Here is a 144,179-nt window from a genome sequence, read left to right on the forward strand (position 1 = left end):
AAGTGGCTATATGCCTTGTTAAGGGTGAACATGGGTAAAAAAAATCAAACAAAAAAAACTGGATAACCACGCAACATTTAATATATACATGCATATATTTGTGTTCATATATGCTTGTACCCCTGCATCATTAAAATTGTGGAACTCCTAACTGGATGCTTGATTTTTGAACGCCTTTGCTGATGCGGCATTAATTTATCCAACGTTAATTTGCACAAATCAACATTCTGCCTATGCTCTACCTCTACAACGTTAATCAGATCACATACAAAACATTTTCATTAGTAGTAGCTGGCTCAGCTGTATAAAAAAGCTGCAGTTCTTCTGTGCCTCCAGCCTCGTCACCTAACAATGTGCCAGTTTAATCAACAACCCTTGCTACACGAATCTCCACCAAGCGACTGTCTCATTCGCCATTGTTAACATAATACCAGAGTTGTATGCACTTGATGGGAAATTGATACCTTTATGTGGAGCAATGCTCCCAGGCAGAGATGGACAGTCATGGGGGAGATGTGATAAAGGCATACAATTTAATGTTAAATATCCGTATATTGTCTTCATTCCTGGATGTAAATTTTCTTCAATATTTATACAACAGTTCTACAATATTTATACAACAGTTCTACAATGTCTATACAACAGTTCTACAATATGTATACAACAGTTCTTCAATATTCATACAACAGTTCTTCAATATTTATACAATAGTTCTTCAATATTTATACAACAGTTTCTTCAATATTTATACAACATTTCTACAATATTTATACAACATTTCTACAATATTTATACAATAGTTCTACAATATTTATACAGCAGTTCTACAATATTTATATGTGATGATTATGAAGATCGTCTAGACTCTGTCGACAATGGTAGCAATAAAGAGGCTGATAGCAATTCAACGTCCATCTACTCATTCATTATCATAGTTTACAGCTTCCTGTTGCCAGCCTTATATCGGGGAAACAAACACCAACAATAACCATTTGATTTATACGAAATGAATGAATGATGCTCAACAACACCACCACTACCACCACCATCACCATCATCAATTATCTACTTATTCCAAGATATGTATTTATTTCTGTGAAATAAAAAACCTCTATCTTTATTATACACTGATTATTGTCTCCCTTTTGTTGGTAGTGGTACACTAGACAACCAGTCATTGTCAATCTGGCCCGAGGATATTTTGACTGAGATCATCATCATCATCATCATCATCATCATCATCATTGTACAGTAACGACCCATCCTTTCTTGCATATATATTTTTTTAAATCATCCTTCTCCAACTGCACAAGTATGATATTGCTGTAAATTGAAATTGTGCAAAATTTGAAATGAAATACTCGCCTCGATTGAAATGAATGGCTCTCGCATTGGGGAAGCACCATATCTTGACAAGCTTCTGGGACTGACCTTTCACTCCAAGTCTGAGATGAAACATATACATCAAATCTGTTGCCAAGATTGCTGGAAAAATGGTTGGATCATTCTACTGCTCCAGAAGATATCTCACTGCCGATGTAATTGTCTATCTGTATAACAGCCAAATACATCCTAAAATGGAATACTGTTGCCACATCTGGGCAGGAGCTGCTCGGCGCGCCCTACCTTGCCTTAATAGAGTTCACAGAAGAGATGTTGCGAGTGTGTCTTTGTTCTATCATTATTTTCATGGCAAGTGCTCGTCTGAACTCCAATTGCTAAACTTTCACAAAAACACTCAACTAGCTACAACCACTATCAACAATTTTCCCCACTCTCTATCCGTGCCTAAATCTAAATGCAGATTCCATGAGCAAAGCTTCTTTTCTTAGAACTTCCCACATATCAAACACTTTTATTGGCCTGATTCCCGGCCGATTACAATATGATAGCATTCAAGTCCAATGTAAACAAGTTCTTGTTGGACCGTCTCCTTAAATAATCCAAATTCTACCCAATTTACACCATTAATGATTACTAAACTACCTTATGTATGGCACAATCACGTTGACACATCGGTTCTCACCAGATCACCGAAGTTAAACAATGTTGAGCCTAGCCAGTACCAGATGGGTGATCATTTGGGAAGGCTAGGCACTGTATGTACCTTCTGGGAAGGTTGGGCGTAGGGCCAGCACCCTCACCCTGTAAAAAAAACTCCTCGCTACAAAAACATCTACAAAAAGTTGTAGATGGCCTATGCCCCTCCAAGGGCTCAAGGCTATGGATGGAAACTACCTCACATTCATTAACCCTTATCCTCGAGTGGTTTTCAGACCTTGATAAGTGGTGATTCCCTTAAAAAAAAAAATTTACTGAAACGTATACATTTAAAAATGACGTGCTTTTAGAAATCACATGTCATTGGGTTCGTACGTCTCATAAAACGAACACAATTAAAACCATGTAGAAGAATGAAAAGGAAGAAATTTGGAAAGAACATCATTAAACAAAGATAAAATAACTTAAAAAATACATCCATTATATAAATCTCACCTGTTTGTTTAAATGTATGTATGTATGTTTGTTTGTATGTCTGCCTAAAACTTTCGACAGATGTGACGGATTTTCATGAGATTTGTATCGTTTTGAAGCTCGACCCTTCGGACGACAAATATCAAATAATTGGATCAAAACATTAATTCCTTCACTCTCAACTGAGCACTTTTCTACAAGCTGGCGTCGTTTTTTTCACCGATATTTTTGAAAGTCATTCCTTCTTTTCGATTGACTAGCCTTAATTTAAATTTTTGCCACTTCCGGTTTGGCGATGGACGCAACGGCAAAGACGTCACATTTTTTTTGCACGTTCTTTTCCTCCTTCGCGGTACGGATTCAAGCTGTCCTGCCTACTACTACTTTTTTTTTTGCTCAACACACACCTCCAAACACCCGGGCAACGCCGGGCACCCATGCTAGTAATTGTTAAACAAGAAAAAGAAAGCAAGTTCAATCATATCATAAGTATGTACAGAATATTTCACCCATTTCGCTTGGTATTTGCACAAAATTTGAATAAAAACGATTCTTGGTTTGAGAAAGAACTATTTTTGTGTTAAAATAAAATTCTATTTTATTTTTTACATGCATGAAATCGAGCTTATACGCCCATTTTATATCTACGTGCACATACTTGCATACATTTATGATGGTGGGTGTGGGTGTGGGTGTGGGTGTTTTAAACTTATTTCACACCCTCCTCTCTTACCTGTTTATGACTCCATCATCTTGTGACAAAACCGGATATCTGGTCTTTGAATAGATCGACTCGTTTGGCATAAATTGACACAATTTCACCTTTCTGGCCAAATCATAATCTAACATACACTCTATACCCATGCTGAGATAACAGTAACAATAAGATCTCATTAAAGCATTTTCAGTAGCAGCAGTTGCCCCAGTTGTATAATGGTACAGAGATTGAAGCTTAGATGACAGTTCAGAACCTACCAGGTTGGCGACTCTCTTTTGAAGTAGCAGATGCACCAGCCCAAATGCGACAACAGTACTCCATACATGGGTGAATGGTGGCCTTATAGAAGTAAAGGATACTTTCAGGTATAAGTAGTTTTCTAGCACGGTAGAGAGAGAGACCACCTTCTTCGCAGCAGCCTTGGCAATGCTTGGAATGTATCTATTCCAGTTCAGGTTCCCTGTAAACATTAGGCCGAGCAGTTTAACGGAAGTACTTTAGGGTAATGTGTTCTTGGCCACTGCTATTGATGGTAGAGAAGGTGTCTTGTAATTATTGAAGGAAACAAGCTTAGTCTTGGCAGCATTGAATGTGAACATCAATTTTTGTCCCCATTCAACTACAGATTGGAGATCATCTTTTAGTGTTTCTGCCATTTCCTTAGATATGTATTCATTTGTTTTCCCCTCGTGCCTGTTATAGAGATTAGTGTCATTTGTTGTGATATTGTTGTGATATTCGTATGGATGGATTGTTATAGAGATTAGTGTCATTTGTTGTGATATTGTTGTGATATTCGTATGGATGGATTGTTATAGAGATTAGTGTCATTTGTTGTGATATTGTTGTGATATTCGTATGGATGGATTGTTATAGATTAATGAGGATGCAAGGGGACTGAAATGAAACACGTTTATTTACTGAGGTATACAAACCGGAACTGGTGACGGTGAGTCCGAAACCGGAAGAGGAGATATGGGGAAGGAGTGGGAGGAGGGCTTGCTAGACTTTTATTGCTGATACTACAACAAGCAGCAAATATACTGTTATGGAGACGCCCACTAATTAGCATACGTAGGTGAACAAGATATAGATAAAGGTATCAAGTCAGCAAGACTGGAGAGCTGTGTTCGAACGCCGGATAGGCAAGATGCATGTGCCGGTTGCTCCATGAAAGACTTTAACACGCCCTCTGCCGGACAATCTTCCAACTGCACCTTTGTAAATATGTATTATCTTTTCGTCTTAATATATTTGTTTTACCTTTACTTTCTGTGTTCGTGTTGTTATTGATACAGACACAACATATACCCATCTCAGAAACAATTTTATCAGGGAATGTCATTTATGAATAAAGGTCCAAGTATAGACCTTTGAGGTACTCCCGCATTTATATCATATTGTTTAGATGTACGACCGTTGATGACAATCTGGATTTTTCTCTTACTTAAGAAGGATTTAATTACATTATGTATTCTTCCAGTGATACCATATGATCTAATTTTTCTTAGAAGACCATTGTGCCATACCCTGCCAAAAGCCTTAGATATATCGAAGGTTAAAATCGCCCATTTTTTAATTAAGGTTAATTGCCTGCTCTGTATATACCACGCCAAATCATAAGAAATTTCCAGGTTGCCCCAAACTCCAAACTGACTAGCAAGCAGGTTAGCCTTCTCAGTTGCCATGCAAACAACCTCATGATCGTTTGATAATGGGGGAATCGTTGACTGCCCATTATTTACTACACTGTTGTAGATTTTCCAAAAATCACGGGTTTCTAATTTCTGTGCTTCGATGTGTTTTCTGGTGGTTTCAGTGTATTCTATCTTAACTGTCGCTATTTTTCTTTTACAATTACTTCTAGCTTCTATAAACTTCTGTCTGTTTGAACTGGACTTATGTCGGTTGAATCTGCAGTATGCATGCTGCCTTTGAGCAATGGCAGCTGCACAAGCAGAAGTAAACCATTGGGAAGAGTGGGGCTTGCTATAGAATTTCCGTGTGGGAACATGTGCTTCGATTGCAGTTGTGAACAATTCAGTGGTCCCGTTTGCGCACTGTTCAGCTGGAAGAGAAAAGATATTTCCCCATGGGGCATCTCTGACGAGATCCCTGATGGCTTCCCAGTCAGCCTTTTTGTAATACCGCGTTGCTTTGAGCAGTGGGTCTTCAGTTTTGGGTCGAGAATTTAGGGCGATTTCTACCATTATAACAGCGTGATCAGCATTCTCGAGTGGGTTGTGATCATTCGTTATACAATCAAGAACTGTGGTCAAAAATAGATCTAGAAGTGAGGCATGTTGATTTTGCTGGTCTGGGGTACGTGTCGGAAATTTAACCGTCTGAACTTTTGAACTTGGCAGAATACATGGGGTGGGTTACCATTACTTTCCCCAGTGCAGTAGCATCTGACTTGTCTGCTTGCACCTATCCGTTGCCCTTAGATCATCCGCATAGCTGCAGTCGAATAACGTAACTCTTAATACAATAGAACTGTTGATTTGCTAGAGATTCATTCTCCTCCATGGCCATCCAACATCCTGCTGTCAACGTCATTAGAATTACTTTCTCCTAGATGCATGTTTTAAAGACTAGGGGTGCATCTCGCTCAGTGAATAAATGCGCCTCCAGATACCAACCTGGAAATTTCTTATGATTTGGCGCAATATACAGAGCAGGCAATCAACCTTAATTAAAAAATGGGCGATTTTAACCGATTTCCTCATTCAATCCCGGACAACGTCGGGTTCTCCTATAAAGATGAAACGCTGAAAATTCTGAAGAAGTTAATGCCTGTGAGTTTAGCATACTGAGACAGAACATTCTAATCCAAGCTCAAAAGTCTGTGTTAGGTAAGTATTATTGAGCCTCATTTTCTGGAAAAAAAAAAAAAAAAAAAAAAAAAAATGGTGAAGGTGGATTAAAATTCTCAGAGGACTAAAAATATAATTACACCGTTTGTTTTCATTCATCGCATTCACTGACTGTATGTTATGTAATAAAACAAACGTTGTTCTAAATTTGAGGAAGAAAAAGAGGAAATGAGATGACTTGACGCGCTTGTTTTAATTTTTGTTTGTTTTTGTGTTTTTTTGTTCTAGAAAACAAAATAGTTACCCTGACAACAGGATTTTTTTTTTCACCAGTCGCGACCGCATTATGCGTGTGCTTGGGTGAAGGATTGACATCGCGGAAAAAAGCAAGTGTGCGTAATTTTTACCCCCAAAAGAAAAGAAAGAAAAAACAAAAAAACAAAATAAATAAACTACTGCAATCCTGCATAAACAAAAATTATGGACGGGATAAACAACGCAAGTGATGGGTAAATATTAATTAAAACTATTTTATTTCTGCTGTTAATTTTATATATCTTAAATAGTTAATATGGTGCTAATTGGTGCTTATGTATTTTTGGTATCGCGCTATTTTTAAATATTTTTTCGGGTTAAATTCAAGTTTCATTATATCTTTTTTTTTTTTTTTTTTTTTTTTTGGTACTTGTACAAGTACCAAAACAAGTCAAGACATTAAAAAAATGAAAATATCGAAAAAAGTTTAAATTGTATCTATCCGTTAGGTATAGAACGAAGATAGAACGAAAATAATTCACTTAATTTCATCATGTAGTTTTTTTTTTTTTTTTTGTTTTTTTTGCTGTAAAAAAAAAAACAATTTGTTATGATACCGAGCAAAAGGTTTGATTTTTAGGAAGAAAAGCTAGTATTAAAGATGGGGAAGGAGTGTCGGTGCGTTATATGGAGTTATCTCCCCGTGGCGTGTTAAAAATTTCCACAATGGCTGACTTCAATGCGCTCTCATAAAAACGTGTTTTTTCCGCTGTAAAACAAAAACTACTCGATCAAATTAAGTAAAATTTTGTTTTGGGAGATCTTCATTTCAAAAATTTTTTCGATATGTTCATTTTTTAATGTCTTCATTAAACTGTACAAGTGCCTTTTTTATTATTAAATTAAGTGGAAGCACAGAAAATGTTATAAAACACCCTCTCCTCCCCATGTTAAGAATGGCTTTCGAAATAATGTTATTATTTCAGCGCGGTACCAAAATAATTAATAAGATTGTGAGATCATATCGTGCGACTGCGACGCACGATTCGTGCGTGTTTGTGTCTTTCTCGCCTGTATGTAACTTATTAAATTATGTAAAAGTTATCATTTGAAAAAGTAGTTATTTAAGTCTTTTCCTAATGCAATAGCATTAAATTAAACGAAAATTAAAAAGATTTTTTTTAATGATTGTGAAATTAAATCCATCAGAGTGCATGCATTTCTGTTTCTTCATAAACAAGCCAGCCATTTTATTTATTTTGTTAATATAAAAAAAACTGAATAACTTCGCGAAATTTGAAAGAAATTTGGAATCATTTAAACTGTTGAATAAAAAGTAATTTTAACCTTTTTTTTTTCTTTTTTTGTAGCATATCCGGAAATTATTACTATTACCGACAAAAATTACTTTAAAATCAATACCGTTCGAAAATGAGTTAAAAACAATTTATTTTGCTTTACGTATGCATGTGACCTATTTGCGTAAAAAAAAAAAAATAAATAATATATGCTTATAAAGTTCGGTGAATGTCGCATCCGAGGAAAGTAGCCGTCTTTGCTTAGTCAGTACAGTAACATAAACGTTAAACAAATGTGGTTACTTTCCTCGGATCCGATATTGACGAAACTTAAGACTTTCAACTTTAATATTTAAAAATTTGTAACATAAAAAAGTCAGAAATAAGTAAAACAAAATAAATTGTTTTTGATTTCCATGACACACGTGTATTTTAAGGTACGGAACTCCTTACTCTTTTGACTCCCAATATTTCGTCTGCTTAAACTTTAATCATGTGATTACGGAGTAGCATCAATAAAATAAACCATTCATTCAAATGTCGCTTGTTATGGATTTAGCTGAATACGATATTAAAAATCACTTTATTGATACTTATATGCACTTATGTTACTGGGCTGGCAGGCGTATTGTAAGTATTCTGTACTTTCATCTAACAATTTAATAAACAAAAAGATATCGTAAAACTTGAATTTAACTTGAAAATACTATTTTTAAAAAATAGCACGGTAACATTCACCACTTTATTTTATATATTTCTTTTCCAAAGGACCGTTTGAATACATTGATTTAAATGTAAAATGTGTAATTATTTCTAAAATAAGTACTAAAAAGTAATGAACAATGTCGGTAGAAAAGTAACTTTTATTAGTCCTGGTAACATTTATTTTTATTTATTTATTTTTATTTTATTTATTTATTTTTTTGGTACTTCTGCACTTTTTGAACCGTGCTGAAATAATATTTAGAAAGCCATTCTTAACATGGGGAGAGGAGGGTGTTTTGTAACTATTCTGTACTTTCACCTAACAACTGAATATTTAAAAAAAAAAAAGTCTCTCTTTAACACGGTAAGTTCAGGAAAAGATGTTATAAATAATAAACTAGACAAAATACTGTTAGAAATTCGCTCAATATATATTACCATGACATAAGTTGACATATATTCGGTGTTTTTTAAATAGTATTTTGTCTAGTTTATTATTTATAACACCTTTTCCCAAACTTACCATGTTAAAGAGAGTGTCGGGTGCCATTTTGAATTTTCCAATACATCGGTAAACACTGCATGTTTTTCGAGCTGAATAAACATGTTACATTGAATAAAAACACGAAAAACATAGGTAGAAAAGTAACTTATCTTGTCTTTGATAACATTTATTTGTTATATATTTGTTTTTTGACAACTTTTTCGAATCTATGTGTACAGTAATACAAACCCGAAAATACTATTTAAAAATAGTGCGGTTCGATAAGTGCACAAAAGCACCCATTTTAACATACCCTGGCAAATTAGTGAGTGGGTTTAATTTCAGGAGAGTTCCGTCCGCAGCAGAGCAAAAGTTGACAAAGTCGAGTCACTCTCTCCCCATCTTAGGGATGGATGCCTAAATTTGTTCTGACGGAGGGGGTATTAAAATGAACAAGTGTCATTTCCTTGAAATTATTTCTGTCGGTAATTGTAATGATCACCATATCTTCATGTAGTGAAATCAAGTTCCGCGTGTCTTTGTTTGGTTAACTGATATTTACATCCAATAATTGGTAAAACGTGAGGAGTATGCGCTGTTTTATGGCTGTTGTAAAAATGGAACGGAAGTTTAAATTTCGGTACGTTTTGACATTACGTCCAACTCCTCGTTACGTTCACATTTGACATGTCAACTTTTATAGGTTTTCTGGTAGGCTGACAAGATTAGGGGTGTCTATTCCGAAAGCCGTTCTTAACATGGGGAGGTTGGGGTGTTTATTCGTTATAAACGTATCCGAACCTATAAAAGTCAATATTTCCAAAAGTACGCTTGTTGAATGTTATTCTTTCAATTGCTTTCATTTTGGTAGGGAACAATTTAAAAAAACAAAAAGGATTCAAACAAAATGAAATTTAATTTCTGCTCTATATTTACAACAACCATAAAACTGCGCATACTCCGCAAGTTTTACCCAATAATTTTATAAATCGATAACAAAATTAGGTGGTTGTTAAGATAGGATCGGCAGATCGATTTTCTTTTTAATATACGTGGTTTTAAATAAAAAACAACAGTACTTAATTGTCGCAGCAGACGTGCAGTGTGCACGTGCACGCACGACTGCACGAGTGCACGACTGCACGAGTGAGGAGGCCCCTCTACCGAACGGCTCCGATGTTTTGTATGCAGTTCATTCGAGGGAGCCTTCATTATTCCGAAAAGGAAAGAAATTTTGGCCTTTTTTTAATATTTTGGCTTGGACTGTGCGCTTTTCTGAATATTTTTGGTATATTATGTTTTTTTTTTGGGGGGGGGGTCGATAGATACTTTTTTTGGTCGTGTTTTTTAACGTATATTTTTTCTTGCAATGTTTTTTTATGGATATTTTTTTGTTTGGCTGCATTTTTGGAGAATGGATAAAAATTTGAATTGGCTTGGACTTTGCGATTTTCGGATTATTTTAGTTATTTATTTATTTGGTAAATATCCAGATCCTCTACAACAAACACCGACCACTCTAATTTGTTTTTGGATAGGTAATTGAGGTTGCTGACAACGAATCTGATAGTCAAACTTGGGGCAAATTTACCGTTTGCATGGTATTACCCCCTGAACCCACAAACTACTTTCAACCATTTTGCAGCTTCCGTTTACGCTACGCGCATGCGCGCTGTAGCATAAACGACGGCTTCACCAAACAAACTACGTTTGGGGGGAGGGGGGTTCCAGAACATTTTTTTTCTAATTTTCAAAAATACATTATTATAGCACTTTTTGAGTGGAAAATTTAAAATTAGCTGAAAAAGAAATAAAACAAAAGGAAAGCACTCCAAGTTGGTGAAAGGGGGGGGGGTTAATTTATCTGTTTTTTTGTTTTTTTCCTGGAACATAGAATTTTCAAATTTTTAAAAAGTAATGCACCGACATTTACCAATTAGAATACCATTTAACATTTTTCGAAGATTTTACTGTTTACATTGGGGGCACGAGCAGTGGGGGGGGGGGTGCACCAATTTTCCTATAACTATAATCTCCGGCCAAATATCCATCCAAACAGAAAAAAATAAAAGTATACGGCCAAAAAAAATATGGCCAAAAAAATGTATCCCCCCCAAAAAAAAAAAAATCATGGCAAAAAAATATATATATATCCAGCAAAAAAAAAAAAAAATCCAGCCCATAAAAAAATATCCATTCAAAAAAAAAAAAAAAAAAAAAAAAAAAAAAAAAAAAAAAAAATGCTTATGAGAAGGCACCTAGGTGTATCAGAAATTTGGAGGAATTTTTGACACCCCTAATAGAAAACTGCGAATAAAATATTTAAAAAACCTCGTAATTTCTCTTTTTAAAGTGAGTTGTTTATTTTCTTCATAGAATATACTTCCAAAATAAACTATTAAAGTTGTTTAAAAAAATAATAGAAATATTATTTTTTATTTTTTAAAAACCAGTGTTTACAAAATGCTGGCGTGCCTTCATGCAGCCAGTTTTTTACGTAATAAAATCAATTGAATTTTACAAGTTAAATATTTTTCAACTTAAAAAATCTATCAAAATTTTTCTATTGGTTCAATTTTTACGATATTTTCAGGGTCAATGTGAAATTTTATGCTCTTTCCAATAAATCAAATATAATATTTTAGAGAAACGTTTTTTCAAATTCACCCTCCCATTTTGAAATGTCTATTAAAATTTTAATAATTTATGTGCCAAAGTTTTATATATCACAAATTGAAGATAAAAGAAATAGTTTTTTGGAAATTTACCTGTAAAGTCCAAAGTGTAAAACCTATTTTTTTTTAAAAACCACGTTGATTTTTTTTTTTTTTTTTTTTTTTAATGAAAGCTCATGTTATGCTTACATCGTCAAGTAAATACCAGACGCTGATGGCAAATATTTCTATTTCATTGAATGTTTTCTTTTTTTAGATATTTAAAAAAAAAAAAAAATAGTCGATAAAGAAGTATTAAAATATATCAATCAAAAACTTATATATTTCATTAAAAGAATTTTAAAAAAAAAAGTCGATGAAGCGGATTTTTTGTTCTAGGGGAAAAACTTATAAGTGAATGTGTGTTTGCTTTTTAACTATGGAGGATGAAAAATACTAATTTTGGCTAACACGCAATAAAAAAGAGACATTATTTATGTCCCTTGGACGAATCTGTATTTCATAAATTTCATTTTAGCAGCAGTTCTTTACAGCTTCGCGCAAAACACGTTGCGAAAATGCGATTTTCTACGACCCTTGCTTTAAAAAATCTTTTTATTTAAAAAATACATGGAATTTAAAATATGGATAAATTCTTAACAATGAAGGATGGAACTACCCATTTAATAGTATATTTTTTTAAGTAAGTAATTTTTTGGCATTTATATATATACATATATTTATAAGCGAGTCAAAATATGTTGATTTTCTTTTAAAAAAATATAAAGAAAACCGCTTTAAAAAAACAAATATTGCATAATTTGCTATTAAATCTGTTATTTTTTTAACAATTTGGTCTTCGCACCTTTAATTGAAAAAAAAAATTAGGGTTTGAATTACATTTTTCAAGTAGTTAAAAGCTTCGAAAAATAGTAAGTTGAATTATTAAAGTTCTGATCATCATTTTTAATGGCCACTTTCTGATACGCCTAATACAACACCTGGTTCACAAGTTCAAACCAGGATCTAACCCCAGTAATATTTGTTGCGGTAGGGAAGTTATGGATGGCTTCTGTCGTTTTTTTTTTGTTTTTTTTTTAAGGTTTAACCTTATTCATAGTAACTAGAAACCCTGCGAATTCTAACCCTATTTCCAGAAAAGTGAAACTTGTTTAGATTAAACACAATCCCTTTGTTGGCACAGTGATTTATATAGTCAATCGTGTGCCAGAATGGAGATTCTATTGAGTTCTCCCATAAGAGACTGTCATCTATATATCAGGTTTTATGAGCCATATCCACAAATGCCATCAAACCGATGAGTGTAACCATCTCCTGATCCATGGAATCCTTGATGGGCTCGACAGTACCTATATAGACCTCGCTCGGTAATGAACATAGTGGAATCTCGAGCGGTTGGAAGTAGCGGTAGGCTGTGGTATCCATTCCACGCATCTAGTACCGTTTTTCTTATGTGCTAGTATCACTAAGTTCTAATTGAATCAAAATGAGGTGTGATGCGCTTCCTTCATGGTGGCATTAATCAACTTTTGTAGATCCATCGGTCATCTTGGGGGGGGGCGATCCTTTTTTGGTATGACCACCATTCTTAAACACCAAGTAGTCAGCATACCTAGTGATACTGATTCTATTATCCCTAGTGCAACGTCTTTGTCTATGTCCTGCTTCACTTTTTTCTTCCAGTGATGGGGAACAGGTATCAGTGTCTGAATTGCTGTTGGTGTCACATCTGGGAGGAACTTTATTTGTAAGGCTTTACCCCCCCCCCATTGTCTGTAATGGTTGATGTGGACACGTGTTGAACACGCTTGAGTTGAAGTGTTTCTTTAGCCATTGTTCCAATTCCTGTCTGTTGGTTTCTGTTGGCTTGAATGGGATCGTCTCTGCTTTCTTTGGAACTGGTGCTCTGTGCAGGCATTCTACAAGGAGTTGTTTCCTTCGTTCTTGCAGAGCTGTCCTGTGACAATGATGTTAGAAACTTCGAAAGCAAAAGGCCCAGATCCTTTAACGCAATTTGCGACAAGTAGAAACCAGATGTCTGATATGTAAATCTTTTGGCATGTTTTGATCCCATCCTTATGCACAAAAACAAAACTCCTTTTATGTGTAGCCAGTTATTGGTTATAGTAGGTGGTTGGTATCGTACTCATCTGGGTATCCAAAGAGTCTTTGAATCACGGGCCTGACCAAGCAAATTTGGGCCCTTGTATATGCCAATGCTTGGCTGGAATGGGTGAGTGCATTTACAGGTTTCTCTGGCACCCGTCCAAAGGTCACATGACTCTTGGGCATCATAGCTATCTCTGCTATAACTGAGGGTAGTAATTCTGGGGCACACATCTGAAATTGCTTCCCGTCCCATTTAAGGTGAGGCATGTTCGTCAGCTGTCTCTTATCGTGTCTGCGGGCAGAAAATTTATACAATGTACCATTTGTAACCATAAATGACTCCCCACTTCTTGACACTTTGCTTATGGCTTCCGTTGTGGACCCTTAAATTTATGACATACCTTTTTTTTCAGGTGCCCCACCACCTCACAAAAGGGGCACTTGAGTCCAACTGCTGGATAATCTTTTTGATTCATTGATCATCCTGTATGTGACGTCTTCTCACAACCGTTGTAACGTTTAGTATATTGTGGCGTTAAAGGAACCTTTGTCTCCTGATTGTGCTGTTCATGGTTCGACATTTATACAGCAGATATCGCAAAAGGGTGTGCGGCATCGTTAAAATAGTCTGTTGTCTCCAGGCAGACCAACCGTAAGAACTTCTGCTCTAATGTAATAAGCGAAGATATCTCAGCCAGTACCTTTCTCTGGTGCTTGATATTCTGCAATCCCGCTATCATCTGCCCGGCAACCATATCGTCTGAATAGTTAATTTGCTGTCTGCAAGTCGGTTCATTTGGACATTGAATACGAAATTCACAAAATTTGACTTGGCTACATAACCTCGATAAAAAATTTACCAACTCATTCTTGTTCTGTTTCATGGAGTGGAATTTCTGTCGGTGGACTTATTTGTGCAATCCTTGCAGGCCCAGCCCACCAGTCATATCTAATGAAGAAGGTAATCCTCTGAGGCAGAGTTGAACCTTTCTGACTATACAAGTTCAAACAGTAACCTGTTTGTTTCCGGTGTACAAGTCTCCTGTAATTCGTTCCGGATTACAGCTGGGTCTTCCAGTCCACATACCTATTTGTACTACATCCAGGTGTCCAAAAATAACGCCCATTCCCCATCAGTGGTATCTAGTCCTATCGAAGGTTGTTCCATTTTTTTTTTTTATTTGCAATATGTTTTGATGACCGCATAGCATTTCTTTGCTCAGTTCGATGTTCTCTTTCTGAAGCTTTATGATTTGCTTTAATAAAAAGCACGTTTTCTTGCTCCATGGTATTTTCACGGTAAATATATCCAATGTCCAATGCTGCTGGACCAGCTTTCATGCTTTACAGTGAAAATTTTTTCGTAATGCCATGTAAGAGTTGAGTAGATTGGGATATTGTATCCTTCCGGCTCATGGTGAGCTCAATACAAAATAAAAGTGTCTGTGCCCATATTTACAGTATTTATAGAAATATGGGGAGGTCACTTTAGTTTCTTCTGGTCCTGAGGAGATCAATCTGATTGCCTCCTATTGTCAGGGACAGATAACTCTTATACCTACTATACAGTAATGACCTGGATTGTGTAGTGGGCTATGTGACATTTGCCGTAAACGTCACACATTAAGGGGATCATCCATCAGCCATAAAATATTTCAATCATAGTCATTTGTGTTCCTAGTTTTGTATATGAATTACAAAATATTTGATATTTCCCCGAAACCTCTGACCTTGATGGAGGGGAAACTAAAACTTCCTGCCGTTGTTTAAAATGATCTGAAATAACAGCAAGGGGAGACTTGATTTTAAATATTTCTAATATGTTATATCTCCCCTCTTTGTTTTTCATACATAAAGTAAATTTCACAGTGTATAAGGATTATTTGAAACTGGAGATATTCATAATCGTACCCTATTTCCAAATGAATATATATTGAAACTTTTTCAATATATGTGCTGACGAGCAAAATATATGTTTATTCATAATTTATAATTTTGCTAATTGCTTTTCACTTCCTCTGATGATATGCGCCATTAGTGAAAATCCATGGATTAAGGAAATAAATATAATTCTTTTCCATATATTCCTTGTCTCAAACAATAAATTCTCAATTTGAATATATTTCTATGTATATTTTAATCTACAGAATTTAACTTCAATCCTTACATATATATATGTGTGTAGAAATTTTCTTTTTTTTTTTCAATTATATTTCACCTTTTATACTAATCTTCTAATTTATGAAGCTCGATGTAATTATAGAGCATATAACAAATAAATGACAAAAGTCTATATTCCAAATTTCAAGATGTTGACCATCTTGCAATTTATTCCAATAAGTACGTTGCCATGCACAATTCTCATGTATAAACATTCAGGTTTGAGATGTTCAAAAGAAGGGACTAATGAATACAACGAGGTTGTTAGATAGTGCTCGATAACAAAGCAAAATATTTTTTTTATTATTTATTCAAGGGTAAACAGTTATATTTGGTCGCTACAAACAGCCATCTGTTTCAATCAATGAGACTTCGTCAGGCGACCCTGAACCATTTGACGTCGAATGGTTCAGGGTCGCCTGACAAAGTCTCATTGACTGAAACAGATGGCTGTTTGTAGCGACCAAATGTAACTATTTACCCTCAAATAAATAATAATAATAATAGTAATATATATATATATATATATATATACACACACACACACACACACACACAAGCCTGACGAATTCTCACGAGAATGAAATGTGGAATATTGTGTAGCTTAATTGCCATATATATTTTCGTAACTTTATATATATTCCTTACATTTCCTCGAAGTTGCGTTTTCTTAATAAAAAGTAATCGAAAAAAATTAAAAATAACAATTCCTCTCCAACTAGCATCGCTTTTTCCTTTTTTTGTTAATGTTTTTTTTTTTTTTTTTTTTTTTTTTGCAATGTTAAAACTTTGTTACATTAAATGGGTTTATTTTACAATCCCCAGAGGTACGAAAAAGTGGTAAAAAAAAAAAAAAACTAACAAACGTATAACAAATAAATTATAAGCAGCGACTCAGTTGGTCGCCAACAAGACTGTGAACACCTGTTACTTTTTTTTTCTTTTCATTGATCTCCCAAATGACCCCTTTATTTCGAGTGCATGTCATCCTACCTTTTTCACACAGGGGGCAAACAAAGAGAACAAAACGTACTTAAAAAAAAAAAAAGAAAAAAAAAGATTAACCAAAATTTTAAAAAAAGACTTTTTAACTTTTTTTATTTTAGAAATAGTTGTATTAATTTACTCAAGAATAAAGCGTTCTACTTTTTAAAACAATATTTTTAGACGATTAAAACAGCCTAAAACCTTAGCTGTAAAAATAACCCCTTAATTATTTTAGTGTGTGTGTGTGGGGGGGGGTAGTTTCGTATAAAGTAAATAATCATCCATTTTTAGACCAGATAACGTTTTCCAGATTAGTCAACAAAACAAAAAAGTGGTAAAGAAACAAAGGCAAACGTGTAGTTTAGCGGCGTAAATTATTTGACAGACAAAAAGTTATCAAAAACTATTTATTTTTATATAAAACACATTAGACCCAAAAGCTGAAATGTTGAATAGTCAGGGTACATATTGGAAGGATGACGGGGGGGGGGTTATGTCGGAGAACATTTTACGGGGACTTTTAGTGGTGAATGCTCTGACGAACTGCAATCACTTGTGCCCCCACGACGCGAGCACCCTCGACAAACCCGACAGGCTACTAGATCCCACCCCCACACTGTAGAGGTCCCTAGATGTAAAAGATCTTTTTACTCCAATAGTTTCTTCCCCAGAACCGCAAGACTCTGGAATTCCATTCCAGGTCCCTGCTTCCCCAACAGTACTGACGTGCAGAAGTTCAAGTGTAACGTGAACCGACACCTTGCTGCCCAAATCCCTACATAGTACCCCAGTAGTTGTTGCCCCTGATAGTAGCCCCCTACACCAAAGTGGCAATTTGCCTTGTTTGGGGTGAAAATGTAATAAAAAAAAAAAAAAAAGAACAGAGACGATAATGACATTTATATATATTGTTACACAGAACGAGACATCGTTTGTATAACGGCGGCGATGGTGACGGTTCTATTTAGTTCATATTATTATTAACAGGGGACATATGAATGTGAGAAGAGAGATGTGAAATACAGTTCTTTTAGATCAGAGGGGGAGAATCATTACCGATGATGGAGGAGGGAACAGACAATCCTTGGAGCGGGGGTGGGGGGTTATACAATGTTCATGTGAGATGATGATTACAACGCATTTACTTTTCAGTTGTAATGACGACACGAAGACAAACAGTTACAAAATATAGATGGTGATTCTTTATTCATCAGCCGACTGATTGAGGACTCAGGAATTCAAGCTTGTATGGCTACATGGTCTCCTCTTCTTCCCCTTCGCCTCTAAGGGTATCAGCTCCACTAATACACTGGCCGACTCTCATCTCTAACTCTCTATCACTGTGACTGTGATTCTCTCTAACTTCGAACCCTGTTCTCCTTTCTTTATGACGTCAGAGGTGTGGTCATCCAACGTGACTTTATCACGTTTCAATTTACCCGTGCCCTTTGCACATGTATCTAACACCTCATAAACAAAAGAAAAGCTGTAAATTAAATTGTATCATTTAACATATTTGTTGCATAACATTTTCAACTTTGTTATTGTCCATTCTTTTAACTGACATTTTTAATATTCACTTATTTCTAAAAGAATGGACAATCGCTCAATCTCTGACTTAAATGATATTTAGTTATTTGTGAGAACAATACCAATTGTTCTGCATTCCTAGGATTTCAATATCTATTATCTTTTGACACTTGCCTACTGGGTTCGATTCTAGCCTTTTCCTAATATCATTTTCAAAATTATCTAGTTTTGCTTTCTTACTTACTGGAATCTGTCTCTTTTCATAACAAAAATAAAACCGGAAAAAAATTTAATTTTTGTTATTTTTTCATCATTTTTATTAGACTAAATGTATGACGATCAAGGCCGCCATATTGCTTTTAAAATTTAGCCTTTCTAAGGTTTGACAGATTGTTTTTTTTTTTAAGAGCAAATTTGGCTATTTTTACGCTCTTGGAACTGTTTTGGCCGCCATTTTTGTAATGAAAGCTTAACCTTAAAATCTGATACATTCACAGTTTTCTTTTTCTTTTTTTTTTGTTTTATTTACAATCCTCATCCTCCCCACAATACAATATATTTTGTTGATTTTCGGCTGATTATTTTAAGCATATTTGTACCCACAAATAAAGAAGGAGAGTTGTAGGCAATATATATATATATATATATATATATATATATATATATATATATATCTCGGTTATGAAGAATAAGTACACCATTATAAAGTTCATTCTTCACTTAATAATCGGTGAAAATTTTGTATTGAGTGGATAGTTACTTGATTTTTGGTAGATTTATAAAGAGAGACTGTCAAAAAATACCTCTTCTGCTTTGGCTGTGCCTACACTTTTCTCAACTCTGGTTGCCCCTCCCCCCTAGGGGGCATTATAGGGGTAAAATTTTCTCAAAATCGTTTGACCATTTGTTCTCACTTTTCTCAATAACCACGCCTTAAATATTTTTGAAATTTTGCGCAAACATTAATCATGGTGAAAGTCAATTTTTGCCAGAACCGATTTTCTGGGATAACTCTGGTTGTTCCCCTATGGGAATTATGGATGTAAAATTGTCCCCAAAGCGTTCATCCATTCGCACTTTTCTCAATAACAATAATAATAATAATAGCCTTAGATTTTTTAAAAATTTGAATAAACATTAGTCATGGTGAAAGTAAATTTTTGCCAGAACCGATTTTCTGGGATAACTCTGGTTGTCTCCTCACCCTAGAGGGCATTATATCCTTAAAATTGCCTCAAAATCGTTTGAGGAAGTCAACTCTGAAAATTGTTCAATTTGTATGTCACATCTGCTTCAAGATGTGCAAATCTGTGGCAGGAGTGCAGATGACATGGACGACAAGATTGAGAGAATTCAATGTGATGGAAAGATGCAGCAATCATTATATAATATATATATGTGTGTGTGTGTGTGTGTATATATATATATATATATATATAGAGAGAGAGAGATGTGTGAGTATGTGTGTGTGTATATATGTGTGTGAGTATGTATATATATATATATAGATGTGTGAGTATGTATGTGTGTATATATATATGTGTGTGTGTGTGTGAGTGAGTATGTGTGTATATATATATATATATATTAGATAGATAGATGTGTGAGTATGTATATATATATATATATATATATATATATATTCCTTTGGAACTTACCTGTTGGATTGGAAGTTTTTAATTCGACCGTGTTTGGATTTTACCATTCTTAGATTTTTTACCCTTCACCGGACTATCCATTCATGTGAAATCTTTTTATCATTTTTTCTTTTACCTCCTATTCCCCTTACCTCACCCTTTTTTTTTTTTACTTAAGTAAGATCTGTGACTTACTTGTGGTTTCATTAAATACTTTTACATGCAAAATCCGATCCCGCATTTTGCTAATTCCTGCCCTCTGATTAGAAGGAGAGTATTTCTTTGAAACTCCGCGGATTAAGGACTATCCACTTATCTTGTGCTTCCTTTTTAAAATTAAATATGTTTTTAACTCTTTTTCAAGATGTTTTTTATCACGTTTTATTAATCATTTGCTCATATTATAAGCTCTATTTCCTTTTCGGTTTTATTGAGCTTTTCCATCTGGTTGAGATTACTTGTAAATATTAACTCTTTAAATATTTTAAGTTTACCATTTTGATTACCTTGGTAAACTTATTGTAATTTTTATTTCTTATATACACCAATGAAGACTGAAGGATCGGGCGAAAATTATGTACTTATAAAAAAAGTTTTTTAATTTTTTTTCATAATATTATTATTTTGTATTCCTGCACGTCACCAATTAAAAACAAATAAAGAAAAGTTATAAGCTTTTATACTTTTCGCATTCTTTTTTATTCATATATATATATATATATATATATATATATATATGTATATGTATATGTAAAAGTGAACGTGTGTGTGTCTGTGTGTGTATACATTTCCCTACGCAATAACTCTCAATTTTAAGTCTACAGACTCGAAATTTGATATACAGAGTACTGAGATTTGGGAAAATCTTTGTGATCGGTTTTTTGACAAGAAATTTGGTTGTTAAGGGGTCAAAGTTCAACGATTTGACTATTGAGAACTCTATCAAACTCCTCTGATAATTTTGGGTCTAAACACTTGAAATTTTAAATATAGGTTCCTTGGACATGGATCTAACTTAATAACTTGATTTGGGCCAAAAACAGTAAATGTTAAGGGGTCATAATAGGGGTCAAAGTTTAAAAAATTTGTTTACGAAAAGTTTTAGTTACCAATATATAAATATATGTATGTATGTATGTTTGCGTGTCTGCCTAAAACTTTCTACAGAGTCGACGAATTTTACCAAGATCAGTATCATTTTGAAGTTCGACCTTTCAGACGATAAATATCAAAAAATTGGTTAAAAACATTAATATCTTCACCTTCAACTGGGCACTTTTCAACAGGGGAAGGGTCGCTTTTTTCGCCAATATTTTCGAAAATCATCCTCTCCTTTCGATTGACTAGCCTTAATTTAAACATAAGTCACTTCTGGTTTGGCGGTGGTCATAACAGCAAATACGTCATGTGTCAGGTTTTTTTCCCCCATTCTTTTCCTTGTTCGCAGTACGGGTTCGAGCCTGCCTTCTTACTACCACTTTTTTTTTTTTTTTTTTTTCGCTCTTCAGTGAAGGGGAGGGGACGACTTGTTAAGCCATCTGTTTTTCTCTACGTCCAAACCCAAACTCACTGACTCCAGCTAACCTGATCGCGTGACTCAAACGCAGATCCGATCAGCTGACCCTCACTTCCGATAAAATGTGTCTACAATATAATTGACCATATTTCTTTCTCGTGTTCGACCTATTTCTTTCTACCACTTTTTTCTTTCTTTTTTTTTTTTTTTTTTTTTTTTGCTTAACATACACATCCAAACACCCGGGCAACTCTGGGCTGAAATGCTAGTCTATATATATATAAAAAACAAAATGTGTGTGTGTGTGTGTGTGTGTGTGTGTATGTATGTTCGCTTTTTGTGTATGTCTGCAAAAGGCTTCTTTTTTATTTTAAACCCCAAACAAGGCACATTGCCCCTTTAGTGTAGGGGGCTACTATCAGGGGCAGAAACTACTGGGGTACTATGTTGGGATTTGGGCAGCAAGATGTCGGTTCACGTTACACTTGAACTTCTGCATGTCAGTACAGTTGGGGAAGCAGGGACCTGGTATGGAATTCCAGAGTTTAGCGGTTCTGGGGAAGAAACTACTGGAGTAGAAAGATCTTTTACATCTAGGGATCTCTACTGTGTGGGGGTGTGATTTAGCTGCCTATCGGGTTTGTCGAGGGTGTCTACGTTGTGGGGCACAAGTGTCTGCAGTTCGCCAGAGCATTGACCATTAAAATACTTGTAGAATAGGCAGAGGGATGCAACATTTCGTCGATGGGACAGAGGCTGAAGCCTAGATGCCAGTTCAGGGCCTATCAGATTAGCGACTCTCTTTTGAACCTTGTCTAGTAGCGAGAGACCAGTAGCAGATGGTGGCCTTATAGAGGTATAGGATACTTTTTTCTAGCATGGTAGAGAGAGCCTACCTTCTTCGCAGCGGCCCTGGCAACGCTTTCAATGTTATTGTTCCAACTCATGTTTTCTGTGAACGTTAGGCCAAGCAGTTTGAAAGATGTACTCTCAGATAAAGAGTCATTGGCCATTGCTATTGGTGGCAGAGAAGGTTTCTTGTAATTATTGAAGAAAACCAGTTTAGTCTTAGCAGCATTGAATGTGACCATCCATTTTTGTCCCCAATTCCACTACAGATTGGAGGTTATCCTCTAGTGTTTTTGCCATTTCTTGAAATATATGTTCATTTGTTTTCCTGTCTTGCCTGTTATAGAGTGTGGTGTCATCAGCATATATACCCATCTCAGAGGCAATGTTGTCGGGGAGGTCATTAATGAATATTAGGAACAATAGAGGTCCAAGGATAGACCCCTGAGGCACTCCTGCATTTATATCATATTGTTTAGATGTACGACCGTCGAGGACAACCTGGATTTTTCTCTTCTGTAAGAAGGATTTAATTATGTTAAGTATTCTACCAGTGATACTGTATGATTTAATTTTCCTGAGGAGACCCTCATGCCATACCCTGTCAAAAGCCTTAGATATATCTAGAGCTACCGCTCTGCCCTTCCAGTGAATGGTATATACGTTCAGAGATTACATTTAGGATGTCTGCTGTGGAATGGGCTTGTCTAAATCCATATTGTTTGTCAGTCAGAAGTTTAGCATCTGTAAGGTGACGGACTAGAGCATGCTTCTTGAGGGGGGGGGGGTCGCTCATTCTTAAAACTTTTTATATCACGTCTAAATTATAATATCTACGACTTAACAACGGGGGTCGCCTGTCTATTTAATTTGCCCGACTTTTACCAGCTCACTGCATCTTCGAAAAGCGAATGATGTCGCAAGGGAAACAGTAACTGGGTTGCAGCGCAAAACTAGGTCAATTATCATGCCACTTCCTTGCACCTGTATATTTCGCTTTATGAACCTTAGCTTAATAGGCTTATTAATTACTCTCCCCTCATGGCCGAGATGGTTAGGTGGCTAGCATTTTTCCCTTTTGTTTCCACCTTCGTGTCAAGACTTCGGGGTTCAATCCTACCTTCCTACTAAAACATTTTTTTTTTTTACACATCCGAACACCTGACCAATGTTTTTTTTTTAACACTCACACTTTCAAACACCTGGGCAACGCCGGGTACCCCCCCTGCTAGTAAAATCAATAGAATGTCTTGTGACGTTTTGAAATTATGTCCAGTAGAAAGCAGTCAAGTGCTAAAATATCTATTTTATGCATTCAAAAAATTTAGGTCAAAGCTAGAAATTGTGAGAAGTGATTCATTTTTTTTTATTATTGTGAAATTATTTTTAATACGGATTTATTTCTTATAATTCAAACTTTTTTTTTTTTTCCTTTTTTACAAATACTCGCAAGAAATATTTTTCACAAAATTCCCCTCGTCTCCATGTTAAGAATGGCTTTCTAAATAATATTATTTAGAAAGCTATTCTTAACATGATGAGAGGATGTTAACTTTTATGTACTTTCACTAGCCATTTAAGAAACAAAATAAAATGTGGTTTTGTCAATAACAATATTTTTTTTTAGCTTTTTTTAATTCAATTTTCACCCCAAACAAGGCACAGTGCCAATTTGAAGTAGGGGGCTACTATCAGGGACATAAGTTGCAGGGGTATTATGAAGGGAGATGAGTAGTAAGATGTCTGTTCACATTACACTTGAACTTCTGCATGTCAGTACAGTTGAGAAAGCAGAATCCCGGAAGGAAGTTCCAAAGTCTAGCAGTTATGAGGAAGAAACTATTGGAGTAGAAAGCTTTCTTACACCTAGGGATCTCTACTGTGAAGGGGTGGGATTTAGCTGTTTGTCGGGATATTCATGTCGAGGGGGGCACAAGTGCTTGTAGTTCATCAGAGTATTCACCATTAAAGTACTTGTAGAACAGGCAGAGGGATACAACATTTCGTTGATGGGACAGAGGCTGAAGCTTAGATGACAGTTCAGGACCTATTAGGTTGGTGACTTACTTTTGAACCCTGTCCAAGAGTGAGAGACAAGTAGCAAATGCACCTGCCCAAATGTGACAACACCCGGAACTTTTTATCTGGTTGGTGCTCTCCCTCCTTTGTCTTTCCTTCCACATTGAACTTTTATGACCATTTTGTGTGGTGCTACCTACATATGTATGCGTGTGTGAAAGTGGGGGTATAAGTTTCATGGGTTTTTTGGCAGTTTCAGTTCTTTTGGGCTCGTCTGATGTTCTTGATATATCTTTTTATTATTTTTTTTATTTTATTTTAACCTACCCATGGCTGGTTAGCATTAATTAGTTATGAACTGCTTCCCACATTTAAAAGTTAAAAAAAAAAAAGAAGATATTTCAATTGTTTTCATTTTGTTGTTCTGCTTCCTTTGTCTTCATTTTGTTATTTGCTAGGATAATAAAAATCTATAATTTATCAATTTTTTTTCCTCTTGTCAACTATTATCATGTCCAGTTCTCTTGCTTGGATAATTTTGTCTGTTTTCACCTCTATATCCCAGAAGTTGATATGCCTTTCATTTTCCAGTGCTGTCTCTTGCTTGTATCCCTACTATTTGTCTCCATATTCAAAGTGCAGGTGTTTGCATAGTTCTCAACGAACTGCCTAGCCCACACAGTCGTATCTGTTTTAGTATTCGTTCAAAGTTAGTTTGCTGCATTCACTAATTATGTAATTAAGCACCCCATTCCTGGTGTTAAATTGTTAACACCCCTCATCATTCCTGGCGAGAACATAATATAGCAGGGTGGGAGTGATTTTCACACTTCACTGCTTTCTCCTGAACCGGAAGTGATACTTTGAATATGCAGACAAATAGTAGGGACACTATACCCTGGAAAATCTCATCCGTATGCCCAGTATTTAAGAATTCAGGTGATCGGTCATCACCCTCTCAGTACAGACCTAAGTCTCCTGTGCATCATGAGTAAGTTACTTGAAACTGTTAAATAGAGAAGTAGTCAACTATCTCGGCAAAAATAACCTTCTTAGTGACATGCAATATGGTCTCCGTTCTGCTAGATCTACAGCGGAGGTTACAGTTATTTCTTATAAGATTAGCGAAACTCTCAACTGAGGCTTCCTTTCTAGGGCAATTGCACTTGACATATCAAAGGGTAGGGTATGGCATAAAGGTCTACTTCACAAGATCTCCAGCTATGGTATAGCTGGAAATGTCTTTCCAATTATTAAATCATTTCTCTCTGATAGGTTCATAAGAGTAGTGGTTGATGGGCAGAAATCAGAAACTCATAGTATTAATGCTGGCGTCCCTGAGGGGTCCATCCTGAGTCCAATTCTCTTCCTGATCTATATTAATGATCTTCTAAATCACATCCTTAGATCATTCATAGACATTTTTGCTGACGACATTAACATCTATGGCAGCACTTCAAAGGCTGTAAATGACTAAGTTATCTCTGATTCTCTCTCCTCTGATCTTGAGCATGTGATACAATGGGGGGAAAAGTGGCTGGTTACTTTTAATGCATCTAAAACCAACGTTCTGATCCACATTTGGCATCAATTGAAATGAATGGCTCTCGTCTTGGGGAGGTTCCATGTTTTGACAAGCTTCTGGGCTTGATCTTTACTTCTGATCTAAAATGGAATACGTATATCAAATCTGTTGCCAAGATTGCTGGAAAAATGATGGGATCCTTCTATTTATCCAGTAGATATCTATCTGCTGATGCAATTCTCTATCTATACAAGAGCCAGGTACGTCCAAGGATGGAGTATTGCTGTCATATCTGCGCAGGAGCTGCTAGGAAGACCTTACCCGGCCTTGACAGAGTTTAAAATAGACTTTGTAGCCTAGTAGGGGATGCCCTTTTCTCTTCCCTGCAACCTCTTTCTCACAGAAGAGATGTTGTGAGTTTGTCTCTGCTTTATCGTTATTTTCATGGCAAGTGCTCGTCTGAGCTCCAATCTATGGTCCCCCCCTTACCAAACATTCACAAGAAACACTCGTTTGACTGTAAAAACTATCAATAATTTTCCCCACTCTTTATCTATGCCTAAACCTAAACGTAAATTCCATGAACAAAGCTGCTTTCTAAGAACTGCACACCTGTGAAACTCTCTTCTGTTTACCTGCTTTCCAGCTGACTACAATATGGCGTCTTCAAGTCCAATGTAAACAAGTTCTTGATGAGCCGTTCCCCTTAAGTAACCCAATTTACCAAATTTACACTTCTAACGATTGCTATGATATTGTCCTTTTGACCACTGTGTACTCTTTAACCCTTATCCTCGAGTGGCCGCTGGGCCTTGATAAGTGGTGAATCCTTTGTAAAAAAAATAAAAAATACTTCTTAAGCGTTATACTGTTATACTAAATAATAACATTCGCTTCTTGTCCAGAATTGCCCCTATATTAAAAAAAAAAAAAAAAAAAAGAAAAATCTGTATGATGTACATACCTGTTACTAAACGAAAATATCATATTCTAAAAATCATGCAAATTGATCCAGTAGTTTTATTTTTGTAAATTAAATCAAATTTTATAAGTAACCAAGGACCGACTATCTTGCCTGCCATTTTGAAAACAATCTCGGGAAACGAAAGGAGATAACTCAGCAATATTCAAATTTGCAAGATTTTTTTTATATTTGTAATGCCTACAAATTCCCATTAATCGCTTTAAAAATGATTTTCTTTATAAAAAAAATAAATAAAGCTATTTGCTGAATTTATGTGATTTTTGGAATATGATTTTTTTTTTAACAGGTACATACACCCTACATACTTTTCTTTATTTTTATAATTTCTTTTAATATAGAGGTAGTTCTGGACAAGAATCTAACATTCTTTTTAAAAGTTATGTTTGAATGTAAATTGTCACAGAAGGAGGATACGATGTCTCCCAATTTTATGATACAAATTTTGCAATTGTTTTTGTTTGTTTTACTTACGTCATAGCCGTGTAATCAATCACCACAAAAATTCCATGTTAAATATTGTTTTTAGAAGTAAAAAATAAACAACAACAACAAAAAAATACCAATGAAACGTTATAGATTTATTTCAGTGTACACATTTTATTTTGTTCTTTTATATAACAGAGGCGCACCGTGAGAAAATTAGTGGCTTCCTTTTTGTTTAGGACAGCATTTCTTAACCATGGGTGCGTGGCTCCCTAAGGGGGCCACAACCTTCTAATCAGGAAGCCATAAAAAATGTAATTCAAAATGCAGAAGCTTGCAATGTGTGAATAAGGTGACAAGACTCCAGCCATGAAAAAAAAGGAATTTATTTTTATATACAGTGGAACCTCTAGATACGAAATTAATTGATTTTAGATACGAAATTAATTGATTCTAGCTTGCATCCGGAAAGGCGTTTTACACATAAATCCCCTGATCCATTCCAAGCCCTATGAAAATACTCATTAAATTTTTTAGTGAGGGTAAAACCGGAATAAAATAAGAACTAATTAAACAACTAAATAAAACAAAATCTGCACTTTTCTTTTATTTTTTTTTTTAAGTGTAGGGGGCCATAGGTCATCAAAGATTGAGAAACATTGGTTTAGGACCAAAAATATAAAAATTAAGTTATTGCGAAACCTTTAAAACTGACTTAACATTTAAAGAGTTCTTGTAGGTCATCTATCATCACATTTTGAATAGGAATTTAGAAATAGCAAATGCAACCTGTGATGTTCTTCATATTTTTTTAATTCTGTTTTTATTTTATGCTCCTTATGGCTGATTAGTATTCGTTAGTTATGAACTGCTTCCCACTTTTAAAGATTAAAAAAAAATGTTTCAGTTGTTTTCATGATTGCTGTGTATTCTATGATTTCAATCTTACATTTGATTTCAATTTTTCCTTTGTTTTTGGAACTGTTCCTAGTGCTCCTACAATTATTGGTTTTATAATTATTTCCCTCATGTTCCATGCATATTTGCTTTGTCTTCCTGCTTCCTTTGTTTTCATTTTATGATTTGCTGGGGCAATAAAATCTGATTTGTCACTTTTCTTTTTTTCTTTTTCTTATTGTCAACTATTATCTTTTTTTTTTCTTATTATCATGCCCAGTTTCGTCTGTTTTCACCTCCGTGTCCCAGAAGATATGTTTTTTTTATTTTCCAGTGTTGTCTCTGGTTTGTGTCCCTACTTATCTGCATATTCAAAGTGCAAATGTTTGCATATTTCTCAATCATATCTGTTTTAGTAGTCTTTCAAAGCCAGTTTGCTGCATTCAATAGTTATGTAATTTACTATTTCGTCTCTTTGTCCACATAGTCTATATTTACTTTCCTGGTTTTTACCTATTTTGGCTTTGATATAATTTCTTCTAATCACATTGTTTTGTGCAGCTGTCAGTAGTGATTCCAATTCTCTATTCAAGTGTCCTTTTCATAGCCACATCTATATGCTTTCATGTTTTCCCTGTTGAGTCTAAGTCGCGCACATAGATACATCTCTTCTCAGTTTTCTTTTATCGTCTTTTTGTTTCCAATTTTGATGTTCTATGTATTGTCCTTTTTGCAGCAATGATCAACTTTGCTGTGTTTTGTGTTGCTTTGTGTATTTTTCTCATTTTTGTGCTACACACACACACACACATTAATATATATTTATCAGTCTTTTTTACATAGTATTATTCTTCAGGTGCAATACATTGTACATGATCATTAGTTTCCCAGTTTTCTGGTGCCAGTGCTTGATTTTTTTTTTTTTTTTCCCCAACCTATAAAGGGTACAGAATATCTTGCTAGGGGTACTGCCCAGATATTTATTTATTTTTGTAGAATATTGCTAGGGTGAGCCAGCTAATCCAATGAAGATGTTGTGCTGAATGGATGCGATAATTGACAGTGTAGTTCCTGGCAGAAGTCTAGAACAGAAAACCCTGAATGCCAGAGCAGCTGGCATTTGTAGAGTGGCACCTGCCCCTCCTGGCATGTTTAGCCAATCAGGCGCCTCAAAATAGAACAATCCACCATCCCTGACTAATTGTAGGCTGGTCCAATGGCAATTAGCATACCACTAATTGCTACTGAATAAATCTGTTGAAATTAGTTAAATGGTCCATAATGGTGGAGAGGGAAGGTAAGCGCATTCTTGATTCTACACTTTTATTAGGTGTCTGTTATATAATTCAGTTTCTAAGAGTTTTTTTTTTTTGCTTGTTTGTTTTGCATATTTTTTCCAATTTTCTTTAATTTCTGTTGATTGGATGGTATCTGCCTCCAAAACTTATAAATATTTCACCAAATTCTCATCTCCTTTGGTTTTCTAGTTCTATCTCTTTCACTGTCTCGAGTTTTCTCTTTTCATTTCTATTATTGCATATTTTTACATTCTGAATTCCATTGAAATGTTCTGACTGAGGATTTTGATTATATTTATCAGCCCCCCCCCTCCCCAAATAATGATGCTTCTTTCTTCTAATTATTTCTTATTCTTATTTTTCGTTTCTTTTCCTTCATCTTATTTCTTTTTCTTTATTATTATTATTTATTCATTAATCTATATATATAAAAGCGAAAATGTATGTGTGTATGTGTGTTCGCTTTTTCTGTATGTCTTCAAAAGGTTTTTTTCCGGCAGATTCTCAAGGCCGTCGCTCATTTTTAAAACTTTTTATATCCCGTCTAAATGATATCTATGACTTAACAACGGTGGTCGCCTCTCTATTTAATTTGCCCGATTTTGAAACGTTAATTATTCAACATTTTTGGATCTGCACGTGTTGCATTCGTTTTTCAGTATAAAAAAAAAAAGCGAAACTCGATTCGAAATACTGGCCCACGGCCAGTGATCTCTAGAAAGCTATGTAACGTTTATATATATATATATATATATATATATATATATATATATATATATATATAAATGAAAGGGAATGAATAATCACATATGCAAATTTAATTTTATGAGCAAAGAAGGGAAGGCTTATAAATTTCAATTAATATTTGTATGTATTGTCTTTGTCATTCAATTTTATTGGGTTTTTCTTTCTTTTTTTTACTTAGGAACCACCACTTATTAATGCCCGAAGGCCACTCGAGGATAAGTGTTAATAACTGTAAGGTGGTCGTGTAGTAATCGTGTAAATTGGATAGAATTTGAATTATTTAAAAGGACGGCTCAACAAGAAATTGTTTACATTGGATTTGAAGGCTACCATGTTGTATTCAACCAGGAAGCAGGCTAACAAAACTGTTCCACAGGCGGATGGTTCTGTAAATCGTATATAGTGGTTGTAGCTAGTCGAGCCTTGTTTGTGAAAGTTTGATAAGGAGTGGGCATAGATTGGAGTTCAGCCGAGCACTTGCCATGAAAATAACGATAAAGCAGAGACAGGCTCGCAACGTCTCTTCTGTGGAAAAGAGGTGGCAGGGAAGAGAAAATGGCATCACCTACTAGATTTCGAAGCCTGTTTTGAACTCTATCAAGGCTGGATTCTTTCACAGTATTTATGTGATTTTAAAAAAAAGGAAACAAACAAAAATGAAAATAAGAAGACTCTTCGGCAAGCAACGCCGAGTAGATATAGCGAGGAACCAATAAAAACGTGACAATAAATCGCCGCAATGTTGCATATCTGTGCCTGTTTTAAAATATTTTAATATGTGCTCTGATGAACTCGTTGCACTTGTACCTCCTTGACATAGATATCTCCGACAAACCCGCTGAGCAACAAAATCGCACCTCTTCACTGTTGAGGTCACTAAATGCCAGAAAGCTTTCTACTTCAATAGTTTCTTCCCTTGAACAGCTAGACTTTGGAATTCCTTTCCTGCTACCTGCTTCCCTGACTGTACTAATATGCAGAAGTTTAAATGTAATGTAAACCAACATTTTTATCTTTCCTAGGCATTGTTCCAAATAGTAGCCCCTTACATCCAAGTGGCAATATGCCTTGTTAGGGGTGAACGTGAGTGTAAAAAAAAAAAAAAAAAAAAAAAAAAAAAAAATGCAAATCAGGTATTCGAATTATTTTTTTCTTTTTGCTCTTAAAACGAACGTTAATGCTACATACACACTGTCGTCTAAAGGAATTTTTTCTTTTTACTTTCTTTTTTTTCTTTTTTCTTTTTTTTTTTTTTTTACTATTGTGGTTTTAAAGGCCCGAAAACAGAAATAAGACAATAAGGCGGTAGCTGATAAGAGTATATATCTAGAGAAATAATGGGTTGCCAAAGATTGCTTCTGGAATGATCATATTACCACCATTATTGGAAAGTGTAATTTAATTCCAATTGTCTCCTCCTTATCTCGTTCAATTGTCGTCTGGCAAATGCAACACATGTTTCAGTGTTTAAACAACTAAATTATATTTTGTTTAATTTTCATTGAAAAGAGACACTCAAAAGCAGCAAAACAAACGGCAAAAAAAAAAAAGCCAACGAGTTGAATATTAAGTTGAGTAAAACTTTTTTCTTTTTCTTTTTTTACATAGAAGTCGCAGCTTATCAAGGCCCAGAGGCCACTCGAGGATAAGGGTTAAAGAGTGAACAATAGTCAATAGGACAATATCATAGTAATTGTTAGTAGTGTAAATTTCGTAAATTGGATTACTTGTTCAAATGCATGAGAAGCAGCAAAATCCCACCCCTACACTGTAGAGATCCGTAAATGCCAGACAACTTTTTACTCAAATAATTTCTTCCTTCCCTACACAGTATCCTTGCAAATTTTGTCCTATATAGTTGCCTCTTACATCGAAGTTGCACTGTGCCTTGTCTGATGGGTGAAAAAGCTATAAAAGAAAAAGGTAGTTAATGAAAGTATGTGCTTACAGTGAGTACAGAAGTAATGTTGTGCCAGAGATTGCTTCTGGATTGGTCCTAGCAACTCGCTGTTACCACCATTATCAATATTCGTAGTGCTGGAAAGGGTCTATGTAGTAACATTTGGTTTTGGGACGATTAATCGGAATCAGGAATTGGAAAGACATGGAGAGCCGCACCCACATACCACATTCACTCCGAAATAATTAACAAACTTTTATCATCACAAGAAATTCACTCTAGAACATTTTCATACTAAGTTAATGTTAATTTTATTTCGTATATTTGAAATAAATATATATATATATGGTGTCCCAAAAGAAGCTGAATTGGTCAAATATAAGACAGAACAATAGAAGCATCAAACTAGTGAAAAAAAAAGATTTCAGAGCATCTTAATTACCTCAACTAAAGCCATCATAAGTCGTTACACCATCAAGGAGTCGATATTTATTGTAGAGTGATACTTTCAGTTGAATTTAAATGTCAAATCCGTCAGCTTTTTTTTGGGGGGGGCATTCTGTGTGTGTGTGTGTGTGTGTGTGTGTGTGTGTGTGTGTGTGTGTGTGTGTGTGTGTGTGTGTGTGTGTGTGTGTGTTTGTTTTTGGTAAAATATGTTTTTCCAATTATATTTCACTCTTTGTTTAGAAGCTCAATACAACGTATGTTAAATATAACAGAGCATATATAAAAGAATAACAGTGTAGTTACATTCCAAAATCCAAATATTTTATTTTTCATGCAAAACAGCATTATGCAGAAACAAACAGTTATTATTATGTCAATATTGTATTGTGACGGTATTGACGTAATAATAACGTATATAGATAATAATAAAGTATATGGATATAATAGCAGGCTGCCCGATGTTGCCAAGTCATTAAGTATTATATTTTAATTAAGGCAGCTTTCTTATTTATTATAAACAGAAATACTGTAGGTATTAAATGTAATGTTAAATTCCTTAAAAAAAAAAAAAATAAATAAACAAAAAAACGCAAAGAAACTGAGATATGTGCGAGTATTATGTTTAAAAAAAAAAGCTATATTATATGCAGTGTTGGTCATCCGTACCTTTAAATTAGTCTGACGTCACTTTCACCGAATAGCTTTGTAAACAAAAAAGTGCCAATCTTAACGAAATCACTTATAAAAGTGAATGTGTCTGTCTGTCTACATTTCCCTACCCAATAACTCTGTCAATTTTTAGTTACAGACTCGAAATTTGATATACAGGGTACTGAGATTTGGGAAAATCGATGTAATCGGTTTTCGGCCAGAAATTTGGCTGTTAAGGGGTCAAAGTTCAACGATTTGACCTTTGAGAACTCTACTGAACTCCTCTGACAATTTTGGGCCTAAACAGTTGAAATTTTAGATATAGTTTCCTTGGACATGGATCTAACTTAATAACTTGATTTGAGCCCAAAACAATAAATTTTAAGGGGTCATAATAGGGGTCAAATTAAAAAAATTGACCGCTTTTTTTCTTTTTTTTTTTTTTTTTTGCTCAACATACACTTCCAAATACCCGGGCAACGCCAGGCACCCATGCTAGTATATATATATAAAATAATTTTTTATCTGACGCTGTTTGGGACTTCGTGTCACCTATTCTTCTGCATCACTAAATATTTCTATTCTTCGTGTTTGCTATGCCAGTTTAAATTGATTCATTTCAATCTTGGTCTATGAAGCGTAGGAGTGTCCCTAATTAAAAGGAAATGTTTGTCAAGTCAACGGTGAAGAAGAAAGAAAACTTCAGTTTCACACACCTTAATTCTTTTATTTGATAATAAAATGATGGAGGGGCAGCGTAGAGGGAAGGTCAATATCAAAAGAAAGAATGACAACGGCTATTCATACATGATCAATAATCTTAAGGAGAGTAGAAAGTGGACCTTCCGTTTACGTTTAGCAATCTCTTATATTGTTTTGTTTTTTCTTTTTTATAAAGGAGTCACCACTTATCAAGGCCCAGAGGCCACTCGAGGATAAGGGTTAGTAAGTGTACAGTGGCCAATGACGTAGTAATTGTTAGTAGTGGAAATTTGGTAAATTGGATTACTTAAGGGAAACGGCTCATCAAGAACTTGTTTACATTGGACTTGAAGACGGCCATATGGAAGTCAGTCGGAAAGCAGGTAAATGGAAGAGTTCCACAGGCGTGCAGTTCTAAGAAAGAAACTTTGTTCATGGAATCTACGTTTAGGCTTAGGCACGGATAAAGATTGGGGGAAATTATTGATAGTGTTTTCAGCTAGACGAGTGTTTCTCAAGAAAGTTTGGCGAGGAGGGACCATAGATTGGAGCTCAGACGAGCACTTGCCATGAAAATAATGAAAAAGCGGAGACAGGCTCGCAACATCTCTTCTGTGAGAAAGAGGTTGCAGGGAAGAGAAAAGGGCATCCCCCACTAGGCTACGAAGTCTATTTTGAACTCTGTCAAGGCAGGATAAGGTCTTTCTAATTCTCGCATTCCATGAACAATGTTTCTGACAAAGGGGAAAGAATCGCTGTTTTACGTTCTTCTTTGTTATTGTAACCAAATTCGAAAATTGAAATATTAAATTTCAAGTAAAACCAATGGTATCTACTGAAGTCTCATGTCACATTGATGAACATATCCAAAAATTACGAAAAACGATTAGATAGAAAGTTAATTATTAAGGAAAATAGTTTTTGAAGAAATTAGCAATTTTTAGCTTTAAAGAGCGCTTATATAATGCAAGGGAGATAATTCATTTTTGAGAACTGTTAAAAATGTAGTAATGGTCGAAATCATTTTTTTTCTTTGAATGATGAAATACATGTTTTATGTAAATATTCCAGAAATATTTAACTAATTATGATATGACTGTTTGGTAAATAACATTGCTTATTGTTGAAATTGATAAAAACATTAAGTAGTTATCATTGTTTTTTTAATGAAAACTTTTTTTTTTTTTTGGTTGTCGGATTTTGCGACAATAACAAAGAATTGGGACAAGATTTTGTAGTCGATAAATGGAGTTGTCAGATGAAAAACAATGGTTTCAACTGATTTTTTTTTTTTTTTGTCAATTCTAATAAGTTAGCAGGTGAAAAATTGCCGCCATCTTGTTTAAATCAAAACGGAAAATTACCTGTTTTTTTTTTTGTTTTTTCAACTCTCCTGTGTCTTACGATCGTTTTCATCAAATTCTGTTTTTTTATTTTCTTTAATAAATAATTTTCTACCTGATCGATTTTCGTAATTTTTGGATAAAATCATCTTACAAATATGAGGAATATGTAGATACCATTGTTTTCATATAAACTTTACGATTACAATTTCCGAAATTTCGTCCCAAATAGTGTAGAAGCGCAGAAGAACCTGTATTATGAGTCGGAATCTTTTAATCTAATACTTTTTGTTGCCTTGTTTTGGACCTTGAAGTAGTATTTTTTTTTTTTTAGCTTCTTACATAAAGTGGCTTCATGCCTTGTCTGAAGTGATTTCCAATAAATAAAAAAATCATCATCTTTTTCTTGGTTTAAAATCCATTTTACATGTTAACATGCATTGAATAGCTTTTAGAAATTGACTCCCAAATTAACCAATCTCTGACCTTGATTTATTCCTATTTGTTTCAAGTCCATTTTTATCAATTCCCACTATGTTTTCCTTGGCATTCCCCTGCCAACTGATCCCGTGACCTTAACTATTCTGCCAATCAGCTTGCAGCGTACATTTATTTCATCAGTCTCAAGAAGGACTACTTTAGACCCTTCTATCTTGAAAATGAAAAACTGTATTTTTGAAAATATTTATTCGTAACAATAACGGTCTTTGTTCTCTATAACTTGATTTCGTCTGTCAACAAGCTTATAAATGATTCACTTGTAAAATCCTTAGATTTTGATGTGAAATATTAATCGAACTCGCGTTCACTCTCCTTATGATTTTAACTTAAGACCATCTAAATGGTTTTGTGATCCTCAGACTAATAGATAATCTGAGAGTCCAGGAGAATATGCAGGATGGGGAAAGATTTCCCACCCAAATTCTCCTAGGAGATTTTGATCAGTAATGCTGTGTGAGGACGAACATTATCATGATGGAAGATGACCTAGTTTCTGTTGATAAAAGAAAATCGTTTTCAGGTCAACTTGGGTGAGAATATTGCAGAAAAATATGAATAATGTTTTATTAATCTGGAAAAAAAAGTTATAAATTAATCATGGTAATATGTTTCAAGTGATAACAATATGCACAAAATAAATTACAGTGGTTTGAAATGCCAATTCTACCAACGGGGAAAAAATCTTTTGTGTTAATTTATTCCTTTCACAGACATCCGGTCTTAACTAAACCGCCATTTTGTCAAAGGAAACTATAACATTAATAAGCAAAAGGATATCACTCTAAAGGAAATTTCTTTTATCTAAAGATAAGAGAAGACAGCTCAACAGTCTTAATTTAGCTTCACATTGCTGGTGTTTTCTTGTGAAAACTAAAAAAAAAAGATAAATAAAAATGAAATAACAAAAGTAAACAAGTCTTCATTGCAAAAAGTCTCAGAATTTCAGAAGCGGCTCCCATCTTTGTCAAACAATCAGCAACCTGTTCTCGACCGCTGATCCATTCAGTTTGAATTTCCTTCTTCACCATTAGTCTGACCACGTCCATTCTTAGACACTAGTCACTCACAAAATGTGATTCATTTAAAGTCTCTACCAGAGATGCATTGTCGGTATTTATTTGCTTCCCCGCTTCACGAGAGCAAATTAGGCACAAGGCTGTTTTTTAATGTGGCGAGAGGGGAATGGTAAAGGGGACCAGCTCTCGAGAGGTGGAAAATGGGAGCTGGATAGTGAGAGCCTTTCGGTATATAGGGAGTTGCCCCTACATGGACCGGAAACTCATATGTGGAGTTTCCCCCCACATATGGTCTTTGCTTGCAGTATCTACCAGAACAGATACTACACTTTGATCTTCATATTTAATATATTCCGTTTAAAGAAAAAATACAATTCAAAAAATTTCAATATAAGATTAAAAAATTTAAAAAGTAAAATCTCCAAAAGACAAAACAAATTTAGGCACAAGGCCCTATAAGATCTGGGGAGGGGAGTGTTGCAGGGTCTTTGTAACTAAAGTAAAAATGGAGTCTTTGGCGACTTACTCTTGACTGGCAACATTTACCACAATCCCTGATTCACTCTGTGGAATCTAAACTAAGTAATGAATCCCCAGCGTTTAAGCAAATATATTTACAATTTCTGTGTGTGTGTTTGTGAAAAAAGTTCAATTCATTGGAAAAATAAAAGTTCTTAATTTGGTAACAAATAGTTCGTGTTGGGGAGTGGGGAAAACAACCTAGAAAAAATTATGAAATAAAAATGTCTAGTGCATTGTTAATAAGGTCCCTAGCTAATCTAAGTAGTTAGATCGCCTACTATTTTCCAGGGCACCGAAAACAAGCAGGGAGATCCCTAGTGGGATGGATTCTTATCTGGGTATTGGGGGAAAAAATAAATAAAGCATATACAAAAAGGGAGGGGAGGGGGTTAGAAAGCGACCTCCGAGTAAGGGTTGAGTAGTCAACATGGAAGAAGCCATCAAATTTTGTGAGTGACAAAACAAAAGGGGGGGAGGTCATGGTAGGGTAGCCTCGGAAGGTTCTCTAGTGCCAAAACAAACAATCAGGGGACCAGATCTCATTTGTACCACCAGTCAAGAGTCTCTTTAATTTTCTATTGATCTTGTCCCGAGGGCCGAGATGCATTGTCGGTATTTATTTGCTTCCTCACGAGAGCAAATTAGGTATGAGGCCGTTTTTTTTTAATGTGGAAAGGGAAAAGGGGGCCAGCTCCCGAAAGGTGGGAAATGGGAGCTGGATAATGAGAGCCTTTCGGTATATAGGGCCGAGATGCATTGTCTGTTTTACAACAATCTAGGTAGTGTGGATATCTCCTGGAGCATGGTGGCTATCAATATACCAGCATCAGCTGCTTCACCAAGAGTAAGACTTTCTGAAGCTCATGGACGTTTTGTTACACAGCTGAACATTTTGTACCGACGATAGAAGATGGTTTTAGCACTGTCTGCTAAGAAGATCTGCTATAGTTCAATTGCAGGCTTAACCTGATTGCTTCTCTAGTTGACATTCTTTATTCAGATATGACAAGGAATACGATCCAAGTACAGGGTGTTCCAAAAGTGTTGGGCATATCTTAACATTGAATATCTCGAGAACTGTTAAGAATATAAAAACGCATCTGGTATATTCAGAAAGCTTGTAATCTCAAATTTTCCTTATTAATATTCAAAGATGTCCAATGTATGTATCATTGGTCACACGACACACGTCAAGCCGAGAGTCCAAATCTTGCCAAGCACGTCCCAGCATTGCATTGTCAATGGTTGAAAAAACTTCTGTTATTCGTGCCTTCAGCTCATCCACGTCTCTTGGAATGGGAGGCACATAGACCAGTCCTTTCACAAATACCCACAAAAATAAATCACAAGGTGTGAGATCTTTTTTTTGTGAAATGCATGTTGAACAAGTGTTTATGATCCAGTTTTTGCAAATTCAAGCACACAAAACGCCTTTTCTGGTTGAGTGAACGCCATTACTGGATCAGAAAAAGAATTTTAAAAATCAATAGTCTCACAAAAAAATTAATGCATTTAGCTTTAAAATGGCACCACTTTCATCTTACTACCATTCATAGTTAAACAAATATAAGGACTTGAAATGTGCCTAAAACTTTTGGAACACCCTGTATTTAGTTTACTTTCTTTTTTTTTCTCTCTGTGTGATTCTTTGTTATCGTTGCTCAAGGTAAGGGAAGAGGATGGGGGTTAGGGTTGGTTATATTGTTTTTAAAAGTACGTGCTGATTATTTGACCTAGGGAAGAAGAGAGAGAGAGAGAGCGTATTTCAATCGATCTGACTGTTTATATAATACAATGATTGCATACCTTATGCATACCTCTCCCCCCTCCTCACACACACTGTGAGACGATGTGACACGAAGGTAAGATTGCAGAGCCTGTGTCAAAAATGCCTGAGCAGCCCCATCGACATTCTCCTGTAGGAGTGCTTAAATTAATTCCTTCTCCAAGGAGAAGGTGTGTCCTGGATATGACCTAAAACTATATCCGATGGTGAGGCCCCACCTTGCGGGCCTTGGGGAGTGTGGAGCCACCCTTTAATTGCCATTGCTCCCAGGTCCACTCTGACCCGGAGTGGTAATGCCTGTTAGGGTCCCAACTATGGGTTAAATAGAATCTGACTTAAAAAACAAATATACTCCATTAAAAATCGTTCCTCAAAATAACTAGATTCGGCATTAAATAACCTGAAAAAGGTTGATATGCCGTAAAACAAAAACAACCAACCAACCAAGGAGAAGGTAGAACCTGGGAGGGTAGACGTCCTATAACGGCATAGGTCCAGCAACATACTGCAGTCAGCATGGAAGAAGCCATTTCAAGAATGGCCCAAACTCTGTTAACATTGGTGCCGAGAGTAAAAAAAAACCCCCAAAATCCCCTGCTCGACTATGACCAAACATAATTTCATGTTGTACAGATTGAACTTTGTGAACTCAAGGCTGAAATCAAAGTGTAATATCTGGTCTGTTCTCGGTCAGTGGAGAAGATATCCTTCCGAATTATTTTAATTTTTGTTTCATCCTAGAGTTCACCTTCTTGTGGAGCTGGATATTACCCACATTAAAAACAGACCTATATATATATATATATATATATATATATATATATATATATATATATATATATATTTTTTTTTATTCAATTTTCACCCCAAACAAGGCACAGTGCCACTTTGAAGCAGGGGGCTACTATCAGGGACTTAATTAGCGGGGTCATTATGAAGGGAGATGAGTAGAAAGATGTTTAACATTACACTTGAACTTCTGCATATCAGTGCAGTTGGGAAAGCAGAATCCTGGAAGGGAGTTCCAAAGACCCGCAGTTCTGGGGAAGAAACTATTGGAGTAAGAGACTTTCATATGAATGTAATGCCTGAAAGGATGATATCATGACGAGTGAACATGTATGACACTCCTCCCAGGTAATGCCTGGGAGAATGGTCTCATGACAACATATATTACACTAACCCCCAAAAGGAGAAGGTAATTCCTGGGGTGATGCTATCATGACGAATAGACAGATACTATGCTAACCCCCCACTCTAATATGACGAGCCAAGACTTGGGATGATCCTTCTTCGTCACAAAGAAGGAGATAATGTCTGGGAAGAAGTCATGATAACAGATACTACAGATGAATTAATACCTGGAAAGATCATTTCATCACCACAAAACAGATACTATACTACTCTCACCCCCCCAAGAAAAAATAAAGTGTCATGTTTTCACTTACGAGGTGCTTTAATTGAATTTTCAGACTTTTTTTTTTGCATGAGCACTTTTTTTGATAGTACACATGAAACTCTAGTCCCCTTCAAAGTAATCTCCTTTGGCTGTAATTCACTTGTACGATTCCAACAACTTCTGGAAGGCCCTATGGAAGTCCTCTTGTGTGAGCATGTCAGTGACCCTTGTCACAGCCTCTTTCATTTCCTCCATTGTCTTATAATGACAGCTTTTCTTTGAGCTTAAGGAATAACTAAAAGTCACATGGAGCAAGGTCTGAACTATAGGGAGGGTGAGGAAGTGTTTTGATCCCTATTTTGATCATGACGTCTTTCTTTCTGATCTTCTCTGAGCATCCTTGGAACAAAGTTTGCGCAAATCTTCTGCATCTTCAGTTCCTTGCGAATAATTGTGTGTACAGTTCCCACACTGACATCAAACTGTACACTTATTGTCCCTATAGACACCCAACGGTCCTTATCCATTAAATTCTTTATTTGGCAAATTAATTCTTGTGTTCTGACTTCCTTACTTCTGCCACACCTCTCATCAGTCCTCACAGACTCCCTGCCTTTCTTGAATCTCTTATGTCACTCAACAACAGAATTTTATTGCATATCATTCTTCTAAAATATCCTCACATCTAGATTGCATTTTTTCGCTCACTCGGTTTGTATCTCGTATATATTCATCCCATTTTAAAGTTGCTAAAAAACATCGAAATACGTAATCTTTCTTTAGCAATTTAGTTTTTAGTTTTTTTATCACATATCTTTTCAAATAATTATGTTTATTTAAGTTGATATCTTATATATTTCGTCAAACTGTTTACATATTTTCCATTTTTTTCTTCCATACCTCAATTGACATGGTTGAAAGTTAGGGTCTGGTTTGGTAACTATTAAATGGGACGAATTCTAAAGCACAAGAGTGTAGTTGTGTTTTTTGTTGGACAGCTTAGAACGAGAACAAGCAGTGGAAAATAATATCGAATACATGAGGATTTATTGCAAGTTGAGGAAAGAAAGAAAAAAAGACTTCCCTGCGCTGTATCGACAAGAGGACAGTTTGATGCTACCAGTTTTTTTTTTTTTTTTGTTCCTCCTTTCCACTTTATAAGCTACTAGCGAGGGGTACCCGGCGTTGCCCGGGTGTTTGGGGGGGGGTTAAAAAAAAGTAAGTATGAGGATCGAACCCGAACCCTTGAGGCAAAGTTGTAAATTAAAATGTGAAAAAAAAAAGTGCGATGTTAACCATTGTCCCACCGCGAGATGCTAACGGAAACACGTTTGAATTTATTTAATTACTTGGATTTATCAGGTGCCCGTTTTAATGAGTTAATGAGGTCAACTGCGGGATAGTATTCATTTACTGCTGAACGCTTTTTTTTCCCCCACCCCCAAGATGTTATAGGAAAAAGACTAACCCACATGCGGCGAGTGACAAATATTGAATATTTATCTTCCCGAAATCGAGCAAATTAAATGGACAGGCGAGCTTCATTGTTAACTGTGAGATATTACGATTTGTATGTGATATAAAAAATTTTAAAAAGTTGTTAAGCGAATGACTGCTTCTCTGAAAAAAGCGAACACACATACATACATACACACATTTTCGCTTTTATATATATATAGATTTCGGCGTTTTTATTTTATTATCAAGGACTTTGATAAGTGGTGACTTTAAAAAAAAAAAAGTAGCAGTGTCAAACCATCCGCTTGCCTTTTTTCCTTTCTTTCCTCAACTTGCAATAACTCCTCATGTATTCGATATTATCTTCTACCGTTCGTTCTCATTCTAAGCTATCCAACAAAAAACTCAATTCAACCCATGTGCTTTAGAATTCGTCCCATTTAACAATTACCAATTGTGTGCATATGCAAATTAATGGCATACGTTCACCAATGAGCAACCTACAAAATTATGCTTGTCTTTTCTTTTCTACATTTTCTGCTGGCATTTTACAGGCTAATGTGATATAATCCTTAAATTGGATTATGTATTTTATGAAAATTTAAAAATTTAATTTTAGGCCGACGAAAAGTGCATCGTTTTTTTTGTTTTGTTTTGTTTTTCATATTTTGTCACTAAGGCAAAATGTACATGGAAGAAAAAGAGAGAGAGAAAGAGAGGCTGAAGCTATAAAGAGAGAAAGAGAGGTGAGAAAGACGTTCAGCAGAAAAACTAGCGAGGTGGCAGGTCACCCGGTCAGCGACACGCTTTCTGACCCGAACAAAGAAAGAAAAGAGAAGGGTAATAAATGTATAGAGAAGAGAGAGAGAGGGGGGGAAAAGAGCCATTTTGGTAATGGAGCACTCCGTCAAGGCGTCGTGCATGGAAAAATTTCCACCCGACAATGACAGAAAAGAAGAGAAACAACTTGACATCGTCCAAGGAGGTAATACCGACTATAAAACAATGAAGAAATGGCGAACTTTGCAAATATATGCTTTAAACCGCCCGAAGCAAAATGAAACAAAAGCGTCTGGTACACAAGAAAAGTCGGAGACAACGTCGAAAAAAAAAATCCCATATCAACTGTGAACGGAAGTGATGTTGGCAGCGATAAACGGCGAACTGTACAAATATATATTCGAATTATAGACAAATGAAGGGACCGATATTGAAGACATTTATTTTAACCAACGGCTTGAAACAAAAAAAAAAAAAGAGAAAATAAGAACTATAAGTCGTCTCTCTGCATACTTCTCTCTCTCTCTCTCGTATATTAAGTTAATGAGTTCATTTTGCCATTGTTTTGTTTGGACTGATATATTTTTTTGTATCGATATATTTCTCATCAGCATTTTCAGATAGTAGATTAAGATAGCTCCTCCACATACTCGTAATTTGTCTTTTTTAATTTTATTTAATCTCATTCCCCCCTACCATAGTTTAATTTTTATAATAAAATAAACTCTAAAATGTTATCACTCGTGTTTGTCTTTCATGCGTTGTTCGTTCATCTATTGTACATTTTCCAGGTTTTGAAAGAGTCTTCCCATTCTTTCTATTCCAACAAGATGTTTCATTATATGTTCATTTGTATTTCATGAATGTCTTTTTATTTTATTGTTTGCATTTGTAATACTAAGCAAACACAAGGTCGTTTGTGAGAGTGATGAGTTCTATTACAGGTTTTAAGTCACAATTAACGAGTTTTTTTACACCGATTATCTATGCTACATTTTTAAGGTAAAGTTCATAACATAGGGAATTGAATTCTTGACATTGCGCACATGTTAAGTTTTTTTTTTGGGGGGGGGGTAAATTTGAACATTAGATCCACCTCCATAATTTTCTTCAGAATGACTACTTGCATAGGTTTTTAACAATGCTGATTAAGAAAATCTCATTTAAATCTTGCGGAGACAGGTAATTATAGAGATATAAAGACCTGCATTATGCACTGTAATTCACTGGCTGCCAGATTTGTACACACATGCAATAAACAAATCTACTTATCTCCTACCAACACTGCCAACCCACAATTTTTTCTTTTTTTTTTTGTAAAGCATTTGCAGGTGGGTATGCTAACACCGATTATCACGGTTAGATTTGGGATCCCCCCCCCCCGTTCTTTACCATGAGTGTGTTGAGGGTGTCTATTCCGAACACCATTCTTAAGATGACAATATTCATCATAACTGGAATTTACTTTAATATTATTGGTGGAAGAGTTGAAAAGAAGAGGAAGACTTGAACAACAAACGGAAACAGCTAAACAGTTCATGAGAATCTCTAAAACTTCTGCTTTTACTTTCCATTATTATTCTAATGGACCATTTTTCGTAATTTTATTATTTCATACTGATTTACGTATTCCTTTGCTTTTTTGCTTTTTTTAAAATTCAAACCGTACCTGCATGTTATCGCCCCAAACCATCGCTAATCACCAGTGAAAGCCAGATTATTTCATTTCGTCCATAGCCACCAGTGTCTGCAATTGTTCAGGGATTGCCACTGTATTTTACTTTTTGGGGTGGGGTGGGGGGTAGAATTCCACCAGGCAATGCTGATTTACATGCCCTGCCAGTAATTAATAATGCTTATACAATGATGTCTATATAATAATTAATAATGCTTATACAATGATGTCTATATAATAATTAATAATGCTTACACAATGATGTCTATATAATAATTAATAATGCTTATACAATGTTAGTTGTAGTCTGTTTAGAAGTCAATTTCTAAAAATTGTCCAACACATGTCAACATGTAAAACAGATGTTATACTGATGCTGATGATAATCACCATCATGTAAAGAGTAAATGTCTGTATGTGCAGCTAAAACTTGAAAATACACAATATCCTTGATTATTATTAGAATTATGGTTGTTAAAAGAAGAAATGTGGTTTGATATTCTTTTCTTAATGTTGAAGTAGCGCTGATATATGTATGTATTTTATTAAAAGCTCGAGATCTGAAATTAATATTAATTTGCTGATTTGTATTAAGGAAATAGTTTGAATTTTGTTCACTGTGTTCAGCAAAGATGTTTGTTATTACAATTACAGTTAGTTTTGGGTTTAATTGGGAAAATAGATTTTTGGAGCTAATTTAATTTTTTTGTTATTAGATGTTAAGATTAGGCATTGTTGAATAAGAAATCCTTATTGAGTTTTATTGAAAATAGAACTATATCTGTGTGGGTATTTGAAAGAGTTTTGTACAATGTTGAAGAATTCCTTAGGTATATTAGTTTTGACATTTATGCCAAATGGAGGATTAAGCCAAATATTTTTCTTTCTCCTAATGCGACTGGATGGCTTAGAGGTATTACGATTAGTATTTTTATTTTTATATATATATATATATATATATATATATATATATATATATATATATATATATATATATATATATTAAGTAATGTGATTGATAATTTAAAATTTAAAAATCAAATTATAATTAAATTAAAAATCCGTTTCATAAGAAGGAACAACAACAAAATCAATTATCTGTACGATCGTTTCAGAAAACAATGCTTTTTATTGTGGTATACATCAAGTTATGTACAATAATTATATATAGTTTTTTGATAAGCAAGGTCTCCTCATCAGCAAATTTTGAAGGGTTTTTATTGAATTTAAAAGACACCATAAATAAACCTAGCATTAAAAGTAAGGCAGATGAATCTTTTAATTTTTCGTTTTTTGAAATCAGGAACTGTGGTTAAAATAGTCATTTAGATGTTTGCTATAGCTTTTTATCTTATTGAATATTATACTCACACAGACAAACAATTTTACTTTTATAGATATATAGATTATTAGATTGTGCAATTCTTTAATGCCATAAACAATTGTTTTGAGAACAATGCTTCATGAAAAATATTGTCGAAAATATTCTGAATATGTTTTGAAGTATTCAATTATATGGACTTTCATGACTTGACACATTTGTGAGCAAGTTTATCGAGCTTCATTCCAGCTTTTATTTTTTTTGTTTTTGACAAATCTTGTATTTTAATGAGGGTGAATCAATACTTGTCTATTTGCCATGCTGTTGCCTGAAGTATTTGCAGAAATATTTAACACAATTGTAATGTCACAATGAACGCAATCTACCAGAATTGATTAAAGTTGCCGAAATAACATTGGTTGAAATTGTCTTTTGTAAGAGTACTCACAACCAGCAACCCTGTGCCAAACATGTGCTCACAGCCAGCAACCCTGTGCCAAACATGTGCTCACAGCCAGCAACCCTGTGCCAAACATGTGCTCACAGCCAGCAAACCTGTGCCAAACATGTGCTCACAGCCAGCAACCCTGTGCCAAACATGTGCTCACAGCCAGCAACCCTGTGCCAAACATGTGCTCACAGCCAGTAACTCTGTGCCAAACATCTCACAGCCAGCAACCCTGTGCCAAACATGTGTTCACAGCCAGCAACCCTGTGCCAAACATGTGCTCACAGCCAGCAACCCTGTGCCAAACATGTGCTCACAGCCAGCAACCCTGTGCCAAACATGTGCTCACAGCCAGCAACCCTGTGCCAAACATGTGCTCACATCCAGCAACCCTGTGCCAAACATGTGCTCACAGCCAGTAACTCTGTGCCAAACATCTCACAGCCAGTAACTCTGTGCCAAACATCTCACAGCCAGCAGCCTTGTGCCAGACACTCACAGCCATCAGCCCTGTGCCAAATTCTTAGTATTTCTATTTCTACTTTGTTTCCGATGATCTTTGTTGATTATGTTTCTGTTTCTCACAAATCGAAATTCAAATAACGCGTGTTTATAACTATATAAAAACCTTCTCAACCACTGATTGCCTTGGAAAATAAAACCCTATCCATTGTTCAAACTCATCGGCTTAGCATTCACAGGCAACATGAATTGGAACAAATATATCGAGGACATTGCCAAGGTTGCGGCAAAGAAGGTGGGCTCCCTATACCATGCTAGAAAATTATTCAAACTAAAGAGTATCCTATATCTTTACAAAGTCAACATTCACGCATGCATGGAGTATTGTTACCCCATCTGCGTTCGTACGTCTGTCACTAGTCTCTCACTCTTAGACAGGATCCAAAAAAGAGTTTCAAATCTTAAAAGATCCCACACTATTAGCCGAACTCCAACTCCTTTCCCATTACTACAATGTTACATCCCTAATGCATGTTTTACAAGTATGTGTTTAATGAACGTGCTCTGATGAACTCATAGCACATGTGGCCCCCCTCCACGTACATATTCCCGACTAACCCGAGATGCCGCAAAATCCCACCCCTTCACTGCTGAGGTCTTTTAATACTCTAATAGCTCCTTATCTCGAACTGCTAGACTTTGGAATTCCCTCCCCATTTTCTGCTTCCCTGACTGTACTAACCTGCTGAAGTTTAAATGTAATGTAAGCAGACATCTCACTGCTCAACTCCCCATAGTTCTCTGTTTGGCATGATCTCCAAATAGTAGCCCCTAATATTCAAGAGGCAATATGTTTTGCTTTGGAATAAAAAAAAAAATAGGAAAAACTGAAGCTTACTGAATGAACACTGATGCATAGAACGACTTTATCAATTTAAAGAGTCCACACATATACTAGATTGTTCCGACATTAACAATCTACTTTGCATAAAAAATTATACCAAAGATTTTTTTTTTTTAATATTTTAATTTTATTTGTTCAATAATCTCTCTCTAAACCTCTTAATTGACAATAATATGAATTTTTTTTAAAAGAAAATATAAAAAATACCTCTTGCAAATATGTGTCCACTATCTCAAAGCGCTGAATGGATGCTTCCCGAGCTTTACGATGTATGCGTAATGTTAGTCTTAATGACGGGGTTAGATCTGATGACCTCCGAGGAAGACTAAATCTATACAGTATAGGAAGATGTGTGCAGTACAGAAGACTCTGATGGTATGGCCACATTAAAAGAATGGAGGAGGGATTTTAGATTAGTAGATGTAGAACAGTTGAGGTAGCAGGGAAAACCTGGGAGGAAGTGATGAAGATGAATTCGAAAGAAAGGAAGATGAATAAAGACCTGACCAGAAATAGATTAGTTTCAAAATCCATCTAATACATAGTCTCATATAAAAGAGATGTTACTGCGGCAAAAGATGCTGGGAGGACATCTTGCTTGCCAATTACCAAAAGAATTTACATGGCGACATGCTTCGTGTGGAGGTGTAAGCAGCCCCATCTGCAACGCAATTCGATGCCGGGCCTTGTGATGACAGCTGGCAGTCACGTCATGAAGTAAAATGTGTGCGTGTATATATATATATATATAAATATATATATATATATATATTTCTTATAATATATACCAATCCTTATTTAAGAAGCTCAATGTAATTACAGAGCAATATAGTGAATAAATGACAAAAAACTATATTCCAAAGTTCATGATGTTGACCATCTTATAATTTATTCCTTTAATTCAGTTGACATTTACAATTCTTGACAGTATCTGTTTCGTAGCACAAAATCAATCACTTAATTATTATATCAATCAGTGAATCTATTATGCCCTTAACTCATCAGAAGAAATAGCAACAATCAATCCATCAAAAGGAATTGAAGTGTGATTTGACATGATTAAAATCCGACAATTGGAAGAGAAGTGGTAAATACCTTATATGTTTCCATTATACCATTTTGAATTTTAGAAATAAAGACTAAACCCAACTAATATGAATGTGTGTGTGTGTGTGTGAGGATGGTGGGGGGGGGAATATACAAGAGGGCACCGTAGGTCTACATTTTCTGACCACATAAAAATTCTAAACAAATTAAGAGCATTTTTATAACTGAATAACCCCTTTTAGCATAGATATGTCAAATCAGCATTCCCCTATTGTTTAAACCTATGCACACTAGTATGTTTAAGATTTAGGGCAGATATCACACACACATACAAATATCTTTCTTTCTTGTCTTCCATTACCTCTATCTCAACCTTTAACCCCCCACCCCACTTTTTCCCATTCATTCCTATATCTAAGCACAGACTCAAATCCGCACCCCTATTTGGTCTTATTTACATATAACCAAATCTTATTTTTCACAACATTTGACGGAAACTCCTCATATTAACTCCTTGTGACAAGGAAAACCTGATATTTTCACTGCAAACTTTGCTTTCATATAAGCTGTATCGCCTGAAGAGGTCTCTAGTTACTGGTAATTAGCTGATCGAAACATGCTCATGACTGTGTAGCAACATATTACTGCTTATGTAAAAACAAATAAAGTTAAACATTTATAAAGGCATAAACGTTATACAAGAACGGTCTGCAGTGATCAAGCGACTAGAGTGTCATGATCTCATATGCAGGCCAAATGACGGACTTATTCATTTCAACAGACAAGAAACTTAATTTTTAAAGGAGTAGAAATAATTATAAATAATTATTTTTAATACCTACAGACAACTATGATAACAAGAGACTATAAAATAAAGTTGAATTGGAGAAACAAAGAATGTATTTGTATCGAAGGGGAATCAACGTATTTCGACCATTTTTGAGAGAGTGAGAGAGAAAATGTCCATTGATTGTGAGTTGAATTATTTATAAAACAGTGACAACAATGACAAGACCATGCTAAATTATTTTATTTCTTTCGTTTTTTTATATTATTTCAATTCTTCCTTGAAAACTTTTGTAAAATTAAAAAAAAAAGTTTTGTACAAATTTTAATTTCCTTCTTTCTTTTTCAGCGTTATGCTTTTACAAAACGAAAACATTTCCTCCCTTGAGGTTGATCACCTTTATCATATCGGGTTGGATACAAACTCATACGACTTTCCGAAAGAATTTGGAGATGTTAAAGTAAGTTTTTTATTTTAGTTTGATTAAAAAATAAATTATGTCTCTATTTATAAAGCTATGTCATTTATCGTGCTGACCGTGAGATTAAAATGCTATATCCAAATTAGAACAATATCATGTTTATAAATTTCTGGGATAAGAATTGTTTATTCATATTATTTGGATTCTTTGGACTACTGTTCTCATCTGAAGTTTTATTTTCACAACGTTTCAGTGAATGTAACCTCTAATCTTCTTTAGGTTATCTTATCAAACTCTGGATTCTTTCTGTTGAATTCTGGAATCGGCAAAAATTTTTTAACGGAATTGTTTATTTAATCCAAGGGCATAGCATGCTCCCGTTCTGTCAGTCATGACTGGGAGAAGTCCTAAGTAATTCACAATTGTATGTTGAGTGTTGTCCGCAAGGGCCTGTGGCATAGGGGATAGAGTGCTTGGTAAAATTTGTAAGTTACACTCTTTTGGAGGTCGAAGGTTCAAAGGCTGAAACTCAAAGTAAAATTGTGAATTACTTATAGCTTCTGCCCGGTTATGGCTGACAAAAGAAGAACACGCTACCCACATAGATTAAATAAACAATTAAGTTTGATGTTCCATGCAGACTGAATTCGACAAGATACACCTGAAGAAGGTCAGAGGTTACGTTGACCGAAACATTGTAGAAATGTGTATCTTGTAAAACCGTGAAATGTTTCTGTCAAATTCATGAATCTGCATAAAAGTTCGAATGGAACCCTCGAGAATCGTATCCTCTCGTTCTGTCAGCCACGACAGGGTAGAAATCTTAATTCGCAATTGTGTTTTGACTGCAAGAATTTGTGGTGTAGTAGATAGAGCATAATCATGTTGACACACCGGTTCTTGCCAGATCACCAAAGTTAAGCAACGTTGAGCCTGGGCAGTACCAGATGGGTGACCATTTGGGAAGGCTAGGCATTGTATGTGCCTTCTGGGAAGGTTGGGTGTAGGGCTAGCACCCTCACCCCCGAAAAAAGAACTCCTCGCTACAAAAACATCTACAAAAGTTGTGGATGGCCTATGCCTCTCTAGGGGCTCAAGACTATGGATGGATGGATAGAGTACTTGGTAAAATTCAGTTGTAAGTTACACTCCTTTGGAGGTCGAAGGTTCAATCCTCAGTGTGGGTGACACTCAAAACACAATTGCAATTTACTTTAGACTTCTATCCAGTCATGGCTGACGGAAGAAGAACATGCTACCCACATGGATTAAATAAAGAATTCCATTTGAAATTCCATGCAGATTCTTGAGTTTGATAGAAAAACTTCCAGGTTTGACAGGATACACCTGAAAAAGGTCAGAGATTGCATCAACTAAAACATTGTGTGAATAACACTCAAGATGAGAACAGAAGAACAGTAATCTTAAGGTTAACTAATTTGCATATTTCTTTGCAAAAAGACATCTCATTAATCCACTATTCATTCTAATTCAACGATTGTTTTCATTTTATTACTCATTTCGTGTACATCAAATTTGCATTTTTGGTATAAAAATTCTTTCTCTTCTGTGAGTTTAGATCCTATTCTATATTTTATGCTGATGACACAACCATCTATGGCAACACTTCAAAGAGCATTAGTGATCAAGATCTCTCTGATTTTCTCTCTTCTGAACCATATAGTGCAATGTGGGAAAAGGGTGGCTGGTTTACTTTTAATACGTTTAAAGATAAGCTTCTCTCCCCTTTCACTACTAATGTTTGGATTCTCACTTTGCCCCCAATTGAAATGAATAACGCTCTGCTTGAGGAATCCTTCTGCTTTGATAAGCTTCTGGGACTGACCTTCAATTTCAGACTTGAAAGGGAAGATTTACGTCAAATGCGTTGCTAAGATTTTAGGGTTATTTCTAAATTCTAGACTGTTTATTGCCGCCAGCAAAGCATCATCAAACTTGGTCAAAATGTCTGATTTGATATATCTAGGTTGTTGCCATCCATCAGTCTAGAAGACTATGAGGGCGCACCTGTGAAGGTTGTGATTGAACACCATCTTCGTGGCTGAATAAGCCTATTTTCAATCTACATTGATGTTTGCAATTGGTCCAACCGTTTTTGAGTCCATAGAGAATACACACAGACGCACAAGCACATGCACAAAGTTCCTTTTATAGAAACTCTACCCCCCCCCGCTCCCGATAAAACCTGACCCAGTTGACCCTCAGAGAATGAATATTATTAATCTGCCGCAAGATCAAGAATATACCAACTTTGTGGTTCTTTGTTTTGTAATTTTTTTGCTTTTAGTTGGACATACAAAGACACATACACACAATTGCCTTTTATATAATAGACTAACAGGGATACCCGGCGTTGCCCGGGTCCACATGTAATTCCGTTTGCACACACCTGCTATACTAAGAATATTGAGCACTTTTTAATTATTATATATCAACTCCATTGTGGGCAATACCCCTACAACAATGTCAAAAATAAAAGATACAGTAATCCTACTTAAAAATGAATAAAAACACAAAAATGTGATCGCCCCAAAATAAGAAATATGTGACAACCTCCCCACCAGTTATTTCGGCAAAAGGAATACGAAGAGAAGAAGCTATTCTCAGGATACGGAGCACTTTTTGATGAGTGTATACCAGTTTAAGTGAATTTCTTTAATGCTGCCTCAGTCTAGAAAGATTTTTCTGTACGGTCTGTTGCAACGATCATGTTACTTTACAGTCTGTAAAAATGAAACAAACTGAAAATAATTCGGTTTAAAAAATAACAAAGTAGAATTTTTTTTAATCGAAATAAATTTTTTTATGTTTTAAAAATGATGACTTATGACTTATTGTGTTATTAAAAGAAAAAAAAATTAAGCAGCTATGATGTAAAAAAAAAAACGTGATTTACATAACCCTCCAAATTATAAAAAGGTTTTGTTCTAATTTAATTAACCGCCAATAAAAAATGAAAATATTGAAAAAAAAAGATTATATTGTACGTATCCAGTTTGGACTGAAGATCTCTGAAAAAAATTTTTACGTAATTTGATCAAGTATTTTTTTTTTTTTTTTATAGCAGAAAAACACATTTTTATGACAGCGCGTTGAAGATAGACATCTTGGAATTTTTTGAACACGCCACGGGGAGATAACTCAATTTTAAATACCGACACTCCCTCTCCATCTTTAATATTAGCTTTTCTTCCTAAAAATCAGACCTTTTGCTCGGTATCAGAACAAATTGTTTTTTTTGCTGTAAAAAAAACAAAAAAAAAAACTATTTGATGAAATTAAGTGAATTTTTTTTGGAGAACTTCATTCCATAACAGATACATACAAGTTTTTTCAAAATTTTCATTTTTTTAATGTTCTCATTAAACTGTACAAGTACCCCCAAAATATTTTTTTAAATCTTTTAACCCTGTTTAAATGCAAAAGAAAACGTTTGCAGTAAAGGTGGGTGGCCGGCATTGCCTGTGCACTGGAACCCCGCCCCCTTCACACAAAAAAAAAATCAAAACAACTTTTTTTTTTTTTTTTTTTTTTTTTTTCAATCAAAATAGCAGGGAGGGTCTGTGCAACCCCCCCCCCCCCCCAAAAAAAATGAGCCGCAGTGGCCAGCCTTGAATGGGGGAAGCAAAAACTTGGGAGCAAATGTTTTACCTACACGGGCATGAGTGCTTATGATGTCATAACATTGTAAAATAAGCATTTTAAACAGTTTAGTTTAATATGCATGCATGACGTGCCAAAATAAGAAACTCAAAAAGCGGGGCCCCCTCCCCTTCCAAAAAGTAGTCCAGTTGACCCTCACAGAATGAATCTTCTTTTCTAATTTTCACATATTATGCATTGCCCTTTTAGATGGTACCAGTTCCGTGCGAGTCAGGTGCATATGAGAAAACATTTTAGCAGACATAAAAACACACATACAAACACACGTACAAACACACAGACGTCTCTCCTTTACATAACAGAAGAGAAAAATAAGAAGCATAAAAGATGAATTGTATTGCTTTTTAAAATGACTTTTTTGTTTTGTTTTTGATTTTAGTTTGTGTGTATGGGAGGTTCACCCAGTAGGATGAAATCGTATGCCAGCTACATTGCTGAAAAACTTAATTGTCCCTTCACAGATGATAAAATGCCTCACAATTACGCCTGCGCTAGCGACCGATATGTTGTGTACAAAGTTGGGCCTGTCCTTTTTGCTAACGTAAGTTTTCATCCAATCATTTTCATTGCTTGCATTGGGTCATATCTTTGTTTATAAAATATGTAAATTGAAGTCGTCCAACACATGCCAGCATGTAAAACAGAAATATGAAACCAAATACGATGATATTTTAAATGCTTTTGACTATTAAAGTCATAAAATAATTAAAATAATTTTCCTTTATCAATCCGTATACTTAAAACTAAGGAAACATTTACAACAAGTAATTGTCTAGCTACGACAGCTGTAGATAATTTTCCTTTCTCCCTCTGTGTACTAAAAAGTAAGTGGAGCTGCCATGAGAAAATTTTTTTTTCCATGAACTATTCCTCTGTGGTACACAATACCATGGGTCTGCTTCCCAGCTGACTATTGCATTGTTGTTTTCAAATCCAATGTAAACAAATTCTTGTTGAGCCATCCTCTTAAATAATCTTATTCTGATCAGTCTTAACCATTGTTAGCAATCCTCATTTTATGTTTTATGTTTCTGAATTTTTGAGATGAGGACTGATTATTTGGATTATTGCAACGGCCGTTCTTATCTGGAGTATTATTTTCGCAACATTCTATCAGCCATGACCAAGTAGTAATTCGCAATTGTTATCTTAGTATCTGAACTAAGGATTGAACCTTCAGCCTCCACGAGGGTTTCATTCAGAACTGAATATTACCTAGTACTTAAGATTTCTATGCAGTTATGGCTGACAGAATAAAAGTATGCTACGACCATAAATTAAATAAATATTTCTGTTTGAAATTCCATTCAGATTTCTGGGTTCGACAAAGATTTCCAATTATTATTTATTTATTTATTCGCAAACTGTTATCCTTATTTTTACAGTTCTTGTTGTTATCTCACCACGTTTTGACCAACTAATCCTCTGGCCTGCTATTGGGTAAAATTGAAATCGTTATCTTCAGAAAATGCTCACCTGGAATCACAGCGATTCAACGCCTCTATCCGTTGCACCATGTTTGGCGAATCCAATCCCTCGTCCCCTCTCGCCAATCTTTCACGAGAAACACCCGTCTGGCTGAAACTACTGTCAATAATTTTCCCCACTCTTTATCTGTGCCTAAATCCAAATGCAGATTCCATGAGCAAAGCTTCTTTCTTAGAACTGCACGCCAGTGGAACTCTCTGCCGCTTGCCTGTTTCCCACCTGACTACAACTTGGACGTCTTCAAGTCCAGCATAAACAAACTCCTGACAAACCGCCCCCTTAAGTAAGACACTCTATCAAAACCCCCAATACTAATGATTACTACAATACTATCTCATTGATTACTGTACACACAATAATCCTTATCCCTAAGTGGCCTTCGGGCCTTGATAAGTGGTGACCCCCATGTAAAAAAAAAAAAAAAAAAGAAACAACAACAACTATGAAGATAAAGATAGCAGGCTACAAATAAATAAATAAATTTACAAATTACTCATCTCAAAGGATTCCAATAAAAAATAAAGATTTTTGAGTTTGATAAAAGACAACTGAAAAGGGTCGGAGGTTACATCTGCAGAAATGTTGTGAAAATGTTGTGAAAATAACACTCAAGATGAGAACAGTAGTTTAAAGAGTTTGACAGAAATATTCTGAGTTTGACAAGAGATACTTTAAGAAGGTTAAATGCTTTTTTCTCTCCAGTGTAAAGAATAGTTAAAGTAGCAAAGTGTGTTGGCAGAAGGCCAGGGAAAATATGGAAGGAAATATGAATATATTTGACAAAAAAAAGGGATAAATAAAGACCTGGTAGAGATAGACTAATTTGGAAGGAAAATGAGAAGTCCCCCGCCATAAATATATCAAATATAAAAAGAAGGCAATCATGAAAAAAAGAACTGTTCGTCTAAGGGACATATTCAACTTTTACTAAGAACATTCCAGTAAATGTAAGAAAAATGTGAAAAAAAAAAAAAAAAAATTATCTTTACTTTTATTTTTTTTGTCATTTGTTACATTGAATAAAGTAGTAGAAACAATATTTTTTGTTTGAAATAGATAATTTTATTGACATTTTTTTTTACATGTACTCGAATGTTCTTAGTAAAAGTGGAGTTACGTCCCTTAGACGAACAGGTCCTACTTCATGATTGCTAAAAACAATGTATTCCCATTTGGTTAAGAGAAAAGTGTGGTATCTGTTCTGATACTACAATTCACTTTTTCTGTCAGTGGGTGAAGAAATCCTTCGACACTGAGGCAATTTTTACGTCTGTTCCCGTGCCCCTTTTTGGGGAGCTGAATTTTCCCCATATTAAAAACCGATCTTGTGTCTAACTCTGCCCTCGTGGGGAGGCAAGTAAATAGAAACAATGTATTTCCATGTAATTGTAAAAGAATTCCTTCATGAAAGTACAGGAATTCTACAAGTTTGTAACTGTTTGAGTGACCGTGCACCAAAATTGGTTTATTTAAGATATAATACGTCTCTCTTTTTCTTTTTTTCTTTTTTTTTTTTGTTCTGATTATAAAGAAACTTCTTTTGTTGTCATATAATTTCTGTGTTTTGTTTTGTGGGAATCAATGAGAAGTTAATTAATGAACTTAATTAAAAGACAGAGTAAAGTAAAAAGTCGAAATCTCTGCTTTGTTTGTTCTCCATTTTATTAAAAAAAAAAAATCAAAACTAAACTAAATACAAGCCATTATTTTGTTCATTTTCTTTTTTTTTTTTTTTTTTAACATCACTGCCAACATTTACCGACTCTCGATCATTTGAAAAACGTCTTGTTTTGCTTACAAAAGTTGCCAAGATTTCAACATACGATTTCGATATTTCTCCCCCCTCCCCACCTACGGCGTTATGATGTGACACAAGGGTCGAAAAGTGGGATTTGAAGAGCCAGCACTCGAGAGGAAGAACACTGTGGCTTGCAAAATAATGCGTGGGAAGGCCTGTCAACATTCTTTAATAGAAGCGTCTAGCATTAAACTGACCCCTTCTTAAAGGGAGAAGGTGAAGCCTGAAAGGGTGGATCTCCTAGAACTGCACATTCCTCAGCTGACCATCTTAATGACACAGACTGTTGGTATTGGAGGGGGTCGAGGGAAAAACCCCGGGTAGACTCACACTTTATCATTTCTTTATTTATAGTTGTGTTCATGTCATCTGGTTTGTCACACTTCATTTCATTGGTGTGTAATGATTAAGTTTAAAATAGTATAATCACGTTGACACACTGGTTCTCATTGGATCATCGAAGTTAAGCAATCTGGTCAGTGCTAAATGGGTGACTATTTGGGACTTTCAGGTGCTGTATGTGCTCTCTGCTTATCTCGGCATTGTTTCCAGTTGTCATAGACTTCTTCTTGCCACAGGACTCAAGAAGTGCCCATTCAGGAGAAGTGTGGTTGGAGATTGTGCAGCCCTTGCCTCACAATTACACGCACAGCTGCCCCTACAGGGAGTATCCTTTGTCTTTTGAGATTGAATGGAGGCATCGAGTATTTTGTTTGTTTGTCACTCTGCAGTTTTAAATAATACTAGAAGATCGCCCGGCATTGCCCAGTCGTGAAATACTCTTACACACATTTCAATTCATGCAGATTTTGTATTTATTATTTTAGAGACAGTTCCCTATTGAATATTATATTGTATTGAATATATAATTGTGATTTCAAATGTAAAATAAAAAATATAACTTGGGTGCCATCAGCTTGAATCAAAACCAAAACATATAGCATTCCAGCCTTAGTTGTTAAGTTAGGAAAGTTTGCTAGATATAACATCATGACGTTTTTGAGATGGTGATAAATAAATTGAAAGTTTTGATAAACTTTCACAAAAAAGACTCGTCCAGCTGAAACCACTATCAATAATTTTTCCCACACTTTATCTGTGCCTAAACCTAAACGTAGATTCCATGAACAAAGCTTCTTTCTTAGAGCTGCATGCCTGGGTGAACTCTCTTCCATTTGCCTGCTTCCTGGCTGACTACAATTTGGTCATCTTCAAGTCCAACGTAAACAAATTCTTGTCGAACCGTCCCCTTAAGTAATCCAATTTACCAAATTTCCACTACTAACGATTACTACACTATTATCCCATTGACTACTGTGCACTCATTAACCCTTATCCCCGAGTGGCCTCTGGACCTTGATAAGTGGTGACTCCTATGTAAAAAAAAAATAAATAAATATACTAATAGGTACAGCATTTTTTTAACCTTATCTTCTTTTATTTTATCTATACATGTCATATATTTGCTAAGAGTTTTTTTTATTCATTTTTTTATTAATTAATTATGTTTTTTTTTTTGTTTTTTTTTTTTGTAACATTTTATCCAGAGCTTTCTTTTTTTTAATTTTAAAGATGACTTCCGTTTTCGCAGCAAGTTCATTAACGGGTATATTCTGTTGCTCTTCTTTCTTCCATCCCTATCACGGATTAGACTTGTTCACATCGCATTTATCTGATCTTACCATCATCCACTTGATATGCACACACACACACACGTGTGGAAAGCAACCATTTATTAAGTCACCTGAGGAGGACTTGTAGTTTTAACCAATCATTTGTCCAAAACATTAGCATGTCCATTGTCGCAACCATGTAAATTTATTTATTTTAATAAAAATATATCTTGCTCTTCTTTTATAGAGCACTCTTAATAACCTTCGTTAAATTCATTAGTTATCACTCTTGAATACCTATAACCTGGTATGTATATACAGTGTATCACAAAAGTGAGTACACCCCTCACATTTCTTCAAATATTTAAGTATATCTCTTCATGGGACAACACTGAAAACAATGATTTTTTTTTTACACAATGAAAAGTAGTCTGTCCACAGCATATATAACAGAGTTAATTTATTTTGCCCTCAAAATATAGCCATTAAAAGCTAAATCCCTGACAACAAAAGTGAGTACACCCCTTACGAAAAGTTGTCAATATTAACATACAACACGTCAACTCTCAACAATTTTGTGTGGCCACCATTATTATCCAAAACTGCTTTTACTCTCCTGGGCATGGAGTTTACCAGAGCTTTACATGTAGCCACTGGAATGCTCTTTCACTTTTGCAGTTTTAACAAAAGAGCTACACTAATATCAGAACATCTCCATTTATGCTAAACATCTACAGAATGCCAACATCAATATATTGCATATGAATCAGTCCCCTGTGGAATTTCCACAGGTCCCACTAGTTATTTATAACTATAATTTTAAATGTGTGTGTGTGTGTGTGTGTGTGTGTGAAAATATATTTATTCAATTATATTTCACCTTTTATTTATACCAGTCCTTTAATTTATGAAGCTCAATGTAATTCCAGAGCATCTAACAAATAAATAACAAAAGTCTTTATTCCAAATTTCAAGATGTTAACCATTTTACAATTTATTCCTTTAAGTACGTTGACAGAATTGTAAATGTCAGCGTACTTAAAGGAATAAACTGTAAGATAGTCAACATCATGAAGTTTGAAATATAGACTATATAAATGCTTGACTTGTGTTTCTTTTCTTCTTTTTTTTATAGCATGGTATTGGCATTCCGTCACTCTCAACCGTCTTTCATGATATTGCGAAGCTACTGCATCATGCTGGCTGCAAGGATATCTATTTCTTTCGACTGGGGACATCTGGAGGACTTAGTAAATGCTTTTTAATGCTTATATTGACGTAAATTAAAATTGTAACTATTCCTTTTTCACGTCATTTGACTTGAATCATCCATTAATTGACAGTGTACGGCTGTGTTAGCGAATCTTATTTGGGTTTTAAATACTATCTTATTTTGACTATCTTATTTTGACTATCTTATTTTGACTATCTTATTTTGACTATCTCATTTTGACTAATTCATTTTGACTAATTCATTTTGACTAATTCATTTTGACTAATTCATTTTGACTAATTCATTTTGAATAATTCATTTTGAATAATTCATTTTGAACATTTTATTTTGAATATCTCATTTTGAATATCTCATTTTGAACATCTCATTTTGAACATTTTATTTTAAATATTTGGTCCTGGTTTACTTTGCAAGGGGAACTATCCTCAGACACTTGAAGGTGTTTAGTAGATAATTCAAACTCTTCAGTAGAACTCTTCACAAAAATACACTCGTCTAGCTACAACCACTATCAACAATTTCCCCCCCCCCCCCGCACTCTCTATATGTGCCTAAATCTAAATGCAAATTTTGTGAACAAAGCTTCTTTCCTAAAACTGCCCACCTGTGGAATTCTGTTCTGCTGGCATGCTCTCCAGCTGATTACAACATTGTCATCTTAAAGTCCAATGCAAACAAGTTCTTGTTTAGACGTCCACTTAATTCATCAAATTCTAACCAATTTCCACCACTAACGATCACTATGCTGTTGTCTCAGTGGCCACCGAACACTCGTTAACCGTTATCCTCGAATGGCCTCCAGGCCTTCATAAATGGTGATGTACTACTGTTCCTTGGATCTTATCTACAAAGTGGCCTGTCACTTAACACATGATCTACTCCCAATATCTTCATAGATATCAAGGCAGACTCATTGGCGTCAATATCAACTTGACTTTGCTGAGAAATGACTTTTTTATCAACCATATTATCAGCAATAAAAACCTCTTCATTCTTTTCTCCACGATTTGGTCTATCTTAAACCCATGTCAAACACCTCACCTAATCATTAGCCCATTAGCAAGGGGAATTGGTATTACCTGGCGCATGAAAAAAAAAAAAAAACAAGTGAAGCATGCATGGTCCCCCATGAGTGCACTATGTATGAGGCATAAAAAAAAAATGACTAAGTTCAGTATTTGCCCCACTCCCCCATTTAGCTCCAAAAGTCCCCAGGGGACGTCAAATCCTGGTGAAAATGAACAAATGGTGCAGTTTTAGGCCTTAATATATGTAAATTTGAGTTCTGCACCATGCAAAAAAAGAAATGACTGAGTCTATCATTTGCCCCACCTCCTCCATTTAGCCCCAAAAGTCCCCAAGGCCTTAACATATTTAAATTTGAGTTCAGCACCATGCAAAACTGCTAAATAGACATACACAGAAAATTATTGACAAATATGATAAAATAGTCCTAAAAAATTGAGTGTTTTTATTAGCCCTAAAAGAGCCCCTGGGGCACACCCAAGAGTTATTGCGAAGTATAGACAAATGAAATTATATAGAAATCAGTTAGATACAATTTTTCAGAAAGTTTTATAAAAATTCAAGGCATCAATTTTTTTAATAAGCACAAATGTGTCAATTTTAGCCATTTTAGCCATTTTAACCCAAAAGGCACCCCTAGAGGGACAACCGGAGTTTTCTCGGGAAATCCGTTTTGTAACTTTTTTACTCGTATCTTGTTTAATGGTTTTGCAAAATTTTTAAAATTCCAAGGCATAGTTGTTGAGAAAAGTGTGGACAGACGAACGGACAAAGGTGAATTTACAGGTCCATCCTCCTTTTGTCGGGAGAACCAAAAAAATGTAGAAAAGGAAAAGAGGGTTATTATTTGGACAAATAATAAAGAATGATATACAACAGTAACTTTCACAAGAAACACCCGTCTAGCAGAAAACACTATCACTAATTTCCCCCACTCTTCATCTGTGCCTAAATCTAAACGTAGATTCCATGAGCAAAGCTTCTTTCTTAGAACTGCACACCTATGGAATTGTCTTCCGTTTTTCTGCTTTCCAGCTGACTACAATATGGTTGTGTCAAGTCTAACATAAACAAGTTTTTGATGAGCCGTTCCATATAAGTTAACAAATTTACAGAATCTCCATTAATAACGGTTACTATATTGTTCAATTTCTACTGTATGCTCTTTAACCCTTATCCTCGAGTGGTCTCTTGGCCTTGATAAGTGGTGATGCCTATGTAAAAAAAAAAAAAAAAAAAAAAAAAAAAAAATGACAACTCTACAGAATGAGAAAGCTGGTGAAATGTGTTTTCATAAAAACTTAAAAATTGTTTGGGTGTTTTTTTCCGTCGTAAAAGAAAATGGATTTTGCTTGTGAATTAACATTCGTGAGCTTCTGTCGCAATGCAGTCAGAGTGAGGTCAACCCTCACATGGGAAAACTAGGAAAAAGAGAAATGGTCACCTGTGACTGCCTTCTTTGGGCTTTGTCGCAATGCAATCAAACTGTCATCCACGATGGTATCATGACTAGGAAAGGGAGAAAAGAGGCTGGAGCGATCTGCATTTCAGTTTCTCTAGGCTGTTTCATATGACACCCAAGGGAGAAGTGATTGGCTATATATTTTGGTCGATCCACGCAACCTTTAAAAGGACAAGGGAGACAATCATTGGACAATTTATGAATGTGTTATCACTTTGAATGCACATGCTGACGTATTCAGAATTAAGGGCTGCTCCTTTTCTGAGTTTCGTTAAACACAAATATTGTATTGCTTAGTATTCTATTTTATCTGAGAATGAATTTATAATGAATGATGGAGTTAGGGTATCCATTGTTGAACCGAAAGACAAGAGTCTCATTCTAACATAACATAGCATGGATGCAAATGTATGCGAAATGACGTCACTAGTAGGGAAAAATAAAGACTTTAAAAAAGACAATCACGTTAGAGATGTGGAGCATGTTCAAGATCACGTTAGGGATGTGGATGATGTTCAAGAGCACATACGAGAAGACAAAGAAATGAGGAAATAAATGTTGAACAAAAAAAAAAAATGAGTTGAAGTTCTTTTCTGTTCTTTGTCTGCTTTGTGACTGAGGCTACAACATGTTGGTTCTCGAACATTAACATTTAAAAACAAGTTTATTGTCTTCGTTAGTAAAAGTGGAGTGGAAAGGGGATGGTTAGTAGTAAAATGAATCCTCATTTATGGATGGAGACCAAAAGGTTAGCAAGTCCCGTTGGAAGAGAAAGAGTTCATGTACACGTGTTGAAGTTAGGGTCTGGCAGTAATTATGATGGATTCTCTTCAGCAAAATCAAACCCAGGGCTAAAGGAAAGGTTCAGGTATGTTCTGTTGCACCCCACGAGAGAGATGTTTGGGGGTTGGTCCGAGCCGCATGAAGTGTGCATTAGTATTGAAAGTTGAAAAAAGAAAAGAGGAAGTTGCTGTGCTTTTAACTTTTTTATTAACTTTGTCACGTGCTCAGCTCGCCTGAGAAATTATTTCTGATTGGGTAAGGCAGGAGGGAAGTTGAATATTTGAACCAATCAGCACTGAGCTTATAAACCAAAGAGATTCAAAGTAGTAAACCACAAAGTTGCTGCTGTCTGTAATCGCCGTTACTGCATGTTTCCAATTAAATTAAAGCAAATTGTCAATTGAATGTTAAGTTAGTAAGAATGGAGTGGAAAGTGAGGGTTAGTAGTAGAATGAGTCCATGTGTGTGGACGGTGACCAAAGTTTAGGAAGTTCTGCTCGAGTATAAAAGTTTGTGTATGTGTGCCCTATTGAAGTCAGGGTCTAGTAGTAGGTATGCTGGATTATTTATATCCTTATTAAAGTCGAACCCAGGGCCAAACAGCTCGGGTAGGTTTTGTGTGGTTCAATATAGAAGTTTGAGCAGTTAGTTTGAGCCATTTCCAGATGTTGTCAGAAAGAGGAAATTACCATGCATTTAACCCTTCTCTTAACTCTGCTACGTGCTCAGCTCGCCTGAGGAGTGGACTCTAATTAGGCAAGCCAAAAGGGTAGTTGAATGCTCGAAACATCAGCACTGAGTTTATAAACCAAAGAGATTCAAACCAATAACCCATGAAATGTTGCTGCTTCCTGTAATTGCAGCTGCTACAACTCTATTTCAAACTAATTTGTTTCCAGTTTTTAATACTAGCGAGTGACCAGCAGGCTGATCCTTATGTATCATTTTTTTTTAACCCGGACAAGGCACAGTGCTACTTTGATGTAGGGGGCTACTATCAGGGACTTGAGTTGCAGGGATACTATGTAGGGAGTTGAGTAGCAAGATATCTGTTTACATTATACTTGAACTTATGCATGTCAGTACAGTTGGAGAAGCAGGAAACCTGAAGAGAATTCCAAAGTCTACTAGTTCTGGGGAAGAAACTATTAGAGTAAAAGGCTTTCTTACATCTAGGAATCTCTGCTGTGTAGGGGTGGGATTTTGCTGCTTGTCAGGTTTGTTAGGGATATTTAAGTTGAGGGGGTACAAGGGCTTGTAGTTTGTCGGAGCATCCACCATTAAAATACTTGTAAAACAGGCAGAGGTATGCAACATTTCGCCGATGAGACAAAGGTTGAAGCTCTGATCCCCATCTGGCATCAATTGTGATGGATGGTTCTCGTCTGGGTGAGGCCCTGTGTTTTGACAAGCTTCTGGGTTTGACCTTTACTCCTAATCTGAAATGGAACACGTACATAAAGTCTGTTGCCAAGGTCGCTGGAAAGATGGTGGGATCCTTCTACCGCTCCAGAAGATATCTCACTACTGATGCAATTCTCTATCTATATAAAAGCCAAGTACGTCCAAGGATGGAATACTGCTGCCATATCTGGGCAGGAGCTGCTAAAAACAGCCTATCCTGCCTTAACAGAGTACAAAATAGACTTCGTGGCTTAGTGGGGGATGCCTTTTTCTCTACCCTGCAACCTCTCTCCCACAGAAGAGACGTTGCGAGCCTATCCTTGTTTTATCGTTATTTCCATGGCAGGTGCTCGTCTGAACTCCAATCTCTGATCCCCCCTCGCCAATCTTTCACGAAAAACATCCGTCTAGCTGAATTCACTGTGAAATATTTCCCCCACTCTATATCTGTGCCTAAATCAAAACGCGGATTCCATGAACAAAGCTTCTTTCTTAGAACTGCACACCTGTGGAACTCTGTTCCGTCTGCCTGCTTCCCACCTGACTACAACTTGGATGTCTTCAAGTCCAATGTTAACAAATTCCTAATGAACCGCCCCCTTAAGTAAACACTTCATCAAATCTCCACACTAACGTAATGTACTTGCAATAACCCTTATCCCTGAGTGGCTTCCGGGCCTTGATAAGTGGTGATCACTGTAAAAAAAAAAAAAAAAGAAAAAAAAAGCTTAAATGACAGTTCAGGACCTATCAGGTTGACGACTCTCTTTTGAACCCTGTCTTGGAGTGAGAGACTAGTAGCAGATGCACTAGTCCAAATATGACAACAATACTCCATACATGGGCGAATGGTGGCCTTGTAGATGTACAGAATACTTTCAGCTTTCTAGCATGATAGAGCCCACCTTCTTCGCAGCAGCCTTGACAATGCTTTTCATGTATCTGTTTCAACTCATGTTCCCTGTGAACGTTAAGCCGAGGAGTTTGAGAGAAGTACTTTCAGGTAATGTACCTTTAGCCATGGCTATTGGTGATTGAGAAGATTTCTTGTAATTATTGAAGGAAACATGCTTAGTCTTGGCGGTATTGAATGTGACCATCCATTTTTGTTCCTATTCAACTACAGATTGGAGGTCATCCTCTAGTGTTTCTGCCATTTCCTTAGATATATGTTCATTTTTTTTCCCCTCGGGTCTTTTATAGAGCATAGTGCCATCAGCAAATATACTCATCTCAGAGATATTTTTATCAGGGAGATCATTTATGAATATTAGGAATAATAAAGATCCAAGGATCAACACCTGAGGTACACCCGCATTTATATCATATTGTTTAGATGTATGACCCGTGACTGCTTATTTCTTTGTCTCTCTGCAATATTATGATAAATAAAACAGTATGTGTGTGTGTCTGTCTGTAAATATTTAACTGATAAACCCTTAAATTACTGATCACACGATGCTGAAAATAACAAAAAATAGTAATCATACACCTGTGCCCAAAACGTGGCCTTCCCTTCGACACACCGCCGCGCCGACCCCATAGTTGTGTGCCGTGGTTTACTACCTCTATCTCTTCATCATTCTCGTTGGCCGTGTCATCATCTTTTGGTTCACATTGGCGGCTGCCGACGGAACGCACGCGGGTCACAAAGTGGAAATAAAATAAGTTGTGGAACAAGAAAGGAAAAATAACGCCAATATTTCATAAATATTTGACGGTTGTCTTCTCCCCATTCTATCGATGTTACGTTCGTCTGTCAGTCGCAATTTGGCTCTATCTCTGTTTCGCAGTCAGCTCTAAAAACTGTCCGTACGTATTGCTATCAGTATCTGAAGTCACCCCCACCCTGGCCACCCGGAAGCTGCCCTTCCCTTGTAGTCTGTAGGCTTGTATTGTCATTGTCAAATCTGTAGGCTTGTATTGTCATTGTCAAATCTAAAAGGCTCCATTCAAAAATACGTACAGATTCATTGTTTGCTATTTCCTATTTCATTGTACATTTGTATGACACTTCCTATCTATTGTTCCCCTTCAGCACTTAGTGACTCATGGGTCACCTTCATAGTAATCACACACCAAGGATGGTTTATAACAAGTAAAATCTTTGTTTGAATGCATGAATAACGCGTACAGAAATGTCGACAAGTTGAAATGTAAATTGTTTATTTCAACTTGTCGACATATTTCTATTACTTTCTGCGCACGCCTTTTCTTTTTTTTTTTTTTTTTTTTTTTTACATAGGCGTCCCCACTTATCAAGGCCAAGAGACCACTCGAGGATAAAGGTTAAAGAGTGTACAGTAGACAATTGGACAATAAAGTAATCGTTAGTAATGGAAATCCGGTAAATTTGTTACCTTATATGGAACGGCTCATCAGAAACTTGTTTATGTTAGACTTGAAGACAACCATATTGTAGTCAGCTGGAAAGCAGAAAAATGGAAGACAATTCCATAGGCGTGCAGTTCTAAGAAAGAAGCTTTGCTCATGGAATCTTCATTTAATATTAAACCTTTGTTGCCTATCTCTTGATACCTACATCAGTAGGAAACATAGGTGTGATTTTGTTGCTAAGCAAGTTTGTCAGGGATATGTATATTATGGGGGACACAAGTGCAATGAGTTCATCAGAGCACATTCTCTTTCAATACTTGTAAAACAGGCAACATTGCAGTGATGGAACTTATTAGATTAGAGACTTTTTTTTTAGACCCTACCCAAGAGGGAGAGATTAGTGGTAGATGCATCAGCTCAGATGTGTCAACAATACTCCATATATAGGCAAATGGTGGCTTTGTAGAGGTACAGGATGCTCTTAAGTGTGAGTAGTCTTCTAGCATGATAGAATGAACTCCCCTTCTTTGCAGCAGCCTTTGCAATGTCCTCAATGTATTTGTTCCAGTTCGTATTGTCTGTGAATGTTAAACCGAAGAGTTTGAAGGAAGAATTCTCAGGTAGTGTGTTATAGAGCGCTGTATCATCAGCAAATATACCCATCTTGGACACAATATTATTAGGGAGGTCATTAATGAATATCAGGAATAATAGAGGTCCAAGGATCGACCCCTGGGGCACTCCCGCATTAATGTTATGCTGCTTTGATGTACATCCATCAGTGACAACCTGATTTCTGGTTCTATTGTCTTTGATAGATGGTCCTATTGTCTAAGAAGGATAGAATTATATTTCGTATCCATCTAGTTAAATTTAATTTTCATTAGAAGTCCTTCATGTCAGACTTTGTCAAAGGCCTTGGTTATATCAAGAGCTACAGCCCTGGCTTCAACCACCTTATCCAGTGCATGGCATATGCGTTCAGAGGTGACTGTTAAAATACCTGCAGTAGAACGACGTTGCCTGAATCCACACTGTTTGTCAGAGAAGAATCCAATAATTGCATTCACCTTAAATAAAATAAACAAAATATGATTGTGAATAGAATTGTTAAAACGAATTAAAAAAATTTGCATTTAAATAACCAAAACATAAAGTGAGGGGGGGGGTGATCTGTAAAAAAGACAGATCAATAGAAATACTAAATTTTGTTATTCTTTCTTTCAGATTTAGAACCTGGAACTGTGGTCATTTCAAAGAATGTATTGAATGGAATGCTATCACCGACTTGGGAATTGGTAAGCACTCCAACTCTTTCTTTTTTTTTTTTTTTTTTTTTAAATTATTTCCCATACTATTGTTATGGCAAAAATTGATGGGGTTATAGTCAGGTAGCGTACTTCCTAACTTCCAGTGTAGTGCTACCGGAAGCAGTGACAAGGAAAATCAGTTCCTTCATTTTTATTGTTCTTCAGTATTGCTATTGTGAAGCGATTTATTGAAATAAAATATAAGAAAACGACATTATTGAAAAATATACAATAAAAATTAACAAAATTATAAAAAGATAAAAATAACATGATTAGTCTTTATTTGCACTTTTAATAACAAAATTTTTAAAAATAAGTTTTTATTTTATTTTAAATTTTATGAGAAATATTTGTTTATGAAATTATAAAAATGTTTTTTTTATTTTAACTTTTAAAATTTCAATAATTTTTTTTAAAAAAGAGTGCGAAAAGTGTTTTCGATAATTCTTAAAAATAAAAAAAAAATTAAATTAATTTCAATAATTCTTAATTAAAATAAGACCAAAAAAACTTTTCAATGATTATTAAATAACAAGAAAGATTGATAAAATGTAATTAATCGATAATTACCCTTAACAGCCCCAGATGGAATGGCATTTCGGCATATTTCTCCAGACAATTCCTTTTTGCCTTAATTCCTCTGCTTTCTAGACGGTGATATTTCAATGATGTCTTTAAATGCTGTGAAAAATTCAATTCTTATTGAAAAATTATTTGAATGCCCTGTTAATATCGATTTGTATAACACACAAACAAACATAGATATATAGATAGATTTATAATTTATTACTTGCAGCCAGTATTAGGGAAAATGGTGTCCCAGAAAGCAGTACCAACGAAAGACCTTGCATTGTATTTGAAAAATTTGGCAGAAAAAGAACTTTCATTTAAAACAGTTCTTGGAACTACAGTTTGTGCAAATGACTTCTTTGAAGGTTTGTTCTTTTATTTTTTTTCTATACAATTATATATAATTTTTCAATACAAATATATATAATTTTTCTATATAATTATATATAATTTTTCTATATAATTATATATAATTTTTCAATACAATTATATAAAATTTTTTAATACAATTATATATAATTTTTCTATACAAATATACATAATTTTCCTATACAAATATATATAATTTTCCTATACAAATATATATAGTTTTCCTATACAAATATATATAGTTTTCCTATACAAATATATATAGTTTTCCTATACAAATATATATAATTTTCCTATACAATTATATATGATTTTTCTATACAATTATATATAGTTTTTCTATACAATTATATGTATAATTTTTCAATACAATTATATGTATAATTTTTCAATACAATTATATGTATAATTTTTCAATACAATTATATGTATAATTTTTCAATACAATTATATGTATAATTTTTCAATACAATTATATGTATAATTTTTCAATACAATTATATGTATAATTTTTCAATACAATTATATGTATAATTTTTCAATACAATTATATGTATAATTTTTCAATACAATTATATGTATAATTTTTCAATACAATTATATGTATAATTTTTCAATACAATTATATATATAATTTTTCAATACAATTATATATAATTTTTCTATACAATTATATATAATTTTTCTATACAATTATATGTAATTTTTCAATACAATTATATATAATTTTTCTATACAATTATATATAATTTTTCAATACAATTATATGTATAATTTTTCAATACAATTATGTATAATTTTTCTATACAATTATATATAATTTTTCTATACAATTATATGTAATTTTTCTATACAATTATATGTAATGTTTCTATACAATTATATGTAATGTTTCTATACAATTATATGTAATGTTTCTATACAATTATATGTATAATTTTTCAATACAATTATATGTATAATTTTTCAATACAATTATATGTATAATTTTTCAATACAATTATGTATAATTTTTCTATACAAATATATATAATTTTTCTATACAATTATATATAATTTTTCTATACAATTATATGTATAATTTTTCAATACAATTATATATAATTTTTCTATACAATTATATATAATTTTTCAATACAATTATGTATAATTTTTCTATACAATTATATATAATTTTTCTATACAAATATATATAATTTTTCAATACAATTATGTATAATTTTTCTATACAATTATATATAATTTTTCTATACAATTATATATAATTTTTCAATACAATTATGTATAATTTTTCTATACAAATATATATAATTTTTCTATACAATTATATATAATTTTTCAATACAATTATATGTATAATTTTTCAATACAATTATATATAATTTTTCTATACAATTATGTATAATTTTTCTATACAATTATATATAATTTTTCTATACAATTATATATAATTTTTCTATACAAATATATATAATTTTTCTATACAATTATATATAATTTTTCAATACAATTATATGTATAATTTTTCAATACAATTATATATAATTTTTCTATACAATTATATATAATTTTTCAATACAATTATATATAATTTTTCTATACAATTATATATAATTTTTCAATACAATTATATATAATTTTTCTATACAATTATATATAATTTTTCAATACAATTATATATAATTTTTCTATACAATTATATATAATTTTTCAATACAATTATGTATAATTTTTCAATACAATTATATATAATTTTTCAATACAATTATATATAATTTTTCTATACAATTATATATAATTTTTCAATACAATTATGTATAATTTTTCTATACAATTATATATAATTTTTCTATACAATTATATATAATTTTTCAATACAATTATGTATAATTTTTCTATACAAATATATATAATTTTTCTATACAATTATATATAATTTTTCAATACAATTATATGTATAATTTTTCAATACAATTATATGTATAATTTTTCAATACAATTATGTATAATTTTTCTATACAATTATGTATAATTTTTCTATACAATTATGTATAATTTTTCTATACAATTATATATAATTTTTCTATACAAATATATATAATTTTTCTATACAAATATATATAATTTTTCTATACAATTATATATAATTTTTCAATACAATTATATATAATTTTTCAATACAATTATATGTATAATTTTTCAATACAATTATATGTATAATTTTTCTATACAATTATATATAATTTTTCAATACAATTATATATAATTTTTCTATACAATTATATGTAATGTTTCTATACAATTATATGTAATGTTTCTATACAATTATATGTAATGTTTCTATACAAATATATATAATTTTTCTATACAAATATATATAACCAACTTTCATTTATCGCTTTTTTTTTACCATTAATTTAATGCTTTTAGTTTCCTTATTTAAGTCAGTAATTACGATGACAAGATTTTTTTAAACTCATGTTCACCTCAAACAAGGTATATCGCCACTTGGACATAAAGGGCTACTATTTAGGACCATGCCTAGGAAAGATTAAAAAGATGTTTGTTGACTTTACATTTAAGCTTTTGCATATCAGTACAGTCAGGGAAGTAAGTAGCAGGAAGGGAATTCATAAATCTAGCTATTCAAGGGAAGAAGCTATTAGAGTAGAAAGCTTTTTGGCATTTAGGGACATCAACAGTGAAGGGGTGAGATTTTGTTGCTAAGTGGGTTTGTTGGGGGTACGTACATTGAGGGGACACAAGTGCAATTAGTTCATCAGATCACATTCTATTAGGGATGCAATGTTGTGGCGATAGGACAGGGCTTATATATATATATATATATATATATTTTTACACTTCACTGGATTTTTTACCCTTCACCGGACTATCCATTCATGTGAAATCTTTTTATCATTTTTCTTTTCCCTCCTATTCCCCTTACCTCACCCTTTTTTTTAACCAAGTAAGATCTGTGACTTACTTGTAGTTTCATTAAATACTTTTATATGCAAAATCCGATCCCGCATTTTGCTAATTCGTGATCTCTGATGAGAAGGAGAGTATTTCTTCGAAACTCCGCGGATTAAGGACTATCCACTTATCTTGTGCTTCATTTTTTAAAATTAAATATGTTTTTAACTCTTTTTCAAGATTTCTTTTAACATGTTATATTAATCATTTGTTCATATATATATATATATATATGAGAAAGAAAATTAAAACTGTAAGTTGAACTTTACAATCAAAATTTATTGTTCAACTGAATACTCCAAAAAATAATTTACAAAGTCCTTATTCCGCGAAGTTTCAAAGAATGTTATTCTTATTATTCTTCTCATCAGAGGACATAAATAAATCAGCAAATTATATTTGTAGCAATGCTAGAATTTGCTAGTTAAGACATTAAGTGAAACCGCAACTTATTGTAGTTATAAATTGCCAAATAAAAAAGTGAAAAAATGTTGGATATGTAAAAAATATATATAAAAACAAACTTCACATAATATTTCAGCTTGCATGAAAATCCTCTCAAGTTAATCCGAAATGCAAAATAGTTCTTTAGAGAGAATGGATTCCAAAATAAGTCCAGTGTGATGATGCATATAAGCGATTGGAAATTGTCTAAACAGAACGAAACAGATCTTTCTATAAAGAGTTAAATTCGATGTCATTATAGAAAAATTGTAGGAGTGAGGATTATAACGTTTCAAATGTTGCAGAATCATATTAAAAATTATTGTCGAAAAGTCATGATGATAATAAAGATGACAAAATAATAATTACTTACGTGTTTACTTAAGGGGGCGGTTCATTAGGAATTTGTTAACGTTGGACTTAAAGACATCCAAGTTGTAGTCAGGTGGGAAGCAGGCAGACGGAACAGAGTTCCACAGGCGTGCAGTTCTAAGAAAGAAGCTTTATTCATGGAATCCATGTTTTGATTTAGACACAGATAAAGAGTGGGGGAAATTTTTCACAGTGGATTCAGCTAGACGGGTATTTTTCGTGAAAGATTGGCGAGGGGGGACCAGAGATTGGAGTTCAGACGAGCACCTGCCATGGGAATAACGATAAAACAAGGATAGGCTCGCAACGTCTCTTCTGTGGGAGAGAGGTTGCAGGGTAGAGAAAAGGGCATCCCCACTAAGCCACGAAGTCTATTTTGTACTCTGTCAAGGCAGGATAGGCTGTTTTTAGCAGCTCCTGCCCAGATATGGCAGCAGTATTCCATCCTTGGACGTACTTGGCTTTTATATAGATAGAGAATTGCATCAGTAGTGAGATATCTTCTGGAGCAATAGAAGGATCCCACCATCTTTCCAGCGACCTTGGCAACAGACTTGATGTACGTGTTCTATTTCAGATCAGGAGTAAAGGACAAACCCAGAAGCTTGTCAAAACACGGGGCTTCTCCTAGACGAGAGCCATCCATTTCAATTGATGCCAGATGGGGATCAGAGCATTGATGATGTAAAGATAGAAGTTTGGTTTTAGATGCATTAAAGGTAACCAGCCACGACTTCCCCCACTGAACCACGCGCTAGAGATCAGAGGACTTAAAGACATCCAAGTTGTAGTCAGGTGGGAAGCAGGCAGACGGAACAGAGTTCCACAGGCGTGCAGTTCTAAGAAAGAAGCTTTATTCATGGAATCCATGTTTTGATTTAGACACAGATAAAGAGTGGGGGAAATTTTTCACAGTGGATTCAGCTAGACGGGTATTTTTCGTGAAAGATTGGCGAGGGGGGACCAGAGATTGGAGTTCAGACGAGCACCTGCCATGGGAATAACGATAAAACAAGGATAGGCTCGCAACGTCTCTTCTGTGGGAGAGAGGTTGCAGGGTAGAGAAAAGGGCATCCCCACTAAGCCACGAAGTCTATTTTGTACTCTGTCAAGGCAGGATAGGCTGTTTTTAGCAGCTCCTGCCCAGATATGGCAGCAGTATTCCATCCTTGGACGTACTTGGCTTTTATATAGATAGAGAATTGCATCAGTAGTGAGATATCTTCTGGAGCAATAGAAGGATCCCACCATCTTTCCAGCGACCTTGGCAACAGACTTGATGTACGTGTTCTATTTCAGATCAGGAGTAAAGGACAAACCCAGAAGCTTGTCAAAACACGGGGCTTCTCCTAGACGAGAGCCATCCATTTCAATTGATGCCAGATGGGGATCAGAGCATTGATGATGTAAAGATAGAAGTTTGGTTTTAGATGCATTAAAGGTAACCAGCCACGACTTCCCCCACTGAACCACGCGCTAGAGATCAGAGGAGAGAGAATCAGAGAGAACTTTGTCATTTACAGCCTTTGATGTGTTGCCGTAGATGGTCGTGTCATCAGCATAGATGTCAACGAATATTTTAAGTAAAAATAATAATAATAATAAATACCATTCTTTGAAACTCAGTGAAATAAGGACTTTGTAAATTGTTTTTTGGAGAATTCAGTCGAACAATAAATTTTGATTGTAAAGTTCAGCTTACAGTTTTAATTTTCTTTCTCTTATAATAAGCTCCACTCTCTACTGTGTATTGAACTTTTTTAATTCAGTTGGGATTACATTTTCTGTTATCTATATTAGTTTTAAGTTTACCATTGTGTATATCAGGTAAACACTACATCCCTTTGTTTTCATTAATATATATATATATGTGTCTGCTTACATTCCTATTGAATAAAACCCAGCAGAGCATTCGATATCACTTTCGCTTTGCTTATTCGTTTATCCCATTGAGGTCGGCCTAAGTGTTCCTCGCATTTATTCCTATTACCTGCTAGACACACCTGAGTAACTTTGTTGAAATCGCAGGTAAATGCAGAAGTATGCATTTGAGCCTTGATGAATGGAGTCTTTTGTATAAAAAAAACCCCCACTTAATCAGATTACATAACTTTTGGAATATGACATTTTCTGTTCCATGATGGGGACGTACATTATAAAGATTTTTCTGTATTTTAGTCTTTTACTTTAGGTTGAACTGTGGTCTTATATATATTTTTTAAATGTTGAATGGAAAATAAAAAGTTGAATTATTTAAAAAAAAAATTTTTTTAATGTTTAATCCAAGATGTCCTCAAAATGGCACTAAACTAAAAAGAAAAAAAATATTAAATCTTATAATAATAAGATATAAAAGCAAATACTTCTATAATGTTTTTTTTTTTTCTGGAGGAGAATAATTGTTCTTATTTTATTATGTGTAAAGATAAAAATAAATACTTCTTTGTTTTAAAATATTCATTTTCTATGCAATAAAACATTACGGTGCGATGGTAACCTCTATTTCCTGACTATATGAATTCCAGTGTTGTGACCAATAATAAATAAGACCACATGGTGGTACATTCACAGAAATATAGTATATTACAGAAAGACTGAAATTTACTTCCTTCCCCTTGCAGGAAGATGTGACACAAGGTCGGAAAGTGCAGAGAGCCGAGCCAGTATCCCTAAAGGAGGAGTACTCTAGCCATGCAAAAAAAAAAAAAATGCCTATGCAGTCCCATTCAAGGCGTCCCAGGCAGTAAGCAATAAATTACTCCACTCTAAACAAAGGAGGCAAGGCCTGGGAAGGTGCACCTCTTAAAATTACCCAAAATCAGGGCTGTGCAGAGGGGTGGTGGAGTGCTAGGGATGCTCAAGTACCTGCCATTTTTACTCCCGTTTTAAAAGTGCCCTTTTTAGAGGAATGTATTATAGGCCTGTGCCTACTTAGACACTGTTTTTTCACTTGAGTATCTGTCCTGAAAAGATACTCTGCACATCACTGCTCAGAACCATATCTCAGCCTGACAAGAAGAAAGGTCACCATTCTTCATAATGACCCACCTCCGTCAAATTGATTGTCGAAAACAAATCCTCAATATTGTAGGGCTAACGTCTTTGATACCAAAAAGATAACATGAACTTACCATGATTCTAATAAAGAAATGTTTTTTTTTTTTTTTTCTTTTTTATTGGATAAATGTTTTTCTTTTTTTACCAAAAGTTTTTGAAGAAAACAAATAAGAAAATGGAAGAAAAATTGTAAGGAAATCTTTTTTTAATTATAGGTTCGGAAAAATTTTCCTTTCTCTCCAACAATAACTTAGTAACACTGTCTTCTTCCATTTCTTTTTTTGGGCTTTCTGAATAATTCACTTTAATTTTTAATTTAATTTCCTTCCAATTTATATATATATATATATATATATATATATATATATATATATGTATGTATAAAATAAAATAAAAAATTACAATTAAATTTACCAAAATGATTCGAGATGATAAAACTAAAGTATATTATAAATATTAAAGAATTAATATTTATAAAGTAATCTCAAGGAGATGTAAAAGATCGATAAAACCAAATAGGAGATAGAGCTTATAATAAGAGCAAATAGTTAATAAAACGTGTTTAAAAAACACTTTGAAAAAGAGTTAAAAACATATTTAATCTGAAAAGGAAACACTTAATAAATGGATAGTGCTTAATCCGCGGAGTTTCGAAGAAATACTTTCCGTCTCATCAGAGAGTAGGAATTAGCAAAATGCGGGATCGGATTTTGCATACAAAAGTATTTGATGAAACTGCAAGTAAGTCAAAGATCTTACTTGATAACAAAAAGTGAAGCAGAGGGAATATGGTGAAGAAAAAGGTGATTTCACGTGAATGGATAGTCTTTTTTCTCTTATATATAAATAAAAATATGTCTGCTTACATTCTTATTGGATAAAACCCAACAGAGCATTTGATATCACTTTCTCATTGCTTATTCGTTTCTACCATTGAGGTCCAGACCAGTGGCAAGCAAAATGAAGCATCTTGGCTAAAAAATTCAACTGATTATAATGAGAATTCAGCAAAGCAATCATGCACTGTCCTTTTATCTCAGCAAGGGGAGATTCTCCCATCTCACTGTATTAGATATTACACCATCTATTTGTCTGTTTTTCTCTCATTAAAATATCAATCGTCGTTGTCTACTCACCCCAGGTGGCATACACCAATTACAACACAAAAACTAAAAAAAAATTTTTCTTGATTTTACGTTTGACTAATTAAATTTTGAATTACTTTTTTGTTCTGTCAAAGTTTCACATCAACCTTTTCGATTAAAAAATATTGTCATTGAATGTACAACACAATCACGTTGACACACCGGTTCTTGCCAGATCAATGAGGTTAAGCAACAATGAGCCTGTCCAGTACCAGATGGGTAACCATTTGGAAAGGCTAGGTTTTGTATGTACCATGCCAAGTCGTAGAAATTTCCAGGTTGGTATCTAGGGGTGTATTTAACTCATTGGGGGAGATGCATCCCCAAATCAAGATGGAAAGCAATGGTGAATTACCATCTTTACTTGTCTTCTCAAGATTACCATGGCTCTACAATTTGGAGAGTCGTGGTCGCAGATGCTGTTAAAACAGCACATCCGCTAATGATGAATATTGTCACACAAAGATGCTTGAGATTCTTCTGAATGTTTTTGATGTTGCAATAAAATACTAAAAATAGAAAAAAGAATTAATTTTATTGTTTTGAAAATGATAATCATTGTACTTTATGCATTTTTCCTTCCAGGTCAGGGCCGCCTTGATGGGGCCTTCTGCAGTTATACACCTGATGAGAGAAAGGATTTCTTTGAGAAGTTAAAAGAACTTGGAGTCACTAATTTTGAAATGGAATCCGTTGGATTTGTAGCTTTATGTAACAGAATAAATCTTCCTTGTAAGTAGTTTTTACTTGTTTTATAATTAAATTTTTTGCAGTAAAAATATAGAATTTTTAAACAAAAATTTATTCTTTGAAACAAAGAATACATAAAATTAAAGTTCTTCATTTTCAATGCAGAGAAAATGTCTTTAGCAAAATGATCGTTATGGATATAGATAATTTTGCTTTTTAGCATAAATATTGAAAATTAATTTAAAATATTTTTAAAGGAACATAGAAAGGGTATCATTTTAAGGTGATCCAACAGGAGAATTGGATTACTTTGCTCTCTTGTATATTGAGCTATTTGATTTGGCTGAAATATTTCCTCCTTAATAAATAAATAATATTTTTTAAGATTCTAAACCACAAGATTAATTAATCTGTGATTTAACTCCTCTCATTGTTCGGATATATATATATATATATATATAATATATATATATATATATATATATATAAATACTCCGGGCTAAAAATATCCAAAAGTAAATAACATTGAATGTTAATGAGGTTGTTGATAGTGCTCAATAAAAAGAGCAATATTTTATTTTATTTAATTTAGGTAAACAAAATTACCATAAGTCGCTACAACAAATCTATTGTTTCAGTTTTAAAAGACATCGTCAGACAACAATATACCTGTTTTTAGTTGAAGCTAGTTCTTTGAATGAAAACCGGATTATAAAAAAATATTTTTTCTTCTTTCTATTTTTGGTCCCCCGATTTATTGGATAGGGACTTATGTTTTCAGTGGCGTTCGTCCGTGCATCCATTGTTCCGGACGATTGCCAGATAACCGTTCATTAGTTTTTCCTGAAATTTTGCCAAAAATTGTATTTCATTAAATAGATGTGTACAGTAAAAAAAATTTTTTTACGAAAATTCCCGTTGTGTCCCCAGGGGCTCAAAAGGTTGAAAATGCCCCAAAATGACATGTTTTGCCTCATAACTTTTGATCCATCGATTAGATTTTCCTGAAACTTGCCAAAAATGTGGAGGCCATTGTTCTTAATATAAATTCAGTATGGGTGACCCTAGCAAAATTCTGGTTCGCATTTCTCTGGGACTTTTATGACTAAAAAAATATGCCTTTTTGGAGCTCTTTTTTCATATTACTCAGAAACTTGATATGTATGTCTATATAGTGGTTTTCCATGGTGCTGAATTCAAATATACATGCGTTAAGGCGTGAAACTGCACCATTTGTCAATTTTCACTGGGATTCGGCATTCCCAGGAGCTCAAAAGGGGTCACAAATGCCCCAAAATTGCAAAAATATGACACTTTTTATCCCATAGCGTTTGTCCCATCCATTAGATTTTTCTGAAACTTTATGAAAATGTGAAGCCCGTTGGCCCTTCACACTTCTCACATTCATCATTTCTTCACTATTTTTTATGGCGTCATCTCACATGCAGCACCAGATGGGGACCACACGTGTGGCTTGTTATACTCAGTTTTCATTTTCATTAAAATTCTTATACTAAGATTGAAACAATAGATTTCTTAAACAATAAATTTATTGTAGTGACTTATGGTAATTTTATTTACCTGAATTGAATAATATAATATCTATCTATCTATCTATATATATGAATGGAAATGTATAAAAAGGAATACGAAAAGCATAAAAGCTTATAACTTTTCTTTATTTGTTTTCAATTGGTGACGTGCAGGAATACAAAATAATATTATGAAAAAAAATTAAAAAACTTTTTTTAAAAGTACATAATTTTCGACCGATCCTTCAGTCTTCATCGGTGTAGTGAAAGCATGAGCATGCATGGGGAAAAGGGGAATGGAAAAGGAAGGAAGGTAGAGGAGGAGAAGGAAGAGGAGAAGGAGAAGGATGTATAGCTAATGAGAAGGTGCCACGTCGGTCTTAAATATATGCACATATAAGTACGCACATACACGCATGCACACAGTACATATACACATATTAACGAAAAATTAAAAATTAAACAGTAAATAAAAATGAGAAACGCGCCTTTAACTGTCCAATCTTTTGAATTCTAACAATATTATTTATTCCAAGAGAGAACAAGAATTCAAAGGATATAAGACGTTATGAGGAGAAACGCTATGATGCTCATTTGTAAATCAACGGCTATTTCTTATATATATATGGTGAAGTAAGACATTTTCACGTGTGTTTGGAATTCAATTATTTTAGGAGAGACACAAAAATAAGTATTTTTTAAATTTTATTTTTGCTGACTTTTCTCTTCCAAATCCTTTTCATTCCATATAAAGTTTTTTTAGGAATATATATTTGTCTCTGAGGAATTGTTTAGTGGTGTCATCTGCTATTAAACCAAACACACATAAGATATACTACTTAATAAATATAAATAATTTATTCATGTGAATTAAATGCATCTTCTGGTTTTGAAATGATAACTAATGCTATATATATATATATATATATATATATATATATATATATATATATACCCTTCTGAGAACTGTCGTAAATAATCTCAACCGTTACTTAATTGGCTGAAAAATGCGACGCTCACTGTTTATAAACAAGCGGTTAGAGCACTGTAAATGTGGTGGACAAATGTTTGTTTAAATTGACATTTGGCAAGATAATTTATGGGCCATGGCATTTCAAAGCTAAATACTTCTCATCAGGTGTTTCTGCCATTTTCTTAGATATGTGTTCATTTGTTTTATCCTCGTGCCTGTTATAGAGAGTGGTGTCGTCAGCAAATATACCCATCTCAGAGACAATTTTATCAGGGAGGTCTTTTATGAATATTAGGAATAATAAAGGTCCAAGGATAGACCCCTGCAGTACTCCCATATTTATATCATATTGTTTAGATGTACGACTGTCGAGGACAACCTGTATTCTTCTCTTACTTTAGAAGGATTTAATTACGGCATGTATTCTTCCAGTGATACCATATGATCTGATTTTCCTGAGAAAACCATCGTGCCATACCCTGTCAGGAAGATCTCCATCATTCCAATAATTATAGGAGCAACCGGACACATGAAAAAGAATTTAAAAAACTACCTGGCAAATATACCCAGTAAACCAAGTGCAAGAGAGAATAAAATAATTGCACTTAAAGGACCAGTTAGAATCTTAAAAAGGTCTCTAAGTTGATGTCTGAAATAGCGAATGAATGTCTGGCATCCAGTAGGATGAAGCATTTCCAATGAAAACAAAATAAGAAAATTGAAAGAAAATTATTCATTCTTAGAATTAGCTGTTTATTCCTGAACTCACAGGGTGAAAGTTTGATTTCCTTTAAAAGACTATTCTGGCACAAAGCCATTTGTACCATTAAGGCCATTCCTATCACAGGTCAGGCAATCATATAACTGGGATCTCTAAATTTATATGCATTTTCTTGTAAATTTCCTCTGTAAGATTAGTTTGATGTATTTTTTATGTTTTACATGCAAAATAATAACAACAACAACAATAAACTAAATAAATTTGACCTTTGTATTATTTAGAATCTTCCGACTATTATTTTCATCTTGAGTGTCATTTTCACAATGTTTCAGTCAATATAATCCCCGACTTTCTTCAGGTGTATCTTGTCGAACTCAGAAATGATTCTGTCAAACTCGAGAATTTGGACGGAATTTCGAACAGAATCCTTTATTTAGTCACGGGGACAGCATGCTCTCATTCTATCAGCCATGACTGGATAAAGGTCCTAAATAATTTGCAATTGTATTTTTTGGTCACCCACACTGAGAATTGAACCTCCAACCTTCAGGAGAATATCACTTTTACCATTGATTTTTCCAAGTACTGTAACCACTGCACCATAGGATCTTCCGAGTTCGACAGAAACATTCCTGAGTTTGACAAGATACACCTGAAGATGATCGGAGGTGTGACCACAACGTGTGTGACCCCGACAGACTGCTGACCCCCAAAGTCTTGTGCCGTGGATTTTTTGTCAAATATTCTTCTAATTGGCGGCTCTTCATCTTTCTCACTGGCGACTGTATGAAAAATAAAACAAACACACGAAAAACACAGACGCCGAGTCTTCACATACACCCAGATTCCAATCGAAATGTATGTGAAACTACTCTCCACATACTGAGGTTCACATTTATTTCTACTGTTGAGGCCATCTTCGTTGGTTATTTGATTAATTCATCTCTGGTTGTTGCTCTCGATCTGGTCCAAACCATGATCTGACTTCAGTGGCGTTCAAACTCCCATCCGCAGCCAACTACCCAGTGTTGCGATATCAAGTCCTGGAAGCTGCCCTTCCCTCTCTAAGCATCTCATTGATCCCCCCCCCCATTAAGTGTCCCTGGTTTCCTTTGTAATCTGTTCTGTAGGCTTCTATTGTCATTGTCAAATCTAAAAGGCTCAATCTAAAAATACCTACAGATTCATTGTTTGCTACTTCCCTATTTGATTGTACATTGTAAGACACTTCCTGTCTATTGTCCCTCCTCCTCAGCACTTAATGACTCCGATCTTCGTAGTATCACGGAGTTTACATCAACCAAAATGTTGTGAAAATGACACTCAAAATGAGATAGTAGTCTGAAGTTTCCAAATAATACGAATAACAAATCCTTATCTAAAAAAATTCAGAAACGTAAATTTGACAAACTCTTATAAATGAAAAGGTATAAATCTGTAATAAGTATTATGGTATCTGTTCAGTGCACATTTACCTATAAGTATGGCAAACCACTTATAATTCAATGGCTGTAAGTTGTTTTTTTTTTCAAAAATAAACAATTATAAACAGAATGACTCTTAGATATCTATCCATATTCTTTTTTCATTTTAATATACTTTCATACGAGGAAAGCTCTAGAAAGGCGCTTTATCTCTTTCTTAACATTAACTTTATCTGAAAAGAAAACAGCTAATAAACATCAGTATATACACGCCTATAAGGTAAGCTGTTTCTCTCAAATGCAACATCTTCTGTTGTTCGCTTGCTTCGTGGCAAGTTTCTACTACTGTTTCGGTAGTAATTTTTATCCTGATAGAAATGTTTCTGTTATGTCACAAAAAAATATTTTCTTTACGTCACAAGTGTCACACTCATACATTAATTTCATAGCTAATATAAGATACTGACCCAACGGGTCACGGGTAGTCTAGTATCAACATAAAATTTGTTGTATATTAAGAATTACACTTATTAAAAAAAAAAAAACAGAAGAATTTTTATGATGTACATATACTCATCACAGAACGAAGATGTCATATTCTAAAAATCATATGGGTTTCGCTAGTAACTTTCCTATTTGGCTAGTAAACGAAAATATTTAGTTGTCAAAGGCCAACTGAAGATAAGTTTGTCCGTAGAGCCTTACATTATGACTTGAAATTTTTACAGAATCTAAAAAATTTAATAAATTTGACTTAAAAACCTAAAACCGTACATAGTACTATTTCAGACTACTGTACTCATCTTGAGTGTTATTTTCACAATGTTTTGGTCAATGTAACCTTGACCTTCAGGTGTATCTTGTCGATGTAACCTTGACCTTCAGGTGTATCTTGTCAAACTCAGGAATCTTTCTGTCGAACTTGGGATTCTGCACAGAATTTCAGCTGGACTCCTTTATTTAATCCACGATGATAGCCTGACCAGATAAAAAGTCTGAAGTAATTCGCAATTGTATTTTAGTGTCGCCTGCACTGAGGATTGAACCTTCAACCTCCAAAAGAATGTTACTTACAGCTGAATTAACTTTATCCACTATGCCACACTTTTTGTTTTTGCATTTTAATTAATGGTGAAAAAATAATCTCTATATTATAAAAGTGACCTTGTCTCTTCCAAACTTCTGTCAATTTTTGGTCTACAGGCTTGAAACTTGATATATGAGATATTCAGATCTGTGGAACAAAATCAATTTAGTTTTTAGCTGAAAAAAATAGCTGTTAAGGGGGTCGAAATTGAAAAATTGCAACTTGGCATAGTTTGACATAATGTGTAGATTCTGATATACATTTAACTTTAAATTTGTCATGTTTTGATGTGCATGTGTTGTTAGCTCAGATGGTAGCTAATACTGCTAGAGAGCTAAATGTTTTGGTTTCGATTCTAGCTGATGGCACTAAAGTTACATTTTTTCTTAACTTTTGAAATCTCTACTATATATTGGGTACAATATAATAATTGGTACTAGTGCAGAGAGTGAACCGGGTGTAAATAATGTTATTATTTAAAAAGCCATTCTTAACATGGGGAGGGGAGGGTGTTTTGTACCTATTCTATACTTCACCCTTACAATTGAATTAAAAAACATATCATAAAACTTGAATTAAACTTGAAAATACGATTTAAAAAATAGCACGGATCACTCTCTGCACTAGCACCTAATAATCAATAGAGGATTGGCTCTATAATAATAAATACTAGATCTACATGAATTAAAATATTACATTTAAGCGTATTTTACAATTGGACTACACCGGGCAGCTTGCTAGTTCTCAATAAATTTAAATTTTTACTTTTTATTTTATACTCACAAACTAATAAGCCGAATGTAATTTACGGTGAATAATATTGAATCTCAGCTGAAATGAAACTCTTTTGTAATAATGACAGCAAAGTGTTAGCAGTTAAAAAGATGTTTGATTTTCTTCTTGACCTTTTGGCTAGGAGCAAAGTGTGGTATCTGTTCTGATACTACACTTCACCTTTTCTGTCTTTGATCATTGGCAGAGAAATCCTTCTAGACTGAAGCAATTTTTATTTTTGTTCCTATCCAGAGTGTCCCTTTTTGGGGAGCTGGATTTTCCCCACATTAAATATCGACCTTGTGTTTAACCTCTGCCCTTGTAGGGAAGGAAGTAAATAGGTACAATAAAAGAACCCAAATGCTAGATTGCTCGGCCTCTTATAGGTATGACCTTTGTTACAATACATTTCTGACTTTACTTTTTTTTCTTTACAGTTATTTAAAAAGAAAAAAATTTTTTTTTTTCTTTTTTCAGGTGCTGTGATATGTGTGACATTGTTGGATAGATACATCTCCGACCAAATCACTTCTGATCACGAGACATTGGTGTCTTGGCAAATGAAGCCCATCCAATTATTTACAAAATTTGTTTTAAATCATATAAATAATTAAATGAGTTGTTATAAGCTGATAAAAATCTTTATATGAACAAAAAAAAAATGTGTTTCGTTGAACAACAGAAATAATTCTTGTTTGTTTCTCTTATGATCCATTTTTTTTTTTTTTTTCCATATGGCTTAACTGTTCAAAGATTCTGTTCAAGTGTAAAAAGAAATTCACCATAGCTGGGGTCATTTTTGACTCCCATGGGTCTTCTTCAGGTGCATGGTGAATTAGAAAATTGCTTTTTTGCTTCTTACACTTGAACAGAATGTTCGAACACTGGTCCACCAGATGAAAAAGATGGCCTGTAAAAGAAATAAACAGGAATTATCCTTTTTGTTCAAAAAAACATGTGTAATAGAAAAAAAATACTGTTCAAAGATATATATATATATATATATATATATATAGTAATTTATAAAATATATATAGTGATTAAGCTACACTGAATATTCGGCGTTTCATCCACTCTAGGACTCCTCAGGCTTATGCGCCTTTTTTTTTTTTCCATATGGCAGAACTGTTCAAAGATTCTGTTCAACTGTAAAAAGAAATTCACCATAGCTGGGATCATCAGGCATAAGCCTGAGGAGTCCTAGAGTGGATGAAACGCCGAATATTCAGTGTAGCTTAATCACCATATATATTTTATAAATTACTAACTAGCTCTACCTATGTATTGAGCACTTTTGAAGTAAATACTTAGTTTACGCATAAATCTATACTTTTGTATATTCATTTTATGTGAGTAAATTAAGTAGTTATATATATTTATGACCAAGAAGAATTTGATTCAATTGAACAAACATATTCCTAGTGTTTATAACATTTTTAATAATATATAAAAATATTTGATTTTTTGGTATGGGAGGGAGCACGTGAGAAACTTACTGAATTCCTTTGGTTCATTTTTTTTTTTTTTTTGCACCAGAACACCAAGAAGCCATAATACTTGTCCTTTTGTCTTTGAAACTTTAATTCAAACTAGAAATTTATTTCTGACCAAGTTTAAAAATAAAACTTTTCAATTAAAGTGTCCAGATTGTAAGAAAAAGTCAGCCATTTTCATCTATTACGACATTTGTTTATTGTCGGAATTTGAAAGTGATTTTAAAGCCTTTAAGTTATTAATCAGAAAGTCATTTCTGGCTTGAATTAAAGCTAAAAACAAAAGTGTATTATAGTTATTTTGTTAACTCCTCAACCAAAGGAAAACATTTTTTTGTGCCATTGTCATAAGGAAATATTTTTTTTTTTTTTTTTTTTTTAACAATTATTTAAGTTTTTATAAACGAACATGCAAAAAAAATTTATATAGGTCATGACAATCATTAATATTTGAAATATTGCCCAGGCAAGATAATCATAAATTATATATAAAAAAAAAAAAAAAAAAAAAAGTTCAAATGTGTATTGAACTAAAAAAAAAAAAAATTTTTTTTTCAAAAGTACTTGATATATATGTAAAACTATTAAAAGTGAAATTATATAAAGATCAGAAATAGCCTCTGTGGATTAATTAACGTTTCAATGCCGTTACTCATTTTGTCAGGTGTTCAATCTCGTATGTTGAATGGACCCTTGACGAGATGAATAACAGCTTTGAAATGTTGATTAATCCATGCATAGTTTTTTTTATGTTTAATTTTACACACATATATTTGGTGATTGACAAGAATAGTTAACAGAAAAAAAGGGGTGAAAACAAAAACAAATGGTCAACAAATAACTGTCACCAAAGGCAAGAAAATTCAATCTTTTATTGATGTGTTTTTATGTCTTTGTTTTTAAGTATTTAAAAAAAAATTTTTTTTATTGCTATCCACAAGGCTGTGAAAAACATGTCTGCAACGTGCAATCGAATGGTTCTGTATAATGCAATGTATTTTGAAATAAAGAACTTTAAAACAGTTTCAGGAAATTAAAAATGTACAGATCTGTCGAAAATTAAATATTTGACAGTTTGGTTACAGTTATTAGTTGTATTTTTGTTTAATTTTTCACTTGTTAAACATACAACATTGAATCTTCACTTCATGTGAATATTGGCAGCCATTTTGAATACCTAATTTTCACAGCCTTGTTGATAGCAATAAAAAAAATCAGAAAAAGAACGAACGCATAAAAACATTTCCAAAACAAAAACTACGCAGATCAAATTTAATTTTCTTGCCTTTAGTAACAGTTATTTGCTTTGTTTTGTTTCTTCATTCCTTTTTTTTTTGTTACTATTTTAGTCAAGCAGTATTTTGTTATACCTGTTGTCCTCATCATCGTTAATATTTCAACTGCGTTTCGGCCAACATACCTTCTGACTTTCTTCAGATGTATTATTCATTTATGGTTACGGTTTTTTTCCTCCATTTTAATATAATTTCGTTAATTATATTTGCATTGAACACTAAGCTACATGTGTATGCTATCGTTCTATGATTGTTTCTTATTGTATTTCTGCATGTCAGAGGCCAGAAGCTGCAGCTGATTTTAGTGACATGCTCACATGCGTTAGGTCTGAAAGGTACAGGAAAAATGAGAGAGAACACTAATGCGGTTGGCTTTTATATTATGTACAAAATATTATACATGGAAGTGAATATTTCTATGCTTCTGATTGGCTGAAAGAAAATATTGATTGAGATCTTGTCCAATCAAGATGTAATTTAGTCGGTCTATATAATTTATTAGTTGAACTTTTAACAAATGCACGCCAATAGTGTATACACTCTGATAGCCATGGTTTTTGAAAACAAATAGACACTTGTTAAATCAATATCGTTTTATTTGCATTACAGTGATAGCTTAAGAGAGAGAGAGAGAGAGAGAGTTCGGGGGGGGCGGTTTGTGGATTGATGTGAGATGGTATAAGTGTCACTACTAACTTTTTCTCTGACTTTGTTTATGGCTTTGTTTATGACTTTGTTTATGACTTTGTTCATGACTTTGTTTATGGCTTTGTTTATGTTTTACATTGACATCAACCACATTCCTTAATCAGAATCCTGATTGTTCCTTTGGAATATCTTGTCTTTTCATCAGCATTCCATTTCAGGTTAATATGTGCCTCCCATTATTTTATGAACCCGACTCTTCCATTGGAATCTAGGGTTGACGTCATCACTCAGCAATCGAGTTCAGCATCTCATTTTGCCTGATGTTGTCTGTCACCTAAGCAACAAAGAGTCGATACCTTTAAATGACATTCATAGGTTGCTTCTTACAATACGTTGATATTTCTTACACGTTTAAATTTTATAAATTTATTAATTTTATGTTCATTGTTAATGCATGAATGGCCGTGCATCGAACAACATAAGGAATCACGTAGGATGTGACATAAATATTTATGTAATGGTATTAGTGGTGAAGGTCTTATGTCGGTCGGCACTAACCCTATTTGGGGTTTTAACTGGCTTCCTCCAAAGGGGGAAGTTTCATGGGAGTATGAAATTCACAAGCGGTCCCCAGTCGCATGAATATCCCCATTAGGGGAGATAACGACGTTAGGTTTTTACAACTCTTGCAGTAAGGTGCCGACATCCTCCTACATACAGCGCCTGGAATTCTCAAATTGGTCACCCATTTTAGTAATAACCAGGCTCAACATTGCTTAACTTCGGTGATCTGATGGGAACCAGTATGTCAACGTGATTATGCCGTGAAGGTCTTGACATAAGGTTTTTTTCTTTCTGATCAGAGATTGTGAGTTATTGAAATATATTTGCTCTGATATGTTGTTGGTCAAAGATTACGAATAACTCTGGATGGTGTCTCTTCGTTCTCTTTTCCTATCAAGGTTGGTGTTCCGCAGGACTCTATTCTAGGACCAACTCTGTTTCTTCTTTACATCAATGATTTTCCAGGAAATATCATTCAGAAAATGAACATCTACGCTGATGCTCCCATTCCCTATTATGATGTTGCATCTCAACCATCTCCATCTCCATCAGTTGAAATATGCAGCTAATCTAGAAGTTGACCGTCGGGTTCAATGGTGGATTGGGATATGAAACGGCTTGTTTCGTTTAATTTGGTTGAAACTCAGCTCTTGTCTTTCGATCATAGGTATGTCCCTTTTTGAGAAATACTATTATATTCTTAAATGAATCCGAGAGAACGGTTCTGGATATGACCTTAAACTATATCCGATGGTGAGGCCACAGCTTGCGGGCTTTGTGGAGTGTGGAGCCACCCTTTAATTGCCATTGCTCTCAGGTCCATTCTGACTCGGAGTGGTAGTACCTGTTAGGGTCCCAACTATGGGTTAAATAGAAACCGACTTAAAAAAACAAATACACTTTATTAAAAAATTGTTGTTCAAAATCACTGGATTCGGCATTAAATAACCTGAAAAGGGTTGATATGCCGTAAAACAAAAACAAACAAACAACCCGAGAGGAGTGAGGCATTCAGAGTATTAATCCCCCAAATTATGTAGCCAGCAATTGGAACATTTTAAGGATGTCGCTAGTCTGTTTTTTTTATATAAACAATATAACTGCATGTGTTCTTCGGAGTTGTTTGATCTATTCATAGTTTTTTTTATTCCAGCTTGTTCGATTCATTGATCTAGTAATCTCCATTAAGCTGTTTTAATGCCTCATTGTAATACAGCTTCGTATTCCAAAAACCACAGGCTTGTGGAACTCTCTACCTGCTGACTGTTTTCACACCTTCTTTTCTGCAACATCTCTCTCACAGACATGATGTTGTTAGTCTCAGTCTTTTTTTATAAATACCATTATGGCATGTATTCTTTGTAATCGTCTGATCTATTTCCTTGCTTCTTTCCAAGAACTGTAGGCTTGTGGAACTCTCTACCTGCTGACTGTTTTCCTCCTTCCTATAACCTTGGTCTTCTCAAGACTAAGGCCCAGAGCAAAACTCCTTACGCAATTGATATTTATGCCAGGTTGAAACAATCGCAAAATGAATATCAAGAAATATTAGCGTATACAAGTAAACAAAGATTATACATAAATATAAGATCGTTATTTTCATGACAAGTGCTTGTCAGAGCTTCAATCCATGGTCCCTTACTTACCAAGCACTCACCTAGCTACAACCACTATCAACAATTTCCTCCACTCTCTATCTGTGCCTAAATCTAAACATAAGTTCCATGAACAAAGTTTCTTTCCTAGAACTGCCCGGCTGTGGAACTGTTTCACTAGCCTGCTTTCTGGCTGACTACAATATGGTTGTCTACACGTCCAATATAAACAAATTCTTGTAGAGCCGTCCTCTTAAATAGTCAACTTCTACCTAATTTCTATATCCGTACACGCATTAACCCTTATCCTCAAGTGGTCTTCAGGCCTTGATAAGTGGTGATACCCATGTAAAAAAAAAATATATATATATATATATATATTTAAAAAAAATGTTAAGATGTCATTTCACACCATCGAAATTTAGATTTAAAAAAAAAAAAATTAAAATAAAACTTAAGATTTATTCCAGTTCTGAATTTTTGAGATGAGGATTAATTATTTGGATTCTTCAGACTACTGTTCTCATCTTGAGTTTTATTTGCACAAAAAACACGATTGTGAATTATTTAGGACTTCTACCCAGTCATGGCTGATGGAATGAGAACACGCTACCTCCTTAAATTAAATAAAAAGTTCTATTTGAAATCCCGTGCAGACTCTCAAGTTTGACAGATTCTCGACAAGATACACCTGAAGAAGCTTGGAGGTTACATCGGCTGAAACGTTGCACAAATAAAACTTCAGATGAGAACAGTAATATTGTTTTTTTTGTTGTTGTTTTTTTTAATGAAAACAAAAAACGTATAAAAAGAAAACATGAAAAATGAATGAATAATAAATCGAAATCTCAACATTGATGAGAATAATAGTATATATATATATATATATATATATATATATATATTGTTGATGATGATGAACTCCTCATTCCAAAATTCTGGGTCCTGGATATGACCTAAAACTATATCCGATGGAGAGGCCCCACCTTGCGGGCCTTGGGGAGTGTGGAGTCACCCTTTAATTGCCATTGCTCCCAGGTCCACTCTGACCCAGAGTGGTAGTACCTGTTAGGGTCCCAACTATGGGTTAAATAGAATCCGACTTAAAAAACAAGTATACTCCATTAAAAATCGTTCCTCAAAATAACTAGATTCGGCATTAAATAACCTGAAAAAGGTTGATATGCCGTAAAACAAAAACAACTAACCAACCAACCAAAATTCTGTTTTTCTTGTTTTGTTTTCTAAATATAACTTCAAATCACATAACCAAACCAAACAGGCAAATGGGTATTTACATTGTTTAATGTTATCGAGACATACATGCATTCTTTAATGTTATCATGTAAAGGAAAGCAACTGATTTTTTTTTTTTTTTTTTTTTTTTTTTTCAGTTATTTCCATTAAGCTGACTCGAGTTATGTGTGTGTGTGCGCGCGCGTCCAGAGAGAGGAATGGGTCAGGCAAGGGAAAATGGGAGAAGGGAAAAGATAGAGGGGAATAAAAGTTATGTTCCACTTCTGTCCCGGGTAATGCCGGATAGCCCTGCTAGTAACAAATAAAATGTTGTTCAGACACTGAAATCTGTTTTTTGTTTTCATTTTTAAAACTAATTTCTTTATTAAAAAAATCTATCAGACAAAATCATGTGCGGCCGTGTTTCTCGTCTATACATTCTATCATGGCATCCATTTTAGTCTGGAGAGACGATGAATGCCAGCTATAAGTGTGGCTGCATGTGTAATTGTGAAGCACGTGTTGAATAATCTCCAACCAGACCTGTTCTGAATTGCACTGCTTGATTCCAGCCGCAAGAAGTCTAGGGCTACTGAAACAATGCCGAGATAAGCAAAGAGCACATACAGCACCTGGTATTCCCAAATAGTCACCCACATAGTATTGACCAGGTTTGATGTCGCTTAACTTTGTCTATACATAACTTTAAAATTTTTTCACTCATCTGCCTTTTATTGCCCAACAGATGCAACTTGAAATATCTTGAAAAGTATAACAAAAAAAAAAAAATGCAAAGGACTATCTATATATCTATAAAAGTGAAATTGTGTCTGTGTGTACATTTCCCTACCAAACTACTCTGTCAATTTTCAGTCTACAGACTCGAGATTTAACAAAATCTTTTTAATTGGGTTTTCAGCCAGAAATTTGGCTGTCAAGGGATCAAAGTTCAACGATTTGACCATTGAAAACTCTACCAAACTCCTCTGCCAATTTTGGGTATAAACACTTGAAATTTTAGATGTAGGTTACTTGGACATGGATCACACTTTTTAATTCGATTTGAGCCCAAAACAATTAATGTTAAGTCAAAATTGTGGTCAAAGTTTTAAAAAGTTTGACCTCTGCGGTATCTACCAAATTACTCAGTCAATTTTTGGTCTAAACATTTGAAATTTTACATAAATTGTATTCAGACATTGGGCAAGCTTTTTAATCAGTTTTTGACTGAAAATTTGGCTGCCAAGAGGTCAAAGTTCAAAAGATTTGACCTTTGCAGTCTAGCAAACTATTCAGCTAATTTGTGGTCTAAACATTTGAAATTTTACATAAAGGGTATTCAGACATGCAAGCTTTTTAATCAGTTTTTGGGCGAAAGAGGTCAAAGTTGAAAGAGTAGACCTTTACAGACTCTACCAAACTCCTCCACCAATTTTGAGTCTAAACACTTGAAATTTTAGATGTAGGTAACCTGAACATGCGTCAAACTTTTTAATATATATATATACACTAGCATGGGTGCCCGGGTGTTTGGAGGTGTGTGCTGAGCAAAAAAAAAAAAGTGGTAGTAGAAAGGCAGGCTCGAACCCCCGTAACGCGAAGGAGGAAAAGAACGGGCAAAAAACGCGACGTCTTTGCTGTTACGACCATCACCAAACCAAAAATGATGTAGATTTAAATTAAGGCTAGACTATCGAAAAGAGGGGATGACTTTCGACAATATTGGCGAAAAAAAGCGACCCCTCCCTGTAGAAAAGTGCTCAGTTGAGGGTGAAGAAATTATTGTTTTTAGCCAATTTTTCGGTATTTGTTGTCTGAAGGGTCGAGCTTCAAAACAATACTGATTTTGTGAAAATTTTTCGACCCAAACTGATTAAAAAGCTTGCCCTACCTCTGAATACCCTTTATGTAAAACTAGCGAGGGGTACCCGGCGTTGCCCGGGTGTTTGTAGGTGTGTGTGAAAACTCCGGGAGGGGGGGGGGGTTGAAAAAAAAAAAAGTAAGTATGAGGATCGAACCTGAACCGTTGAGGCAAAGTTGTAAATTAAAGTGTGAAAAAAAAAAGAAAAAAGTGCGGCGTTAACCATTGCCCCACCACGAGATGCTAACGGAAACACGTTTGAATTTATTTAATTACTTGGATTTAGCAGGTGCCCGTTTTAAGGAGTTAATGAGGTCAAGTTTGACTGCGGGATAGTATTCATTTACTGCTGAACGCTTCCCACCCCCAAGATGTTATAGGAAAAAGACTAACCCACATGCGGCGAGCGACAAATGTTGAATATTTATCTTCCCGAAATCGAGCAAATTAAATAGACAGGCGAGCTTCGTTGTTAACTGTGGGATATTATGATTTATATGTGATATAAAAAGTTTTAAAAAGTTGTGAAGCGAGCGACCGCTTCTCTGAAAGAAGCCTTTTGTAGACACACAGAAAACGCGAACACACATACATACACACATACACACACACACACACATACATACACACACACATACATTTTCGTTTTTATATTTATAGATTCCAAATGTTTAGACCAGAAATTGCCTGAGTAATTTGGTAGAAACCACAGAGGTCAAATTATTTTTAACTTTGACCCCTATTATGACCCCTTGAGCTCAAATCAAGTTATTAAGTTAGATCCATATCCAAGGAACCTATATCTAAAATCTCAATTGTTTATACCCAAAATTGGCAGAGGAATTTGGTAGAGTTTTCAAAGGTCAAATCGTTGAACTTTGACCTCTTACCAACCAAATTTTTGGCCGAAAACCGATAACAAAGATTTTCCCAAATGTCCATACCCTGTATATCAAATTTCGAGTCTTTAGACTGAAAATTGACTGAGTTATTGTGTAGGGAAATGTACACAGACAGACACACACTTTCACTTTTATAGATATGCACATTAACTTATGAACGGTACATAGGGCCCGAGAAAAGCCAGGATGACCTGCTAGTATATATATATATATATATATATATATGTGTGTGTGTGTGGGGAAACTGTTATGACTACATGCTTCAAAGAATAATAATTTTATTAAAAATTTTGAAATTATTTTTTACTCAGCCCTCCACTTGGAAAACACTGGATAAAATACAGCTGTGATAGTCAAGACATCCCCTCTCGCAAGTGTTAAGAAATAAAACAAACAGGGAAAAAATATAACGAAAAAGAGGAAATAAGTTTATCAGCAGAATAAAAGTATAAGAAGTTGTTCATCAAGACACACAAAAGAAAACTGAAATAGGAGTGTTAATCAAGGTGTGGCAGTGATAAGGACAAAAAAGGACCGAATGATTGACATCATTTTGGGAATATGATATTTTCGTTTCATCAGGAGTTTGTACATCATACATTTTTTTTTTAATATATGGGGAATCCTGGATATGAACCATACACTAATGAATGTCCATACGTCATACATTATCACTTTCACACACATTTTGTTATGGTTTAAATGTATTAATCTAAATTTTTCTAAAATGATTGGAGGCAAAAATGGCTTACAAAAATTTCAATCTTTTAATTAAATAAAGATTTGATAAGAATTTTCAAACCAGAAATGACTTTTAATTCGATAGCTTAAATGCTTCCTAACCCCTTTCATATTTTGAAAGGTAAATCATAGTATTTATTAATTTGCGGACATGCGCAGTGGATAGAGGCGTTGAATATCTACGGTTCCTGGTTAGTATTGTCTGAAGATAACGGTTTCAATCTTACCCAAAGGCAGCCAGAGGTTTACTTGGTCAAAACGTGGTGAGACAACAACAACTATGGAAGGCAGTAATTACTGAGATTACAATTATGAGACTCAGCATTCCTATCCCGTTGCAGTTAATCACCTGGAGAAGGCCAGAGGATGAGTTGGCCGAAACGTGATGAAACAATAACAACTATGAAGGTGAGGATAACAATCCTCAAATAAACAAATAAATAAACAAATAAATAAATAAACAAATAAATAAATAAACATAAAAATTACTCATCTCTCAATTAATATAGGGGGAATCTTGGCCAACAACCATCTATACACTAATGTATGGACATACGTCATACATTATCAATTTTACACATATTTTTAAAAATAAGATGGTTCAATCAGCAGGTGATGAATCTGATTTCGCTAAGGTAAACAATTCTGATTTTAATCACTTTAAAATGAATTGTTCCAAAATCAAAAAAAAAATATATATATATAAAGTTCAAAAAGTTACATTAATTCTTTTATTTTTATTTAAAAAAATTTCTTTTAATTACATTTTCACCCCACACAAAGCACTTTGATGTCTACTATCAGGGACATAAGCATCAGGGGTACTATGTAGGGAGTTGGGCAGCAAGATGTCGGTTCACGTTACACTTGAACTTCTGCATGTCAATACAGTTGGGGAAGCAGGGACCTGGAAGGGAATTCCAAAGTCTAGCAGTTCTGTGGAAGAAACTACTCTATTACATTTAGGGATCTCTACTATGTAGGGGTGGGATTTAGCTGCTTGTCGAGTTTGTCGTGGGTATTTACGTTCAGGGGGTACAAATCCTTGCAGTTCGTCAGAGCATTCACTATTAAAATACTTGTAGAATAGGCAGAGGGATGCAACATTTCGTCGATGGGACAGAGGCTGAAGCTTAGACAACAGTTCAGGACTCTCTTTTGAACCTTGTCTGGGAGCGAGAGACTAGTGGCAGATGCACCAGTCCAAATATGACAACAATACTCCATACATGGGCGAATGGTGGCCTTATAGAGGTACAGTATACTTTCGGGCATTAGTAGCTTTCTAGCACGGTAAAGAGAGCCTACCTTCTTCGCAGCGGTCCTGGCAATGCTCTCAATGTAATTGTTCCAACTCATGTTTCCTGTGAACGTTAGGCTGAGGAGTTTATTGATATGAAGAATATTTAGTTAACTATTATTTTTATGGTAACACAGAATATTTATGGTTTTGGAAAGAATTGCTATAATTTTTAATAAATACAAACATTTTTTTATTTATTTATTTACTTATTTGTGGACTATTATTCTCATCTTCATGTTGTTTCACTGCGTTTTGGCCAACTCCAATCTCTGGTTCCCCCTCGCCAATCTTTAACGAAAAACACCCGTCTTGCTGAATCCACTGTGAAAAATTTCCCCCACTCTATATCTGTGCCTAAATCAAAACGCGGATTCCATGAACAAAGCTTCTTAGAACTGCACGCCTGTGGAACTCTGTTCCGTCTGCCTGCTTCCCACCGGACTACAACTTGGATGTCTTCAAGTCCAATGTTAACAAATTCCTAATCAACCGCCCCCTTAAGTAAACACTTCATCAAATCTCCACACTAACGTAATGTACTTGCAATAACCCTTATCCCTGAGTGGCTTCCGGGCCTTGATAAGTGGTGATCACTGTGTAAAAAAAAAAAAAAAATTAAAAAAAAAACATCCTTTGGCCTTCTTCAAGTGATTAACTGCAATGGAGTGAAACAACAATTATGAAGATGAGGATAGCAGTCTGCAAATCAATAAATACATAAAATACTCATCTCAATTAATATAGGGGGAATCTTAGCCAAGAACCATCTATACACTAACGCATGTCCATACGTCATAGGTATTTTTAATTGTGAAAAAATAAGATGGTATCGGCATGAAAATAATTGGTGATGAATCTGATGTCGCTAAGGTAAACAATTTTAAAATGAATTGTTCCAAAATCAAATTATGGTGTACCATCGACTATAACAAACTGCCTGTTCTACAAATATTTTAATGGTGAATGCTCTGACGAACTGCAAACACTTGTGCTCCCATGATGTAGACACCCTCGACAAACCCGACAGGCAGCTAAATCCCACCCCCACACAGTAGAGATCCCTAAATGTAAAAGATCTTTCTACTCCAGTAGTTTCTTCTCCAGAACCGCTAGACTCTGGAATTCCATTCCAGGTCCCTGCTTCCCTAACTGTACTGACATGCAGAAGTTCAAGTGTGACGTAAACCAACATCTTGCTGCCCAAATCCCAACATAGTGCCCCAGTAGTTGCTGCCCCTGATAGTAGCCCCCTACACCAAAGTGGCAATGTGCCTTATTTGGGGTGAAAATGTAATAAAAAAAAAAAAATTTAAAAAAAAGATCAGATGATAAAGGTCAATATATTTAGAGTTAGTATACGTCAGTTTTAGGAGTGGCAATGAGGTTTACGACAATTAGGGACAGTTTGTGGACAATCTTGGGCTTGCAACGGTTGAGAACATTTATGAGTTAAGGACAGTTTGACACAGTCGAAGGTAGGTTGCGACTCAGAACAAACCAACTGATGAACATGATCTTTACAGAAGATGTAGACGTGGAACTTAGTGTTCAAAGGGTCATTTTCCATGATAATCGTGTTTGACACAGCAGTTCCCGTCAGATCACTGAAGTTTAGCAACGTTGAGCCTAGTCATTACTAAAATGGTTGACCAATGCACTGTATGTAGGAGGACGTTGACACCTCTCTGCAAGAATTGCAAAAACCTAACGTAGTCATCTCTCCTAATGGGGATATACTGTTATATATTGAAGGGAACAGCTCCCGGTTTTTAATTCAAAACAAAGTAATTAGGGTCGAATGTTCTTATTGAACAAAAATTTTGGAATCGAACCCAGTTATTAAAATTTAAATTAAATACATTTTTGTTAGTTTGATACGATTCCAGGAATGCAGTGAATTAGCCATTGTAATGAAGAATGCAAGTTATAACTTATACAACAAAAGTATGTGGTAAACAGAAAGTTGTGTTGGCTTAATTTGGGTTACGAGCAGGAATAATGGAACAATGGAAATAATGTGTTGCCAGGACATGTGCTGGAAGCAATTCACGTCTGGCCCACATGCTGACATCACAAAGAAGTAAAGAATTAATATATACACTTAAATTAGACTACAAGAAGGGCAGTCAGAGAGTCTGGTAGAGCGGACCAGGGAGACTGACAGAAACTCCTTAAGAAGCGAAAGAGAGGAAAAGACGACAATGTAGCCGCGTGAATTTCAATCAGCAACTGCGTGAATAAATGTCTTATATTTCTTATGTAAGCCTTTTGTCTTCGTTTGTCATCAACCGCAAGGTAATGTGTTTTCTCCTCATCGTCTTGTATAATAACTTATATGTACACCCTTTCCAAAGGTTGACTGTATTCTCCTCTGTTGATAATGCATCTTCATCTCGCAACAACACACAGCAATTTGGTGACACGTATATACAAACGTATATACACTCTGTTTACACACATTCATTAGAACAGTGCCAATGTGAGAGATGATGACATCTATATATATAAAAGCGAAAATGTATGTATGTATGTTCGCTTTTTGTGTATGTCTGCAAAAGGTTTTTTTCCAGCGGGTTCTCGAGGCAGTCGCTCATTCTTAAAACTTTTTATATCACGCAAAAATCATAATATCTATGAGTTAACAATAGGGGTCGCCTGTCTATTTAATTTGCCCGACTTTGAAAAGCTAAATATTATACATTTGAATTCGGCTTTTTCGTATAATAAAAGCGAAACTAATTCGGAGCTGGCGTCATTGTTCCAGTCGCGATCGCCGGGAATATCCAAAAGCAATCAGCTCTGATCAATGCGGAGTTTCTCTTTATATCAGACAATTGCTATTCAATTTGGACAATCCCCTTTAAATGGGGAGCTGGTTTCCCCCCACCATCATCTTGAGGAAGCCAAAACTGCCTTGCATTGAAGCAAAGTAAACAAACCCCAAAAAGCTGCCCTGCATTAAATAAAAAACTGCCACATCATCGTAACACTCCCGCGATGACCTCATTAAGCGGCCACCTGTCAATCAAACCTCTTTTTAACCCTTAACTTAACACGCTTATCAATTCTTCTCCCCTCGTGGCCGAGATGGTTAGGTGGCTGGCTTTTTTTTTCCCTTTCGTTTCCACCTTCGCGTTAAGGTTTCAGAGTTCAATCCTACCTTCCTACTAAAACTTTTTTTTTCTCTAACGTTTTCTTTTTTAACACACACACCTCCAAACACCTGGGCAACGCCGGGTACCCCCCGCTAGTGGCCAGATAAAAAAGAGGAAGAGCATGGGAACAACAGTGGAGTTGCCGATTGTCACGCAAGGGAACACGCAGGGGCACACGAAAGTTGATAATATAAAACAAATGCAAGGAATAATAATTTTGAAAATATTTTGAATTATTTTTCTATCAGCTCTTTACTTGTGGCAATACATTTCCATCCAGGCAATACCGTTTCAAATATAGCTAGTTGATAATAGAAAGAAAAATATTATTTGAGTGAAAATAGAACTCTTCTAGAATGTTCAATGTTATCTTTATATCTATAAAAGTGAGAACGTGTGTCTGAGTATAATTCTCAACCTATATACTCAACGAATTTTTGATCTACAAACTTGAAATATGGTATAGAGTGTATTCAGGCATGTGGAAAACATTTTAATCGGTTTTCATCCAGAAAAAAAGGGCTGCGAACGGGTTAAAATTGACAAATTGGTACTTGAGGGTCATTGGATTTTTATCTGCTTGTCCACTGTTGTAACCAAGTTATGGGGTTGATATGCCGTTATAGAGAAAGAGCCAAAAGAACAAAAAAATAGGACGATCAAATGACTCTTTGGTTAGAACAGACAAAGGAAAAAGTATGTCAAGAGATACTTATTGTTGTAACGGTCAGAGTTTGGAGTGAGCTGGCTGTTTATTTTGAAACACAGAATTCGAGATGAAATGACAGGCGGTTGTTTATTTTAGAAAACAAGGTTTGAAAGCTGATGACAGGCAAGTTTTCTTGTTGTAAACAAATACAAACTCGTGATGTTTAAAGGGCATTGATGGATATGTATATATTCCTCGAACACAGAGAAAAGAACAGAAGGAGAAGAGAGGAGGGGGAGAAGAGAAGGAGAAGAGAGAATTCGATTTTGGCGAATTCAGATGGTGTTAAAGTCGGGCAGAGAGGGCTTTTGACTTAAAACACGTATCTCCAATGGCCGAAAAACTTATCTGAACTCGAGTCACAAGCTACCGTTTTAAAATAGCTACAGCCAACTTCCTTCAAACTCTGAAATATTATTAGACCATTATTATTGTGAATAAACCCAGATTAATTGTTTATTCGTGTGTGGAATCGTTTTTATTTCCTTTTTCACCACACTAAAATCCACGGCTCTCTTATCGGCGATGTTCGCCGGTAAGCGGGTACACAACGTCAGGTCCGGAGTATAAATTTAGACGACCAACTGATAATTCTGTCACTACCAATACCAGCAACATTAAAACGGCTAAGAAATATCACCAGCAGTGGTCACTGGAAGGACGAAAATAGTGAGCTGCAAACCGCCAGAGTCGGGTCGTTTTCAGGCTGCCGTAATTGGAGTGGAAGAGTTCTGAGGTCGACGATCGTCTCAACCGACCGGCTGAAGGGGGTGACACTGTTTCATGACTGCGCATGCGCGAATTGTTCATGTAACAGATTACTAATGTTAATAATAAGTAAGTTTGTCTTTCGGTTTTTGGTTTTGATCTCAGCTCATTTTTTTGTTTTCACTTACAAGAAGTGAACTGTTTCGAAAAAACGTAATATTCGCATACACATATCTCCGTTTCCTTCCGTTTTTTTTTTTTTACTTCATTTTTTTTAGAGGAATTTAACTTTGCGTTTAATACTGGGCAACGCCGGGTACATCTATAAAAGCTAAGACAATCAAACAACTAACTAGATTGCAACCAGATTTTACCAATGTGTCAGGACTCCACATCAAAACATGCATTTCTTGCCAACAGATTCGCTACTTTATCGGCTTAGAATTTCTGCTATATGTGATATTTACAAGCATCAGCGTCGTACACATCAATCATCTACATGATCGTGTGCAAACAAATGGTTCCTCACTTAACAACAATCGTCAACCCTCACATTCTTTTCTTTCATCTTCTCTTCTGGCCGTGTCGTTGTCACAAATATATAAAAATAAAAAACAAAAAACACAAATTCCAACACATTCTGCAAATATCAGTTGAACTCTTGTGTGTGACACCATCGATCCTCTGCATGCTAAAATTCACGGCTACATCTACTCTTGAAGCTGAGTGTGTCAGTGGATTAATCCTCAACGTTATCTATATATAAAAGTGAGAATGTGTGTGTGAGGACACTTCTCAACCTATATACTAAAAACATTTTTGATCTACAGACTTGAAATTTGGTATATAGGGTATTCAGACATGTGGAAAACTTTAAAATCCGTTTTAATCCAGGAAAAAAGGGCTAAGAGGAAGAAATTGAAAAATTGGTAAATGGGAGTCATCGGGTTATTATCTGTTTGTTGTTTCACGATCGCACGTGCAGGAATCGTTCACATGATAGCTTCCTTATGTTAAGAATAAATAGGTTTGTAAACAACTTTAAAAGATCCTGTCATGCTGGTCTAATGGTTATCGTACTTGACTTACTGTCTTTAGGTTTTGGTTTCAATCTCAGCTCGAATTATTTTATTTTTTTTTTTTTTTTGACTTACAAGAAGTGAACTGTTTAGAAAAACACATAATAATCACATGCACATGTTTCAGTTCCTGTATTAATTAAAATATAATATTTAGGCATATTTTATGACTGGACAAGGCTGAGTGGTCTGCTAGTATATCTATAAAAGTGAAAATATGTGTGTGTGTGATTGTGTGTGTGATCTACAGACTTGAAATTTAGTATATAGGGTATTCAGACACATGGAAAACTTTAATCGTTCTTCATCTGGAAGAAAGGGCTACTAAGGGGTAAAAATTGAAAAATTGGTATGTGGAGTGGGTGGATGGATGGGGGGGGGTCATCAGATTTTTATCTGTTTACTGTTTCACAAATGGGCATGCATGAATCGTTCACATGACAGATTCCTTATGTTAAGAATAAGTAGTTTTGAAAACACTTTTTAAAGATTGTGTCAAGCTGGCCTAATGGTTATTGTACTCCAACATATTTTACCAATATCAGTTGCACCGTGTGTGTGTGTGTGTAACCATCGACCCTCTGAACGTTAAGGGCCACATCTACTGTCGAAGCTGAGTGTCAGTTAATGAATTCATTTCTCTATCTCGACCTCCTAAAGTTCTCCCGATCTGGTCTAAACCACAACCTGCGTTAAATTGTCCAACTCACAACTAATTTAACCACATTTGGAATCTATTAATTACAAATTTATATGGGGAAAATAAGAGCAAAAAAAACAAAATAAAATAAAAAGAATTAAACACAAAATTTTTAAAAAAATTTTTAATTAAAATTAACCCTTTCACAAAATACGCCCAATTCAAGGGAGATAATCCAAGAAGAACCTCTTTTTTTTTTTTAGAGTTGCCTCCCTTGCACTGTGCTTTCTAGAAAAAAACGAAAACACATGTAAGATGTCTATCCACGGTTCGTAAAAATTTTTTTTCACTAATAGTGACAATTAACAGAAGGATTCAGTTAAAAATTGAATCATAAAAAAGTCTTAAAAATACTCTAGTGACCCCTGAAAATTGACTTTTTTTAATTTACAAACACACCCTCAAACCCACGGTCAGATTTCTTGCAATACAGAGCTAACCCCCTTTTCCTTCATTGAAAAAAACATGGAGTTTACATCTGACGACAGTCGACTGGTTCATCGAACAAAACATTGTGCCAATAACACCCAGGATGAGAATAATTGTCTGAATGACAAACATTCTGTTCAATTGTCAACCATTGCAGAGATTTTACCAACCGTTCCCTTCTGTCATTAACTGTCGCAAAACCCACGACCACACCTAAAACTTCCCATAAACCAACTGTAAATATCTTATGTCTGGTCTTTTGTTCGTCACACTTTAATCAACAATCCCATTTCAGCTTCCTTTTGTGTTCCTTTGTGAACAACTTCCTATTCATTGTTCTCCTGATAAACCAGTTTTCCCTTTCTATTGTCATACTTTTTTTCTCTTTCTCCTCCACTTCCCAACACTTTGTGGTGGGGGGGGGAGGGGAGGGGAAAAGTAACACCGATATTATCACAACAGCCTCATCCACTTGATCAAAAACCCGTCAACAACTTTTGCAAACAATGGAGCAATTTAGTAGCACAGTTAAACTGCTACTTCTGCTTAACTTGCTCATACTGAAATTTTTCACTTACATTAAGCGTGCACCAGAGAAATTTTACTCATGTCGAAACTCACAAATATTTCTAAATGTCCTTTTTCTCAATAAATATTTTCACATGACTCGAACACATAATATGTGAAATTTAGAACACAATATCCATTTTTTTTTTTACTACCTTAATGACTGCAGAATTTGATGGGAGGGGAGGATCATGTGAAACTATCTCTTTCTAACTGATTTCAACATCTGCGCATGTGTGAACCTTTTCACCTCTCGGATACGTTAATTACATAAATTTGAACTGTCATGATATGACTATCATCATGCCCGAATGGGTTAGAGGGTTGCCTCATAAGTATTAGTTTTTGCGTTAGCGTTCACGTCCACCTTATGGCTGAGATTTTGTTTTTTTATTTTTTACATATTTTTTTAAAACGTTTATTTTGGTAAGCTCTTGCATTTAAAAGTTAAAAGATTTTTTGTTTTGTATTTTGTATTATTTACTTGGCTCCAAACAAATAATTAAAGTGAATTTTATTGTTTGCGGTTAATTAAATTAAAACAAAGATCCATTTTCTTATTTTGAATGTTTTTTATCAGTATTTGATTTAGCTGAAGGTTGATTTAAAGATCAGATTACTATTAAATGCATAAATATTACTTATGTACGAGATGTCTTCAATAAGTTCCCAAACTTTTTTTGTATAGGCATTCAAAATTGTCATAGACGCTTTAAAATACAGTATGTTACTGTTCTACATCTTATAAGATGACTGACCAATTTTTATGATTTCAGGTTAAAAGGAACAGCTACAGCGGGAATTGGAATACACTCTACTAAAACCTGATTGTCACAGCTAGTGAATTTCAAAAATGCAATCTGAATGTGAGGACTCTTTAGAAGAACGATATGCAATAAGATTCTGTTTTAAACTTGGAAAAAATACCAGAGAAACGTATGGAATACGTCAGACTGCTTTTGAACTACGCACCAGTTTTTGAGTGGCATAGGAGATTCAAGGAAGGCAGGGAGTCTGAGGGATGACAAGAGGTGTGAGAGGAGTAAGGAAGTCAGAACACCAGAGTTGATTGGCCAAATAAAGAATTTCATAAATAAAGACCATTGTGTGTCTATAGAGACAATAAGTACACAGTTTGCTGTCAGTGTGGGAACAGTACACAATTATTCGTGAGGAACTGAAGGTGCGGACGCTTTGCGCAAAGTTTGTCCCAATTGAGGAGATAAAAGAGGCTGTGACGAGGATCATTGACATGCACACAGAAGAGGACTTCCACAGGGCCTTCGAGAAGTTGTTGGAATGGTACAATTGCATTGCAGCCAGAGGAGATTACTTTGAAGGGGACTAGAGTTTTATATGTGTACTATCAATAAAAGTTCCCATATGAAAAAAGTCTGGAAACTTACTGAACATACCTTATAAATCACAAATATATTTTTTTAAAATCATAACCGCTTAAATCTTTTTTTTTTTCTTTCGCTCACATGCCCCTATTCAGAATTCATAGCAGTGGGCCGACATCAGTGGATTTTTTTTTTCAAACTGATTAATTATTGCACAGTAAAAATAAAATAAAAAGTATTTAGCAAGTGTAGTTAAACACAACTTCATTTTCTCTTTTTTATATGACCCAGGCAACGCCGGGTACCCCTGCTAGCTATATATATATATATATATTATATATATACACACACACACACACATAACACAGATAAATGACAACTTATTGGAAGATTGGCAATCAATAATTTATATTTATTCATATCAATGCAGTTTTCTGAACTGAATGGATGAATATTGGAGAGAATGAGCAATGTCCGTCGGATTATATCATATAAGAGTCTCTCCAGAATTGGAAAATAAATTCAAGGAGAATGAATTGTATCCTTGCAGTTTGTTTGATTGCTTTTGAATTTTTTTTTTGTTTTCTATCTTTTTTCTCTTTCTCTATCTGCCTCGTCACATGACGAAAGCTACATCTGGGTTAGTGGGATTATATGAGAAAGATAGAGAGAGAGAGAGAGAGAGAGACAAATAGAAAAAGAAAAAGCAGATATTAGCATTTTTTGTTTGTTTGTTTTTGTTATTTTTGTTTTCATCCATTTTGTGAAATGGAGAAAGAACATTTTCTTTTTTAAATGAAGGCATTTTATTTCACTGATTGAATTTGTGGCAATCCAAATTCGTCCACAGGTACACTGTCCTGAAAATAAAAAAATAAATAAAAACAATTAAAAAAAAAAAAAAACTTTTTTTCTTTTATTAAACATTTATGACCATTTTTTGTTTTGTATCCATTTACCAAATGGTACTAATGCTCAATAAGGACCATGCTATTATTAGAATTTTCCAGGCAGTCTACATAAAACATCAGAAGGTGCCAACTGAAAGTTCTGTATTTTTTAATTTATTTTTGCACAAATCCCAGCCGACTTTTTCAATGAAAAATATATTTCTATTATTATGAAGCTGATTAATTGAAAAATGAAGACAATATTCTTCTTGATATGATGTTTGTATATTTTTGAGATAAGGCTTGATAAGCATTTTTTGCATTATTTGGATTGTTTTGACTACTGTTCTCATCTTGGTTGGGGTTTTTTCACAACGTTTCGACTGATGTAACTTCTGACCGTCTTCAGGTGCATTCACACTGGATGTTATTGGTTAATGGTGAAAAATAGCGCCAAGTCTATTTCTTTTTTTTTGTTTAATAAATCTGGGTTCATTCTTTTTTTTTATTTTTTTATTTTTTTCTTTATTACATTTTCACCCCAAACAAGGCACATTGCCACTTGTTGTAGGGGGTTACTATCAGGGGCAGCAACTACTGGGGCACTATGTTGGGATTTGGGCAGCAAGATGTCGGTTCACGTTACACTTGAACTTCTGCATGTCAGTACAGTTAGGGAAGTAGGGACCTGGAATGGAATTCCAGAGTCTAGCGGTTCTGGGGAAGAAACTACTGGAGTAGAAAGATCTTTTACATCTAGGGATCTCTACTGTGTGGGGGTGGGATTTAGCTGCCTGTCGGGTTTGTCGAGGGTGTCTACGTTGTGGGGGCACAAGTGTCTGCAGTTCGTCAGAGCATTCACCATTAAAATACTTAAAAATCTCAAAAATATACAAACATTATGTCAAAAAAACAAAATGGACCCAGATTTATTAAAAAAAAAAAAAAGGAAAAAGAAAAAAAAGAAAAGGAAAAAGAAAGAAAGAAAAGAAATGGAGTTGGTGCTATTTTTCACCATTCACCAATAACATCCAGTGTGAATGTACCTGAAGACGGTCGGAGGTTACATCAGTCGAAACGTAAAAAAACAACCAAGATGAGAACAATTGTCCAAACGATCCAAATGATAAAAACAATAATATTCTTGTTGTTATAAAAAAAGTACAATAAATAAGTATCGGGCGATTTTTACAAAACTGTTTTATGTTCTTGACATCTTGAAATGATGCGATTGATTGACGGGTTTCCTTTAAATAATTTCTTCATGATATCTATATCTCTGTCTGTCTGCTCCACTGTTTCTCGGAAACTACTGGGCTAATCTATCTGAAATTTTCTATGGTCTTCTTGTTACATGATAAGGGCTGTCCCCTTTTCATGTAAGTATAAAAATAGAGAGATTTAGTTAAAATGAAAATGAAATAGCATAGACGAAATTCGAACCTCGTAATTTAGGTTTAGAAATAGATTACGAGAGAGAATTAGTAATGGAATGTGAAAACAAACCACTGTTTAGCTTAGAGATAAAATAGTTTCAAGAAAAGAATGTGCGTTGTCAATTCTGTTATGAAAAATTCAATTGAGGAATGCAACTACAAGATAATTTAATAAACATGTTTTTAACATATTGGAAATATAGGTTACTGGGAATATAGGTTAAAATTCCTTTTGTAAACAAAAGAAAAAGTTTTGGACACGCATTTCCAGAACACGTGAAAGAAGACACATGTTTTAACATGTGTATGACGTCATGGAAAATGGGAAGTTCTCGATATAGTTAGAAAACTTTAGAGTTAAGTGAGGAGAAACTGAGGGAGAGTCAGAGGGAGTTTGAGGACGACAGACGATAGTCGGCAGTTGGGATTCGAACGTCTAGAAGCGAGACGGTCACTTTTGAAACTAGAATGTGAAGCTTTGAATTCTTGACTCAGAAAACCACGACCGGTCGGGAGAAGAAATAAACCCATCATGTGTTTTTATAAACGTCGTCTTTGTGTTGTAATTCTACCAAAAGGTAAAGTGAAAATTGTTATATATGTCTTATGTATATCATGTGGTTTAAAATGTCTTTATATACACATCTTACATACACAATATGAACACTAAGACTGTCTCAACACTATCTCCTCACTCAGAGCTTCTACACTTCTAAGTATGAACTTTTATATATATATGAATCTCATCATAACACGGAACGCAACAACATCCCTCAACAACATCACTCATAATAAAACTCTCTCTAAGACTCTCTCTTAAAATGAACTATAAATATAACATTCTGCTATAAAAAGGTGCAATGAACTAAGCATTATCATATCAGGATTAAAAAGAATTAGTTTTGAATGCAAAATAAGCACAAATTGTTTTTGCCATAAAGCACTCATTCTAAGTCAACAAGCTATATCTTTTAAAAACAGGCAAAAGTCTAGTTTGAAGATAATTCTGATCCGGACAAAGTATTTTCTGAAAGATATTAAATCAAATTACATTTTATGCTTCTTAACAAAGTGCTGCAACAATCTGCAAGAAAAACTAATGAACCACAAACAATTATTTTGCAGAAAGAAAAATATTGATGATTTGGTTATTTTTATTTGGTTTTTATTTGTTGTTAATTGTTTGGAGAGGGTTAGCTAGCGGCCACGCACGCGAGCACACACATGCGCACGTACACACATATATACTTAAAGAAACGTTCACATGTACACATACATCTCTGCCCTGGCGTGCAAATATATGCACATATGCGCGCATGCATGCATAGACACTCGCGCCGCTCCCGCTGATGTCAAATTTTCCTTAAGGTGCTAAATTGGGTACGTATAAATTACTGACATACCAAGCACCCCCTCCCACCTTTCCCCCTTGTTCCCTTCCTCTTTTTTCCACACTTCTCGCACCCCTCCCCTGCCATCATTCACTCTCTCATTCCATCATAACGAACATTTCTGTAAAAGTCTGAGGATGCTACAGACGGCCAAAAAAACGGCCGGGTAGCTGAAACAATAATGTAACTTAACAGAAAGATATGGTAATAAAAAATAAAACGCATATTTGCTCTACAACAGTATTGAACACTTTCTTCAGTTTTTATTAATTACCATTTCTACTAAATATATATACACACACACACACACACACACACAGAATTTCGACAAATTTTATGACTCAATGCTTAAGTGACCCTGGAAAATGGAAACAAACGAGGAAAGGGGACTTCATATTCTCCTAGTTCTCAAATTGATACGTCGACTGGATGCAATTTCACGTTGTATCCAAAATATCAGAATGATAATAAAGAAACATTAAAAAGAAAAAAAGAAAGTTTCATCTAATGCCAGTAGGTGCAGATGAAACGTGAACAAATTCCGCGGAATCTTTCACATTTTTTTCTAATGGCTGGAAATACTTGATGCTTCGCCAAGGCTATCAAGCATATTTTTTATCGTGACGCCATCACTAGATGGTTTGCCTCCCACAATTTAAGAGAGACCCATTTACCCTCAAGAGAAAGATAGACAGCGGCAGTTTCCCAACTTGGTATTTTTATCTCGCGGTATATACAGTGCCTTGCCTTCCCAAATAGTCACCCATTTGGTACTGGCTAGGCTCAACATTGCTTAACTTCGGTGATCTGGTGAGAGCTGTAATGTGTCAACGTGATTGTGCCGTACGTACAAGAAACATTAATATTCAATAAAAATAAAATTTAACAAAAAGAGAAAAAAATTTTATTTAATAAAGTTATCTAATATCTAATAATATCTAATATTTAATATCTAATATTTAATAATATCTAATCATATAAAAGGAAAAAGAACACCTACTTTCATACTGTCAGCTCCTGGTTCGCTGGTCGGAACACTCGGAGTCGTCACAGCATCGTCCAGGTAAGAGGTATCTTCATCTAAGCCAATCTCTTCGCCAAGAGCATCGAGTTCTGCTTCTAATTCGGAATCATCAATTTCAGGCATTCCATAACTACGGCCCATAATCTCTTGGATTTCACCAGCTTGCTCGGTTAAGTCTTCCAGTTCATCTTGCAGATCCTGGAGAAAAAAGAAAAGGAAAAAAGAAAAAGAAAAAAATCTATCATATAAAGCACAAACGTCTGTGTGTATGTATGTGTGTTTGTGTGTATGTATGTGTGTTTGTATCTCTCACTAAAACTTTCAAAACCCAATTTGAATAAGAAAGATTTTGCAACTGTCTTAAAGGACAGGGACTCAGATGCATAATATGTGAAATTTATAAGAAAATGTTCATTTCTTTCTACCTTAATGACTGCAGAATCTGATGGGCGGGGGGGGGGGTCATGTAAAATCGTCTCTTTTTAAGCAATTTAAATACCTACACATGCATGAACCATTACAGATAGATTAATTACATAAATTTGCAACATCATAGTGTGGACCATCACCATAGCAAAATGGGTTAGAGGGTTGTCGCATAACTATTAGTTTTTGCATTCACACCCATCTTATGGCAGACATTTTTTTTTTATTTTTATTTTTTTTTTTTTAGATATTTTTGAAAACGTTTATTTTGGTAAGCTTTTACATTCAAACAGGGTTAAAAGATTTTTTTTTAATATTTTTTGTTTTGTATTTTGTATTATTTGGCATTTTGTTTTTCATATTAAAATTAAAAAAAAAAAATTTTTTCTTATTTTGAATTTTTTTTTTATTGGCAGCTGATTTAGCTTAGGGTTGATTTAAAAACCAGATTATTATTAAAAGTATGATTGTTACTTACATAAATCACATTTTTTTTTTTTTTTTTTTTTTTTAATCGTAATTGCTTAATACTTTTTCCTCTATTCCGAATTCATAGCAGTGGGCCGACATCAGTAGATATTTTTTGTTTTTCAAATTGATATAAATTATTGCACAGTAAAAATAATTAAATTACAACAAATCATTTAACAAGTGTAGTGAAACACTTCATTTTCATTTTTTTTATATGTTTCGGGCAATGCCAATTACCCCTGTTAGTCATAAGACGAATTTTGGTGAATAACATGTACCTAATTTTACCAGCTCATTTGGCAGGGGACTGGGGTTCAATCCAATCAAGTCATACCAAAGACTTTAAAAATGTTACCTGATGCCTAGGCTGAGGATTGCTTGTGAACTTGATTTTCCCATGAAACTTCCTCCTTCGGGGGAAGCCAGTTCAACCCGCCTAGGGTGAATGCCGTTGGTTAGAGCATACTCAATGCTACCTTGTTAAACATTCACCATATAAGGGAAGCATCAAGGGCAAGTGGAATAATTCTGGAGAAGTAGTGCCCTCTGCTACATTTCGATGTAGTAGCTAATAAAAAGGGAGGCTTTGAGTTGCCTCCAACTATAGTCGACCACTTAGCTTAATTTAATTATTGCTATGTTAAATTGAATAATACATGTCGTTTGAGCATTCCTTTTTTTTGAAAACCTTTTCAATATCAAATCGTGCAATTGTTGGATTGCTTGTATCAGTGCTAACATGGCAACTGATATTATACAGTGAGGATTAGCAAATTGGATGTTACTAGCCCCCCCCCCTTCCGTCAGCATAGCATTAGAAACATTTCTAGCAAGAAAAATGAAACAGTAGTGAAACAATAAGAAAAAATGGTGCAAATGGACCACAGTAAATGCATCTTATTTATTTTACAAAATCTTAGTCATTTATACTCAAACTTGTATTCTTTAGGTAGAGAAACCAAGTAATAACTCCAAGATTGGCGAAAATGATCGAGAGACAAGCTAAAGATGTGGTTACAAAGCTGAAGTCAAACTTAGCTCTGGTGCATAGGTTTACGATGGTCCTGGGATCAACCTCCCACCACTGTCTTGGCTGCTGAAGACCATTGTGGATCATCAGGGATGCTGTATTCTATGGAAGGAGCTGGCTCAACAAATCCTGGGTGAATGTCACCAAAAGTCAAGTACACTTTAAAGAGTGTCACACCAAAATTTTTTTTATTTTATGGTCAGAGTTAATCATTTGTATCAACATATGACAACCAGTACAAACAGCAGATGTCAATGGTATTGATTTTTTTTTTTTTTGCAAGTTATTTTATCACTAATCTTGTAATGTATATCAATCAACCATAATAAAACATTATGTCTTTTTGTAGAGCCAAGAAATTAACCTTTGTCTTTCGGTGCTAGTTTGAATCCCGGGTTTTATCTAGGGGAGATAACTAAAAACTCAATTTTCGCAAATTGTCTTCAAAAACAAAAAATCAAAATATTGATTTTCAATCAAAATCAATGGTATCTACTTAATTGTCATGTCGCAGGTCAAGAAATTAGTACATGGTAATACATGCCATGAATTTATGCAATGTTTTGTTCCCAAAATCTCCTTTCAATCTTACAAAAACAAACACAATTCAGATATAAAAGAAAACAACAACAAAAAAAACATTATTAGAGCAAAAATCGAAATACTGAATTTCAAGTTGTTGCAAACCTACAGTACTTTGGTTCTGAGAGGAATTTCTGCAATCAAAATATTATATATGGAGATAAATGCACAATTTGATGTCAGTGTGAGAACTGTAGATAAAATAATTACCGAGGCACTGAAAATGCGGGAGATTTGCGCAAAGTTTGTCCCAAAGGTGTTCAGAGAAGATCAGAAAGAAAGACGTTGTCATGACAACAGGGAGACGGTCAAGCTGATCAATTCAGTTCTTGATGTTCTGATGACCTGTGATGAAATCTGGATTCTATTGCTATGACCTAGACACCAAGAGATAGAGTTCTCAGTGGAAGTATGCTGACTCTCCTAGACCCAAGAAAGCCAGACAGAGCAAATCCACCCAGAAACTTATGATGATCCCTTTTTTTGACAGCACAGGCATGATTTACAAGCACAGGGTTCCCACTGGACAGACAGTCAACAAGGAATACTATGTTGAAGTTTTAAGAAAGAGATTCCATTGGCCAGCACTCTTCAAATTGGGTCAGTGGCATTTTCACCAGGACAATGCACCCGTCCACAACTCCAACCTTATCACAGATGATTTGACCAAGATTGGGATCAAGACGGTTCCTCACCCTCCCTATAGTGCAGACCTTGCTCACTATGACATTTGATTATTCCCTAAGCTCAGGAAAACCTTAGAGGGTGTTGTTATGAGACAACCGAGGAGACGAAAGAGGCTGTGACGAGGGTCATTAATATGCTCACGCAAGAGGACTTTCATGAGGCCTTCCAAGAGTTGTTAGAAAAGTGCAACAAATGCATTGCAGCCGGGGGAGATTACTTCAAAGAGGACTAGAGTTTCATGTGTGTATTATCAATAAAAGTACGTAAAAAATCTGGAAACTTATTGAAGGCACCTCGTATATGTAACAATGAGATGTTATTTAAACTCTTATATCAAACGATACACGTTCCTTAAAAGTAAACGGTTTTTGTTCATGAAATGTGTTGCAGCATAGTTAATATACTTACCTCAATATCATCAATTTTGACATGTTTATAAGCCTTTTTAAACTCCTTTACACCACCTTTCATTGCATCCACCTAAAAATAAAATTTTAAAAAAATAAAATAAAGATCCACATTCAACCAGAGAGAAATGAAGTGTTTCATGCTGAATGATTCAGAATATAATAAAATAAATAAAAAATTTTCTCTAAAAAAGAATAATAAAAAATAAATAAAAAATTTTCTCTAAAAAAGAATAATAAAAATAAATAAAAAATTTTATCTAAAAAAGAATAATAAAAATAAATGAAAAATTTTCTCTAAAAAAGAATAATAAAAATAAAAAATTTTCTCTAAAAAAGAATAATAAAAATAAATAAAAAATTTTCTCTAAAAAAGAATAATAAAAATAAATAAAAAATTTTCTCTAAAAAAGAATAATAAAAATAAATAAAAGATTTTCTCTAAAAAAGAATAATAAAAATAAATAAAAAATTTTCTCTAAAAAAGAATAATAAAAATAAATAAAAAATTTTCTCTAAAAAAGAATAATAAAAATAATTTTCTCTAAAAAAGAATAATAAAAATAAATAAAAAAATTTCTCTAAAAAAGAATAATAAAAATAAAAAATTTTCTCTAAAAAAGAATAAAAATAAATAAAAAATTTTCTCTAAAAAAGAATAATAAAAATAAATGAAAAATTTTCTCTAAAAAAGAATAATAAAAATAAAAAATTTTCTCTAAAAAAGAATAATAAAAATAAATAAAATATTTTCTCTAAAAAAGAATAATAAAAATAAATAAAAAATTTTCTCTAAAAAAGAATAAAAATAAATAAAAAATTTTCTCTAAAAAAGAATAATAAAAATAAATAAAAAATTTTCTCTAAAAAAGAATAATAAAAATAAATAAAAAATTTTCTCTAAAAAAGAATAATAAAAATAAATAAAAAATTTTCTCTAAAAAAGAATAATAAAAATAAATAAAAAATTTTCTCTAAAAAAGAATAATAAAAATAAATAAAAAATTTTCTCTAAAAAAGAATATAATAAAAATAAAAAATTTTATCTAAAAAAGAATAATAAAAATAAATAAAAAATTTTCTCTAAAAAAGAATAATAAAAATAAATAAAAAATTTTCTCTAAAAAAGAATAATAAAAATAAATAAAAAATTTTCTCTAAAAAAGAATATAATAAAAATAAATAAAAAATTTTCTCTAAAAAAGAATAATAAAAATAAATAAAAAATTTTCTCTAAAAAAGAATAATAAAAATAAATAAAAAATTTTCTCTAAAAAAGAATAATAAAAATAAATAAAAAATTTTCTCTAAAAAAGAATAATAAAAATAAATAAAAAAATTTCTCTAAAAAAGAATAATAAAAATAAATAAAAAATTTTCTCTAAAAAAGAATAATAAAAATAAATAAAAAATTTTCTCTAAAAAAGAATAATAAAAATAAATAAAAAATTTTCTCTAAAAAAGAATAATAAAAATAAATAAAAAATTTTCTCTAAAAAAGAATAATAAAAATAAATAAAAAATTTTATCTAAAAAAGAATATAATAAAAATAAAAAATTTTATCTAAAAAAGAATAATAAAAATAAATAAAAATTTACTCTAAAAACAGTACTTTCTATCAACACAAGGGCAATAAATCGTATTTAAAAGGGGAGATAAATCATACAATAAAAATTCTTTGTAAAAAAAAATTCATTATGAACAATTATTACATATATAACTCTATAAAAATACAATATTAACATAAATGTGAATTTTCTCAATAACTATAAAGAGTAAAAAAAAATTTGTGAACTTTTCACAACCAACGTAGATCGAAAACTCACACCAATTATAAATAATTGTAAAATCATGATATTGTTTGATTTTTAATTTAAACAAGAACCTGATCTCAGAAAGAACTTGGTAAACCAACGGCAACAACAGAATCGAGCCAGTCAAAAATGTCGTACTGGACTGATTCATACAAACTTACTTTTTAATGAGATGTAAATCACAAGGAACGAAATTGTATAGACTTTAAAAACTAGTAAATTATTGTAAGACTATCTCACTTCTAAGTTATTGTAAGACTATCTCACTTCTAAGTTATTGTAAGACTATCTCACTTCTAAGTTATTGTAAGACTATCTCACTTCTAAGTTATTGTAAGACTATCTCACTTCTAAGTTATTGTAGGACTATCTCACTTCTAAGTTATTGTAAGACTATCTCACTTCTAAGTTATTGTAAGACTATCTCACTTCTAAGTTATTGTAAGACTATCTCACTTCTAAATTATTGTAAGACTATCTCACTTCTAAATTATTGTAAGACTATCTCACTTCTAAATTATCGTAGGACTATCTCACTTCTAAATTATCGTAGGACTATCTCACTTCTAAATTATTGTAGGACTATCTCACTTCTAAATTATTGTAAGACTATCTCACTTCTAAATTATTGTAAGACTATCTCACTTCTAAATTATTGTAAGACTATCTCACTTCTAAGTTATTGTAAGACTATCTCACTTCTAAATTATTGTAAGACTATCTCACTTCTAAATTATTGTAAGACTATCTCACTTCTAAATTATTGTAAGACTATCTCACTTCTAAATTATTGTAAGACTATCTCACTTCTAAATTATTGTAAGACTATCTCACTTCTAAATTATTGTAAGACTATCTCACTTCTAAATTATTGTAAATGAGTTTACTTGTACTTATTTAAGTTTCTAGTCGTATCTCATTATCATGAAATCATCCTCGGGTTGATGCATATTATTTTTGCTATTATCTCACTACTGCCCTCTCTCTTAAAAAGATGGGTAATTCCATGAAACTAATACCGATTTAAAAAAAAAAAAAACTTTTTGCAGTTGTGCACTTCCATTGTCTCCTCTGGTAAATTTTTTACATAAGAATACACTTTTAGATTTTATGTAGATTCTCTAACATTTATTTCTATAGAGAACACTGTTGTTTGTGTATGTATGTATATATATATATATATATGGGGAAAGCATATGAATTATAACCGGAATACTACAGATATGTAATCAGCTCAATAGAAGGAGAGTTAGGTCATCTAGAGCTAAATTAGATTAAATATGAGGTAAATGAAATTAATAAATTATTACATATATTCAAAGATAACCGCAGTTCATGTGGGACTTTGTTGTACGCTTGGGTACCCACTTCACAAGCACCCTTGCAGTAAGTGGATATTTTAAGAGCAACTATTGCTTAAGATGTTTTAATTTTTAACTACCTTCTAAAATGATTGAAATCCAACTAAGAACTTTTAAAGCAAATAGGGCATATTAAAGTTGATAGTTATATTGCTACATATAAAAATTGAAAAAATTACAAAGAATAACATTTGTTTAGTATCACAAACACATTTTTATCAAAAATATAGCAAAGATACCCCAACTTGGTGTGCACCATCCCTAGGTGGGGAGTTTATGAAGAGCCACACCAAATATGATCTTAACCTTCGATCTTCAACTTGTACACCATCCTTACATGAAGGACTATTATCGTGCCAAGTTCGGTCATGATCGGTCCAGTGGTATGGGCTGTAGGAGAGTTGTACACACAGACACACGCACTACTACTTTATATATATACATATATATATATATATATATTGTTACATATGTGATAAAAGGTGTGGTAAGGCAATTTATAACGTAGGGGTATGAACGGAAACTTAATGATAAAACAAATATCATTTATCTTTGTGACATGTTGCCAAAAGGGGGGGGAGTATAAGGGAATGTACGGAAAGCAAAAACCCAAGTATTTTTCTCTTTATCACATGTGACACAGCAAAAAAAATAAAACAAGTGGATAGAGATACAAGGACGAACACAATAAAAACGCGATGAAATAACGATATAACAAACACTTTTCCAAATGATACAAAAATAGATTTATTAAAGATAAAAAAAGGAAGAGTTTAACAAAAGAAAAAGAAATTTATTCAAAGTTATGGAATCTGAAGTATATTGAAATGAGCGAAAGTCTTTGGGGGGAGGGGTAATGAAAGTCTTTGCACTTACAGGTCTCTTTTGTTTTCCCCTTTTTTTTTTGTTTCTTTTGCTGGTGTGTTTCACAACTCGTCAACAACGCAGTTAATCCAAGATATTTCCTTTGGTGGGGAAAAGTTTGAATAGCAAATTCACGTGTTCTCTTTTCTTGCTCGTGCTTTATATATCTGTCTCTTTTGTGAGTGATAAGGGATCACATCGTCCGCGTCAGTACATCCGTATCTCCTTTGCACGATGGGGAAAAAGTCATTGTCACTTTCGTGAGAAAGTAAATTAATCGCATTCTCTTGCATGACTGGAGAAGAATAATGTGTCGTCCATGTGTCGTGTATCCGTATCCCCTTTTCGCATGAGGGAAAGAAGTCGACCCCCCCCCTCCTCCCACGAGGAGAGAGACCTCTTAACAGGTCAGCGGCCTAAACCGAAAAGAGTGATTTCCGCCAGTGTCCAGTTAGGAAGGCTCGGTACTACATTCGTGAGATTCCTGACTTTTAGGTGACGTTAAAATAGTACTCGTTGTCCTTAATTTAACTGAGTTGGGAGAAACTAATTGGAGTGGGAAGTTTGTAGAGCTATTTGCAAACATGGCGATTGCACTAATATGTTCGCCTATTATTTTGCTTATTTCTTCGATACTTGTCGCTTGTCTTATTAATAATATAAAACAATAAAAAATAAACATGGGGGTATGATAAAAAATTTCCGAGAAGAATGAAAACATCGTTGTAATCATTATTACTATCGTCTTCACCGTCAACGTTATCGTCGTTGTATTTGTTACTACTATCGTCGTTTACGTGGACTTCACCAACCTTCTTTCCAACACAGGAAAGTTTAGTCTCACTGGCTTCCTTAATGAATTACCCCCCCCCCTCAGATATTCTTTTACTACTGCCGTCCTCATAATCAGCATCATCTAACTTATAACTGTCGTCCTCCTTGTATTTTGATATATTATCGTGGTCCTTATCACCTTTATCGTCTAATTTCTCCTGTCGTTTTTAGCTTTTTCTTTCAATTCATCCCCACTAATATCACCGTCTCTGTAGTTTATTTTATTTATTCCGTCATCACTATTACTTAGCTTAACTGGGTTAGGACAAACTAGTTGGGGTGGGAAATTCGTAGAACTATTTGTGAACATGTCTACTGCACCTATATGTTCGTCTATCAACGCCTTCACTTCTTCCGTATTAGTCGCTTGACTGATTTTTATATTAGTTTTTTCTGTCTCTACGCGGATTTTCTCTTCAGCTGTCGGTACTAATTTTAACGTTGCTTTATCGAATACTTTATTTTCCACTAAGTATATTGTTACTATTCTTTCCAATTGCGTCTTCCTCATACTGGGTGTGACAGCTAAGTTCTAACGTTTTCCTATGACTGTAATATCGTCCTTTTTCAAGCTATGCAGTCCTTCGAATGTGGGAGATTCTATGAAGCTATCTACTCCTGTCATAACATTTTTATTTTGGTTTTTAAGATATTCTTCTACTATAGGGATTAATTCTACTCTACGAAGAGCAGGTCTAACACTTAGTCCATAATGTCTCCCTATTGTCACAATGTCGTCCTTGGGTAATTTTTGAAGGCATTCGCATGAAGGCGACTTAAAAAATACTTCTAACTAGTAATTTTTCTATCCCCCAATCCTATCAACTTTGCTATTTCTCACTTGTGTTCATCTGCCCCACGTGTCTCACTTACAAACAGATTATATGGCTTATAGGGTAGGGTACATTAGTAGACTCTCGCTCAGTTCAAAACAACTACTGTATTAGCCTATCTTGTGGGAATCGTTTTATTTTAACTTGGCGACAAAATATAAAAACAAAAAAAAACGATATATCGCGTCAGTCTAAAATTAAATATTTAAATTTTGATTTAAATACATAATCCAATTTTAAGATTAGGTCACAATATATATATATGTTCAAAGATGTTCAGTTGATATAAATCCAACAATATGAATTAAAAATAGAAATATGGAAGATTCTTCACCCTCTGGCTTTATCAAATATATATATCTATAAAATATCTATATATCTATAAAAGTGTCTGTCTGTCTGTGTACATTTCCCTACACAATATCTCTGTCAATTTTCAGTCTAAAGACTCGAAATTTGATACACAGGGTACTGAGATTTGGGAAAATCTTTGAATCGGTTTTCGGCCAGAAATTTGGCTGTTAAGGGGTCAAAATTCAACGATTTGACCTTCGAGAACTCTACCAAACTCCTCTGACAATTTTGGGTCTAAACACTTGAAATTTTAGATATCAGTTCCTTGGCCATAGATCTAACTTGATAACTTGATTTGAGCCCAAAACAATAAATGTTAAGAGGTCATAATAGGGGTCAAAGTTAAAAAAAAATTGACTGCTGCGATCTCTACCAATTACTCAGACAATTTCCGGTCTAAACATTTGAAACTTTACATAAAGGATATTCAGAGATAGGGCAAGCTTTTTAATCGGTTTGGGTCGAAAATTTGAACTACCAATATATAAATCTATGTATGTATGTTTGCATGTCTACCTAAAACTTTTGACAGAGGCAACGGATTTTCACAAGATCAGTATCGTTTTTAAGCTCAACCTTTCAGACAACAAATATCGAAAAATTGGCTAAAAACATTAATTTCTTTACCTTCAACTGGGCACTTTTCTACAGGGAGGGGGTCATTTTTTTCGCCGATATTATCGAAAGTCATCCCCTCTTTTCGATTGTCTAGCTTTAATTTAAATCTACGTCACTTCCGGTTTGGCGTGGTCGTAACAACAAAGACGTCATGTTTTTTTCCCCATTCTTTTCCTCCTTCGTGGTACGGGTCCGAGCCTGCCTTCTTACTACCACTTTTTTTTTTTGCTCAACATATATATATATATATATATATATATATCAGAATCCTGAGGCGAATAGGAACATAGATTTATTGAATCTTGTGGTATCAAGTCTTTCAAAATATTTTTGGGAGATTTTTATATAAGACAATCCCAGCCAAAAAGGGAATAACTCAATATATTTAATAGAGCAAATGAAATTTATGTTTTTTTTTTGTTTTTTGTTTTTTAAAATTTAATTCAAGAAAATCCATTTTAATCTATATAAGAGAACATCTTCCAGTGGATATCCCATACAGGGATTACACCACCTAAAAATGAGGCAGAATGAATCTTGGATCATCCATTCCCAAAGGATTATTACTAAGAACCAAGGATGCTTTATCATAAAAAAAAAAAGAAAAATTGGAATTTGCTTTCAATGTGGATTTCTTCAACTAACTTGGATTCTAACATCATCCTCCCATTCTATTGAAGGACTAGCACTATAATTGGTTGCCATAAATTCATATCTTTTGCTTCAACTTTTATTTTCTTTATGTTCCTTAAAAATATTTAATCTTTAATATATTTTCTATGAATGTGCTGGAATGATTTTTTGGACAGCCTAAATCCTGCAAGAATTGGCGGAAAACATCAGGAATGAAATAAGGGAGTTGAATCGCAATCTAGAGATTCTGCAATCTGTCATGAATAAGATTTTGGAAATAGCACAAATATGTGAAGCCGAAAATGGGCAACATTTAAAAGACATTATTTTTCATAAATGAAGATTGTTTGAATTTCTAATTAAAAAAAAAAATTTCCCAATGTCTTAGTCAGATTGTATTAAAATTACAGAAAGATATCATAAAAATAAAGAATCTACTTAATTTTATGATATATATTTACATTCTTATTTACTAATCTCTTCATATTTATTAGCTTTTAAAATATATAAATTCAAAACATTATAAATATATACACAAGATTTTTTTATAATATATATATATATATATATATATATATATATATATATATACACATATATATATATAAAAATTACAATAAGTTTACCAAGGTAATCAAAATGGTAAACTTAAAATATATTATAAATATTAATATTCTGTTCCCCTTACCTCACCCTTTTTTTTAACCAAGTAAGATCTGTGACTTACTTGTAGTTTCATTAAATACTTTTATATGCAAAATCCGATCCTGCATTTTGCTAATTCCTGCCCTCTGATGAGAAGGAGATTATTTCTTCGAAACTCCGCGGATTAAGGACTATCCACTTATCTTGTGCTTTCTTTTTTTACAATTAAATATGTTTTTAACTCTTTTTCAAGATGTCTTTTAACATGTTTTATTAATCTTTTGTTCATATATATATATATATATATATATATATATATATATATATATATGAAAGATAAAAAAATAATAATAAAGTAATGTTTTCATACTAACAGTTGTTTTTGTATCTTTTAATGATTGGATGGCAAAGTTTTGTTGTTCCAAATTGAAAGATTGGTTATCCAACTGTTCTCTTTGTTGTTCATACCTACAAATGGAATAAGAAAAAAAAACTTTCCATTATTGATTAAAAAAAAGAAAAATAAAACAAAAGAAACAATTGTGGCCAAATGACAATAGTTTTTGTGATCGCATTACAATAAAATAAAACAAGACGTGTACTTGATGTAAATCACTTAAGCTTTGGGCACGTGTGTGTGTGTGTGTGTAATACAGTCATATAGCATAGAAAGAGGGACCTTAAACATTGTATGTCACTAACTGTCCAGTCGGCATCAGTCCCCAGCTCAGCCTGATCTACTCTCACCCAGCTTCAAATCTCTCTCGAGGGACCTCTGATCCGCTGTTCCAAACTGGACAATGTTCTCAACTGTTTTAAACTCAAGACAATCCGTAAACTGTCGCAGAACTCACTGTCACACCTAAAATTGCCTGTAAACTAACTCTAAATGTATTAACCTCTATTGTCTAGTCTTTTTGTCCAAAACCACTGTCACAACTTGATTAACAATATTACTTTTAGTTCTATTTGTATGCTTTGGTGAACAACTTACTAAAATCTTTGTTCTGCTGATAAACTTATTTCCTTTTTGTTGTATTTTTCTTCCCCTTTTTAAATTTCACTTCCTAACACTTGTGTGGTTTAAAATATATTGGCCAATTCTTTGTTCAATCCTATTTTTTTTTACATTAATTGCCACACCTTGATTAACAATCCTATTTTAGCTTTAGTTTTGTGTTCCTTTGTGAACAACTTTCTATACATTTGTTCTACTGATAAACTTATTTCCTCTTTTCTTGTCATATTTTTCCCTCTATTTTTTTTTTTTTTTGTACTTTCTAACACTGAGGGGAACGTTGATAGTAATCACAAGATTATCATAATAAATAAATATATAAATTAAAAAAAATAGAATAAAGAGATGCAGAAAACCACTCCACTGATGTAATTTTGCATGATACAAAAAAAAACATAACACATGCACTCCTGATCATCGGATAAAATTATGAAATTGGAGTAAAGTGAAGTCTATTTTATTACTCATTTGCTGGATGTGCCAAATTGCTATCCCTTCACAAAGTTCATTACTTGAAATCATAAGTTTCTTGTAGAAAAGACTTCCTTCAGTCTTGAAAGATTAGAGATACCCACGGTAAAGGTGCATGCACGTGAAATATTTGTAGCAAGAGTTGCGCAATCACCAACCTCGACTCTCCTGGATCAACATTGTTAAATACCAGTGGCAAGTGGAGGTTCACGACGACTGGAAACAATGCCGAGATAAGCGGAAAGCACATACAGCACCTAAGATTCCCAAGTGGTCACCCATCTGGTACTAGCCAGGCTCAACATTGCTTAACTTCAGTGATCTGATGGGAACCGGTGTGTCAACGTGATTATGCCGTACTTGCCGTAGTTTCTTGTAAACACGAGACAAAAACTTTCGCATTTATTTGTATAAATCAATACATATTAACATTTCAATGATATGAGATTGTGTTTTTCAGTGGAAGTTTAGAATTTTTCAAACCTAGAAGGATGTGTTTTCCTCTCCACTATCTACTCCCCTTCCTTTCTTTTCTTGTTAATGCTTCCTACTAAAGCATGACAAAAAAAAAGAAAAAAGGGAAACCTGTATTCATATATACATTAACAGTTTATTAAGCACTAGCTGTCACGACTTGGTATTACCCAGTAATGTACTTATTTGTAATTTGTTTTGTTTTTCTTTTGTATGCTAGTTTTGAGGGCTTTTTTTTTTTTCTAAAATGTTTTTTTTTTTAGTTCCAATTAAAAGGAAATAATTGCACTGACGAATACAGAGTTATGTCCCCTACCCCATCTTTTCAAAATGGTGAGTCTTTGAAAATAATTCTGAATCAAACACAATATTTTCTTCTTAACCACATGTTGCATCCACAAGAAAAACTGACAGTCAAATATGGATTTTGTAGGAAGAAAGCTATTGATAACAAAGAAATGATAAAAGTCTAATCTTACTTTATATATTAGACTAGTCTAGGGACCTGGTGTTGCCCGGGTGTTTGGAGGTGTGTGTTGAGCAAAAAAAGTGGTAGTAGGTAGGCAAGCTCGAACCCGAACAGCGAAAGAGGAAAAAATTGTGAATAAAAAAAATAAAGATAGAGAGAGAGGTGGGATTGAACTCGAAAACATAGGGTAATTAGTCCTCCTCGCTAACCATTAGGCCAAAGATGATAGTGAATTCAAAGAGTTTGTAATTAACTTAAGAATCATAGGAGTTGCTACGCATGCCCAGAAATGAACGTTGCTTTTAAACATGGCCTGGGGCTAGTTAAGCTCCCCACTTTCTGTCTTGGTATTTATTTGCTTCCCCACGAAAGCAAATTAGACATGTCATTTTTATTGTGGGAGAAGACCAGCTCCCCCAAAAAGGGGGCACTCTTGCAGTATCTAAATAAACAGTAATTGTCTCAGTATGACCATTCATTGACCAAGAATAAATTACAGAACAGATATTACCCGGCTCGAAGGCCAGGCGTTTGCATGTTGTATTTATTTGCTTCCCCACAAAAGAAAATTAGACACAAAGTCGTTTTTTAATGGGGAGGGGGGGGGCAGCTTCTCCAAAAAGGGGGGCACTCTGGCAGTGTCCAAATAAATAGCAATTGTCTGATATGAAGGGTTTCCCCCACATTGACCAAACCTAATTACTTAAGTGAAGCATCAGCCCAGCCTGGAAGGCCAGGCATTTGTGTGTTTGCATTTGATTAGTTTTACTTTATTTATACGAAAAGGACAAACACGTGAAACAAAGGAATTTTTTTTTAAATCGATTGTAGAAAAGTGCCCAGTTGAGGGTGAAGGAATTAATGTTTTTAGCCAATTTTTCGATATCTGTTATCTGAAGGGTCAGGCTTTAAAATTATACTGATCTTGTGAAAATCCGTTGCCTCTGTTGAAAGTTTTAAGCAGATATACATACATACATAGATTTAAACACACAGGTGAGATTTATATTATAGACTAGCGGGGAATACCCGGCATGGCCCGGGTGTTTGTAGGTGTGTGTGTTGGCCAGGTGTTTGGAGATATAAAAGGAAAACAAAAGTTTTAGTAGAAAAGTAGGCTTGAACCCCAAACCTTTGACGTGGAGATGGAAAAGAAATAGAAAAAAAACCCTGGGACCTAGCCATCTCGGTCACGTTTATAAAATTAAATTAACAAGTGCGAGAACCTTAAGTCGCGTGATGTTTGACCTTGAAACATGACGCGGCTGCAAGCCAGTTTCCGCTTGTTTTATACTGAAAAGTGAAAGATACACGGGACGCTCTAAAAATCTGGAAAAAATAACACGTGAAAGTCGGGCAAATTAAATAGACAGGCGACCCCCGTTCGTAACTCATATATATTATCATTTATACGTGATATAAAAAGTTTTAAGAAGGAATGAACCAACCGAAAAGTCCAGCGAAAAAAGCCTTTTACAGACATTCACAAAAAGCGAACACACATACATACATACATACATTTTCGTTTATATATATATATATAGATGATTAAAACAATCTTGCAGAAAATATCTACAATCAAATGTTGTAAAAGTTTGTCTCTATTTCCTATGGTCTAGAGATTTGGGATATTTAGGTTAAAAATTTTGCAAATAATCCCGACACTTGAAAGGAACAAAGTCCCTCACATTAAACCTGGTTTCATGCAGGGGATTTGGTAAATACAGATACCACTCTTTTTACAATCACAGCCATTAGCTATGAGCTTTGCAAAAGTCTGAATTTCCACAATTTCCAAAAAATTTTCTGAATAACCCTCAACACTTTCAGTTATAAATCAGAAAAAAGATTCAGCTGCAGAACCCGAGTTTGACAAGATAGACCTGCAAAAAGTTGGAGGTTACATCAGCTAAAACGTCGTGAAAATGACACTCAAGCTGCGAACGATAGTCCAAAAAATCCAAATAATACAAATAATCAATCCTTATCTCAAAAATGCAGAAATGTAATATATTTCTCATTTAAACTCTGAAATAAATCTTTTTGCACTCAACGAACTCATCAGATTCTCCTAAAATTTGGGTTTCATTAGGTTTGTCACAAATATTTTACAAGTAATTGTCTGTATTTTTGAGATGAGGTGTTTTCATTTATTGAGATTGTCGGACTGACTTCCTCATCTTGGTTGTTATAGTCACAACGTTTCGGCCGTTTTGCCCTCCGGCCTTCATCAGGTGGTTTTGTATATATGGCCAAGTGGTCCTAGACGTTGTATCAAAGTTTACAGTTACCCAAAGGTGTTGAGTTCAATCCTGAACGAAGGCAGTGAAAAGTAACATTCAAAACAGAGAATCAGCAATTATGTCCCAGAGCCTAGCTGGAGTCCGAATACGGTACCCCCGTAATAATAATAAAGGGTTGGGTTCGAGACTCCTAACAAACGGTTCCCCAGTTCGATACAAAACACCTGATGAAGGCCGGAGGGAAAAACGGCCGAAACGTTGTGATTATAACAACCAACATGAGGAAGTCAGTCCGACAATCTCAATAAATAAATATTTTACAAGTTTAGCAAAATATACGTACATTTTTTTCTGCTTCAATACTCGCATCGCTTTTTGTTTGACCATATTCTGAAATAAAATAATCAGATAAAATAAATAAAGCATGTGTCGTCGTCGTCCACGTGATGCGATCGATACGACTTCAATTATATAAACAACAACTGATAACAATTAGTTGTTTACATAATTAAATTACAGTGTTATTTATAATATTTGATTATATTAGCAATACCACACCATTTTTTTTTCTTTAGATCAAATAAACTCAAATCAAGCATTATTGAAAAGAGCATAAAAAACAAAGAAATAATATCTTCAGTTTTTTTAAATTGGTCCATTGGAACTGGAGTTATGACTAATCAAAGTATCAAAAAATGTGTAGTTTACTGGACATTTTGCCTTAAGTCAGTCCTATTCAAATGCATATAAACTTGTAACTGAAAATGGTGGGAAATTTGCACAATTTACAAACTGACCCATCTTTAAAAGCTGTATCTTCAGATCTTTTTAAGATATTATGATGAAATTTTGAACATATTATCATAATACCAAAAAAGTTCAGTTGCCGTTATTTATGACCATCTTACTTGGTAACTTGCATACTAATTAGCATATTTCAGCTTCATTTTAACAGTTTTAAGTAGAAACATCATAAAACCAGCTAAGAAAGATGTTAAGTAAACTTTATCATCATAGGAAGTATTATTCTGATGGACATTATCATTTTCCATTATAACATCAATGGCGACCAGGAAATCCTAAATGCCACCATGACATAATTCAAAGAAATTAACAAAATATGGCTTGTAGCATATCAAATTAAAGGAAATTTTGTACAGATCAGAATTATGTTTTCAAGTACATTAAATTAATTAGTATATTAATTAGTATAATTAAGTTTCATTTTAACGGCTTCAAGTAGAAGCATCATAAAAAAAAAAACAGTTTAAAAAATGAGAGGTAAGACTATCATCATGCGAAATATTATTCTGATGGACTTTATTATTTGTCATGATTACACCATGAAAAATCCAAGATGGCAACCAGGAAATCCAAGATGGCAACCATAACACAATTTAAACAAATTATTAACAAAATATGGCTTGTAGTATATCAAATGAAAGGAAAATTTGTACAGACTACAATTATGTTTTCAAGTTCATTAAACTAATCAGGATAATTAAATTTCATTTTCAACGGCTTCAAGTTACTGTGAAAATTATCAGAGGAGTCTCTACCACTATTTTGTATAATTTTTTATTTTTAAGTCATTGTCAAAACTTCAAGAGACATCGCGGCCATTTTTTTCTTGTTCTCATGTAATGCTCGACACTTGTTTTTTGAACAGAAAAAAACATTTACAACACCAAAAATTTATAAAGGTAGGTAGAAAAGTATTTGCCTTTGGTAACATTTATTTATAATATATTTGTTTTTTTAGACACTTTTTCATACCTCAGTGGATTGTAAAACAAACCCAATAAAAATTCTTTTACTTAACTGGATAAGTGGTTTGTGCATTTTAACTCATTTAAAAGCATGGTCATTGTCGGTCATTCTTTTTCATATAATTTTTTTTTTTAAATATTCTTTTACTGTCCATAATTAAAAACTTGTTTTTTAAATAACAAAAATAAAATGAATACTTTGTTAATTAGTTGACGAACGCGTGTTTATAGATTTTGTTGTGTGCACAACGACGCATCAAAATTTGCATGTTTATAAGCGCTTGTCAGGATTTCTAATGACTCTAGCATAAAAAGTTTTTATCCAATGCTTTTCAAATTTTAGGACAAAAGAAATTAATATTTTTGCTATTAAATAGCGTTTGAACTCAGTTTCTATCTTCACTTATTTTTGTACTACAAAGCGTTAACTTTGATATGTTTTATTTGCGACTCTAAAACCAAAAACAAAAACAAGAACAAGAACAACAAAAAACAATGTTCACTGTCGGTCATTCTTTTTCAAATTTTTTTTTCTTTAATATTCTTTTCCTGTTCATAATTAAAAACTTGCTTTCTAAATAATAATAACAAAAATAAAATGAAGACTTTTTAGTTGACAAACGCGTTTTGTTTTTTTTGTGTGTGGGCGATGACGCACAAAAATTCTCATGTTTATAAGCGCTTGCCAGGATTTCTAACGACTCTAGCATAAAAAGTTTTTATCCAATTCTTTTCAAATTTAAGGACAAAAGAAATTAATATTTTCGCTATTAAATAGTGTTTGAACACAGTTTCTATCTTTACTTATCTTTGTAGTACAAAGCGTTAACTTTGAAATATTCTAACTTGACTGGAAAGACGTAAGTGTTGTGTTCAAATTCCGTAGCAAAGACAATTCTTTTCCCTAATTAGCTAAAACAACTAGAAACATTATCGACGAGTATAACTTCTACTTCGAGTATTCATGTGAACACACCCTGACCGCTTATTTGAAAAAAGTGATCTATCGCCAGTGGGCATGCTATGCTGATAGGTTTCATCGTTAATAATCAGATTTAAATAATGATTCCTTCAAATATACAAATCACAACAAAAATATTAAAATCATTTTAAAGTAAATTTTATTGTAAATCTAGTTATATAAGTTTTATTTTGATGGAGGTAGGAGAAATGTACTTATTACTGATATAAAAACTATGAGTGTCAAATTAAGTAGCAGTGTGTACCTTGTCCAGCGCTGAACATGGTGTCTGATATTGCTAATTATATACATGTGTATTATATACTGTACTGCATTTTGTTACTAATTTTAAAACTACTTACGCCTGCCAGTATCCTATACCTCTATAAGGCAACCATTCGCCCATGTATGGAGTACTGTTGTCACACCTGGGCTGGTGCATCTGCTGCTTGTCTCTCGCTCCTGGACAGGGTTCAAAAAAGAGTCGCAAACCTGATAGGTCCTGAACTGTCATCTGGGCTTCAACCTTTGTCCCATCGACGAGATGTTGCATCCCTCTGCCTGTTCTACAAATACTTTAATGGTGAATGCTCTGACGAACTGCAAACACTTGTACCTCCCCGACGTAACTACCCCCGACAAACCCGACAAGCTACTAAGTCTCATCCCTTTACAGTGGAGATCCCTAGGTGCAAGAAAGCCTTTTACTCCAATAGTTTCTTCCCCAGAACTGCGGGTCTTTGGAACTCCCTTCCGGGATTCTGCTTTCCCAACTGCAATGATATGCAGAAGTTCAAGTGTAATGTTAACAAACATCTTTCTACTCATAATGACCCCGCTAATTAATTCCCTAATAGTAGCCCCCTGCTTCAAAGTGGCACTGTGCCTTGTTTGGGGTGAAAATTGAATAAAAAAAAAAAAAAAAAAAAAAAATATATATATACTGTATAAAATTTTGCTTAGGCCCGCCAATACGGTAATTCCAACTTATGATCCCACCCCAGAATGGATTAATGCCATATCCTGGGTTCTGTTGTATAGTTGAAAATGCAGATTTCTCTTAGTTTTTACCTAAATTTTATGAAGTTTTCATAAGAAAAAAATCCTGAGGGGGTGGGGTGTCAAGGCTGGAAGATATGTTCTGGAATGTTCCCATTCAACCTACTGAAGACAAGCTGCAGGTGCGTGGTCCCCCTCTTGTGCTGCATGTGAGATGACGCCACAAATAAAAGTGAAGAAATGATGAATGTGTGAAGTGTGAAGGGCCAATGTCGCCTTCACATTTTTGCCAAGTTTCAGAAAAATCTAATTGATGGAGCAAAAGTTATGGGATAAAAAGTGTCATTTTTTTGCAATTTTGGGGCATTTGTGACCCCTTTTGAGCTCCTGGGAATGCTGAATCCCAGTGAAAATGGACAAACAGTGCAGTTCCATGCCTTAAGACATGTATATTGGAATTCAGCACCATGGAAAACCACTATATAGACATACATATCAAGTTTTTGAGTAATATGAAAAAAAGCTCCAAAAAGGCATGTTTCTTTAACCCTAAAAGTCCCAGAGGAATGTGAACCAGAATTCTGCCAGGGTCACCCATACTGAATTTATGATGGCCTCCACATTTTGGCCAAGTTTCAGAAAAATCTAAGCGATGGATCAAAAGTTATGGGGCAAAATGTGTCATTTTTGGCTATTTTTGACCTCTTTTGAGCACCTGGGGACACAATGGGACCCCCCCCCCCCAATTTTTTTATTGTGCATATCTATTTAATAAAATATAATTTGTGGCAAAATTTCAGGAAAAACTAATGGACGGTTATCTGGCAATCATCCAGACTAACAGACGCACAGAAGCCACTGAAAATATAGGCCCCTCTCCGATAAATCAGGGGACCAATTAAAATTACTTAGAAGTCCTGGCTGACGCAACAAGTACATACTACCCCCCTTCCCCCATGGATGAAATAAAAGGTTTCATTCAAAATTCTGCATAGATTCCCCGAATTTGACAGAAACATTACCAATTTTGACAAGATACACCTGAAGAAGGTTGCAGGTTACATCGACCAAAATGTGAAAATAATACTTAAGATGAGAATAGTATAATCCAAATAATCAATCCTCATCTCAAAAATTCAGAATATGCTTGTTAATATTTGTATGCTTATCACCATCCGCATCCATTTTTAGAAAAATTAATATGAAATGCAACGTGAAATAATAATTGAAAATTAACTATTGTAAGGTAAAAACAATTTGATTATTATTCATTTTAAAATGAATTGTTCCAAAATCAAATTCTCTTACCCAGTAAATTTAATCAGTTAAAAAAAAAAAATCCTACTCTTCGCATATGCGGCAGAACCACATCGACATAACAATTCTTGCTATATCGTCAAAGTTATGTGGAAGATGGCTCACACAAGATGGGTGACCATTTGAGAGGTTGGATAAACCTCCCTGCAAAGAATATAATTCCAAGATAAGTTTAGCAAATACTTTAGCATAATCTACTAATCGATACACATGAACATAAGGGAACAACTGCATCCTAACAAAATTTCTGTTCCCATTTTGAAACTCCCTGTTTTTACATTCGATTGGCCAAAAAGCTTTTTTTTTTAAGAAGGAACCCAAACACCAAGTTTAGAAACATAACCGAGTTTATACATTTTCTATGCTTGATTTGAAAATTTGGAGAATGTCACAACTTTGGAATAGTTTCTTAAAAAAAAATAAATAAATAAACTCTGCATTAAATGCAATAACAAACAAAAAGTTTTTTTTTTTTTTTTTTAAATAATGTTCATTTTTAACATGTTTTATTTAATAAAAATTTTTTGGTTTACGGTGACTACTATATTTTCCATTAAAAAAAAAAATCAAAAGTGTCTCCTCTTAGCTTTCTAAAAAAAACAAAAAAGAAAAAACAAGTGAAGCATGCATAGTCTCCCATGAGTGCTAAATGAACGAGGCATAAAAAAATGACCAAGTTCAACATTCCCCACCCCCTTCATTTAGCCCCAAAAGTGCCCAGGGGACATCAAATCCTGGTGAAATTGAACAAATGATGCAGTTTTAGGCCTTAATATATGTAAATTTGAATTCTCCACCATGCAAAAAAAAAGAAATGACTAAGTCCATCATTGCCCCCCCGCCCCCCAAATCCCCAAAGTCTTAACATATTTAAAATTGAGTTCAGCACCATGCAAAACTGCTAAATAGACATATACAGAAAATTTTGGATAAATATAGTAAAATAGTCCCAAAAATGGAAGTGTTTTTATTAGCCCTAAAAGAGCCCCTGGAGCACACCCAAGAGTTAACGCAAAGTATAGACAAACAAAATTATATAGAAATCAGTTAGTTACAACTTTTCAAAAAGTTTTATAAAAATTCAAGGCATCAAAAGGCATAGTTATTGAGAAAAGTGCAGACAGACAAACGGGCAAGGGTGAATTTACAGGTACACCCTCCTTTTGTTGGGGGGGGGGGCAAAAAAAAAAATTGATCAACTTATATTCTGCTTTTTTATTTATTCATTTCATCATAGAATCAGTTTTTAATGGGAATTTATTTTCATTTTTATACTTATCCAAAATCAAATCCTTTAACTTGAACAAAAGATAGAAACTTTTTATTGATGTTTTTTTTTTATTAATAAAATATGATCATGTTCATACGCAGTAAATTTCCTCAACATTGAAATATATCAAACAACACCAATAACAATCATATCTTTGTTGTTTTTTATCCAAGTTACCAAAATGTTGAATGAAAATTGTTCCTGTTTTTCTATAAAGAAAGCTAAAACTAGATTAATTGCTACTCGGAAAGCGGGTAGTTTTTTGCCAGTTACTATATATATATTAAAAAAAAATGTTACTATAGATATATATTAAAAAAAAATGTTACTATATATATATTAAAAAAAAATGTTACTATATATATATTAAAAAAAAATGTTACTATATATATAAAAAAAAAAATGTTACTATATATATATTAAAAAAAAATGTTACTATAGATATATATTAAAAAAAAATGTTACTATATATATATTAAAAAAAAATGTTACTATATATATATTAAAAAAAAATGTTACTATATATATATTAAAAAAAAATGTTACTATATATATATTAAAAAAAAATGTTACTATATATATAAAAAAAAAAAAAAAAAAAATCAGATTTTTTTTTTTTTTTGAAGTGATAAAATTACTTTACCTTGGAAGGACCTTCCCTCATTTTTTTCATCTGATCTTTATATTTTTTTAATTCCATATCCAACCGATTGATTTTTTTGTCAATCGATTCTCCTCGGGAATCAATCTGAAAATAAAATAAAATAAATTAATAAGACAATACACAGAAAATCTATATAAATTATTCACCATAAACACGGTACAGTGCTATTTGGATGTAAGGGACTATTATTTGGGATCACATCTGTAGGGATACTATACAGAGGGTTGAGCAGCGAGATGTCTATTCACAGTACACATAAACTTCTGCATGTCAGTACAGTCGGGCGAGCAACAAACCGAGAGGGAATTCCTAAGTCTAGCAGCTTGAGATAAGAAGGTATATGAGTAGAAGGCTTTCCAGCATCTACGGATCTTTACAGCGAAGAGGTGGGATTTTACTGCTTATCAGGTTACTTGCAAGTATGTACGTCAAGAGGAGTGCTAGGAGTTCATTAAAGGATATTTCATTAAAGTATTTATAAAAAAAACAAGCACAGGGATGCAATACTGCAACCATGGACCGCTGGAGTTTAGTTTATAGTGCTATACTTATTAGGTTGGAGACTCTTTTTTGGATTCGCTCTAAGATTGAGAAACTAGTGGTTGTGGCAACATACAACAGTTAACGAAAACAGGCATTAATGTGAACTTTTTATGATATTCTCTTTTATATGTTTATAAACACAAACATAATTAAGAAACTGTGAGCAAACCTAATTTTTTTATGGCATTTCCACATCATACGCTTTCCACAAAGTTTGTTTTTTTTCTCTTTATTCAATTTTCATCCCAAACAAGGCACAGTGCCACTTTGAAGTAAGGGGCTACTATCAGGGACATAAGTTGCGGGGATATTATGAAGGGAGATGAGTAGCAAGATGTCTGTTCATGTTACATTTGAACTTCTGCATGTCAGTATAGTTGGGAAAGCAGAATCCTGGAAGGGAGTTCCAAAGTCTAGCAGTTCTGAGGAAGAAACTATTTGAGTAGAAGGCTAGGGATCTCTACTGAAGGGGTGGGATTTAGCTGCTTGTCGGGTTTGTTGAGGGTATTTACGTCAAGGGGGTACAAGTGCTTGTAATTCGTCAGAGCATTCACCATTAAAATACTTGTAGAACAGGCAGAGGAATGCAACATTTCGTCGATGATAACTCTCTTTTGAATCCTGTCCAGGAGTGAGAGACTAGTAGCAGATGCACCAGCCCAAATGTGACACCAGTACTCCATACACCGGCGAATGGTGGCCTTATAGAGGTACAGGATACTTTGCAATTACCAGTTTGCAAGTGACCTAGCCGGGGATTGATCAGACTTTAGCTTGTGTCCTGATAGCTAGTTACTATGGCTCCCATGGTTCTCCTCTTTTTAGCTACAATCATGTTCAGTTTCTCTCTGCTATTTCGGTGGTACTGCAGAAGACACCTGTTGCATGTCTGTCTCTGGATGTGAAAACAAAGCCCTATACCAAGAAATTTTCCGGAGTAAAATTTTACAAAGAAAGGTTTTACAATAATATTGTTAGGAGGGTTTTCGAGATGAGGATTGATAATCTGGATTATTTGAATTATTCAGATTATCTATTTATTTTTATTTTTATTTTTTACTCATGTTCACGTTATATTATGTGAATATAACCACCAAAATAAAAATAATAATCTGAAAAATACAAATTCTGGGATCAACATATGTACCAAACATCCATAAACTAATAAAACATTTTAGTACTTAGCAAATGCCGTCAACATAAACTTGTGTAGATGTCTTTAAAATGCTGCTAAATATAATCTTAAGACTCTCAGTATTAAGGTAGTGGATTGGGAAGAGTTGAAAGATAAAAAGAATCATTTTTGATGATTATAATTAGAGTACAGACATGGGGCTGGTGTGGTTGGCTGCTGTGGTTTTGGTGTTCAACACTGGATCCTAGAATAGCTGACGTATGGCAAGGATTCAGTTGTCGATCAATAGGAGTGGACCACCTTGACACCAGATGTGGTGAACACATTTGGAAATGGCTAAACCCACCCCCACCTCCAGAGATTGAATGCCGTTACTGTTATTGTTATAGCCAGAATTGGAAGTTTTGGAAGATGTCAGAGTTGAACTCGTAAATATGCTAAGAGTCAGATTTTTAAAGCTGTCAATTAGAAATATCATTTCTAAAATTTTTTTTTGGCATGCAGATTGTAGAAAAAAGTTGATGAGACAATTGTTTTAGGGGAAATTTTTTTTTTGGCATGCAGATTGTAGAAAAAAAAGTTGATGAGACAATTGTTTTAGGGGATCCTATATCAATAGCGAACCAGTCTGAGAGTATAAACTTACATTATGTTTAATATAAATTTATTGTAATTTTAAAAATAGTTTTTATTTCAATTATCTCCCTTGAAAATGAATAAATTTGTGACAGATGCGAAAATTTCAGCATGTCAAAATGTTCAATTTTTCATAACACCTGTTTCATAGCGCAGAATCATTCATGTAATTATCATATCAATTTTTTAATTTATTTTACCCTTACTAATCAAAAGAAAAGGAGCTCATCAATTTAAAAAAAAAAATAAATGAGCATGATTACAAAATCCTGAAAAAAAAAAAAAAAAAAAAAAAAAAAAATCGCAAAAAAAGTTGCAATTGTGTTTTCTTTCAGTTACGGCATGTTTGAATTTTAATGTAGTCACCAATGCCAAATCTACATCTAGACCGAGAAAGTCTGATAAAAACTCTGCGGATCTTGTTTGTTTCTGTATCCAATGGATGACATCACAAAGTGATGGCAAAACTTTACATTGTGAGTGAAACAATCACATTTGCGAGTGATTTTTTTTAAAGTGGCGGCTAAAAATAATGAGACACTTATCTTTTGGCGATTGTATTTCTTTCACTGACAATCTTCCAAGGCTCACTACTGAGTGGAAAATATCTTTTCAACTTCTTTTTATAAAACAAAATTAAATTATTTAAACAATGAAAGTTTAATAGAACAATATACTTTTTTTTTTAAATGAAGGCTGTTTAAAAAAATATCTTAAGAAATTAGAATGTTTATACCTTCAAGTATCAACATAAAATTTGTTGTATATTTAGAATTACACTTGTTAAAAAAAAAACACACAGAAATTTTTTTATTATGTACATACTCATCACAGAACAAACATGTCATATTCTAAAAATCATGTGGGTTTGGCTAGTAAATGAAAATATTAAAGATAAGTTTGTCTGTAGAACCCTGGATAGATTCATCTGCTAAAATAAAGGGGGTGGAGACATAAGAAAGGTTCTTTTTGACGTCACAAAAGCATGATATGCTTCACTAAAACACGACCTGTGACATTTTATTTAATCTTTTATATTTTGTGGTTTATCCACTTTTCCATTTAATTTTATATAAGTATAAAATCCTCCTCCACATCCACCAGCTCTTAATCTTATCTCTATCTATTCTTTTAACTTATATAAATTATCTTATATATCTTTAATATAAATCGATTGTAATTTTGCAAATAGTTTTTATTTCAATTACCTCCCTTGAAAAGTAATGAATTTGCAACAGATATGAAAAGTTTGTAAACACTATAATGAATGGGAGACACGATATAGATGGCTGCAAGAGAGACTATGAAATGATGCCCAGCAGAAAAGTACACATTAGGTGTTCTGACTGTTTCTGCATGATGGCATTCATCTTTAAAACAAGATGATGGATGATTCGAGCCAGGAAATTCGGGGTATGGGTAGAGAGATCGCTGTTTATATCTCGACCATGAAGCTTGTCCTGGATGAAGTCCTTCACTAGGAAAGGTTGATATATTGTTGAGCACATTAATGAAGTGAAACAGCAAAGTTGTATATATATATTATTCCTTAATTGGAATTCATTTTTTGAGATGAGCATTATATATTAATTTATTTTTATTTCGGACTATTATTCTCATCTTTATTAGTTGTTGTTTTTTGATCTTTTTATTGGTTTGTTTATTCACAACGTTTCGGCCAACTATTCCTCTGGCCTTCGTCAGGTGGTAACCGCGACGGATAGGAACTTTGAATCTCCTAACTGCATTCTCAGCCATCACTGCCATCCGTAGTTGTTGTCGTCTCACCACATTTTGACCAATTAACCCCTGGCACGCTTTGGATTTGAATCTCTACGGTTCCAGATGAGCATTGTCTGAAGATAGCGGTTTCAATCCCACCCAAAAGCATGCCAGGGGTTAATTGGTCAAAATGTGGTGAGACGACAACAACTACGGATGGCAGTGATGGCTGAGAATGCAGTTAGGAGATTCGAAGTTCCTATCCGTCGCGGTTACCACCTGACGAAGGCCAGAGGAATAGTTGGCCGAAACGTTGTGAATAAACAAACCAATAAAAAGATCAAAAAACAACAACTAATAAAGATGAGACTAATAGTCCAAAATAAAAATAAATTAATAGCAAAGTTGTAATTGAGAAAAGCTTAACATACACATAAACAATGCATTAGGTAGAATTTTATTTTTACTTTGCTTGTAAGAAATATCTGACTTGTACTAGAAAACTCAAGTTGAGCAAGTGGTGTTTGTTGCATTATAATTGGACATAAAAAATGTATTTTAAAGTAAAAACATTATTACACAATTACGTGTCATATCAAAATCAGTATTTTTACTGATTTTGATATGGCACGTACAAAAAAAAGTTACAAAAAATGATCAAGTAGAAAAATAATTAAACAAAAAAATAAAAATTATATTGGCAAATTCTGTATACAAAAAACTGATTTATCTCCCTTGTTTTCACTTTCACTATTTCAAATCAGAAAATGATGGATCGATAATATTTTTTTTTTTTGTAAAAAATAGTTATAGCACATCTTTTACATGATCTTTTATCATAATTTTTACAAATTTCAACATGATACGTAATTACATCTAGTCCACTAACCTGCATCATTATCATATCGTTTGAGGTCGATTTTACATGCTAGAATGTATTGAACAGCATTTAAATATTGACTTCCAAACTAATCTATCTTTAGCAAGGTCTTTCTTTTTTTTTCCCTGATTATTCACCCCAAACAAGGCGCGGTGCCACTAACTCATAAGGGGCTACTATTTGTGACCAAATTTGCAAGGATACTTTGTATGGCATTGGGCAATGAGATGTCTGTTTACATTACACTTGAACTTCTGCACGTCAGTACAGTCAGGGAAATGAGCCTGGGAGGGAATTACAAAGTCTAGCAGTTCGAGGGAAGAAGCTATTCGAGTAGAAGACTTTATGGCATTTAGGGATCTCTACAGTGAAGGGATGGGATTTTGCTGCTTGTCTGGTTTGTCGGGAATGTTTATGTTGAGGGGGAACTAGTGCTTTAAGTTCATCTGAGCATCTACCATTAAAGTATTTGTAAAACAAGTACAGAGATGCCACGTTTCGGCGATAGGACAAAGATTGGAGTTTGGCCAACAGTGCGGGACCTATTAGGCTGGCGACTCTTTTATAAACCCTATATAGGAGTGAGAGACTAGTGATAGATGGTCCAGCCCAGAGATAACAACAGTATTCCATGCATGGGTGAATGGTGGCTTTGTAGAGATACAGGATACTCTCAGGTGTGAATACCATGCTAGCACAGCAGAGAGAGCCCACTTTCCTTACAGCAGCCGTGGTAATTATCTCAATTTATTTGTTCCAGTTCATATTGTCTGTGAATGTTAAGCTTTGGTATTTATTTATTTATTTATTCATCCTTTTTTCTCAAGTCCATTTCTATCACTTCTTCCTATGTTTTCCTTAGCTTTCTGTCAACTGAACTTGAGACCTCCACTAACCCAAGAACTCTTATCCCGCCTTTCAACTCGGCCATACTATCAATGGCTACTCTTCTGTACTCATTTCCTTATACAGTTCAGATTTAATCTTCCTCTGGGGTCATCAGATCTAAGCCTGTTTTTAAGACTCACATTAAACATCCATTGTATCATTTCCATATTATTTATTTCCATGCAACACATGTCTTCAACCCTTACTGGCCAGATCTCACTTTTATGATATAACAGCTGCCTATGATAACTTATTTTGTAAGATAAAAAAAAAAAAGCTATTAGTCACATTGTAATAAACCAGTAACTACAGAAGCAACCAATTAAGTTAAAAAAAAACAAAAACAAAAGAAAGTAAATGTAAGAAGAATTTGAAAAGCTTGAACATTTGCCATTAAAGATTTCTAATTCTTCAAAATAAAACAATTTAAGCTTTTTAAATGACCTCAGCTGAAACTATCTTAATCAGACGTGTACTTAATTCTTTAGTCATTATCAGCATTTTAAGATATTTTCACATTATTTCGTTAACTCTATTTATGGAAGTGTTGAGAAGGGAAAGAAATATACCAGGGCTCTATAGACAAATTTAACTTTAGTTGACCTTTGACAACTAAATATTTTCGTTTTCTAGTAAAATAGAAAAGTTACTAGTCAAACTCACATGATTTTTAGAATATGACATCTTTGTTCTATGATGAGTATGTACATCATAAAGATTTTTCTGTATTTTTTTTAAATAAGTGTAATTCTAAATGTACAACAAATTTTATGTTGATACTTGAAGGTATAAACATTCTAATTTCTTCAGATGTTTTTTTTTTTAATCAGCCTTTGATAAAAAAAAAAAGTATATTGTTCTATTAAACTTTTATTAAAAAAAAAAAAAAAAAAGTTGAAAAGATATTTTCCACTCAGTATTATTTCTAGTCGCCACTTTGAAAAATCATTCGCAAATGCGATCCTTTCACTCACAACGTAGAGCCCTGTATACACTGCATTGCCAGATGACATGGGTTCAAACCAAAGTTCATTCTCAACATTATCTTTTCAGTTTCAGATTTTTAGGTGACATGTTGATTCCAAAACAGATGGGGCTTCTTTTTTTATCAACAATTTTCTTTTTTTTTAGCAACGTAAATTATTTTAAAAGGAAATACAGTTGGGAAATTAATCAAAAACAATTTACTTATTTTATTACCTATTAACTTGTGACCTATGCATTGGCATCTAATTTTGAGATGCCGATTTCAGTCATGTCCTCCTCCTTCAAGAGATAAATAGTGCCATAATAAACTACATAAATCAATGTTCAAGACTCGTTATGGAAGATGGATTTAAATTCATCCGTATCCTATTCCAAGGTATAATCTGAATATATATATACATATATACATAAATATATATATATATATATATATATATATATATATATATATATATGCCATATACAGTGTACTCATGTTGACACACCGGTTCTCATCAGATCACCAAAGTTAAGCAATGTTGAGCCTGGTTAATACCAGATGGGTGACCATTTGGGAATTTTAGGCACTGTATATGCTCTCCGCTTATCTCGGCATTTGTTTCCAGTCGTCCTGTACATACACTTCACTTGCCACTGGTATTTAACAATGTCGACTCAGGAGAGGTGTGGTTGGAGATTGCACACCTCCTGCCACAAAAATTTCATGCACAGGCACCCCTTAGTGGGTATCCATAGTCTGTCAAAGACTGAAGGAGCCTTTTGTGTGTGTGTGTGTGTGTGTGTGTGTGTGTATATATATATATATATATATATATATATATATATATATATATATATATATAAAAGTGACCTTGTCTATATGTGTGTGTGTCTGTGGAATGGTCTCTACTAAACTACTCTGCCAATTTTTGGTCTACAGACTTGAAACTTGATATATGGAATATTCGGACCTGTGGAACAAATACAATTTGGTTCTTAGTCAGAAGAAATAGCTGCTAAGGGGTCAAAATTTAAAAATTGGAACTTGGCAGGTGTAAGTCGACTTAATGTCGCATGCGCAAGTATACATTTATTGGTTCAAGTGCGTTAAATTGTAAAGTTTTGATATGCATGCATCCTTAGGTCAGATGGTAGTGAATATCACTAAAGAGCTAAATGCTTTAGTTTCGATTCTAGCTGATGGCACCCAAGTTCATAATTTTTTTTTTTTAACTTTTTGAAATCACTACCATATATTGAGTACAATAGTTAATAGAGAATTGGCTTAAAACTAAACGAAAATTCTTTGAGCAAAGTTTCTTTCATAAAGCTGCCTGTCTGTAGAACATAATACCATGGGACTGCTTCTCAGCCGACTATAACATGGTTGTTTTCAAGTCCAACTCAAAATCGCATGCAGTGACCTATCTATTTATTAACGAGCTCTTGCACAGCACAACCCACTCCTCCACCCTTACCTTTCTGTGTCAGGTTCTACATGCCTTGTTTTTTCTTTCCATGATGTCATTCCTAGATTATCAATGGGCAACAGTCACGAGCACTGACTTGCATGTGTTTATACAATGAATAAACTTGTTGCAATATTTTTGATATGATGAGAGGATATGATCACCGAAAGTTGAAAGGTTCTACTTATAAACACTGGTGAAAGGTACTGACAAATCAAATGGAGCCACTTTCTGCTCCATAAAAATATTGAATCTTTAGCATTCCAGCACATAATTTTTTCATGTCAACACGAGAAAAATCTTTTTATCTTATTTATTTGGGCGCTTCTACAAGTTACACTATCAGAACAAAATTTTTTGATCGATGTTGACTCAGGATAAATGGAGTTTTCAGATAAAAAACAATGGTTTCTACCGATTTTTTTTTTTTTTTTTTTTTTGTCAATTCTAATAAATTACAATGTTAGCCTCCAAATTATGCAGTCGAAATTACCTGAATATTACTGAATTATTGGTGTTAATGCAGAGAGTGATCCGCGCTATTTTTTAAATCGTATTCCCACGTTTAATTAATGATTTTTTTTTTGTTCAATTGTAAGGTTAAAGTACAGAATAGGTACAAAACACCCTCCCCATGTTAAGAATGGCTTTTTAAATAATAACGTTATTATTTCAGCACGGATCACTCTCTGCATGAGTACCGAATTATTATTATTAAAAAAAAAAAAAAAAAAAAAAAAACTTTAATCTTGTTAGCAGGTGAAAAATTGCCTTCTTGTTTGAATCGAAACTTACCTTCCTTTTGAACTCTCCTGTGTCTTACATACGATCGTTTTCTTCAAATTCTAGTTTCGGTTTTCATTAATAAATAATTTTCTACCTCATCGATTTTTGTGATTTTTCGATATAATCATTTTAAAAATACGAGGAAAATGTAGGTACCATTGTTTTCATGTTAAATCCAGTATTACGATTTCAGAAATTTCGTTCCAATAGTGTAGAAGCGCCTTTATTTGTTATATCTTTATTTTTTGACAACTTTTTCCTCCCTCTATGTATTGTTAATACAAACCCATAATGTTTACGAAATTAACTGGAGCCACATATGAGAGAGAGAATGTACTTATGCAAAATACTGATCGTCGTGCTATTTTTCAGACAGGATTTTCAAGTTAAATTCAATTTTTACAGACTCTTGTTTATTAAATCGTTAGGTAAAAGCACAACATAGTTTTTAGAAGTCACCCCCCCCTCCTCTCGCGTTAAGAATAGGTTTCTAAATAACGTCATTATTTCAGTATGGTCCGTATTCTGCATAAGTACAAACCAGCATAATTTGACAACTTGGTGATTCATTTCAATATCTACAGAATTTTGGGCGTGGAGATTTCAAGTTTTCCCCGAAGTCAAGAATCACAAGACCAAAACAAAGCTAATCAGATTGTAATAAAAATATATCAACATTAAAAATGGTTTCTTGCGTTTATAAATAAAGTTTCGATAGTAGGAAGTAAGTATTAAAAATGTTTTAGGGTGTGTTTAAAAGTGGACAATATTATTATTATTATTTGCATTACTTGTTGAGACATGTGATTTAGATTTTAATAAGCAACTTACATTACTTATACAATCGTTAAGATTAGCGGGCGGCTCTTTCGGCTTTGCCCTTCCAAACAGACGATTCATGGTTGCTGTTTTTGTATTTTCCGAAGGAGTTCGCAACACAAGACAACAAAATCACTACTAAATGTTTACCAGTTGCTCCTAAAAATGGCAGCAGGATAATAAGCGGAAGTTATGAAAAATATCATGATGTCACTTCCGTTGGAGATCCTGTAAGTTTCCTTTTACTAATTTAAACGTGATTATTACACATCTTGGTGCTTGTGTAGATTAGTGATGTCTTAAAACCAACGCATGTTCGGTGGAAACATTATTAGTTAATTTGTCAGTTTAACTCATTGTACTCTTCAGTTACGAAGATTGAAAAGTAGAACAACGCGCGTGGTTCTTCTTAGGGTTGCCAGATTGACCTTTTTAAGGCCAAATTGTTTAAATTTGGCCTTTTTTAAAAAGCTAATTTAGCCTTCAAAAATTGTATTTGGCCTTTTTTTTATTTGGCTTCAATTTGGGCTTTTCTTAAAAATTATTTTACAAAAATATTTATTTGATTGTAATTATTAGAGAAAACGTTATAATTAATTTGTTATGAATTCAATTCTGTGTAGGACTTTTTAAATTTTGTCTTTTTCTACTCTATTTTATGAAATATATCTATTTGAAAATGTTACAATTAAATATTCTTGAAGTAGTTTGGACTTCAAAAGTTTTATTGCTTTTATTTTTTTAATTCTTAGAAATTTGTTTCTAATGATTTTACATAAAAATATTTTTGGTATTAACTATTAAAGAAAACGTTATAATTAAATATTTATAAGCTGCTGAAGGTATCATCTATATATGGAAAATCTTGGAAGAAAGAGTCCCAAACACAACAATAGAAGAAATAACCCACCAGCGGTGAGGAAGGCTCTGCTATATAAAAAAAACAACACCTGGGACTGCACAGAGGATCACGTTCCTTTTCCATCACAGCTTCACCTACAGTGCTACAAGAGCGTTCAACTGTATTCCAGCCGCAATAAGAAATTTAAGGAGAGTGTCCCCTGACATTTTCAAGAAACAACTGGACATCTGGCTCAAAAAGATACCTGACCAGCCACCAGCACAAGGCTACACTAGTCCCAACCCTAATCGTCTAGTGGACCAGACCTCTGTAGGAAGTGGACAACCTGGGTGCAGTGGAGCTCCAGCCCAGCTGACACAATAACCGACGGAATAACACAAACTACAAACTACTAGAACAGTATATATGTAGTGATTGCTATATATGGCCGGAACAAATCTTTGGCAGAGACATTCTCATAGCAATCACCGTTTTCAACATGTATGTGTATGAAGCACGTGCAAGCTTACAATGTTGTAATTTGTCCATCTGCACGCATGCGATAAAGGAACTACATTCTGCTTCGCGCGCAGTGATACAACAAACAGTTTGCAATGTTCTAGAACATAGATATATAAGTTTTTAACCGTACAAATCAAATCAGTGCAGGATGCAATTTTACGAGTAAACATTGCTGCCCAATTCTATCTTGTGGAACGTTAAATCACCAACATGACTTTGCATGTGTCATGCACCTAAATTCTCAGCATGGAAAGTTACCATATTGAATGAGAATTAATTCTTTTCAACAAGTTATTGCGAACTGCTGTTTTCATACACACATTTTGTGGCAAAAACCCTTAACATTAGAATGATTTGAATTATTTTTTTCTTAAACAAGTTAATAAATTTTGTTATTTGTCTGTGCTGTTTCTTATTTTATTTTTCTAAGACACAAACATACATTAAAATTTATAAATTCATTTGTGCGGGAATTACAGCATTCACCCACACCAAACCTCTTGGGTAAAAAAGCAGGACACTTGAGAAATGACTGACGTAGCTGAAAGCACTTTTTTTTTTGTAAAAAATATGAATTTTTGACCAATTAGGGCTCGATTTAAAAAACTTATTTTTGCAAGCCTCTGAGAGCAGCTAAAGAAATATAAAAGGCATGGAGAACTTTTCTTGTCAGAAAAAGGGATAACCGATACCAACAACAACGCTCGCTGAGTAGTTGAAATGACAGCTTTTTTCGT

The 144,179-nt window shown here is 34.0% G+C and overlaps 2 protein-coding genes and 1 pseudogene across 3 annotated transcripts; 1 reads left to right on the forward strand and 2 right to left on the reverse strand.

The window, feature by feature from the left end:
* Positions 1-6,147: 6,147 nt before the first annotated feature.
* Positions 6,148-84,590, forward strand: LOC145258131 (uridine phosphorylase 1-like). 2 transcript variants are annotated; one of them, XM_080115873.1, is made up of 8 exons: positions 6,148-6,518; positions 49,606-49,717; positions 53,742-53,903; positions 59,397-59,511; positions 67,735-67,805; positions 68,614-68,752; positions 77,336-77,482; positions 84,429-84,590. In XM_080115873.1, exons 1-8 carry the CDS (start codon positions 6,490-6,492, stop codon positions 84,563-84,565), a joined length of 912 nt encoding a protein of 303 aa, XP_079971999.1. In that variant the 5' UTR covers positions 6,148-6,489; the 3' UTR covers positions 84,566-84,590. The 2 variants fall into 2 exon arrangements, with proteins under 2 accessions (XP_079971999.1, XP_079972001.1); XM_080115875.1 differs by lacking the exon at positions 6,148-6,518 and adding an exon at positions 7,787-7,999.
* A 20,080-nt stretch (positions 84,591-104,670) lies between these two features.
* LOC145258132 (charged multivesicular body protein 5-like) lies at positions 104,671-142,452 on the reverse strand. Its single transcript, XM_080115876.1, has 7 exons — positions 142,092-142,452; positions 132,215-132,319; positions 125,599-125,645; positions 120,955-121,048; positions 112,625-112,696; positions 108,997-109,218; positions 104,671-105,139 (listed from the first exon to the last, which is right to left on the reverse strand). Exons 1-7 carry the CDS (start codon positions 142,158-142,160, stop codon positions 105,086-105,088), a joined length of 663 nt encoding a protein of 220 aa, XP_079972002.1. The 5' UTR covers positions 142,161-142,452; the 3' UTR covers positions 104,671-105,085.
* On the reverse strand, positions 122,315-122,431 carry LOC145258434 (5S ribosomal RNA; annotated as a pseudogene).
* Positions 142,453-144,179: the final 1,727 nt, after the last annotated feature.

The sequence above is a fragment of the Euprymna scolopes genome, chromosome 33, assembly GCF_053919585.1.
Source record: "Euprymna scolopes isolate OS-2025 chromosome 33, ASM5391958v1, whole genome shotgun sequence".
Classification (NCBI taxonomy): domain Eukaryota; kingdom Metazoa; phylum Mollusca; class Cephalopoda; order Sepiida; family Sepiolidae; genus Euprymna; species Euprymna scolopes.

Bases quoted from the DNA above. Each gene is read 5' to 3' on its own strand.
- LOC145258131 (XM_080115873.1), top strand. From the start codon at position 6,490: ATGGACGGGATAAACAACGCAAGTGATGG. The intron at 6,519-49,605 runs GTAAATATTAAT...TTTCTTTTTCAG, and splicing joins ATAAACAACGCAAGTGATGG to CGTTATGCTTTTACAAAACG. The intron at 77,483-84,428 runs GTAAGTAGTTTT...TTCTTTTTTCAG, and splicing joins TAACAGAATAAATCTTCCTT to GTGCTGTGATATGTGTGACA.
- LOC145258132 (XM_080115876.1), bottom strand. From the start codon at position 142,160: ATGAATCGTCTGTTTGGAAGGGCAAAGCCGAAAGAGCCGCCCGCTAAT. The intron at 112,697-120,954 runs GTTAGTATGAAA...TTTTATTTTTAG, and splicing joins TAAAAGATACAAAAACAACT to GTGGATGCAATGAAAGGTGG. The intron at 105,140-108,996 runs GTAGGTGTTCTT...TTTTATTTTCAG, and splicing joins CAGGAGCTGACAGTATGAAA to GACAGTGTACCTGTGGACGA.